Source organism: Pinus tabuliformis, chromosome J, assembly GCF_031772625.1.
Source record: "Pinus tabuliformis cultivar Carrire ecotype Pingquan chromosome J, CPIR1, whole genome shotgun sequence".
NCBI classification, from domain to species: domain Eukaryota; kingdom Viridiplantae; phylum Streptophyta; class Pinopsida; order Pinales; family Pinaceae; genus Pinus; species Pinus tabuliformis.
The window spans coordinates 12020017-12164195 of record NC_142295.1 but is presented as its reverse complement, the minus strand read 5'-3'; positions in this window follow the sequence as shown (position 1 = coordinate 12164195).

Here is a 144179-nt window from a genome sequence, read left to right as displayed (position 1 = left end):
CCTGTGTGGGCAATTGGTGCTTCACAATTGCCTCTATGGTTTCATCTGCTTCTGTATACTTAAAGAAATTTGGAGGCACATCAAACAGATGATTGATCTCATTCATAATAAAAAATAGGTTGTCCACCCTATTGTACAAAATTTGCCCTGATGCTGGCCCTGATTCTGCTGAAGTGCTGGGCTATCTTGCAATTTGTCCTGCAGCATGGGCATCAACCCTTTTGATGTAGTTTTCAAGGGTAAGCAGTCTTCCTACACTGCTTAATATACTGGGGAGGCCTCTGTTCTGTAATGCCTAAAATCTGTCCATGAACTTGTTGATTTCGGTCTGCATATCCTGGGTTCTCCTTTCCAGCGTTCCAACCAGGTTTCGTAGTGTCAGGACCCTTTTAACCATTGAGATTGTCTCAGTCCTGTGAGAAATTCCCATGGTGGCCAGTTGAGAGCTTGTCCTGTTATTTAAAATATTGATCATTCTGGTGGCAGCATCAGGCATGTTGCCAAGGCTTGCTCTAGCTCTGTGTATTTCCCTGTTTGCCTTTGCAATGAGTACTGATTGTTCATCCATAGTCTCAATATAATGCCACTGATTGGTGATAGACCGGCCAATATTGCCCCAGAGGACTGCTTTTAGCTCTGCTGTCACCTTTTCTAGTGTGAGCTCCTTCTCAAGCTCAGTTATCCTCTTCTTTAGAGCTTTTATTTCTCGTTCCTTTACAGCTTCACTCTGATTGCTCTTATCATATCTCTCATTTACTTTAGCCAAAGATTCTTTGGCTGAATTGAGCTCCAGCATTTGAGCTTCCAGGACTTGAATTTCATTTCAGAGCTTCTGCATATCCAGACTATGAGTCTGCTCTGTTGTTGATGTAGTTGGTGCTGTAGGCCCTGTCTGCTGAGGAGGAGGGGCAGTTGTTGGAGGAGCTTCCTCAAGATTGATTATTTCAGGAGGAGGCTGGGAGGTTTGACCCTCTTCTCTTTGCTTCAATGCTGTCTGTAGTGCTGCCTTTGCAGCCTCTGATTCTCCTAGTTTGTCTTGAGTCCGGATCAGCTCCTTGTACAGAGATATCATTAGATCTGTGGCATCTTTTTCAAGTCTTTGTTGGGCAACATCATCTGTCTGAGGGTGGATTGTGGCTGGGAGTTTGATTTTCCTCCTTAAGGCCGCCATGTCTGCATCCCTCAACTTCAATATTTCTTGGATACCCTTAACATCCTTGGGATCATGTCCCATCTCTATAATTATATCTTCCAAGGACCTGATTCTGTTGTCCTTAGCTTGTGATGATGCTCTCTCCAATTCCAGCTGAGAGGCTGTATTATCAAGGCTGCTTTTTAGTTTGTAATTTTCCAATGTTTCATCTGCCAAGGAGGCATACACCATCTCACCAGTCTGTTTGTGCAGTTCGATTTTGTCCATTGGGTGTATGTCTTTGGCCAGGACCTCCATGTTGGTCCTGAGGTAATCTGAGGCAGATTGGGGATGCAGAGCTGTGGGCATAAAGTGACTCATGATCATTTTGCCTTCACTTACATCGAAGGCAGACATGAGTCTTTGCTGATTGGTGGGAGCCAAGTTTAGCAGATGATTGTACAGCTGTATTTTGATAGGATCACTCCTCCTTTTGATGTCTATAAATTGTTGTTTGATGCTTACTTGTCCTTCTTTTTGCTGGCTGGAGGAGCTGACCTCTCCTCCTATAGCTCTGTCCTGTTCCTGCTGGAAGGAACTGGCTGAAACTTCTTTGCTGGGTGGGCCCATGCCCAATGCTTGCCTTATTGCTATGTCATCCTCAGAAGAGTCATTCAACCTCTGCCTTTTCTCTCCCTGGTTTATAGGTGATGTCAGGGGAGTTTCTCTATCCCTTTTCCTAAAAACAAATGTATCCTCCTTTTGAGGAGTTTGGAGGACCGAGGCATCAAAGGTAGTCTCTGGCCTAGGAGGCACTATATTTTGAGCCTGTTGCTCAGTGGAGCTTGGAGTATCAACTACTCTTTCTTGCTGCAGGGGCTGCTGTCTGTCATGTTGCTCTCCTTCTTGCCGCTGCCCTTCTCCCTGCTGCTCCATCTCTTCTTGTTGCTGCAGCAATGTTTCCACTTGCTCTTCTGTCAAAAGAGGTGGCTGTTCCACCTGCTTTTCTTTGCCTTTGCTGGCTGTCTCTGCAGTATTCCCGGCAGCTTGCTGATGTGTTGTTGATGGTGAAGTAGCTGCTCCAAGTTGTTTTTTGTATGAGAGGGGAACCTGTCCACAAGTTTCTAAGTCAGCTTCCTTTTGAATATTTCTAGCCTCTCTCTCTAGCAGCTCTTCATTAGTAATTTCCTCTTCTAGGGTACCTTCTTCCCAGCTTAATGCATTGGCATGCTGCTCAATCTCAGGCTGCCTTACGTGTGAATAGCTGCCCAATTTGTATTTTATCCTCTTGAGGGAGACAAAGTGATTGGGGTCATAGGGTATCCATTCAAAGCTAGTTTGCAGTCTGAGGGCCTCTAGGATACTGTTTGCCTCTTTCCACCCCTCCTCTTTTCTGTTGTATAGGAAAGGGCCCAGCTGGCTCCTTACCTTTAACTGTGACTTCTTATTCTTGCTTTGAAAGTGGAGGTAGTCGGCATTCCCAAACTGCCTGAAATATTTTAAGGCAAAAAGCCTCATGGGGACATACCTTGGCAACCTAAAAGGTTTCAACTCACAGCCATATATTCTGATGACTGTGTGGTTTTGGTAGAGGTACCAATTACCAATGTTGTAGGTTTTGTTCAGGTGGAGAATTCTCCTCATGTCATCAGTTAGCCTTGGAGGAGGAACACCATGCAATACTGTCATGGCTGGATGAATGAATAAGTCAATGAACTCCGAGTATGTGTAAGGTGATATAGAGGCACAATGAAAGACAGAGGTCCAAAACACAACTGACCTTGGATTTCCCTGGGCATTGACTTGTTTCAAGGGAATAGAGAAGTTGGCTGGCTGATAAAACAAGAATAGGTGGTATATGTATGAGGTATACCTGAACAGTCTTTCCCTCTTCAAATTCATAAACTGGTCATGGATCTTATCTGCAATGTATGTAGCATAATCATAATGTACAGCTGGGGGCTTACCAGGAGAGAATAGAGACAGCATTGCCATTATGATTTCATCCACATCCTCTAGTCCCTTGAACCCTAGGACGTAGCTGATCAAATCCACTAACATCCTGCCCAATTCATTCAAGTACTGATATCCAATAGGAGGAGTTCTGATGGCTTCAGAGCCTGGTTTTACAAACAGCTGGTTGATTTTGATGAGTTGGTCATTTGACAACTTGCTCCCCTTCTTTATCAAGTTCTGCATGTGGAGGGGGGTCAATAGCTTTGCAGTATGGAAGTGCAGCATCTCATTTATACTCTCTGGGGTGGTATGGAACAGGACTGAGCCTGTAGGGCTGATGATAGCTCTTTCGCTTGGGTCATAGCACTCCTGGCATCTGTAGACCAACTCTGGCATAGGATTTACCTGGGGGAGGTTGTAGATGGGCAAGTTTGAGTCCCAAATCCCCAAGATGTCTGCTCCACTAAGGTGTTGGGCTTTCAACTCATTCAGCATCTGAATATTATATTTGGAGCCCAATGGAAACCAGTCTATCATTTGATAATCCATATCTCCCAGGGCTTTCCATTCTAATTCCTGGTGAGGGGCATTGAGAGGCTTGATGTTTAGAGCAATGGGGGTGTCCATGGTCTTCTTTAAGCTTGTAAACTGTAAGTGAACTGCTTGAAGGGAGCAGCACAGCACAGAAGTGATTTTTATAATGACAGTTTGAGTTTCAGGTACCAAAGGGAGAATTGATGCAACAGCAATTGAAATACTGTTTAAATTAGGAATAGGACTACTGTCTGGTCTCACTTTGTCTTCCTTAGCAGGTGAATTCAGTGTAAATGAGTCTTTCGCGAATGCGCGAACAGAATACTGCTTATTTGTGACAATGCGGGCAAACAAGGCTCAGCTGGTGTTTTGGAATTCACAATTGTAAATGGGGTGTTTGCAGAGGGAAATTGCTGGTGAAATTGTGAGTTTCGTCGTTCCTTAAGCCCTCTGAGTAATTTTATAGACAACTTCAGGCGTACGGAGGATAGAAGATGAAAAATACCTGGTAAACAGCGAGCAGAGGTCGCGTATGCGTGCAGGATTGGTACTCTGGAGGTCTCCTTGGTCGATTTAGCAGGTTGGCGGAGTTAAGAACGTAAAAACAGCATGCAAAGGAAACAGTAGCAAAATGAGCGAAAAGTACAAAAAATTGCGTTTTTTGGCTAAATATGGACTTTTTGCAATTTGGCGCTTTTTTGTGATGACGTCAGCATGACGTCATTGGTGGGGTCAAGGTCGGATGACGTCAGCTGACGTCATCGGGTGACGTGGCGAGATGCTGTTGGTCCATGGGGGATGGTGCGGTGGCAGCCACGTCGGCGGAGGGGCGGACAAAGGACTGATGCGATGGCAGGGTGGAGGTGACGTGGGCATGACGTGGGATAGTAACTTGGCGGTTAGGGCCGTAGCGGTTACGGTTAAGGATAACCGCCACGGTTTCTCGGGGCGGTTAGGGTACGGCCCCGCAATTGTCAGAGTTTGCTCCGAGAGCCCTCAATGGGCGACGCGTGGCCGCGCCCTGACGTGACGCAACGTCATGTTCTCGGGCGCTAAACGTCCGCCGCGGGGGCTGCTCCGATATTGATACGGACCATCGGATCTCTTGGATCTGATCCGACGGTGGACGGGGTAATGATGTGTTCGGGGGATATGCATACGGGCGGAAACCTTCGGATATGGGTTTTTTATAAGGTTTTCAATGTATTTTAACAAATCAAAATTGCGCGCTGATACTTTGGATAAATGCCAAAGGTGGGTTTTTGGACTTTGATAATTTGCAAAGGGGTTTATGGGTAAAGGGGATTTATAAAGGTTTTCAATGCGCAACAATGCAGGCCCGATACTTTGGATAAGAACAAAGTGGGTATTTAGGGGTTATCTTTGCAAATGAAGGGGTATAGGTAAAACAAGGTTAGTTATGAGGCTTCTTTTGGCAGATGAAGCTTTCCAAGGGGCTAAATGACTTCAGAAGAAGGGAGGGGTTTAGGGTTAGGTTCATCGAAGTGGCCAGATGCCATTTGATCCCTGACACAGAACTTATTGGCTATAATACCAAGGGGAGGGATATTTATACAAAATTTGGGGTTTATACACCATGGTGTTAGATACTAGTAGGGGAAAAGGTACTGTAGGGGATTTACATAGTAGTTTTAGAGTTAATATGGATGACGGGGTAAATGGAGGGGAAACCACTTAGCTTATTTGAAGCTTACTTAGTTTAGAGAGTAGATCAAAATGAAAAGATTTTTAGACAAGAAATGTGGCTTTTGAATGAACAAGAACCGCCATGAAACCATGATCTTCTTCCATGAATCTCAGCTGATGAGGGGATGTTAGTAATGAACTAGAAGGGGGAAGGAGGGAGGTTAGTCATGCTCCTTGCTGTAACTTGATGGAGGTGAACACCTTGTCAATTAATTGACTTTACTCTGGTAAACACAGTTAACATATGTGCAATGGTAAAGATAACCTTTCTGCAACCCCAACTACTTACCCAGCTACTTACCTAGCATTTTTTATTTCTCCTTGGAGGGTGCACTTGGACTTGCAAACCCTTACTTGCCTTTTTCTTTTCTTTGGCTTTTTCTTTGTCTTTTCTATCTACTTCTACCCTTATCTCTTCCAAGGTCCCAGATTAAGCTGTTGGGAGCCTTTTCTTCTCTACCTGAACTACTTGCCTGCCAAGATTGAACAGTTTGGACAGACTCCTTTCTCTATTCTACAACTGCAAATTTAAACCATGGAATGATCCAGATTAGACTTTTGGACCATCCATCAAAACTTTGAGTCCATACCAAGCTATAAGCACAGATCAGAATTTCTAGGAAATATGTGATCTTTGAATCATCAAAGAAGAGCATATTTGGACCTTCCATAGCCAATCATGAAATATGAAACCTATTGGTATAGGTAGCTAACAGGTTATACTGCTTATGTACTTCAAAGATGGCAGAATCATAACCTTGTTTATAATCAAATGACTCTCCAGATTGGATTTGCAATTGCTGTAGCATATGCAATTCCTGATCATCTTGGGTTAGAAAAACAACACCTTCATCATCTAATCCCATCAGGTTAATCTATGTGTCTTGCTCTGGGTCTTCAGGATGGGATGTTTCTGCATAATTTTCTTGGAAAGGAGGTCTAATATTCTGATCAGGTCCATTTTTTCTAGTATTTTGGTTTTGGTTTTTCCTAAAGTTCGGGTTTCTAACTGGAGGTGCCTGTTGATTATCCCACTGGGGTTTCCTCTCTATATTCTCTATTCTATCCATTAACTTTTCCATGCCTTTTTCTAAGCTATCTATTTTAATGTCAAAGGGGGAAGGCTCATCTTTAGTTGATCCTCTTCTTTCATTCTTAACTCTAGCTCTTTTATCTAATAAATTAGCCTCTACACTTACTACTACACTTTGCATATCTTCTAGGGTTTGGGGGTTTCTTTCCTTGAGTTGGAATGCCATGTCTATTTTAAAACCATTAGGGAACTTTATTAATGCTAAGTCAGGTGGGGGTCTAAGATTTATTGGAATTGCATTGTATATATTGTTAAATATGGTGCAGTAATCTTGAACAGTTTCATTGGGTCCTCTCCTAATATTTTCATATTCAGAAAGGATCTGTAGAGGATTCTTTTTCTTTTCCCATATATTCAAAAATTGATGTTGAAATACTTCTAAAATATCAATACTATTATTAGGCAGTGATCTAAACCATTTTCTAACATCACTAGCTAAAGTCTGAGCGAATAATCTCATTTGGACATCCACAATATCAATTTCATGAAGTTCAAAGTAGTCTGTCATTTTATTAACATGGTGTTGTGCAGTGTAGTGTCCTATGCCATCAAATTGGATGATTTTACTCTGGTAGCCTGCTGGCATGGCACCAAGTGGAGTATGTAAGGCAAGGGGAGCATATCTATTTGTCATGGCTATAAGTTGGGATGGGCTAAAATGTGGGGTTGAGGCACTGGAGGGTGATGCAGTAGTGGAGGATGAGTTAGGATCAGCAGGTGGTACTTGGGATATGATAGGTTGGTAAGGGAGTGAGGGTATGAATGAAGGTGAGGAATGGGCTTCAGATGTTGAAGAGAATGATGGTGAACTGGGAGTAGTGGAAAATTGTTTAGAAAGCTCAGGGATCTTGGTAGTATTAAGGGATGATTGTGGTGAATTTAGAAGGTACTCATCAATTGATTTGTTCGCTTTTTGGACTTCAAGGTCTACAATAAACTCTGGATCTATGACAATGTCACAAATTTCACTTTCAGAATTTGATCTAAATAATGACAAATCAAATTGCTCATCAAAGGGAAGATCTTCTAAAAACAACCATTCATCAGGGCATGAATTAGCTTTAACTAAGGGTGTGTGACTGGCCAAACTTTTTTATGATTTGGATTTTCTGGAAATCAGGGTGGGATTATCAAATACTAGGGGAGGGTTTGGATCTGGGTTAGCCCTAGTATAATGAGTTTTCCTCAAAGCCAGAATTTCAGTTTTTTTTTTAAATTGTTTTCTTTTCGTGAGACATAACTTCTAATAAAATACTTTAGGAGGCTCTAAATACAGAATTAAAAATTTCTTAAAGATTTATTAGGACCGAGGGTTCTCCCTAGTGGAGTTGCCACTATGTTATCACTTAGAATTTTCCTTAAAAGTTATCAGAAGAAGGAAGAAACTGAGGTAACCACAAACCAATCTTTTAAGTATAGGCTCTAGCCAACCTATGACTCAGAGAGGGCTTTCTCTATATAATTTAGCTTTGTTTCTTAATGGATTTTAGGCTAGTTCTTAGTGTTCCTTGGGGTTTTGGTTTTGATTTGAAGGTTGGGTGGTGGAATTATTAGATCAGATGGATAGAGCTAGGTCTTCAAGCCATTGGGCTATGGAGTCAACAAATGGATAGCAGGACTGGACCAATTCATTAAAGGGAATGTTCACAGGGCAGGCTAGTAGAGCAAAATGCAAATCTTTAGGCCTAATGGGTGAAGTAATTCTAACCAGGGTGAAAGGGCACTTAAGAATCCTTAGACCAGGATCAGAATGAAGAACAGAGGATAATCATGAACAAAGGGCAATTAATAATCCTTTTTTATAGATCACAAGAAGTCACCTAAACTAAGGAGCAATCAAGAATTCCTTAACTTAGATTTGTGAAGAAAACATATAATAATGCATAACAGTCAAGACAGAGTGCATTTAAGCAATTTCTAAAATATCATTCCATGTTATAACATTTAGATTTTAGAGATACATAAAAGATTATGGAAAAAGCTTGAAGAAAAACAACATTGAACATGAGAGAATACTTATTTGTATTTCGCTTTACACAAGAATCCTGTAAAATATCTTATCTTTATTCCTTGATCCAGCAAGCCAATCTAGTCATTGATACAATATAATTTCTAATTTGAGAGAAAAATTCTATAGAAATGTTTTGGAATCCACCCCTACATACTTCGAATTGTGAAGTATTTATACAAAAACGTATTACAAAATATCTCAAAACAACTTGAGATTTATTTTAGGAAATGCAAATATCTTCTTGCAAGAAGATAGAGACAACTAATGAATTGTTTCTTGTTGTCCCTTTAATAATGGTTGTGCTAACCTTTATGGTTGAGGTGTAGCCCTTTATGATAGCTTACAGTTGTGGAGTTTCATGCTGGAATCTTCTTTGCTTTCATCTTTCAACTGATACTCTTTAAACCTGATACCCTTTGACCCTGTTGTGCTGTTTCTTCCTGTTTCACCCTGCTACCTTCATTTTTACTGCGCAGTAACTTTCAACTGTTTATTTTGTTGGCATTATGATATAGGTATGACACAGGTGTTGTCCTTGATGGCAACTCACTCAGATGACAGATCTCAATTCAGGCTCACAGAATGGAGAAAGAAAGGAATACGCAGGTTAACTATATACCAAGTCGCGTATATACGTAGGTTCACTATATACCAAGTCGTGTATACACGCAGGTTCACTATATACCAAGTCGCGTATATACACAGGTTCACTATATACCAAGTCATGTATACATGCAAGTTCACTATATATAAAGGCGTGTATAATGTACACATGCACTTTCATAGAAGGAAAGTCGTTTTGGTCCGTGGTATTTGGACCATGGTATTTTGGTATTGGTCCATGGTATTTGGTTCGAGGTATTGACCCCAGGTATTGGGTCCAAGGTATTGGTCCTACGTGGTTTTGGACCATGGTATTGAGAGAGGCCTAAACCTATATAAGGAGAAGAAGATCATTAGGCCAAAGTGCAAGTGTGCAAGGATTGAATATCTAATGAAGTGTGAGATCTAGTATGCTGGTTATGGGTTTGTGATGCTTTGCTTGATCTGAACCAAGGATGCACCTATGCGGTTGATGATGGATGATGGATCGGGATCATAAGGCTTGGAATGTATTATCATTATGTGGTTTTATCATGGATAGACTAGATCTGAATTATTGACGCATGTTTTATTGTATAAATGTTATGATCTGGGTATGATTGATGTCTGGAATAGCTGCAAAGTTATGAATAAATATTTGTAGATCTGTACACAGGTTCGCTTTGGTAAAAGCATGTATACACACTAGTTCGGCTCATCTGAGTAGCGTATACAGTATGAAGTATGATATTTGAAGTTGTAGTTGGGTTTGGTTGTTGTTGCAGAGTTCAATGTTATGCTCTGTGTTCTGGTGACTGTGTTTTGATGACAGGGTTTCAGTGATTCAATATTGGGTGATTTATAGATTGATGATGCAGGTGTAGTTGATGGTTGTATTATCTTTGTGCTTCAATGTTGTTTATGGGTCCAGTATGAAAATTGGATGAAACGTGGCCTTTAGATTATGGTGTTGTGCTTCAAGAGTATCCAGTCTGAAAATTTATGAAACATGGTCCCTGAAGGAAGAAAGAAGGTCGTAGCCTTTTATAGGTTGGCAACTACATACTAGTAAACATATCGGCCAGTACAAGAGCCAGGGGGTTGGAGCTCCCTTCTAGTAGTAGCTGGAAAACGAGTGAAGGTTGGAGCCTTCAATAGGTCGGCGCCTACGCACTAGTAAACGGATTGGCTAGTACAAGAGCTAGGGGGTTGTAGCTCCCTTCCAGTAGTAGCTGGAGAATGAGATAAATTTGTAGCCTTCTACAGGTGGGTGCTTACATACTGGTATGAGTCTGCACTAGTACAAGATTGTAAACAGTTTTTTCTTATCTTAAAGAAAACAACAGCAGGTGGTTTATGTCCCGCATTGGGTTTCCACCTTATATCATGGTGTTCATGTGTGTTTCTTATGTGTGATGATCTGTTCTGTTTTACTGCACCTGTTTACTATTTATATGGTTAATGAATTTCTGATGCACTAATTAAAGATCAACATATAATGGATTAACTGAATCATAAGTTTACTGAATATATGCAAGTTGCATTAAACACAGTTGCCTGTACACGCGGGTTCCCTTAACTGAAGTAGCGTATATGAATGATCCAGGTGGATGTTGGTGGCCACCCACTTATCCCATTTGGACCCCCACAACTGTCTTTTTCAGTTTTTTTGGTTTCCTAAATTGTAGCACAGTTTACTATTTTTAGCAGTTTTTCGGGTCCTAAACTTCCAGAGCCGTTTTGAGGTCCTAAACGACATTTCTTTTTGGGAAATCTGGGGGAAACATCGATCCATGGACCAATGTTTCCCTTCCCAAAGTGGTAGTTCTCAGATAGATCTTTCTAACGAGCTATTGTACGCATCAAACGGAGATTGTATGCCAAAGTTATTACCCTGGGAAATTGATGTACCAATTTACCCAAACGGGGCCCATAGTTTGGCGTTTCATCTTCTAGGGTTAGGTTTTGGGATGTGAAGGGTTTTCCATTGTTTCTCAACAATAAATAGGCCTTCGAGCCTCATTGTAAGACAGTTCAGAGGCATGTAGCCACCACATCTCTTCTCAGAGATAAGCTACCATTGCCCTAGCTGGTTTATTTACATTACTGTTTGTAAGCATATTTCTGTATTTTACATTAATGAAATGAAGTATTATTTCCGCTGCATATCTGTTTTTATGGTTATCTCTATAATTTTTTGCATTCCTGTTTAAATCCGGATTAGTGGTATCAAAGTGGTCTGCTTTTTTCTTTGTTTTTCTTTGCATGTCCCCAACGAGGTAGGGATATAAGGAGTTAGGGCTTGAACTGGTCGAACCTTTGCAAGACCAGCCTCACAAATCCCGACGGCCTCCCATGGCGGATGAGAAGAAAGACGGGGGGGTAGGAGATCCTATCAAAATCTTGCTCGAAGAAGCCCTCGAGCGATAAAGGAATGTGATGATGGACAATTTTGCGCAGATCCTTCAGCGGCTACCCAAAGGTGACACATCGGCTTCCAACAGTTACTCTGGAAACGCCACACCTTTTAAGGTATAAGTTAATTTTGAAATCCCCATATTCGAGGGTCAAATAGATCTAGATCCCGTAGATAAATGGTTAAATCTACTAGAAGGATATTTTGCTGTTCATGAATTTTTGAGTCAGGAAAATATTGTTTTCGCTCTTCTCAAAGCATCCCCCCACATTAAGGACTGGTGGGAAACCTACTGCGAGCAAAAGAATGAAAGTACAGGCTCACTATTTTCAGTCGCACCCACTTGGGATTCATTCCGGGATGCTGTCAAGGAGAAGTATTACCCTGTCAAAAGCTATGAGGACAAATACATAAAATGGACCACACTGCGGCAAGGACGAGACCAAGATGTGCCGGAGTTCACAAACATTTTTCATACCCTTCGCACACAGTTGGGTATCAAAGATTATAATTTGCATCTAGTACTCAAATACCGCAGCTGCCTACACAGATACATCCAAGAAGAGATGGAGTTCCTGAACATCTCCTCGCTCGGCACTGCGTACCGATACGCTGTCAAAATCAAGCAAAAGTTCAAACAGAAGAAGCGAGACTTTGGATCTGCAAATCCGAAGCCCAAAGGACAAAGCCAAGGCGGGATGACCCAATAAAACCCATTGAAGCCGCAAGGAAAGAACAACACCACGAAGCCAAAGAAGGACACGGGAAAGTGGTGTGAGTTCCACAAGAGTCCCACTCATAACACAAGTGAGTGTTGGACCAAGCAGTTGCTAATGGCTGAGTTGAAGGCTTCCGAATCAGATGCATGTTCTGACCCTGAGCCAGAACCCGATAAGGGGAATGGCAAAGGGAAGAAGATCATTGATGCGGATCCCAGCGCCACTATTGCCACCGCCATGATCCAAAGAAATGAGCCCGAAGATCCAGAGGAGGGGGAACGTCTTTTCCACTCACAGATGTGGGTGAAGGGTTCGCTGCTGCAATTCATTGTCAACAGTGGCAACCAAAATAACCTCATTTTAGTAGAGGTCATGAAGCGGTTGGGCCTACCAACTACACCACACCCACTGTCGTACAATATCGGGTGGCTTCATGAAGGACGAGATCTTAAAGTTTGCCAGCAGTGAAGCCTTCCCTACAGCATCAAGCCCTTCATAGACGAGGTATTTCGTGATGTTACACCTCTGGATGTTTGTGATGTACTATTAGGCCAGCCATACTTGTGGAGGTGACATGCTGTGTATGAGTCAAGGCCTTGTGCTGTCATTATTTCTTTGGATAATTCATTATACAGGATACCGGAGGTAGCCCCACCTACTGCCACTTCTTTGATCACTACCAAGAAAGGCAACAAGCTCATCTCCCAGACTAGGAAATTCATTTTCTATCTGGTTCGCTCCCAAAGTAAGGGGAAGATCATTGCCACATCCATGACCCCCGCAAAGGGTTCCTCCACGCAGCAGCAACAGCAAAGGGATACGGTCATGACAGAACACAGGAACAACTTCTCCTCACCCACAAGGGTACCACACAAGTTTCAGGTGGGCGACAAAGTTTGGTTACATCTGCAGAGAGAACGCCTTACCAGAACCCATCAGAAACTCATACCACTCCGACATGGTCCTTACACTAGTACCAAGGCTACGGGCAACAATGCTTTGAAGCACAGCATTCCTCCATTCCTTCACTTGCACCAAGTGTTCAATGTGGACCATCGTCGACCATGCTTCCCACCATTTTTGGGCACATCAAAGATTGCAGAATAGCTCACCAGAGACCCAGTTCAACTGAAGCTTCCTCATCTCAGGGAGGAACTCAACGCAATGGGGAACATTGCTTCCTAAGGGGGGAGGAATGATCCAGGTGGATGTTGGTGGCCACCCACCTATCCCATTTGGACCCCCACAACTGTCTCTTTCAGTTTTTTTAGTTTCCTAAATTGTAGCACAGTTTACTATTTTTAGCAGTTTTTCAGGTCCTGAACTTTCGGAGCCGTTTTGAGGCCCTAAACGATGTTTTTTTGGGAAATCTGGGGGCAACATGGGTCCATGGACCGATGTTTCCCTTCCCAAAGTGGTATTGCTTGGATAGATCTTTCTAACGAGCTATTGTATGCGTCAAACGGAGATCATATGCCAAAGTTACGACCCCAAGAAATTGATGTACCAATTTACCCAAACGGGACCCACAATTTGGCGTTTCATCTTCTAGGGTTAGGTTTCGGGATGTGAAGGGTTTTCCATTGTTTCTCAACAATAAATAGGCCTTTGAGCCTCATTGTAAGACAATTCATAGGCATGTAGCTGCCACATCTCTTCTCCGAGATAAGCTACCATCGCCCTAGCTGGTTTATTTCCATAACTGTTTGTAAGCATATTTCCATATTTTCCATTAATGAAATGAAGTATTATTTCCGCTGCATATCTGTGTTTATGGTTATCTTTTTAATTTTTTGTGTTCCTGTTTAAATTTGGATCAATGAATCTGAGTATGGAAATGAAAAAGTTATTGATTTGCTAATATTGATTCACCCCCCCCCCTCTCAGTATTATTTCCAACATATTTATCATAGTAAATTTGTCATTGTCTCCCACCATTCTGCATCTGGTAATTTCACATTTATCATCCTCCTGTAAATCTCATCAGCTGCGGTATATTTAGCAAAATTTGGCTTGGTGAGGAACAAATTTTTTACCTCATGCTCAAGGAAAAACAAGTTCTCAAATGTATCATATAATACTTTGCCTATGGGCAGGGTTTTAATGGATGAAGAACTGGCTTGTTCCTTAGCCAATTTTCTAAGTCTATCACCACAGTCCAACTGTGTCATGAGCTTGTCATTGATGACCATAGGACTGGCTAGACCTTTCTCCCTCAAAATCTAAAATTTAGCCATGAACCTATCAATGGCTACCTGCATATTGTGGCACTTTTCTTCCAAATTAAGCATAAGGTTCCTTTTGGAAAGGACCTTCCCTATTTCAAAAACTATAGCAGTCCTGTCTTCTATATTTATTGTAGAGCTATAAAAAGGGTCTCTTTCACCTCTAATTACCTCACATTAATATGTCAATCCGGGAGCGTTTGGTTATTTCAAAGAGTGACTCAATCTGAGGCTATTTGTCAGAGTAATGCTAGTAGTACAGCGTTTAACAAAAATACAAGAGTAAACGGATGCTTGTCTATAACTAAGTTACTTCAAATGACTAAATCACACACTCTTAAAGCTAGGCAACTTTATCAGTCAAGGGTTCGACAGCAATAGCCCATCCCTTTGGAAACTGATGGAAAGGAAATTAGAGCATGGACCACAGGTCTGGGAGCGAGGCAGTAAATGCCGAGGCTCACTACAGCCACAGATCGTCTCTCACACCAAAATAACAAATGCGAATAAATGAAACAGTAGGAACAACAAATAAGAAATAGAACAGCAAATCTGGAATGGAACAACAATGCTAAAATGGAACAGCAATTCTGAAATGGAACAACAATCGAATAACTAAACCTCGCGAGCAGTAATCAAGCTTTATCGTATCAACTCAAATGCACTCATTGTGATCAATCTTTCATTCTCCAAGCAAATCAAGCAGCACGCGCTAATGGAACAGCATTAATTACTAATAAGTTATGGAACAGCATTTGGAAATCATACACACACACAACACACTTGAAGAGTAATCTGATTTAGCACCAATCATCATCAACAGGGATAAAACTATGTTTCGAAATGGAACAACATTACACCTTAATCATAAGAACACAACTTTCAGATAAATTCCACAACACGAATATGCAGCATAAGAGCTATGTGACAAAATAGTAACAATGTTCAATTAAGTCTAATAATATTCAATCAACTCTAAAAGGATTAGTGATATAATGCAGAGTCAATACAACAGTTATTGTCTGTAAAAAACCTTAATGAATGAATCTTAACAGAGCATATGATGTAACTTTATAAAGCATATCAGATTACCAACTAATGACGGTAAGCAAACCACGCAGAAATCAAATCGTAGTGATACAGAAGCAAGTGTCCTCTGGGGCCGGGCCCTTAACCTCAAGGGTACACCGCTTTAGGTTAATCTAGACGCAGAGATAAGATAATCACCAAGTTTATATTAATGCATCAAAACAGAAAGTACAATGAGCCAAGTTCAACGAGACTCGATGATCAAAGTTCAATCTTTAACAGAAAGTTACATAAAAGCATAATCCCCCAAAGCTAACAGTGTCGTCCCTTTATATAAGGGTGACGACGGAGATGTCTAAGCAATAAGATAAATAAAGCAGCGATCCCTCAGGATCAAAGATCCTGAGGGATTCGCCAAACTGTTAATCCTTAATCACTTCTTTTCTCCTCCGCCGAGCTGGTGCCTTCTCCTCCTTTTCCGGACCGGTTTGCTTCAACCTACTTAGCCTCGTTTGCACTCGGTCCTTCGTCAAAGGGACATCAGTTACCCTGTTCTTGTCTTTTTCTTTGGGTAGCTCCTCGTTTTTACCTCTTCCTGCACAGGAAAATGACAACTATCAGCGGTTAAGTCTTGCATACTAATTCCACATGTTTTGTTATAATTCTTTATTGTTTTCCACGTTCATGATGTAAAAAGATTCACAAGTCCTACTGAAAAGACATTGAAATGATCATCAAAAACATACCTTTTTAGTACTCCACACACCCCTTGCTTACCCTGTTTCATGCCCTCATGAAAACGTTGTAGTTGACATGCAAAGCAGTGAGAGAATAGGCTGGAGAAGGAATCTCATGCGGAGGCCTACAGCCATGGTGAGTGACTAGGTAGTCAAAGAACTGGCCTGTTTGACCCTCAGGCATCTCATATAGGGCTTGATATCCGGGTGCAGGGTGCCAGATAATTGGACTGCGGAATCTATATCCTAACCAGGATGGCCCTGCCCTCAAAATGATTTCGCCATAGAGGTTCAAACGGTTGGCAACTAATTGAAAATTCTCATACTTAAATGGCTCCCTGAGCTGGATGTTTGGATTAGAGATTCGGTACCGAAATTTGGCTGCATCAATGGCGAGGTCTTTGATAGAAAGAAAATATTCTAAACTTTGTCGAATGAGTGCCTTGTGCATGGGTCCTAACGTTTCGATGACACCCGGAGTTCTCATGAGGTTTCTATGTGCTTTCCATAACCGTACTGGGTCCCTAAGCTCAGCCCTTACCCACAAGTCTAAGCCATTTTCCTGCCTCTGGAAAGTGTTATAGGCTTTGAGCCATTTAATCTGATTAACCCCGAACGAGATAAATGCTTGCAATTAGATGTCTCCAACAAAAGGGCCAAGGTTCAGTTCAGTCTCCTAGTCTAGCACGAGGTTATGCAGATAAAATTCACATAGAAACCTCTGGACCTTCACCCCATAATGTTTACAATAGTCTATAAAGTCATGGACAGTGTTAATTTGTATCGGGGCACCTGCTTTAACAGCTTTTAGTTTTAATTGTAAGTACCGTTCCAATAAAAACAGAGCATAGTTTTTGGCAGGGGCCCTACATGCTAAAACGTCATTGTTTAAAGAACACAAGGTATCCATCTGCTTGATAACAGTATCTAGCCTATGAATTACCTTTGCAACTTTCTCTTGTTCCTTTCGCCACCCTTCAAAGGCCTGGCTTTCGGATTGGTTGACGTTCCTTAGTTGTTGTTGTAGTTCTTCATACTTCTCGCGAGGGACCGTCTGCTCTCTAAGCCTTTCTGCTTCTTGCTGAGCCTGTTCCAATCCCTTGCGCAAGGTCACTGTCTTTGGATCTCTTTTCCATGCAGTAGTGGAGGCCAGGAGTTTTACCTGAACTTTCTTATTGCGTTGTTTCGAGTTCAGAACCCTTATCACCCCCAAGGGTGGTGCCTCCGTCTAAATTTTCTTGTTGTCCATTTCTTTTTTAGCACGAATGTCAGCTTGTTGCTTTTCCTTTTCAAATGGAACAACAGTCTATTCCTCAGCATTATTTGGAACAACAGCTGGATCTTCAGCATCATTTGGAACAGCAGCTGGATCTTCTGCAGGGTTTTGAACAGCAGGGCGATTTGTGGTCCTCCACCTTTTTATCTTGCGGATTTTTACTACAGTGGTCATCTTTTTCTTCCCTGCGGTCTTCCTTACTCTCTACCTCGCTTTCAGGATCCTGATCTGCTGGTGGAGCTGGGCTATTATGACCAATAATCTCCGCTGTTCCTTTCGTAATTCCCTAATTTCCAGTGTTTTATTAGAAGGAACAGCAGGCTTTCTGGTGCGTTTTGGGCCGTGACTAGTCCCTGGATCTTTCTCCTGGAGTGCTTCTTCACTGTTTTGTGCTGGCTATTCTAGGGTAGGAACCCTAACTGGTTCCGTGACTTCTTTTTCTATCCCTACTTCCTCCAGAATTTCCTCTGGTGCCTTGGGAACAAATTGTTCCCGGTCAGTGTCTCCTATCTCCTCTTCATCATGAACAAGCATATTTCCTTCTTCTGCATGTGGTTTTTCAGATGCATCTTCTTCCTGGGGTGTGCCGTGGAGGTATGATGGAGTGGAAGGTTGGCCATACTCACCCATATTGGCCAAGATTGCGGCCAATTCATCTTCTCCCACTGGGTCCCGTGGTGGGCTACCTACTTGCTGTCCCATTTCCTCCTCCTGCTTGGATTGTCTAGTTTCTCCCACGAAATGCTCAGCTTCTGTTTCCGAATGCTCAGCTGCTTCCTCATTTTCCTCTTCAGATTGCTCGGCTTCCTCGGCCTCTCATTTCTTTTCTCCTTCAGCTTGTTCTTCTTCTACTTCTAGCCGTGAGGATTTCTCGTCCTCAATTACCACTGGCTGGCTGGTGCTTTCCTGGAGCTTTTCCAGCCTTCCTCTTATCCGGGCTAACCGGACTGATTTTCTGCATTTCTCTGGCTGTTCCAGTGTATCAGTGTCATGCTTACGCTTTGCTGATTCCTGGCGTGTTTCTGGTCGTTCAGATGTGCTCGCAACATGTTTTTGTTTTACTAATTCTCTGCGTTTTTCCAGACGTTCTGGTGTGCTTGTAGTATGTTTACGTTTTGGGGATGGTGTTGTCGCCCTCCCTTCAATTATTGCAATTAGCTCTTCCCAGCTGCTTTGTTGCTGGGTGAGGCTATGACTAACTATTAATCGAATTAATCCATGGTGGCTGACAACTGACTCTACATGCTGTGCCTTTTTTAGGCTTCGTGCAACGTCATGAAGTAATGAATTCAAAAGTGCAGGCAGATTTACAGAGCATTTCTGCTTTAGAACAACTAAGAGTTTAAGATGTCGTGGTCTTACCACGTCTTTCCTCCCCTCGCAGGTGATGTAGCTTTGCACTGTTCTTGCTAATTCTACCCAGGGTTCTCCTAGCGTTGCTGGCAGGACTCCCTTCCCCTTAATCGTCAAGCTCTGGCCTTCGTCCTGGAAAATTTCCATGATCTTCTGTAATCTTTCCTTCTTTAGTGTCCATACAGGTCCGGTGGCTGGTAGTCCTGAGACTTCTGTGATTATATCGTCAGTGACCGCTATCCGCTTCCCCCTTACTGTGGAGTGGTCCTCCTACAGGTTCTGCAGAAATTCCATCGCCACTGTTTCATTAGACTCCTGCAGGCGACTAAGATAAGTCAGCAATCCTGCTCTTTCCAGGATATCTCGGGCAGCAGCGGAGACTGTCAACTCCTGAGGTTCGCTTTGAATTTCCCTGCCTCCCATGGTTTCACTGTGGATTCTCAATGGAACAACAACTGCTTGTGCTGTTTGAAACACAGAGGGAGTAATAATCGCAAGATTTTGAAAAAAACACAGAGTATGCAACAGAAATGGCTTATGAACAACAACTTGTGTAGAAAATAGAAATATCATGCCGTTAAGCCGTGCCATTCCCTAGTACACTATCTTTCCCGAATAGTGAGCTGACACATAACCCGGGGAATAATGAGGTTAACCTCCCCCCCCACAATGCGATAGGCTATCCCAGCCGTCAAAGAAAGGAGTAGCACCCGATCTGCAACCAAGTCATAAAGGAACAGCGTATGAAAATATGCCATGTTTAGAAAAACAACAAATTACCGAAATCGAGGCATGAAGTTGGATCGCGTATTACGTAAGAGGCTGTTGTGATATGATGCGAGGCCGGGGGATAGGACGTCTGTCGTACTTGCCAAATCTCAAGTGGTCATTGTCACCTCCTTTGCCATGATTGGTGGTAATAAATGTTCATGCGATATATAAGTCGGGAAATAATGTATGATTAGTGCCTAGGATATAAGAAACAAAAGAGTATTAGTATCCTACCTATTGGTGTAATCAATGTGACTTCAATACCATTAACAGTGCTCTGCTGCCGACAGGTGTCCATAACCTTGGCAGAGTTGTTTATTTCACCCCTGGAACCATGATCCTTTATGTGCATATTAAGGAATGTAATGTCAAAGTGTAGGCCATTATGCTGGCGTGGTAACCAGTTAGCCATAATGCCATTCACGAGGAGGGAGCGAAGAGTGGGCAGGCCGGCTCGTGATGAGACCTCCTGTTCCAAGGTTTGTTTATTTGATATACCTTTTGGACCATATCCCTGGTGTGGTGGCCATAGTGGGAATGCCACTTCACTTCCATCCTCATGATCATGGTAGGCTGGCTCTTGATGAGACCCCCTATCCTGCATTTGACAACTTATAATTCATTTTTTTACTTTCTTTTTTCATAAAGCACTTTTCCTTATTTATACACAAAGGGTGGTTCAACACTCCTTAAGAGTAGGAATGGTGGAAGAAGTCTTATCATCTCAATAGGAAGATATAAACCCTTTTCTCTTATTCCTAAACAAAAATCAAAGAGGATTAAAAAGAATGGCATGATAAAGATAACCAATCAGGGAAAAGTTAGTAAGACAATGACAACAAAAGATAAGTATGTCCTTCCTTCTGTCCTCTTACCAATACAGAGCCTTATAAAGATAGGGATTTATAATTTCCTGATTTCAGTATGTTGTGATTTTGTATTCATTGCATAAGTGCATAGCTGTCTCTAAAAGACTTTGAAAGAACAGGAGCAAGTAGCATCCTCAATTTAGATCAGCAAAAGGGATAAGTTGTTTCACAAGGAGAGAAAAAGTATGCTAGAAGTGTTCCTTTTGGAGAGAGGAACAACAGAGGAGCATAGGTCTCAAAAGTGCAAATGCCGTTCCTTTTGAAAAAGGAACAGCAAAAATCAAAATTTTGTTCCTTTTAGAAAAGGAACAGCAAAACAAGCAAATGTCGTTCCTTTGAAAAAGGAACAGCAAAAATCAAGAGTGTTGTTCCTTTTGGAAAGGAACAGTAAGAAAATCAAGAGTGTTGTTCCTTTTGAAAAGGAATAGCAGAAAAATCAAGAGTGCTGTTCCTTTTGAAAAGGAACAGCAGAAAAATCAAAAGTGTTGTTCCTTTTGAAAAGGAACAGCAGAAAAATCAAAAGTGCTGTTCCTTTTGAAAAGGAACAGCAGAAAAATCGAGAATGTTGTTCCTTTTGAAAAGGAACAGCAGAAAAATCGAAAATGTTGTTCCTTTTGAAAAGGAACAGCAGAAAAATCGAGAATGTTGTTCCTTTTGAAAAGGAACAGCAGAAAAATCGAAAAATCAAGAATGTTGTTCCTTTTGAAAAGGAACAACAGAAACACGCAAATGCCATTCGTTTCAGGAACGGCAAAAATCGAAATCTTTGAGCAAAAAAATGACAAGAACACGTTTAATTCAAGCATATGTACAAAAACGACTTGAAGAAAAGAAATTATGTACAAATTGTAAAAAGAAATGAATTTCTCAATGAATTACAGGTGAGGAAGACTTCTCTTCCTCTCCTAAAATCTCCATATCAGTGTCTCTGCGTAGTTGTTAGCAGAAGGATTCCCGAGTGAGTGGTTTACAATAGAGACGAACTCGGTGGCCATTCACTTTGAAGGCATATCCAGAACCGTCAATGGTGATTAAAGTGATGGTCTCATTGTCATGTACCTTCTGGATTTCATATGGTCCCAACCAACGAGTCTGGAGTTTCCTAGGGAAGTCCTGAAACCGAGAGTCATATAATAGAGCCCAGTCTCCCTCATGGAAGTCTTTGTTTTTGATGAGCGCGTCATGCCATTTAGCTCACTGTTGTTGAATCAGTGCTGTATTTTGTAGTGCAGAGAGCCTAATTTCATCCAATTCATTGATCTGCTGCAGTCGATTAATATGTGCCTCGATTAGATCTAAGCCAACTTCCTGTGTTGTTCGTAATGTTTGGATTTCAAATTCTATAGGAAAAATGGGTTGTTTTCCAAACACTAATTGATAAGGTGAGTAACCAGTGGTGCTTCTCCAAGTTGTTCTATAGGCCCAAAGTGCTTCAGGTAATCGGGCAGCCCAATCACGCCTATGTGACGCAATGGTTTTCGTTAGGATTGATTCGATTACCTTATTGCTGCTTTCTACTTGTCCATTCGCCTGTGGGTGATATGGAGTAGTGATTTTATGCTGGACATGATAATTATTAAGTGTTGCAGCTAATCTATTGCCAGCAAATTGTGGTCCTCCATCTGTAACTATTTCCCTTGGAAGGCCATAACGTACAAATAGATGGAACAGGAACTGTATGATAGAGTCCTCTGTGGCTCTTGGCAATGCTTCTACTTCAACCCATTTGGTGACATATTCTGTTGCCACCAAGATATGTTTTTTCTAATCTGATGAGGGGTTGATGGGTCCAACGAAATCAAGAGCCCATCGCTCAAATGGTTCGATGACTAACTGTGGTTTTAGAGGCATCTCGTCAGCTTGACCAGGACGTCCTGCTCGCTGGCAGCTGTCACAGGCTTGGACAAATTTCTTTGCATCTCTGAAAATCGTGGGCCAATAATATCCTGTCTGTAATACTTTGTGTCCAGTTCTACGCTTAGCGAAGTGTCCCCCACATGGTTCGTCATGACAGGCTTTTAGGATGTCAAAGATTTCATCTTCTTGAACACATCTCCTGATATGCATGTCTGCCCCTGTATAAAACAAATAGCCCCCAATCCAGGAGAATCGAGTACTCTTCTGAAGAATCTGTTTTCGTTCATTAGGGGTTAAGTGTTTTGGTAGTTTACCTATTGCAAGGTAATTGGCAACATCAGCATACCAGGGTGTTCGAACGGCAACAGCAAACAGATGTTCGTCTGGAAATCGATCTTCAACTGCTGCTACATCAATTGACTTTGGCATTCTTGAGAGAAAATCGGCTACATGATTCTCTTTGTTGGGCCGATCCTTGATTGTGATATCGAATTCCTGCAATAAGATCAACCATCTAGTTATTCTGGCATTTGTGACAGGCTTATTTGCTAAATATTTTATGGCGGAATGATCCGTATACAAGATAACAGGATAGCCTGTAATATAATGTCTAAACTTATTGATGGCATGTATTACAGATAGGAATTCGTTTTTAGTAACAGTGTAATTTAATTCAGCAGGGGATAAATTTTTGCTGATGTAATAGATAGCGTATGGTTTTTTATCCTCTTCCTGCCCAAGGACTGCGCCAATGGCTATATCTGAGGCATCAAATGATATTTGAAATGGCAAATTCCAGTTTGGTCCTCGAAGGACTGGGGCTGTAGATACGAGCTTCTTTAAATCCTTGAAAGCATGTTCACATTTTTCTGTCCAAAGAAAATCAACGTTACCAGTTAGTGCATATAAAGGTGCAGCAATGTGTGAATAATGTTCTATAAATCGTCTATAATAACCAGAAAATCCAAGAAAGTTGCGCACCTCTATTTGAGTAGTAGGAGTGGGAATAAGCAAAAGTATTTGGATTTTGGCCCGGTCTACCTGAATGTCGGCTGCTAAAACATAGTGTCCTAGAATAAGTCCTTCAGTCACCATCATGTAACATTTTTCGTGGCTTAAGCAAAGCCTGGTAGCTATGCAGCGTTGTAGGACTTTTTCTAGGGTATTTAGTGCTGGATCAAAATCATCTCCATATGGTGTAAAGTCATCCATATATACTTCAAGTCCATCATTTATTAAATTTGCAAAAATGATAAGGATAGCCCTTTGGAATGTGGCAGGAGCATTACATAGGCCAAAAGGTAGAACTCGGTAGGCAAACGTTCCCCAAGGACAAGTAAAAGTAGTTTTGTCCTGGTCTTGAGGGGCAATCTGAATCTGATTGTATCCACTGAAGCCATCCAGGAAAGAAAAGAATTTCTTTCCTGCCAAAGTATCTAGCACTTGGTCTATGAATGGGAGAGGAAAGTGGTCTTTTTGTGTTGCTTTATTGAATTCCCTGTAATCCACAAAAATTCTCCATTTCCCATTCTTTTTTGGTACCACCACCAGCGGAGAGACCCATTTACTGTCAGAAATAGGATAAATAAAATTGACATCTAAAAGTTTCTGCAGTTCAGCTTTTACCACATCCTTTAGATGAGGATTGAGTCTTCTTTGCAGTTGACGGACATGTCTAGCATCTTTTTCTATATAAATGTGGTGTGTACACAATTGTGGATCGATTCCTTTCATATCAGGGTAATCCCATGCAAATGCTTCTTGATATTTTCTTAACAGATGGATGAGCTTCGTTTCTTGTTCAGGTGTGAGGTTGGAATTGATATTTAAAGTTTTTCCTGGTTCAATTTCCACAATTTTACTATTTGCGACAGAAGTAACATGTATTGTTTGATCATGTGTGTCTTTCAGAGGATCTTCTTCTAATTCTTTATCAAATGCTGCTTCTATCATGTGACATTGTGTGCAGGATCCGGATTCAGTTTGACTAATGAAGTTGTTAATGGCATCATCTTTTGTTTGATCTTTAAAATCAAGTGCCTCTTGTATAGTCAATGGAGATCTAATGTTATCAGTAAGGTATGATACAGGATACTTGTTAGTTTTAATTATTGTGACACTTGGCTGCACTGGAGGGTATAGAACTAAATTCTTGATATCAGGTCCTTTGGTTATGGTCATATTTCCTTGCCGGCAACCAATGTAAGCATCGGCAGTGGCAAGCCAAGGTCTACCTAGGATTAACGGGTGTCCATCAAGTCGGGTTTTTGGATTAATTATCAGGAAATCGGTTGGATATTCCCAGGAATCTACAGAGACCATGACATCATGTAGAGTACCTTCTGGTCTAACCACAGATCGGTCAGCCAATTCTAACAAAGTAGAGGTGGGTTCTACAGATGTAATGCTGAGCTTTTGACAGGTAGTGGTTGTTAAAATATTGATTGCAGCTCCTAGATCAACTAAGGCATTAGATAGGGTCTGACCATAAATTTGAACAGTTACAATTGGATTTCCTGGGTCTTCATATTTAATGGGTGTTTCTTTCCCGGATAATAAATCAGATAAAGTACCGACTACTTGGACTCTTGGATTAGTTGTTATATTCCTCCTTGGTTTCTTTATGCACAATTCTTTGATAGTTTTTGCGTATATAGGAATGTCTTGAATGGCTTGGAGGAATGGGATTTTTATGTACAAGTTTTGTAATTCTCCCAGAATGTCAAAGTCAGGATACTGTAAAGGTCGAGGTATGACTAATCGTTCTGGAAACGGAGGAGAGGATGTGGTTGCTTGATTATGAGTCTATTGCTTATTTATATCCTCTTGTTGCAATTGATGTTCTCTTGATAACTGATCTTCAATATGAACTGTTTTATCTCCCTCAGTTTCAATGATACGTCCAGATCGTAATTGAAGATCATTACACTCCCGCAGGTCGGGTCCTATTTCTGGCGATTCTAGGATTTGAAGATATTGGACCAGTCTGTTATTTGGATTGGGGTTGGGTTGGGCTGGGAGTTGCGGTCTCAGATTAGACTGGGGATTTTGTTGTAAAGTTGGCAGAGTAGGTTGAGGGAGCGGAATAGTTCCTACTGGCTGTTGCATTGGACTTTGCCAGTTTGTCTGCCAGGGTGAACTTTGAGAAGTAGGGGGAGTCCATTGTGGAGGATATGGGCTATTTTGCCAATATGGTGGAGTGTAAGGGAAATTCGGCCAACCAAATTGACTTGCCTGATTCAGCCACGGGTTTGAAGAAGGAAATGACAGTGATGACCAATTTGAAAATGGGGGTTGGGACTGACTTTGCCACATATTATATTGTTGAGCATTATATTGTGGAGGCTGAAAAGAAGAGGTTGGGTCTGGGAACATACCAGATTGTCTCGGCTGCCACTGGCGGTGCTGGTTGATCAAGTACACCAATTCTGGTTCTTCCTCTGCTTCCTTATATACTGCTTTTAATCCAGGAAGTGAGGGGCAGCTTTCCGTAAGATGATCTTTTGTACAGATGGCACATGTTTGGACTGTATCCAATGGACACTCCTTGTGACTATGCTTTTTCCTACATCGGGGGCAGAAGATTGCCAAATTCTGTTCTGCCTCCATCTGCTTCTGTTTGGCCTGAATAATATCAAGTTGTGTAGTTAGTGTCCCTAGAATATCGGTTTTAAAATTTTCTAATAAATTTCCAATCTCCACACGTGTTACTCCTTCTGTTGATATTTTGTTGTCTCTTGCAAACTGATCATATTCTGCCGGTTTTACTCTTGTACTGCCTCTCGAACTCCTGATACATAAATCAATAATGTCAGCAAAATTCTCTTGATAAATATCCCCTTTTCACATGATGTTTAATGTTTCAATCCATTGTTCCTTCATGCCCCTTATCAATGCAGTTTTTAACACATTATCAGGTAAAGGTAGTGATGCATCAGGAGATCTTTGTAAGTTGTACTAAAAACGTTCCACATATTCTTCTAATGTTTCGTTCGGTTTGGCTGTCATTTGGAATATTTCGTCTTTCAATTCTCTAGACCTACAATAATCTTGATATTTTTTTAAGAAGGATTCTTTCATTTGATCCCAATTGTTGATGACCCCACCACCTAGTCCCATAAACCATCTTAAAGTAGCCCCCTTTAATGTGGAGGGGAATAATTTCAATTTCTGGGGATTGGTGGTGTAATCATATCCCCTGCACAACACATCGAATTCGAATAAAAATGCATCCAGATCTTCTGATGTGAGACCGTGAAATGTAGGGATATGTTGAAGAGGGATAGCTTTCATGGGTGCATTTGCTGCAGAATCCACTATAGGATATTGTAATGTAGAGGTTTGAGTATTTGGCTAGTTTTGAGCCATAGGATCGAATATATGCCAATAACCTTCTGGGATATCTAGGAGGGTATTCCTAGGTTGAGAGGGAACGATTTTAGCAGGGATAGTTTTAATGGCACTTCCTTTATCTGGGATAAGGGGAATACCTGATGTCTGAGGAGATTGGACTCCTTCAACGATGATTTTCGCAGCACTCCCCTTATCTGGGCTGTTTAATGGCTGATCTGTTCCAATGGGAGATTTTGGTTCCTCGGTTTCCCCTGTTTCTCCTTCTCCTTCACAAAAGTTGCTGAAATTCCCTTCCTGCAATAGTTCTGGAGTAGAATTTTCAATTTCTTGAAAGTCCTGCTCTTCAGTTTGACTATGCACCTCAGCAAAGGCTACAGATGGTGATCCTGTGGCCTGAAGGGAACTAGTAGGTTGTTTAGAAATGATTTTCCTAAGGCCTACTGATGGCTGAGATTCTGTTTTCTTATAGATTTCATCTATGAAGGTTGTTCGGCCAAGGGTCACCAGCCCCTTAGCTTTTTTGGGTTTGGATGGAAGCTTAATATTCTTTTCTGGTTTTTCTGCTTAGTCATGCACTCAAATGAACTACTAAATTCTATTCAAACAAAGCAACAACAAATCTATTAGGAAAGCGGACAGTGGAGCAGGGCTTTTACATGCTCCGCACGCAGGTTCTTACCTTCCGTTTTTAAGATCCAACTCTTCCCTAGCAGGTTCGTACACTACTCTGAAAAAGACAAATGGCTACACTCTTTCCCCGGCAACGGTGCCAAAATGTAGAGCTATAAAAAGGGTCTCTTTCACCTCTAATTACCTCACATTAATATGTCAATCCGGGAGCGTTTGGTTATTTCAAAGAGTGACTCAATCTGAGGCTATTTGTCAGAGTAATGCTAGTAGTACAGCATTTAACAAAAATACAAGAGTAAATGAATGCTTGTCTATAACTAAGTTACTTCAAATGACTAAATCACACACTCTGAAAGCTAGGCAACTTTATCAGTCAAGGGTTCGACAAAAATAGCCCATCGCTTTGGAAACTGATGGAAAGGAAATTAGAGCATGGACCACAGGTCTGGGAGCAAGCCAGTAAATGCCGAGGCTCACTACAGCCACAAATCGTCTCTCACACCAAAATAACAAATGCGAATAAATGAAACAACAGGAACAACAAATAAGAAATAGAACAACAAATCTGGAATGGAACAACAATGCTAAAATGGAACAACAATTCTGAAATGGAACAACAATCGAATAACTAAACCTCGCGAGCAGTAATCAAGCTTTATCGTATCAACTCAAATGCACTCATTGTGATCAATCTTTCATTCTCCAAGCAAATCAAGCAGCACGCGCTAATGGAACAACATTAATTACTAATAAGTTATGGAACAACATTTGGAAATCATACACACACACAACACACTTGAAGAGTAATCTGATTTAGCACCAATCATCGTCAACAGGGATAAAACTATGTTTCGAAATGGAACAACATTACACCTTAATCATAAGAACACAACTTTCAGATAAATTCCACAACACGAATATGCAGCATAAGAGCTTTGTGACAAAATAGTAACAATGTTCAATTAAGTCTAATAATATTCAATCAACTCTGAAAGGATTAGTGATATAATGCAGAGTCAATACAACACTTATTGTCTATAAAAAACCTTAATGAACGAATCTTAACAGAGCATATGATGTAACTTATAAAGCATATCAGATTACCAACTAATGACGGTAAGCAAACCACGCAGAAATCAAATCGTAGTGATACAGAAGCAAGTGTCCTCCAGGGCCGGGCCCTTAGCCTCAAGGGTACACCGCTTTAGGTTAATCCAGATGCAGAGATAAGATAATCACCAAGTTTATATTAATGCATCAAAACAGAAAGTACAATGAGCCAAGTTCAACGAGACTCGATGATCAAAGTTCAATCTTTAACAAAAAGTTACATAAAAGCATAATCCCCCAAAGCTAACAGTGCCATCCCTTTATATAAGGGTGACGGTGGAGATCTCTAAGCAATAAGATAAATAAAGCAACGATCCCTCAGGATCAAAGATCCTGAGGGATTCGACAAACTGTTAGTCCTTAATCACTTCTTTTCTCCTACGTCGAGCTGGTGCCTTCTCCTCCTTTTCCGGACCGGTTTGCTTCAACCTGCTTAGCCTCGTTTGCACTCAGTCCTTCGTCAAAGGGACATCAGTTACCCTGTTCTTGTCTTTTTCTTTGGAACAACAGCTCCTCGTTTTTACCCCTTCTTGCACAGGAAAATGACAACTATCAGCGGTTAAGACTTGCATACTAATTCCACATGTTTTGTTATAATTCTTTATTGTTTTCCACGTTCATGATGTAAAAGATTCACAAGTCCTACTGAAAAGACATTGAAATGATCATCAAAAACATACCTTTTTAGTACTCCACATTTATCTCCTGGAGCTCATATTTATTCTTGTTGTTGAGGAAGTGGATGAGTCTATTTACATTCTTTGGCTTATTTCCCAACTCCTCCTTTACTTTCTGGATAGCTTCAGTAGCTACCTTTACTAGCTCTGCTTGCTAAAAAATAACTTGGATTGATGGCCAAATATCATTGACAAAGTCAATGATATTGGCCCATAGAATTTCCTTGGTTTGTCCAAGTGGCTTTTCCAGTGCTAAATCCTTCTCTAGGATTTTGACTCTTTCACCCATTCTCTGTGCCTTTTGTGTTTCTTCTTTTTGCTTGAGTTGGGCTAGTTTGCAATCAGTTTCCAACTTTTCCACCTTTTCACTTTTTCTTCTCTGTAGCCTGGATGGTCATTTCTTCCATGGATTTCACAAGTTTTGCTACTTTCTCTCCTGATGTACCTGTTGCTGCTGTAGATTTCACTGTTACTGGAAATGTTGTTGCAGGTGGAGTTGTGGGTGCCCATGATGTTGCCGGTGTAGAAGGAAATGTTGTGGATACCGTGGGGATGACATTTCTGGAAGTTGTGGCCAAGTCACTTTGATTCGATTGAATTAAAGTTTCAAACTCCTTCTCTGTCTCCTTCAGTTGATCATTCAGCTTCAGGACCAAGTCCATGAGCTCTTCATGTCCTTGCTGGGCTTCTAGGACCTCTAATGTTTGTGGATGATGCAGTTGGGGTATCTTTAGTTGCTTCTTGAGTGTAGCAATATCATCATTTTTCTTCTTAATTAGCTGCTATGTGGCTTTTATATCCTTGGGATCATGTCCCAATTCAATTACTAAGTCCTCTAAGGACTTGATTCTTGTGTCCTTGGCCTATGAGGAGGCCTTCTCCAACTGGAATTGTGCAGATATGTTGTTTAAGGAATTCTGTAGTTGGTGGGCAGCTATGGCCTTTCCTATCAATGTGGAGTATATCATCTCCCCTGCTTGTTTTTGTAGCTCAATCTGGTCTATGGGATGGATATCCCTTGCTAGCACTTCAAAATATACTTTCTTGAAATCCGAGATTTTTTTTGGCTGTTGAGTTGTAGGCTTGATAAAAGTCATCTGCATTTTCCCCTTTTTGATATCAAAGGCTGACATTAGCCTAGTTTTATTAGTAGGGGTCATCTTCAGGTACTAGGCATAAGTTTGGACTTTAAGCTTCTCATTCCTTGCTTTTATTTCCGTGTACTTTCCTTGATGTCTAGGTCTTTGTCAGTAGGAATTCTGAAGGAAGATACTTCAAGACTGAGTTTCCTTTCCAACAACTGAGTTTTTGATGTGGAGGGTGTGCCTTCCGATGGGGTGATGGGCCTGCTCCTATTTCCTTCTGTACTAGTGACTTGTACTGTCTGCTATGTGTTCTCCTGTTTAGATATAGGATTCACTCTCTGTCTTTTGGCTTGGCTTATTTCTGCATAAGCTTGTGAAGTTGCTCTTGCTGATGTGGTGGCCTCCTCCCTACTTCTTTTTAGGTTCTTCTCCTAATTTAGAGGAGTCTGCACAACTGAGGGGGTACTCATGGTTGTCTCTAGTCTGCTTGACTGCTCTGGCATGTCTAACTGTTTTGGCCTGTCTGACTGCTCTGGCCTACTTGATTGTTCTAGCACCTGCAGGAAAGAACACTCATCAAGTTGTTTTTCCAGATTGATTAGAGCATTCTCTATGTCTATTCTGGTGTTGTCTTGATCAACTAGGGTTCCTTCCACCCATTCTGATTGGTTGGCATAGGCTTCAATCTCAGGTATGGGATGGTGAATAAAAGGTCCTAGCTTGACCTTTTTCCTCTTCTTGGTGATGAATTCCAAAGGGTCATATCTCCAAACAAAACTTCTTTGGAATTTCATGCTCTGCAATATCAAATCTGCTTCACAGCCTGCCTCCCTAGAGTTGCATATGAAGGGGCCTAGTTGGTCTTTTATTTTGAAGTTGGCCTTCTTCTTGGCATTTACAAAGTTTATCTCATCTGCATTGATAATTTGCCTGTAGTATTCTAATGCAAACAACCTCATTGGGAGGTATTTTGGTAGTTTGTATGGTGCCAACATGCAACCATAAATTCTGATTTCGGTGTGGTTTTGGTATAAATACCAATCACCCACTTTGGTCTGTTTTGACAGTTGAAGGACTCCCTTTATTTCTGGACTGATTGTTATAGGAGGGTTTCTAATCAACATTGTCATAATTAGATGTACAAATAAGTCAATGAAGTCTGAATAAGAGTATGGAGACTGATACTCATGGATTAATGGGGTCCAAGAAATCATTGACCTGGGTTGACCCTTGGTGTCCAGTTTTTGGAGGGTGAATGGGAATTTCTCTGATTGATAATATAAGAACATATGGTATAAATTTGAGGAGTATTTGAAGACACTTTCATTCCCCATTCTTGTGAACTGTTCATGCATCCTGTCAGCTATGAATGTGACAAAGTCATAAATGGTTGCAGGAGGTTGTCCTGGGGTATAGATGGACATGAAAGCCAGGATAATTTCATCAATATACTCACTTGTGGAGTAACCCAAAACACAAGATATCATGGCTATAATATTTCGGCCCCAAGGGGAAGATATATTTGCTACATATGGATGGGGTTCTTTAGGGATGTGTTTCTCTTCTCTGATGAAGGTTTGGAGCAATTGGGCCAATTTTGGAGAGTTGAGTTTGGGATATAAGTCCAATAGATCTCTAATTGAGAGGGGAGTTAGGTTTGGCCCTAGTTGGAGCTGCAACATTTCATTTATAGACTCAGCATTGATGGTGAAAAGGACCTTCTGGTCATGATACATGATGGTTCTATGACTTGGGACATAACAAGCATAGCACATATGCACAATTTCAGGAAAAATGTGGACTTGGGGGAATTGGTACTTGGGCAAATTTGACTCCCAAAGGCCAATTTCATTAACCTGGTTTAGGAACTTGTCCCTACTTTGGCAATGTATTTTGAGCAGGAGCTTTATGACAGTGGTATCTTTTATTTGGAAATCTTTATCATTTAGGGGAAGGTGGTCCAGGTCTAAATGGGGTGTAGAGATGGGTCTCACATCCATAGCAATTGGGATAGCCATACTCAATTCTTGTGGATTTGAGTATGGGGAGTAATTTCAAGCTTTTTAGGGCAACAGTATTGTTTGGTCAATTTAGTGTCCTAAATTTCTCTACATAAATTATCAATCCACGTATCATAAAATGATGAAGTGTAGTGTACTGTTTGTGCTAGCTAACCCTTCTTACTTCGTTGTTTTTATGTTTTATGTTGTTTTGGGAGGTTTTTGGTCTTTTAATTCCTAATGATTTACAATGTAAATTATCAAAACTAAATCTAACTTTCATAAAGATTGCTCAAAATCTAAAAATGAAAATAGAGCTAAGAAAGAAATGAAAACAGAGCTAAGAAAGATATGGAAACAAAGCTAAGAAAGAAATGAAAATAGAGTTTCTATTCCTATTTTACCATTATTTCCAAATCATGAATTAAAACTGAAAGTGAAATTTGCAATTGATGTCTAACTAATTACAGAAATAAAACTAAATGAAATACTTGATTACTCTACCTCTCAATTTTGGGAGAAAGTCTCCTTGTGATGACATTTAAGTAATTATGTACTTCATTAATCTAAGAGAAAGCAAATACAAAGATACAGAAATAACTCATTGCATAGATGAAATGTTCAACCACTTAGTTAAGGATGAATTATCAACTTGAAGGGTTTTCCATAAACATTCATTAACACCATGAGTCAGTAAACTAAAAATGAAATGGCAAAGATATTAAATGACACTGATTAGATTAATTGAGAATTTAAACTAGCAAAACAGTGAATGAAGTAAACCATCCAACAATGTATCCTTATCATTCTTCAATCCTACTCTCATCCTAAAATAAGGTTAGTTTTTAATTGAAGAAACAAGATTACACCATTGAGTTCTATCTTCCAAACTACTGATAAAAACTAAAAAGAAATCAAGCTAATGGAAACTACTATAAATTATAAACACTGTTAATAAGAAAATGATAGAAATTGCATTATAAACACTGTTAGTAAGAAAATGATTATAAACATTGTTTTAGAAAGAAAATGATGAATTTATAGTTAACAAGATGAAGAAAAATAAAATGAAATGAAACCTTCTTCAGTGCAGGGGCCCTCTACAACTAATTAGGCTACTCTTGCTCAATCAACTCCAAGAAAACGCCTTTAGATGTTCATAAAAACATGCGGCCTTCTCATATTAAAACAGGGACACAAAATGCCCAAAAATTACAGAGTCTAAAACTTTGATTTCACAATAAAACTATTACTATTACTATTATTATCTTCTTCGATCCTTTACACAGGTATTTATAGGAAAAATCATATAACTGTTTGTGGAGAAAAACATGCTGCAGCCAAACACGTAGAAGACAGATATGCGGAATTTCTTCCTCGGCTGTTGGAGAAATAAATCCAAGACATGATGGTTGTTGGATTCATTTATATAGGTGGCTATTGGAGTCTATAGGTACAGGTAGTTTCTCCGGATAACGCTTCCCATTATTGTGAAACACATTAATTAACCACGAAACAAAGTCTTGTTACCTTCGGTCTCCTTGTGTTTGACTTATCCATTGATCGTAGTCTTATGCCATCTTCTTTGTTGACCTAGGCTGAATGAATAGGACAGGGTCCATGTCATGATGATTTCAAAGCTGCCCATGTGGCTAGTTTCTCCTTTTGACACCTAGAACCTATTAGAGCATGAAGGTAGCTATGGAACAACTGATTAGCTGCAAAATAGGCTGCGTTCCGTAGCTAATATACAAAAATTTATTCAAACAGCAAAACATAAAAAGCATAACATGTAAATCACTAAATGTCCTCCTCAAGATAGTATATACTGGTTATTGGTGATGAGAATGCATATTTCTTATGGAAAAACAAAGAAAAGGAATGAAAAGAGTTGCTAGGGAAAGAGTAATTTTGAGGCTCAACAGGTATTCTGCAAGGAGTAGGCTTGAGATCTTGAGAATTTTTAATTAATTTTTAACTTAACTAAAAACACTCAGCAACTGGTTACTTTGAAATTGACAGGGTATTTGGTGAATTCTAGTTTAAATACCTGGAACTGGGGTGAATTGGCTCTGAGCAGGGTGGCTGGCGACTGTAAGTGGTCGAAGGGGTTTTGTATAGGCTGCAAGGCCGACTAGGTTGTCTGCAGCGTCTTTGGAGTGAAATTGTACATGGGTTGACAACTTCGACGTTTGCAGGTGTCGTGCATGCATACAGAGGCTTGCAAATGAAAATTCAGTGAAAAAAAACAATTTTGGGGCTTTTGGCTTTTATACGCAAAAAGTTATTTTTTGGCAAGTACGGGGTGAATAATGGTTAATTTGTCGCATAGCGGGAGGGCGGTAAGCGGTTCATTTTGCACTGCTTCTAGGTGCTCGGTGGTATTTGGGAGGGACCACCTGATTCCACTCATCAAATGACATGTAGCATTGGGGGCCAGGGGGAAAACCACTTTATCGGGTGGGTAAAGGATGGACGTTGGGTTGGCCCGATATGGATGAGGGTAGTCGGATGAGGAGGGGGATGATTGTATGGTGATCAGGTGGAGAAGCTGCATGAAGGCTAGTGGGGGCCCGGCGGGCACTTAATTATGGCGGTAACAGGGTTTAATAATGGCTTAAAGTGAGATTAGGCTATCGAGGTAATTAACGGAGGATTAAAGGGGGATTTATTAACTTGATCGCAGATCGACCAGTTAAAGGTTTTGGTCGGGTTTTAGGTGAAAAATATAGTTTATAATTAAACTAGGGTGTAGGGTTAATTTATACATAAGAGTTAAATAAATACGGGAAATTGGGTTTTTATCAGGATTTAATATAATAAAGTTAGTAATTAATATGAAAGATTGGTGGAAAAGGAAAAACACTAAGCAAAATGCTTTTTTGTGAATTACATGTTTTTTACATATTTACATTAATACTTAGCATGAAGCATTTTTGTGGGTTTTTAGTATGAAAAGTGTTTTATATGGGGGAAAATTGCTTTTCCTAGGCAAAAAGTGTTTTAACCTTAGGAAAAGGAGCATTATTAGGAAAATGAATGAACTGAAGGGGTGATGAACTTTTATTAGGGGAATCTAGTACTTGATATCTATAAGTCATTGAGCCGAGGGTCTGGTCCCTCCAAAAGTCAGAGAAATGCTCTGAGCCTCTTTGACTTAAAGGTTTTAAGTACTTTGAACTTTATTATGGGAAATTAGTTAAGTAAAGAGGTGAAATGAATGAGGGAAGTTAATTAATTGACTTTGAAATCCATTTGCATGCTTGATTGTCCATTCATATTTGGAACATATGATGAAAGATGATAAATATGTTTTTTGTCTAATCAATCATCATACTTCTACAACCTTTCTTCTACTTACCCATCTACTTATGCTACCATTTTTCTTCGCTTTATTAGGGTGCATTTAAGCTAGTAAACCTTTAACAATATTTTCTTTTCTTTACATAGGAAACTATCTAAATCAAACCTTATATCATCCAAGGGCTCAGATTAAATAGTTGAGCTCCTTTTATTTACTCTACCTATCTAATTATCTGCCAAGATTACATTGTTTGGTCAGATTTTATTCTCTATCTATAAACATAAAATTGAAAACATGAAATAGCCAAGTTTAAACATTTTGACTATCATGGATTGTGGCAAGGATTACAAGCTGCACACAATCATTTATTATGCATAAAATTAAATAGGAGTGGCATTTTGACTTTCTCACTTTCATGGTCTTTTTGTTTTCTTGGGGTTCATATTTTTCATCTTTTTTGACCTTTTTTATTCTTTTTGTCCTTTGATTATTCTTTTAGGACATACCCTCTTTACATTTTTTTAATTTTTTGAATATGGAAAACATTTGCACAAAGCAAAGGTATGTACAATATTACAAGGTTTAATCTCAATCAATCAAAGTTATGATTCCTATTGGTATAGGAACCTAACAGTAAGGACATCGACGACCAATATTATGTTGTCTTGGAACTACCTTTACCAGAATGTTTCTCTTTGACAAGCTTAGACTAATCAAAATTTATTTTTATCTATGAAATGGGTGGTGTCACCTTACCTTCCAACAATGGAAATGAGGCTGTGAATGAAATTTCAAAGATTTTTTTTTAGGTTTTCTAACAAGGACAAATCCACTGTCTATTATTTTATATTCCTAGAGTTGCCTAATTGCCAGGAATAATTCATCTCAGCTCTATTCAATGATTTCCTTTTTGGCAGAAGGCTCACCCCTAAAGACACAGATCCCCTTTTCAAAAGGAAAACATTGATTCCAAGTTGGGTTCCTCATAAACTAAAGGGCCTCTTAAAATAAAATTTTCTTACCATCTTAGTGCTTTTACCAATTATCCTAAGCTCAACCCCATGTATGATATGTGATGAAATAGAGTTCTATGTGAATTTTCTTGGGAGAAGAAGAATGATTGTATTGGAACCACATCTTTGCTTACAACTGATAAAGAATGATAAATACTAAGTAGATAAGTGAAGGTACTCTTAATTTCCTTAAAGATACTTCTATGTCATGTGAGCTAACTAGTTACAAGTCTAAGTAATTTGTTTATTGTAAATCACATGGACTACGAGATAAACAGAACAAATGCACAATTGCAAGTATGATACACAATAGATCTAATTCGCATTAGTCACATAGGAGAGGGATAAGCTACATAGATGATAGGAGTAAAAGGGAAAACTATATTTAGAAACAACTGATTATGTATTGGTTGATTGACCAAGCCAGTTGAGTAGCTATTACTGTTGGCATTATGATACAGGTGTTGTCCTTGATGGCAACTTAGTCAGATGAAATCTCATAGTGCAACAGATCAAAGAATTACATATCAGACTACAAAGAATGAAGAAAGAGAGGTATACGTAGGTTCACCTTGTCCAAGTTGCGTATACACGCAGGTTTACTGAACAAAAGGAGTGTATACGTACACACGCACTTTCACAGAAGGAAAAGCGCGTATATCTTGGAAAAACAAAGTTTTTGGTCCAAGGTATTTCTTGGTCCAAGGTATTTGACCCAAGGTAATTGGTCTGAGGTATTTGGTCCAAGGTATTGGTCCTAAGTAGTTTTGGTCCATGGTATTGAGAAAGGCCTAAAACTATATAAGGAGGAGAAGATCATTAGGCCAAGGGTGCAAGTACTTTGAATATCTTATGAGGTGTTGGATCATATATGTAGGTTAATGAGCTTTTGATGGTTTGCTTGATCTGATCTAAGGAGGCACCTATATGGTTGATGAAGGTTGATGGACTGGGATCATAAAGGCTTAAAAGTATTCTCATTATGTGGTTTGATCTTGAACAGTCTAGATCTGAATACTGACGCATGTTTTATTCTGTAAATGTGATGATCTGGGTATGACTAAAGTCTAGAATAGTTGTGATGTTTTTAAGTTAGCATTTATAGATCTGTACGCAGGTTTGCTTTAGTAAAAGAGCATATGCACACTAGTTCAACATATCAAAGTAGTGTATACATCATAAATTGGAATTTGTAGATCTGTACGTTGGTTCCCTTCGGTAAAAGTGTGTATACACGTTGGTTCAACGCATGGAAGTAGTGTATACCTTATGAAGCATGATGTTTAAAGTTTCAATAGTCTCTGTTTGTTGTTACAGAGTTCTAGGTTCTATTCTGATGACCGTATTCTGGTAAAAGTGTTTTGAATGAACAGATTGATTGATTGTGATTTGCTTCAGTGATGTTGGGTTGTCAGTGATTGATTGATTCGGTTATGGTTGATTCAGAAAGTGATGATTGAGTTTCAGTGATTGGTTGATGCAGATGTATTTGATGGTTGTATTGCAGTTATGATTTTCTGATTTTCAATGTTGTTGATGGGTCTAGTATGAAAATTGGATGAAAAGAGGTCTTCATGTGTATTGTTGTGTACTAGCAGCATCTAGTCTGAAAATTTATGAAACGTGATTCCTGGAGTAAGAAAGAAGGTTATAGCCTTTTGTAGGTTAGCGCCTACATACTAGTAAACATATTGGCTAGTACAAGAGCTAGGGGGTTGTAGCTCCCTTCCAGTAGTAGCTGGAGAATGAGAGAAGGTTGTAGCCTTCTGCAGGTGGGTGCCTACGTACTAGTATGAGTATGCACCAGTACAAGATTCTAAAAAAAAAATTATTATTATTAAAAGAAGACAGAGACGACAGCAGCAAGTGGTTTTTACCCACATTAGGTTTCCACTTTATATCTTGGTGTTCATGTGTGTTTCTTATGTGTGATGATTTATTCTGCTTTTATTGCATTGTCTAATAAATCTATGATATACTAGTTAAAGCTCAATACATGATAAATTTTCTAAACCAAAAGTTCTCTGCATATACATTGGTTGCCTTAAGTACTGCCATGTGTACATGCTAGTTCACTTAGCTGAAGTAGCGTATATAAATCTGTTTGGGAAATAAAATTATAGATCTGATAATACTGATTCACCCCCCTCTCAGTATTATTTCCAACAATTACCTAACAAAATGATTATTTAATTAAAACATTTCTTATCTGTTAGTACTTATTTGGATCACCTTTCAACAAGGAGGGATCAATGATCCTCATCTAATTCTACAGATGGAAGAACTATACTGATGTTTTCTTGTTAGTTGGATGATGTAGGAGCATAAGCATGCATGAATATTTCTAGTTATAATTTGAAAATTGTTTCTCAAATGCAGGCAATTTCAAGGTTTATTTTATTAGATTGATGTACATTCTTAAATAATATCCAGCTTGAATTAGAAGTGACCAAATATTGAGAAGCCATAATTCCGAACCACGAAAGCTATATTGAAGCTCATCCTAAATTTTTAGCATGGATTATTCAAGATTATGTCGGAATGAGTATATTGCAAGTCATATACGATGCTTCTTTACAATTGTAAAAACAATCCCAAATAAGGTTACAAAATGAAAATGGCCTTATTATACATTCAAAGAGAAACCGTTTTACAGCTCTTTCCAAAGTCTACCATTTATAGTTCTTGAGAATGTCTGGAATTACAATTTGGTAGAGCAACTTCTCAAAATTTGATCAAGCTGCAGCCATACCGATAATGGCAGAGATGGAAAATTTGAATAATTTTCTCTGAATACAAGTTATATCTTCTTGCAATGATTGAATTCTCCTTCTAAGATGTTGGAAGCAATTTTTATGTTCCTTGTTTCATGCCAAACGTGCAGTATGTTCCTATAAATATTCTTTGTTGTTCATGTCCACCAATCTGCGAATCAAACAACAAGTGATGTGTCAACTCAGAAACAAATACTCCAAGATACAAATACTGAATATTTTGGTGTTCAGTCTTTCACAATAGGCAATTGGTAAACCTATTATCATAATATGATCTCTACTAAAATACCAGCCTAGATCCATCTTAACTCTAGAGTTTTCAGGGCTCTAATGATATTGAGTTTAGTATGAATCGTTGTGGGAATTCATAAAAAAATGGATCTTAATCACTGTGTTGAGGTTCTTGTAGCTTTTCTAAAGGATTGGGTTTGGTAATGGTTGATATGAGCTTGCGCAAGATGGAACAAGATTGAATATTTGCGCTAGAATGAGCCTGACTGTTATTTGTTTTTCTATAAATGTGAAGGTTCTTATAGCTTTTCCTAGCCATAAGAGTATGAGATTTTGTGTAAATGATTATGAGAATTCATTATATTTAAGATGTATCAAATATTTGAAGATTTGCATTTGATTATGAAGCAGTTTCTGATCAAGTCCTAAATCAATTGAGTTTTATGTGGTTATGTGCTATATTGAGGAATATCTATATTGATCCAAACATGGGGTTTAATGCATTGGTAGACCATGTTGACAGGCTCCCAAATTCACTTTTGTTGCTTATATTCAACAAATTTGGTGATATTAAGACCTTGGGATGATGTTGTGTAGTTTCAAAGAGGTTCTCTAGTATAGTCCCCCAAGTGTAGACTGTGGTAGTTAAGGTGGACTATGTTATATCCAGTGAAGAAACCAACCTTAAAAACAATGGTAAAAACAGGGGGATATGGAGCTATTTGATGAAAATTATGGTGGGTAATAGGTAGCATTGTTAGGCCATGGCAGACATTGCAACATGTTTTGGGCCCAAAGAAATCCATTGTTGCAGAGGTTTCCCATCATTCTCCTGGTGAGGTTTTAAAGAATTTCAAGGAAGTGTAGAATCTAAGGATTGAATTTCCTGGTGGGGAACTCGGAATTGATTAATCAACACACCCTTTGATCTTTCAAAACTTTCACCAAAAATGGGAAGACTCTTGATGTCCTACTATGATCTTGGCTCAAGGAGTAGACTCCCCTTATCCGTGAGTCTCGACTCTTGCTAAATCATAAGATTTGGTATATCTGGCTGTCATGCGGAAAGAGTCAATTTTGCGGACAAAACCGACCTCCCTAGAAACTAAGGCTTTTCTAGTGACAAACAAAACAATCAAGCACTATCTTTCCCTAAATATGCATTTAAAATAAAAGCAACCAGGTGTTTAAGGCTTACCTTTAGTCCAACGTTGTTTGTAGCGGCCAAGCCTCTTCAATCCAGATGAGCTCCTCTCCTTGAAGCCTGCATACACAAACAAGCAAACGATTACATAGCACCTGAATAACTCATATAATAAAACATATTCATCATAAAGACCAAGGAGTTTATGAAACAAATTATATATAACAACTTGTTGAGAAAAATGAACTTAATTGTATTAATTGGAAACAAAAGAAACCTTACAACCAATGCCTTGGTGTTGTACAGGTCCCTCCCAGGGTCCAGCAAGAGTTCTCCTCTACTTTGATCAGCTCACCCACTTCCAAATGAAACTAAGAAAGGAATGTGATCTCTCCTCTCAAGCTCTATAAGGGAGTCCTAATTTCAGCAACATCTACCCTTAGGAATGTTCAGATTTCAACCTCCCTTGCCTCTGGCCCAATGCCTGTATTTATAATGCTTTGGAGGAAGTTAAACAGGTCCACCATCAATGGGATAAGCCCCTCTTTCAAAGGGATAGCTCCCCTCTTCATGGGATAAGTTCCTCTTTCATTGGGATGCATGAACCATCTGGAGGCGCTCAATCCACATCAAACCATCTTCTAGAATGCTCTAGAATCGACCGCAAGTAAGTTTTTTGAAGTAAAACTTGCGCCTTTTGACTTTTACAGGGGTACGCACCCACCTCTTTACAGACAGAGCGTACAAGTACGCATGTATTATGTACTTGAGGTGCGTGCATGCAGGTAAGAGTAAGAGAAAGTGTGGAACCTAAGTTATATTGATTTTTTAAAGGCTTTCTCTCTTTTTTGGAGTTTGACATGAGGAGCAGAGGTATAAGACTTGCCAAGGAGGACAGTATGGTTATTGATGGAGCCATACTGACTGCAAATAATCATGGTGACAAATTTTAGTGTAACACTGGCTTCTAGGTTGCTGGAAATACTCTATGTGTTATAGTGGTAGCCATGAGGGTTGATCCGAGGTCTCCCTTAGATTAGTCTAAACAGTTACTGATTTACCATGTGTTAAAAAAAAAGAAATGGGAAGATAATTCACTATTGTCAATTGAATTTCTCTTTTTTTATGCTTTTCATTATGGAAGAGAAATTGGAATGTACACCCTTCTAAATAAAATTAAGACCTGTCCTTCAAATTTGATCACTGCTTGGGAGAAGAAACCCTTGCATGCAAATCAGTTTTGCTTAGTCCCGGAGGGAACCGGTCAACTCAACTGCACATGCAAGAGGCTACTCAACTGTTGGGAGAAAATGTGCATTGCTCAAAGCGAGCTAGGTTGGCTGGTCAGAATATTTGCGCAATTTCTAGGCAGAGCAGCTGACTTTTGCCCAGATTTGCACAAATTAATGGCTGAGAATCCCAGCTTAGAAGGATTGCGCAATTTTCTAGGTGAAGCTTTCTCAACAGAATTGCACAATTTTGGGGCCTAGTAGGCTGTCAGTCAGGATTGCGTAATTTCTAGAGGGAAGGTTGGTTACCCTCCAGATTTGCACAAATTCTTGAAGGAGTTGTTCATCCTACTGCTTGACCAAATCCAGATGAACAACCTGTGAGGGGAATGCATCAAGGTTTGATCAACAGGCTATCTTTCTGCAAGAAAATCACTAGAGCTTGCATACTTGATGCATCAAGACATGATGTTGTAAAAGTTTGGTAGGGAGGCTCCAAAACGAAACTAAGGAAAAAATTTGGAGGGTGGTTGTAGCCGCTACGATACTAGGAGGTACATTTTGTGTTTTGGTTAAAATCGAGTCGGGTTTTTCTCCACCCCATTGTTCTTCACATACTAGATGAAGTCATATTCTTATGGGTACCTTCTCACTATACAACATTAAATCTACCTAATTGTGTGCCTTTCATTTCAAGTCACTCACCTATTTATCTCGTCTCCTATGCTAGTATGGCCATGGGCCAAAGATTGTCTGGTCGTCGTTGTGGTGCAGCCAACTCTTCTTCCTCTCATTGGAAATACATATTTGGTTGGGAGTCAGTGGTGAACAACTTTCACTCAATTCCTGTTGAAGTAAGGAATGATATTCACTGTCTCGAAGTGAAGGAGTTTGGCGATTGTTTATATTTTTATGATTCTGAGATAGGAAGTAACAACCTTAGGTGGGTTTTGGATTCGGGGAAATTCCAGAAGTGCAGGATTCACTTTCTCTAGTCCATCTCTCTGCATAAAAAATTAGATACTTTTATCCATATGGTCATTCATGACAAGCAATTAGACAACTATAAGCTATTTGTAGGACAAGAGGAGCTCAAGAGAATTATACATGACATTTGTTACAATTTGGATGACATATTGGTCAGACTAACGAGGGTTGACAGGTTTGTGTTTTACGATTCCAAGTCAAAATTTTATAGGTAGCAAGAAGCTCCAACTGTTATCAATGATCCTATTCATAACTCTCATATGACAAACTCCTCTCCCCTCTCTCCATTTGTCATTTCTGATTGATGGTTTTGGTCACCACCAACACTTATTTCAATCGTTGCATTACTATTTGTTTTTTTCTTGTCGTCACAGTGGATTCTCAGCATAGCACTATGGTGCTTCCTTCATTTTTCATTCGTAGATTCTAGATGCAGTTTGGAACAACACCTCCTGACTCAATTTGTTTTTTGGTCTTATGGATTTATGTCCATGGCATTCACCTTGGTGGCATACCACTAGTAGGATTTTTCTTAATGTTTTCTACTTATCTATGTTTTTTCCTAAATTATGTAAACTCTCAAGGTACCATTGCACAAATATAGTTTGTATGTAAGTGTAGCTTTGTCTCATGCATGGTTAAGATATTTTGTTCCTAGATCTCAATAGTAGTTATGGAGTCTATTTCTTTTGGAAATTTTGCTCAGCTATCAACGTAACAACTTTTAGAATTAATGCAGAAAACCTTTGACAAAGCTTACAAAAACAAACATTATATATATATATCTATATATATATATATATATATATATATATATATATATATATATATATATATATATATATATATATATAGTTATGTGTGTATGTATGTATGGGTAAAAGTATTGATTGTTTCTTTGTTTCTTTTATCTAGTTGGTGCTTTTGTTACAATATATACTTATTGTGTATGTATTTTATTAGTCCCCATCTCTTTGGGGCTGTAGGGACTATAGTAATCATTTTTCAAAGCATACTAGTTTGAAAAGGAAACCAATGAAACCCTTTTTATTTTTAACCAAAGTTTCTTTTTTTTTTATAAACGAAATCATTTTTCCTTTTAACCAATCAACAAATTCATCTTCTTATCTTGCCTCACACTGAGGCAAAAGTTAGGATAAGTATAAGTTTTGAAGAAAATTTGAAACTGAATGGTAGTTTCATTCAGTTAAGATGAATTAAGCTTTGGATTAGGATTAATCTAAAACAAAAAATGTTATTTCCTTCTGTGTAAAAACCTTTGGGTTACAAAATACTTTTGGTTTATAATGTGTGAGGCTATTCCATGTAATCTGGTATCTCATTGTGGTGGCATGTTATCCATTTTCCATGGCTCTCATTTCTACTATTAGAATTCCACCTATGCTACTAATTCAACTCTATCTTTGTTGGGCATAGCTTGGAATAGGTTAGGAAGGTTGGGCCTCAGGACTTTACTAGGACCAGTGATAGCAAGGACTAGAAAACTTGTCTGTTGAGAACAAATCTAGATAAGGTAGGAAGGTTGGGTGTTGGGACCTTACGTGCTTTCATAAGAAGCAATAAAAACAAGGACCATTTCTTAGAAGAAAAAAAGAGATTGGAGTAGTAATTGAAAGGACCGCTACTCATAAGAACATCATAGATTGGAATCAGGGAATTTAGTGTAGTGATTTTAGTTTGTCATTAAAAAATGGAGGAAAATAAAGGTAAAAAGTATGATTAAAATTAAAAAAAAAACAAAAGGTAAAGTATACCAACCATTTTAGAAAAGCTTGTTTCATTCACCTTTTTCGACGATGCTACTCCTAACTATCAAAAACCAGTGGTGAGGATGAATCGAATTTAGAGACTTTTTTCAACATTGCATCATGTTATCCAAGCAAGAAAGCAACATAAACCAGTTGATTTAATTCCCCCATTCAGAATTCCTTTATTATTACAAGAATGTAAGGCTGGAACCAAAACTTGAAGTTGAAACCAACATTGTTTGTTCTCAATTCATCATTCCTTTATTGAGTTCAATTTTATTCTTAAAAAATAAGCCTTCATATTTTTTATTTTGTGTGAAGAAAGGGATGCATGAATTCATTGTTGATGTCGTTAGGAGCTTCACCTTGATGTTTGCTAAAAAAAAACCATAAAAACCATGAAAATGGTTGAAAGATAGAAAAGAAATAATTTGCCACCTATGCATGAACTTATCAAGATATTGATCTTAAGATCTTGTGAACTTGTGAATTTTCCTACAAAAAATCACCTGCATAGTGTGAATTTTCAAAGCTTAACAAAATTAGGGCTTAACGTGAAATTGTAAAGTTCCACTAAACCTATCAAAACAAACTGTTGGAAATTATTGTGCATTTGAGAATACACTCTCTGATATTAGTTGGAAATTGTTAATGTTTTTCCAAATGCTTTTGATACAAGCCCTATCTAAATCCTCTTAGGCCTCAACTTCTAAATTCAAGGAGAATTCAAAAACCATGCAATCTATATGTTGTCTAAGGAGCTAGGGTTTGCTTCTTGAGCTTGGAGTGTTATAGTTAGGGCTTTTTGATCTCGAGAAGTTGAGGGAACATGCAGAGGAGGAGGTAATTAGATAGTTTTCTTCTGAGCTAGAGCCTATTACAACCTATCAGGTTTCAAAATTGGATATTTTGTTACTTGTAAGGGAAGAAAACTAAAATTGATATCCTCTTAGTTATAGTTTCCTATAAATTATAAAGGAAAATAACTTATCGAGTGGCAAGCAAGTATGCTTCTGGCTAAAGCCTGTAGTTGGAAGAATGTTTTGGAGGGGAAATCATAAATGCAATACATAGAATGGATAAAAGTATGGCGAAAACATGCCTCAACATGAAAAGACCAGAATTAGAGCTAAAAGCATAAACCTAGTATAGAGAAAAAAAAATTATGTTGAAAGCATGCCAAAAGGCTTGTACTAGAGAGCTAAAAACATAGACCCGAAACAAAAAATATAGCTAAAGGCTTGTATTGAAGTTAAAACCATAAATCCAACACATAGAATTGTAGAGAAATCATAGTAACTATACCACAAAGTCATCCAGGAAAGCCAATAGGAAGTGTTGGAAAGGAACCAAGGAAGACTAGCATCTTTGGCAACATATGCCATCCATTTTAGAGACTCTTGACTTATCAGAGGCATTCTCTTATCTCTCTTTTACTTCTTGGCATCGATATTTCTCGCTTTATTCTATTCTAAATATCCTTATTTTTAACCCATGTACAATCTGGTTAGCTTCTTGAATTTATTTTTAACATTTGCTTGTCGCTTATGCGAAACAAGCTGGATGCTTGTCAATGTTGCCTTTGGGAACCGAGACGGATGTTGGATGTTTTTCAATGTTTCTTGTGATAATTGAGCATCATATTCCATTGTAATATCTTCTGTTCTTCTATGTTTTCATAAATTTCTATTATTATATGTTTTCATACTAACAAAGCTCCAATAAGTGTTTCTTCCTCGCTTCAGATTCAATCCTCTTTCTACCACCATGAACTAACTATTTATAATTTTGGAAACAATCTAAAATTCCAAAATATGCTTATCTTATTTTGGAGTGGCCTATGAGAATAGAAAATATGAGAAACATGCTCTAAAGAATTTGTTGCGGGCGAGATGAGTATGGATGACTTGTAAGTTGTGGGTCTCCTGGAGACCTCCTCCTCGAACTATCCAAATTATTATGTAAGAGAACATATAATTCATGAAAATGGTTCATCATATTTTACAAACATGCTTGAGCCTCAATGAAATTTTTAATGGCAATGAGTTAATTGTAACCACAATTTGTATTGCTAGTGGAATTTAGACCTTAACAATACAACTAATATTTGATTCAAGAATTTGCATTCATATTTCATTAGTGGGAACTTACCGCTTCACAAATTCTCTTATTGTAAGATGTATGCATCCTCAATAATAGTGATTAAGCACATACCCAAAGAAGAAAAGTATCTTTTAGTTCAAAATAATGTATAGAAGTGTCATATAAAGGTTATGAGTTGAAGTTATCAAATAGTTAAATCCTACAATTTTGTTGAAGTTCCTTTATTTGCCATTATTGACCACTAGGAAGATAGTTTTGATGTGTGAATGTAGTGTGAAAATTACCCTCCTAAAGCACTTGAAAACCTTTCAGTTGACCATGACACCTTATTCGAAATGTTGATCCATTTGTGAAGTCAAAATATGGATAATTATATCAATAAAATATTTTTGTAAGAATGGTAAGTGTTACAGATCTATTTGGGCATCACTCCCTCACAATCAAAGCAGTACAAATAGGGCTCATCAAACCCTAATTTAGTTTCTACATGCCCTAGACATGCCACTTCATTGAGTTCTTTCATCCATAAAAGTTTCCTAGTTTGAAACCCTACTGAAATGCCTCCTTGGGACACCAACGTAACCTTGGTCAGGGGCAACTTCTCTGAATAGTAGGTAGGCCCATTCAGACTTGTGGTGCATAACACTTAGTCCCACTTAAGCCTGCGCTGGGCGAGGATGAGCGAAATTGGCATAGGATTCTGGGAATATTCCTTGATTCTAGAGCATTCTAGAAGGAACTCAGCTCCTATCCTATCAAGATGAGCTCGACTTAAGATAGCCTTGGATCATCTAATCCTCTATCCTCTCATCCCTTTTAACATGGAAACTAATCATCCAATTATGGAAAACTATTCAATACCCTATTTATGACAAAACCACTTGCATTTCCCTATAAATTGATCACTCATGATAGTGATCAAAGGAAGGGAGCTTGGATATTATCGAGAAATATTATTGGTTTAAAGACTTGAAATCATTGTCAAGTAATGTTATGCTACTAGATTGATGTTGCTATTGGTGTGATGAGGGTTTGGACTAATTTGGATGAGTGACATGAGACCGAACCACATTGGGTGTAACTTCTCCTTCTACCAATCAATAAAGTTGTTTGTTCCTTTTCCAATACTTTTGTCTACCTCTATGATGAATGTATGTTCGAATGTTGTCGATTCCATTTGTTTACAATAAATAGATCATATGATTTGATTATTTTCGTCTTTTATTTATGTTGGCAAGTACCAAATGAGTGAATTTAGTTTGAGTGGGAGTGACGGGAGCAACTCAAAGGAGATCAAAGGAAGCAAAGGATCACAAGTAGGTTCCTTTATATTATTTGTTTATTGTAGGAAAAGGTTAAACATCTTTACTTTAGTTGTTCTAAGTGTAACTACCCACTTAGGGAAGATATACTTATCCGTAGGTATAAATTCCATATAATAGTAAGAAACATTAAGTTTCAATTTGAGGAGATATGTATTTATGTGTAGAAAAAATTGACATAGCTTTTGATTGTTGGTTATGGGGATTTCTCAATTAACCAATAAGTAGTTTTAGTTAACTAAAACTTATTGATTAATCAGTGAATTAGTTATTACCAAACATTAATTATTTTTTTTATGAAATTTTGTTTGTTAAGGTGGTCTAATATGATGATTTTCTAAGTGAATTTTGATCTTTTAATCTTATAATTACTTTCTAATGATTTCTTAATCAAGTTATTTATATCACATATACCATTAAGGAATTTTACATAGGAAATATCAAAAATAATGCAATAATGAAAATATGATCATAAAGAGACAACCAAGCACAAATAGGCCAAATTTTACCCTAAGAAAAACCCAACAATCTTTTCTCAGGAGAAACCATTTAATTCAACAAAAGTACATCCCACTGTGGCAATCTTGGATGCACCCTTTACTAGTGCTACTTCCTATACACTTAAGCATATCTTTTGTCTATCATGTTCTTCTAATAGAAGGCATACTTCTCTCGAAGACTTCCCATCTCTGAGCATCGATTCTTGACAATCGAAATCCCATGACATCCACTTGGACATTTGGTCCTTCCACAAAATCTAAATCAGAACCTCTTAACTTCTTTAGATTGGTCACCATGGGAGTTTCCATGGACTTGCAATCCATCATCCCAAATATTTGAAGGATCTCAATAGTATCTTCCCTTGACCAATGAATTAATGCATAAAACCTATATCCTTCATCTCAAACTCATAGGTCATCTCCCTTTAACATTAAAGTAGGGCTTGAATGCTCCCTCTATCATGGAAAAAAAAAATCCTAACACTGCTACTCCCTCTGACATGTGAGTCCTTCTACTCCCATGAGAAACAAGCCATATAATAACCATATATACCAAAATTCATCAAATTTCCATCAATCCAAGAATACCAAGTCGAGGTGCCTTCATTAGTCCATAGAAATCCTTCTTTAGTCTACCAACATGAGATTCCCTCTCATGTACCTCAACACCCTGAGGTAGCTCTATGAACACTTATTCTTCCTCAATTACTCCATTAAGTAAAGTGGTCTCCACATCCATGATGCAATTTCCAACCCATAATATAAGAAATATAAATAATAATTTTGATGGAAGCGTACTTGGTGATAAGAGAAAATGTCACTTCATAGTCATATCCCTTTTTCTAGGAGAACCTTCTTGCGAAAAATCTCGCTTTGTACTTTTAGATGATGCCATATATTATATACTTGATCTTGTATATCCACTTAGAAGTCACCACTAGTTTTCCTTTAGGTCTTGGCATAATTTTCCTTCATCATGGCATCCTTTAAACTTGTTGGATTTCTTGCTCCCTTTGAACTAGGAGCTGTTTTGGTCATCTGACATGGTCTTATATGATAGCACGATTTCTCTCTCTTGAACACAAATCACTTTAGTTGTGTTTATTCTCGATCCCAAGAGAATCCCCTTGTCACGAACTGTGCTTAGTTCTTCCTAATGCTTCCATCTATTGCTAGAGCCTTGGTAGCCTTCATGGTGTCCCTGAAAACCTCATTAGGAGGCCATGGAAGAAATGATTATAACCAAGTAAAATATGTAAATACAATATATTGACCAAATATAAAGTAATAATTAATGAATAAAGATATGAAGTACTTATCTTTTGATCTAAAGATTGCAGGGAATTTGTCAAATCCCTCTTGATCCTTTCCTTTTTTCAGAAATCATTGCAATCCATCTGTGACCTCATCAAGCTAGAAGTGTGCATCCTTGTCCTCATCATTAGTTGCTAATGCATGTAGCTTTCCTTTTCCTTCCTTGCATGAGCTAGGGTTTCTTCATTCAGTGAATTCATTGATTTTCAAAATTCTAGACCTAGCTCTAGGGTTTTATCCACAAACCCTGGGGCTATCAAAAAATCATATGCTTTAAGTCTTTTCTGGGGTTTACAAACCCTAAGAATTTCAAATTTCATTAACACCATTTGCAAGTCCAAAAACCTTATGAATTATCCCATGAATCTCATCACTAGAATTTATTGCTTTATAGGTGAAGAAACCTTTCTCCTTAGCTCCCACTAGCTCTGGAGTAACTTCCTCAAAAACTTCAAATCATTAACCACTAAGAAATATGAATACATTGTGGATATAAGTCTTAACAGCACAGACCATCCTTCTTCCCAATTTCTCACACATGGAATTCTTCTTTGCTATCAAAATCAATCAATAAATTGTTTGTCTTCCTTATCCCAACTCTACCAACCTTCCAAGTCTAGGTATTGGTAAGATTTTCTTAACTTTAGTTCAGTCCTACACTCCACAAATACAACCTTAGAAATCACCTTACAACAAAACAACTTCCTCAAATGTTCTTTAAATCTAACCTAAACTAATGTCCCAGTTCCCCCAATATAGATTTGTCTTCAAGGACATGGATACAATAAAACCCTTTCTAAAACAAGAGTCTTTAGGGTCCTTAACCAACTCATATTATTTAATGAACTTCAAAACTGTCAAAATCTTGCGTTAGGCACTTAAAATTTACTATGGTTTCAACACCATTATTTCTAAAACTTCAAACAAAAAAATCATCTCGTATCACTTTCAAATTTCAATCATGGATTTTCTAAGTTTGAAACAAATGTGTGAGCCTTTGCTTTAGTTGTATAAGAAACCTCATATGAAAAACTGAAATTTGTGTTGTCAAAATCTTTGAAAATGTCTTCACTAGCATCCTGAGGTGCTTCAAACTTATGTTCCCTAGGGTCTAAGGCCATTCAACTTCTTCTAGGTCTATGGATCTCATCACAACTCTCTATCCACAACAAAAACATAACTCGACCCTTATTGAATACGATATAAATACTTCGAAGGCAAAGATATATACTTGAAAACCTCTCCTTCTTGGCTTAGTTTATTAGATTTCTATGGCTAGGGTATTTACTTTTCCACAATCCAAACCTAGTTCTCCTTCTAAGGCATTCGTACCTTTTCTCCTATCTTAGGGCTACTCTTTAACAAATTGGCTTCTTCAAGTCTCATTAATGGTTACTAGGCTCTGATAACATGTTGATTTTATAAGATAACTATGATATTCTAATATGATAATTACTTTCTAATTATTTCCTGATTAAGTTTCTTATATCAGATATATCATTAAGAAATTATATATATCTATATACATACATACATATATATATATATATATATATATAGATATATATATCTATATAATCTTAACATCAATGTAATAATGATATTAGGATCATAAAGAGACAACTAAGAACAAAAAGGCACGAAGTTTTACCCTAAGAAAACCCTAACAAGCGAGAAACCCAATAATCTTTTCTTAGGATAAATTATTAAATTTTTCAAAAGTACAACCTAATTTTTCCTATTCAAACTTGGTCAAGTTTACCACACAATCTACATAGGTCAAACCTAGTCAAACAAAGAGAAATTTGGCCTTCTACTTCAACTAGCCAACTCTGGTCAAACATGCCAAAATGTGGCCTGCTGTAACTACCTTAGGAATTCAGTCAACTGTCATCAAACTAATCATAAACATGCCTAGAAAATATTGGTCAAACAGTCAATTGTTGCAACCACACATGTGGGGCAAAACGTTGGTTAACATTGGTCAAATATTAGACAAATTTGTCTGCCACAAAAAAATCATCTTCCATAGGAAATTTAGTCTCTTCCTCAATACTCTTCGCACATGTGAGATAGATAAAAGGTTTGACGTGAGTTAGTGATTAAATGAGGAGGTCTAATGCCCTTTTCTAGTGAATTAGGGTGCCCCAAATGGTGTGTCCTTATGCTAGGTTGACCTGACTTTTAGAGGCAATTTGAATTTCAAAAATTCAAATTTAAATTTCCTTTTAACTTCCTTTCAGGGCCAACTTGAGTAGTTGGGAATACCGACCACAACTACCCAAAAATCAACACAATACCTATTCATATAAATCTATGTAAAGATGAATATTGGAGTAGAATTTGAAAATTTTTAAGTAGTTGAAGGCTTATAATTACCTCTATTAATGCATTGTCATAGCTTTCTGTATTCCACTTGTTCTTGGTAAAGCTAACATTCAAACATGGTGTAAATAGGATTAAAGAATTGTTAAAATTTAGCAAAGCATTATCCCCAACTTCATCAATTCATATCAATGTATGACTCTAATATAAATTTGGGTGCTACTATTAAGAGAAGTATAAATGCATTGTTTTTTTAGTAGGTTCAGTTGGTGAGACATGTCCGAGGGGATTGAACTCCCGATCATGTAGATACAAAACGGCTTGCCAATATGATTTTTTCCAATTGTGCTCCCACCCTCGGATGAAGTATAAATGCATTGTTGTAAACATTTGCGAGAACCTTTTAAGTGGGTTGAGAAGGGTCATGTGAATCCCTCCTCATGGTAAATAAAACTCCACCTAACAAATCAAGAAGTTGTTGGAGATGCTCAACCTCCACCATTACTTTATATGTCTAAACCATGATCTACAAAGACAATCTCATATATGTTTAAGGATTGTTGTACCAAGAGAATTTTGTAATACAATTGTTGAAATTAAAAGTACATCACTAAACTTCTTCTAAATAAAAAAATAGACTTTCTAGTAATACTCGTTAAGGTATACTAAGCTCAATGGCTCAAGGCATGTGATTTCCTACTAAGGAAACATTCTAAGACTCATTAGATGTAGGTATATAATGTTGAAACGTCTTCTAAATAAAAAAAAAATATAGACTTTCTAGTACTCATTAAGGTATACTAAGCTCAATGGCTCAAGGCATGTGGTTTCCTACTAAGGCAACATTCTAAGACTCATTAGATGTAGGTATATAATGTTGACATATAGATTCAAATTGGTCCCATACAAAGTTGGCTACAAGACATGATTGTAAAATAAGTCATGTGAGTATTTGCTTACCCATGCTGCAAATAATGTAGTTTTTCACACCCAACTAAAGAAAACTAGTTTGAACTCATTGTCCCATATATAAACATTAGGGGGAAAGAGATTTCTTGGGTTCTAACTTTAATTTCCAAATGTTAATGAAATTAACTTAAATAGCCATGTATGATGTTTTGAGATCAAATGCCATGGATTTTTGAGTGATCCTTCTAAAGGCTATCCATACACCATGTAAAACAAAAATAATTCCAACTTTTACATGAGAAGAGATGATGAGAAGAGTTTAAGGACAAAACCCCTTTCCAAAATCACTTTCTAAGTGGAAGGTGTTCTTTGATTCAAAACCAAAGGAAAAAAAATATGTCTTGTTTCCAATGAAAACTTGAATACCCTTTTTGCACAAAGAACTTGGGCTTGTAGTTGGGTCTTGATAATACTCTACCTTCTAAACTCCCTAATTATATAACATATCTACCAGTTAATTTTCTGAAAACCCTTGCTTTTATTATAATTTTTCCCATAGAAAATCTCTCATGGCATTATCAAACCTTGTGTGTATTTCTTAGAGGGAACCCAATAAGAGGAGTAGTATAAATGTGGCATGACCAACACCTTTACACATATTTGAAACTTGCTAACAAATGTTAGACGTCTTACTCTCTCTCTCTCTCTCTATATATATATATATATCTATCTATCTATATATATATATATATATATATATATATATATATATATATATATATATATATATATATATATAATTATAATTATAATTATAATATTCAACCATATTTCCATATATCTTTTGGCAAAGCTTGAACGGAAAAAGGTACACCTAGGAATTTGAAAATGTGGTTAGGATGGATCCAAGTCTAATTTCACGAGGCCAACTAGTGGACTTTTTGGCTTTATCAGTAGCACCATGTTTTGGCCCACTGGATTTTGGATCTTGACATAGCAGAAAAAATGTATAGGCATTTCATGGTATTGACCTAGGATGTATAATCTTTTCGGATGTTCTAAAATGAGTCATTAATGAAGGGGCATCAACTAAATGATTTTCTTCATGATCAAGATGAGGAGTACCTTGAGCCAACCTTTCATCAACTTTGGCACATAATAAATGCAACATGGCTTCAACATCTAACACATTCAAGGATGGTGTTATGGGGAAACCTTGCCTTATTGATTTAATTGACCCAACTTCATCAAATTCATTGTTGTTAATGGAAAGGAAAACTAAGGCAACTATAAAAAGTGTTTATACTATCAATATGTGTGAGACGAAAGCCTAGAGATTTCAGTATTTCTCAAGTAAAGGGCCACTCCACTTGATCATACACTTCCTCTAAGTCAATTTGATCAATAAGGCATTGGTGTTAGTAGAGAAAGCCCATTCATTGCCTTCCCAAAGTGCAATAACATTTTCTAAAATGTACCGCCCACAAATACACCCAACTAGTTTTGGGTGAATGATTTTAAGCAAAACATGCTAAGTGTACACAATGAGAACCTTAGTCAAATTTTGTAGAAAGTATTAGTTAAAGCTATGGGCCAATGACGTGTGATTAATTATGGATATTTTTTGTTTGGTATGAACTTAATTGTGACCTAGTTGATTCTTTCTCTAAAGGATTTATACATGATATCTTCTTGGTGAAATTGTAGAATGTTTGTCTTGATGAACTTTGTCATGAATGTAACTAAAAGTATAACCCATGAAGTCTAGGAACCTTATTAGTGGTTATCTCATGAAGAGTTGTTGAGAGTTCATTATAGGAAAGGCCTTCCTTATAGGCTAGCCTCAGTTCAATTGTCAACACAACATCCAAAAACATTTGAACGGTATCACACAATCCCTTAATAAGCCCTTGAATTGGGAATGTCATCTAGACATGCTTAATAAATTCCTTCTCAATGATTACTTGACTTGTGACTTGAGCCGTGAAATTTTGAAAGCTGGAAAAATTCTTTTTGGCCTCTTTATGGCCCGATGCTTTGAAAAATGCCTTGGTGGTCTTATCTATAATTTTTATCTTGTTACATATGGGTTATATTATTTTATCGATCAGGCCCACAAGCGATTTTTAGTATGCATTAGGTATAGCAAGTCGGGGGAGGGGGTGAAGCCTCTGATTTGTTTTTGGTTGTTTTTAGTACACATTTTTCAATTTTTTAATAATTTTGTGGTGCATGGTAGTTTAGACCATGATTTTGTAATTTTCATTAAGGAACTATGGTTGTATTATAATCTAGGGTTAATGTATTGGGGGGTTTATGGATGCCAGGAGATATACGTTATTTTATTGTAACATTGTAAAGATATAATATACTAAAAAGTATTTTTGGATTTCTTGGTTTTTTGGATTTTAGGCATAAAATCTCCATGTCAAATGTGTGTGTGTGTGCTATTGAATCTTTTCTATTTTTTATTAAGAATATATTTGCAATAATTAAATTTACAAGGGTAAAACCAACATATAAAATTTAACCTCCCTCTTAGTTGAGTTACTTTGGCTTGACGTACATCATCCGGTTGGAATAGATAGTGCAACTTCGTCGCATGGGTTTGTTTATCCTCATCATATGGGTTCCATTGAAAGTCTTGTATGTTTTTCTCAAGTTTATCACAAACTACTTTATTGTGCCCATGTTGAATTTTCCCAAATTGCTTACCACAATCATGACATAGAAATGATACAAATATGGAAATGGCATCTTCTAACCAAACTATACATCTATCGGCCCATTAAGGTTCTCGGAATAGGTCCCAAATAGTTCATATGCAAGGCAAGTGGTTTGGGCTTTGAAGGTGAGGAATTTTCATGATATTTTTGGTTTGAAGCATATGTGTTTTCTTAGCTCCCCAAGATATTGAAAAATAGATTGGTTAGTGGTAAAAAAGAGTACTTGTGCCAACTATATGCACCTATTGACCTCCATTAAAGTAAAATTAGAAGTAATTCTACTTTGGAAACAAGGCTTTTATTCTAATATATTCATTCTAGCCTTTCCTTGGAGTTAATGCAAGTAAACTACAACTAGGTAGAGACTTAGAAACAATTCAAGTTAGGACCATACCCTAAACGAAAACTGGGATTATTTTTCCTCATAATGAAAAATGCACAAAAAACCTACTCTCCATTTCTTGCTTGAGCATTCCATCATATTAATGTCTCCACGTACCAACTATAAAACCATATCACTCATTATCTATAAAATGCAAAAAAAAATCTCATTCCCCTCCATCATATAAAGTATAGACATTAACTAGGCTTAAGAGCACCTATTTATATTTAATGAAATCTATATTAACCTTTATATCAAATTTAACCTTCATTTAATAACATAATTAATAAGTTAAAAGGAGATCAATATAATAGTACCACTTTTCTTATAATGATTATATAACACAAATTTAACATTCATCTAAATTCATAAGTAAAATTGTAATCTTCAAAAATCCCAATGTAAATTTTGATAAATGACCACTATTCATTAATGTATATAACCATGGTTAACATCAACTACATAACACACTAATGTAGGGATTACAAAATACTTTTCTTGTTCCAATAACATCTATGGATGGTTGGTTTAAGGAACTCTTATTTTCCTATACATTATTGGAGAATCCATTCATTTCTTGCATCGTTGTTTAAACATCAAAAATGGATCACTACCACGTGTGGTCCCATAAGTTACACACAAGCTCCATTTGAATTGCAGTGACACTAATTCCAATCAATGAATGCAATGCATTTACTTAGGGAAATTGCATGGATTTTGTTTGTGAAAGGGACTTGAACACATGATCGTTGGTTTTATCGACCACGTGGGAGGGTGGGGGATGTAATCCAATGGGGGGAGTATAAGTGGGTTGCATGAATTTTGGGTGAGAGTATGAAATGTCATGCTCGAGAATTTCTCTCACTTCATCCATCAAACTTATGAACACTTATGGTAAGTACCATCTACCAATAGATTGACTTAGATTAAACTTGGATTACAAGAAATCATGATTTTAGTGGTGTTTCTTTTGATGCCCCATAGCAATTTATGTTTGCACTAATTAGATATATATGTTCTCATTTGAAATCATTGGGTGTATGCTTACACTCATTAATTATATTTTGTTGTTGGTAGTATCATCATGATAACCATTAGGTCAAACAAAAGATTGTGTTGTTGTTAATGGGTACATTTGTCAATGGCATTAGTCCCATGTGTCAGAAGTGACATAACTTAATTATTGGTGTTCATTTGTTTAGTTAGTGAAATGTGTGAAAACATTAAAGTTGATTTGTTTGCCATCATTGGTAATTGGGAAAATTAATGTAATGTTTGAAAAGCATACTTATAATTAATGTAAAGTGTGAAAACTAGCCTTATAGAACACCTTGAAATCCTTTTTAGGCGAAACTTCATATTAAAATATTACGAAGACTTCGGTTGGAAGTATGTGTAAGGATTATAGATAAAATATTATTCTTACATCAAGCCCTCAATACGAGGGAATTTGTATAGGTCTTTGACATTACCTTTGATTTTTTAGTGTTGATTATAATGTTGGATATAGATTAAATTAAGTTTAGTAAATTAGTTTTGCTTATATATAATAAATAATTGAATTTTTTTTATTAATTTTTTTTAATTTCATATTATTTTAATATAAAATTATATATATATATATCTATATATATTATATTATATTTTATTTTATTGAATTGATCGATCTATTTACTTACTGTGGTTGGTTAATTAGTTATATGCAATCAACGAAAATTTATAATATACGAAAATTTATAATATATTATCATAATTATATGAATTATTAGAATTAAATTTCTCTATCAATAACTATTTTATTGATTTACTATTTATTTATTTATATTTAATAAATATAATATTAAAATATATATATATATATATAATATTTTATTTTATTTTATTGATCTATTTACTTAGTGTGGTTGGTTAATTAGTTATATGCAATCAACGAAAATTTATAGTATATTATCATTATTATATGAATTATTAGAATTAAATTTCTCTATCAATAACTATTTTATTGATTTACTATTTGTTTATTTATATTTAATAGATACAATATTTATTTATTTACATATATTTAATAGCTATAAATGTAGTTAGTGAATCAATCATCTAACTACATTTAAATGGAATAAAATATACTTACAATTTATTATTGTTTTATTATCAGTTATAATAATGATTAGAATTAAAAATTCATTTTGATAACTTGGAATGTTAATTATCAATCATTTATAAATAGAGATAAATATGTTAATTAGTTATTCAATTCTATTCCAATAAAATGGAAGAAAAATATTATTAAATTATTTTTAATGATAAAAATTATTATTTGTTTGTTTTTATTTTTAAATTTTAAAAATAGATATATAAAATTATTAATAAAATGTAAAGATAAAAGCAGAGAAAAATGTTTTGAGGGAGGTAGGGTTTCTGGATCTATTAGAGATTCAAAGGAGGAGAGCAACAAAGGTTTAGATTGTTTCAAGAAAATGAAAAAAAATATGGCTTATCACTTAGGAAGAAGAACTTGATGTATCCAAGTATGTGCTAATGAAAGGAAGATTTCAATGCATCAAAAATGGATATATGGTGTGATTTTGCTAAAAGTGCGAGCTCTTTTTTCGGTAATTGTTGAAAATATGGCAACAACCACTAAAATGGTTCCTTTATTAGGGGAATCTTAGGGCAATATCATATATAGAAAGGTTAAAAACTCCCCTCTGAATCATGGATTTCTCTCATTTTATTTTGAGACGTGGAGGACAAGGTTGTGATTATGAAAGGAGTTATTCGGTCTTGGAGAAATGCTAATTTATTCCTCTTCCCCTAGGTCAAACATTTTGATTTCTTTCATATGCACTGAAATTAATAGTTGGTATGGGTGCATGTAGTTGAGTTATTGTAATTTCTTAGTTTTGACACTTCTAATGCCTTGAACCTAATAATGTACATGTTTTAAAGGATGTAAATTCCTCTATAAATTCTTAGTGCATAGCTTAATGCCAATGCCTAAGTCATAAATGTCTAGACACATGTTTTCAATAATTATATTTTCAAACTTTAAAGTTAATGGTCCAAGGCAAGTTAACTAAGAATGAGCACTTAAATGGGTAATGATACCATGAAAGGGGAAAGGCAAGGGAGTCCAAGGAAATGTTTATATGCAAATATAACTTTTCCTTTTGCCCTATCCACCTTGTCATTACATTAATATTCACTCTTTTATAATGTCGATATTGAACATTAATAATACCATGAAAGGGGAAAGGTAAGGGAGTCCACAGAAACACTTATATGCAAATATACATTTGGCTTTTTCTTCCTATCCACCTTGTCATTACAATAATATTCACTCTTTTTTAATGTTGATATTGAACCTGGCCTATAGATTAATTTGAGATAAGAGATGAGGTTGTAACCATATTCTAGATCTAGGCAACCACCTCCTATATAATAACAATTTGTTCCCCCTACATTTTGAAATCTAAGATTATTTCGATAGGATTCTTCTTACATCCTTCACTGATGCAAAAGGAGGAAAATTCAAATGGGGAGGAGAGAGTTGTTCCTAAAGAGTTATAAAGGAGAGAAAACAGTTTTAGATTGGAAAAGACGACAACCATACTATAGGATTGAATATATTTTTAAATAAATTCATTAGAGCTTGCTGAAGAGGAAATAATAATCAATTGAAAAGGTGAAGAAAGTAATGATGGGAAATATTAGAAACTAAGTAGAGTAGAGAGACACCATTATAATATTGAATAAAGTTGATCATAAAAATGCCCAAGGACCAAGAGAAAATTAGTTGTGGTTTTATTTCAAATAGCTAACAAATTGCACTTTCTATGCACACAATGAAGAGGGTTGGAGGGAAGAATATTAAGGGATTTTAAAGAAGAGAAGAAAGCATCCCCATGATGTGTGGGGTGGGTATTATGAGATCCAAATGATGGTATGCTTAAAGAAATTAGTAGTGGGTTGCTTAATTGGCTTTATATTTATCTATATGATAGGAAGAATGACCTAAGAGTTTGAAATTTCTCATATTTGTCTTAGTGGCATCATAGCCTAGCTAGGGGTGGCATCCATAAAGGATTTCCTATAGTTGGGTGGAAATTAACTCAATTTGAATTAGTTTCTTGGTATCTTGTTTTGTTTTGGAAATGATAAGTGCCTCTTCATTGTTATGGGAATTTCTTGTTATTTTAGGATAGAAGTGTTAAGTGCATGTTATATTTTTTGCATGATTATCCCCATGTACCCTAAAAATGTGTGATGCTTAGAGAGGGTGGTAGAAACCCTTGTTCAAGGGGGTTTCAGGGGAGAAAAATATCCCCTTCATGGGGGTACGGGGGAAGCGCCTTCAATTTTTTTTATTTTTTATTTTTTGGGGGCTATTTTTTGGGTTTGTTTTTGGCACACAAATTTTGTGAAACGTGGTTTTGTGGTGCATGGTGGTTTTTCCCATGGTTTTGTAGTTTTGTTTAAGGAAATGCAATTTTATTCTAATATAGGGTAAATGGATTGATGATTCATGGATTTTTCAGGATATATATTGTGTTGTAATATTGTATAGAAGAATATATATTAAAAAAAAAAACTTGTTGATTTTCCATATTTTTTGGTTTCCTTGATAAAATATTTGTGTTAATGTGTGTGTGTTTTCCATTGCATATTTTCTATTTTAGTTAAGAATATGTATCTAGCAAGCAATTGTATAGGGTTAAAAACTACATTTGGTATTAGGGAATTTTTGGCTTCAAGGGATGCCTTTATGGCTAAGGGGTTTGGCTTGGGATTGTGGCAAATCCTATTACATTCGGAGATATACGAAAATTCATTTTGTGGTGAAAGTAAATGGTGAAAAGTTTAAATATAGAGAATGAGAAATTTAATAGGTAGAGCCTTGAGCTGTGGAAGCTAAAAATGTAGTATTTTTTTGTGGACATAGATCAATGGATCATTGTGAATCTCGATATTGCATGCTAAAAAGGATTTCAACGGAAGATTGGACCAACTTGGATCGAAATGAAAAGTGCACAATACGATTATGTCCCTTAGACTCAATATTCCTAAATGTTTCAGGGGAAGCTAGAACAAAAGGTTTGTGGCACAATTTAGGGGATTTTTATCAGTCTAAGTACATAGTGAATAAATTGTTCCTGTATAAAACATCTAAACACCTTCACTATTGTGGTAATTTAATTATGATCTATTGATATTAAGATTTTATATGGAGATAAGTGCATCAATTTTTTATTTTCTCTACTAGATTCATGTGATAGTCTGGTTGTTTCCATAGGTAGTAACAAAACTGCTTCAAAGTTCGATGAAATAGTCCTAGTTATCAATGGAGAGGAGATGGAAAAACATGGAAAGCCAAAACGAATATGCCATTTTTGTAAGAGGACACTCACAAATAGAAATAAAAATAAGTCATCTAGTGGGAGATCTAAATCTAGAGGAAAATATAAATCTCTAGGAAAGTTCATAAAAGTATGTCGGAGATGTGGAAAAGAAGGGAATTATAAGAAAGATTGCAAATCCAAAATTGCTAAGAGAGCGAAGGGATATAAACATGATCCTTATATAGAGGAAAGCACCTTCTTAGATGAAGGAGGGGATGTGTACTTAGCTTATTCAAGTACAAATGTAGATGATGAGGCATGGTTGGTTGACTTTGGTGCATGCTTTCATATGACTCCTCATAGGGAGTGGTTTTACATGTATGAAATATTCGATGATGGTGATCTTTTCCTAAGAGATGACTAATAGAAAAAATTATAGGATGAGGAAAATTCAAGTTGATGCTCATGGGCAGAAGGATTAAACACTCCCTGGTGGTCTGCATATCTTAAGATTAGCTAGAAATTGGTTTTTTGTATGCAAGATGAGCAATGCAGTTGCAAAAAAAGTGTTTGAAAAGGATACTTGGAAGATGGTTCAAGAAGAAATGGTATTGTTGAGGGGAGTTGAGATTAGAACTCTATAAAATTTGTTGGGAAGAAATATTGGTAATGAGTGCATAGTTTTGTTGTTCCGAAGAGTGGAGCAGAAGAAGGAAACACTCCTACAATTTCTGGATAAAAGACTATGTTGTGGCATCAAGCACTGGGACATATCGAAGAGAAGGGACTTTAAGTACTACACAGTAATGGTATGGTGGAGTGCATGTCTAATTTCTCTCTGGATTTTTATTTCCGTGTACATCTTTTATTGGGAATTAAACTTAGGTAAGATTATTTTTTGGTAATTTAATTGGTGTTAAATTACTTACATGAATTATCAAACAGGGATAGTAATCTCATGAAATGTATGTGCATTGTTTTTGCTAGGAGTCCTTATTACTTAAAACAATTCCTAAGTTAATTTGAGATATCGAAATGCACATGTTTCTCTACGGCTATGTAAGCAAATAAATCACTCATAAAAATGAGTTTGATTCTATTTTTCTTGCTTAAAAGAAAAATCACACTCTTCTTGAAACGAACAACACACTTACTCAAACTAAAACCAAACACACACTTTTCTTTTAAATAAAATTACACTTGCTTTAAATCAAAATCACACTTGCTTGAAATGAAACCTTAACGCTATAAATGAATATACTCTTGACAAAAAGAAGGATTATCTTTGCAAATTAAAATCCTATCTATATAACTGCAATGTAAAGCTATGCTACTGATCCATGTAAACTTATGATCTATCCATGTGCACAAGAGATCTCACTTCACTCAACAATAAAATGATTAAATAAATCTAACGTAAAACAACCTTAAACTTATATTAAAAAAAAAAAAAAAACTAACAAAATCCTACAGAAAACACAGAACAAGATACTAAATTGCAATTAAAAGGAAACCTTACTATCTCCAGGGGGACCTCCTACGAGAACCAGGTATCAATATGATTCCTACGAAAGATGATTAACCACGCATTGGAATCACACAACATAGAAATAAGAACGAAACAAAGTTTATGTAAAACAAATTGTTTATTACATAAAATTCTAAGTCCGTGTTTGCTATGCCGAGAGACATATTTATAAAAATCCTACGCATTAAATGTTTCAAAGTATTACACCTTATGCTGATTGACACCAGCTAAAATTAACACTAAGAGATAATATAATGTTATTTCCTCATGATTTGAAATCAGCGAAGCAAATCATGAGGTTGAATATTTGCATTCACTAATTCCTTGCTCACTTGATTTGCCTTCCTCGGTGGTTGACTTTCACTTTAACCAAGCTGCCATGGTGCTTTCCAAGTTATCGATCCAGGTTATGAAGGTAGGAAAAAATCGTTCTACCAACTAATTTTCACTTGCCGATATGCCTTGTTCTTCGGCTAAAGGTTCGAAACCCATCAAACCTTGGACTTAGCTGCAAAATAATACATCAACTGCAGAATCATTATAATTCAATAGTTGAGGTAAATATTGAGTTAAATAATAAAGAAAAATGATATTTATGAAATAGAATATGATTATTTACCTGTTAAAATTTGTAAATTGATACCCAAATTAGAGTTATGAAGTTCAAAATAGGGAGAATGGAGTATAAGAATATTGTCAAAAAGTGGCAATTTTGGGGTTCAACATTCCCCCACATGGAAGGCATTGCATGTCCTCATGCAAAATTTCAAAATTTGTAATTCGTTTCTGTCACTAAGATTCTTCAGTTACCTAAGAAAGAACATCCAAGTTATTCCTTCTTTCTTTCTAAATGTTGACTGCCATCCTTGGTTTCTTCATCAAAATTATGTGTTGCATGCTCATAATCTTCCTTTTAAGAAATTTGTTTTTAGTTATTAATTTCTTAGTTTTCTTATACCAGAAACCAAGATGTAGTAGGATGTTGTCATTTTGAGTTCTCTGGATTTTATTTTGTTCCTTTATTGTTTCATTCTCCTGCTTCAAATGTCTATTTAATATTTCCAATTCATAAATTTCTTGCTTGAGGGTGTCTTCAACTTGGAGTTCTCCTGAAATATTAGAATGAATTCCTTCATTTTCTTCTTGTTTTGAGGATGATGCAACAACTTTACCTATAGCTCTTCTTTCCAAAGACTCTATATAATCATAAATTTCTTGCTAGACTGGATCGATCTCTGGAGTTCTTCTAGCTAGACTTGAGATTGGTGATGGAATTCTTAGTGATCGAGATCTTGGTTCCTCTTCTTCTAAATCGATAAATCTTGGAGATTGTTGAGACTGTTCATGCACTGTTTTGTTGAGCCTTGCACTTCTTCTTATAATTGATGGTGTTTTTTTAGTAGTTTGGGGACGCTTTTTAACTTCTTATTGCTATGTTTCTTCTTTGGATGAACTTTCCCTTTTATTGCTGGATACCTTTCTTCTAACATTATTTTGTTTAAGAGTTTATAACACATTTATAAGAGGGCTTTCATCATCAGAGTATTTCTCTTACTGTGTTTCTTGTGTAGGTGAGTTTTCTTTAGGTTTGAGAACAATTTTCTTCTACTCTTCCTACTCTTATCGATATGCTCTTATTTTTCTGCTTCCTTAAAATGATTTCTAATTAAGAAATCTTCCCAATTATCTCCTATGTTTCTCATATGGGCCTCAATCAGGATTTTCACTAGGCCATGATGGTATAGGGAATTATCTATAGATTGTATCTTCCTTTGAATATTACCATCCATATTTCTTAAGCTACGAAGTAGGAAATATGGTAGGTTAATTTCATTCCTGTCAAGAAAATTCATCATTAAGTGTGCATGATAAAATAACATGTTACCGAATCTTTCTTCACAAGTTATAAACTTTTGAATGATCAATAAAAAATTCCTCCACTTATTCTTCAAATTTTTAACTAGTATTCCCATTTTAAACACAAAAGTATCCATACCTGGATTCTTGAGGAAAATCTTTCATTCTTTCTCTTCAATTTTTATGTTCTTGAACTAGCTCTCTCTGATTCTTGGTAATCTGATAGCTTCTGCTATGAAAGATTGTCAAAACTAGATTTACATCCCCAATTTTGCTTCAATGCCATCGTATGCCCTAGCAAAAGAATTTGTCACCTCTTTCTCGTGCCCATCGAATTTCTCCACAAATTCTAGCCACCGTGCTTGCTGCAACAATTGTTTGACCTGTGGGTATCCTTCAAGAAACTTAACCCCATTCGGCTTTGATCTTACAATGACCCCCATGTTAGAGAAGCTTATCCCATAATTTCTCTTTCAACAAGGTTAAGGAGTGGAAGGAATTCGAGTATGGACTGAAACAAGGTTTAAATGAGGGCAGTCTCACAATTGAACAAGGCTGAGTGAAATGGTAAATGGAAGTATTGCGCATGAAGTGGAATGATGAATGGAGATGAGAGGGCAAATTTCAAATTATATTAGGGTTCATGACTGACTTGGTTGACAAGACATAGATATTTCCGTTAAAAGTAAAGTCGTGTGAGAGTAATAAGGGTAATCATTATCTTGTATGGAAGTACAACTATTACTCATTATTTATTTCATAACTCAAATGTTTTTCCTTTATTATATAACTTAATATTTACATACCTTAGATCCCTTGTCTTACTGATTTTGATTTGAATTTTGTAGGCTGTCAGGTTGCTTCAACTACAATCTTGATTGGATTTTCTTCTGCCATGATCTTCATTTTCCGTGGTCACAATCTGTCAAGTCACGTACATAATTCTATTAGAGTTGCAGGTTGTTGACAATTCCGTAGCTGCTTTGTTTTTGAAAAGAGAAAAGAGGGTTAAAAAGAAAATGAGACTAGAATAAGGAAACAAAAATCTAATATGCCAAGAAATCTTGGTTTCAACCTATATTTTCTGTATAAACATGCCAATAATGTTGGTTTTCATGTTTATACAATTATTATAATTATTATTATTTTTGTTCAATTTTTTTTTAATATTTTTTATTTTGAAAAGGAAAGTAGAAGGCTAAGTTGGAGAGGAAGAAGAATCTTCCTTGACCAACTTCCAATCAATATTACCTTGCAGAGTTCTTATGAATTCTTACCTTGTTATTGGTTTATGATATATTCGTAATATATGACCATTTACAACGAAGGTTACTTTTTCTTCATCAATGGTTATGATTCTGGTTGCTCCATTATCAAATACAGTTTCATTCTCATAAGGACCAAGCCAATGAGTTTGAAATTTTCCTTGAAAATCTCTAAATTTTGAATGAAAAAGCAATGCCCAATCACCAGGATGAAATTTTGTTTCTTTGATAAACTTATCTTGCCACCTGGATCTTTGTTTTTGGACTATATTAGTTCTATGAATAACATCCTGGCGTATCTCATCAAGTTCATTCAATTGCTCCACTCTTTGTCTTTGGGCTTCTGATAGATCAAGACCCAATTTGTTTGTTGTTTTAAATGTCTTTATCTGGAACTCAATAGGAAATAGGACTTGCTTTCCATAAACAAGTTCATAAGGAGCGTGTCTTGTTGTATTTCTCCATGTGCTACGGTATGCTCATAAATCTTCTGGAAGCTTTTCTTCCCAATCCCTTCTATGCAGATGCACAGTCTTGGTAATAATTGCTTCAATTACTTTACTGGCATTTTCAACTTGTCCATTGGCTTGTGGATGATATGGAGTTTACTTCCTATGTTTGATTTTGTACTCCTCCATTATCTTTTGTACCAACTTGGATGTAAATTGAGTGCCTTGATCTATCACAATTTCCATTGGGACAACAAAATGAGTGAAAGTATCCTAAAAAGAAATGAAACTACAACATTTTCAGTAGAAAGGAAGTGCTCTAGCTTCTACCCATTTTGTGAAATAATCTGTACAAATAAGAATCTAACTTTTTTTTCTTGACGGTGATTGATTGGACCAATAAAATCCAAAGACCATTTCTCAAAAGGTTTAATAAGTACCTGAGATTGTAGAGGAATTTCATCCGAAGGAACATGTTTCCTCAATCTTTGACAACTGTCACACCTCTTAACATATTCCTTGGCATCCTTAAAAAGAGAAGGACAATAATATCCTAAGAGAAGGACATTATAAGTAGTTCTTTTATTAGCGAAGTGTCCTCCACATGGTTCATCATGATGAGCCTTTCATATCTTTGGTACTTCATCCTCTCTAACACATATTCAAATGATTAAGTGAGGTCCTGTCTTGTACAATTCTTCATTTATCCATGAATAAGATGCACTAGTTTAAATAACCTTCCTTTTCTCTCAAGGAGACAAGTATGATGATAACTTCCATGTAGCCAAATAATTAGCAATATCTACAAACCAAAGAGATTTAATAGATACTACAAAAAGATACTCATTATGAAAATTATCTTCTACAGGAAAATCATTATTATCATTTTGGATTCTAGATAGAAAATCAACAACTATGTTTTGTTTTCCAGGTCTATCCAAAATAGTTATATTGAATTCTTTTAATAACAATATCCATCTTGTAATTCTTCCATTAGAAATCAATTTATTCATTAAATATCTAATTTCATAATGACTTGTGCGAATGAAGGTTTCATAACCATTGATATAATGTCTGAATTTATTGATGGCATGCACAACAACTAAAAACTCCTTTTTTGTTACAATATAATTCAACTCTGCAGGGGTCATATTTTTTCTTGTGTAGTAAAGAAATAAGGATTTAAACCTTTTTGTCTTAATAAAAATCCTAAAGTTGTATCTGAGGCATCAGTGGAAATGTGAAAAGGTAGTTTCCAATTTGGTTCTCTTAAAATGGGTTCTTCAGAAATCTTTTCTTTCAATGTTTCAAAAGATTTTTGGTAGTTATAATTCCAGATGAATTCACAATCTTTTGTAAGAAATTTGAAAAGTGGAGAGGCAATCTTTGTAATTTTTTCTATAAATATTCTATAATATCCAGTAAAACCAAGAAAACTTATAACATCCCTTTGACATGTAGGAAGCGATAATCTAGAAATGACTTCTACCTTAGATGCATGCACTTTAATTCCATCTCCTAAAATATGGTGGCCTAGAACAATTCCCTCAGTAAATATCATAAAACATTTCTCATGGCTTAAAGAGAGATTTGTTTCTTTACACCTAATGAGATTTTTTTCCAAATTTTTAAGAGCTTCTTCAAAATAATTTCCATAGATAGTAAAATCATCCATGTAAACTTCCACACAATCATGAATTAGATTAGAGAAAATACCTAGAACTTCCCTTTGGAATGTTGCAGGTGCATTACATAACCCAAAAGGAAGTACTCGATATGCATAGGTTCCCCATGGACACGTAAAGGTTGTTTTATCTTGGTCTTTTGTAGCTACTTAGATTTGGTTATATCCACTGAAACCATCCAAGAATGAAAAGTACTTTTTCCCTGCTAATGTTACAAGAACTTGATCTATAAAAGGAAGTGGAAAATGATCTTTTAAAGTAGCTTCATTCAATTCCCTATAATCGATACATACTCTCCATTTTCCATTCTTTTTCAGAACAATTACCAAGGGTGAAACCCAATGGTTGTCTAATAATGGATAAAATAAATTCACATTTAACATTTTTTGTAATTTCTCTTCAGGGAAAATTTTAAGAACCCCCCCTAAATTTATAAATATAACAAATGGGCGAATCTCCATGGTATATAGGAAAAATAGAAGGCGATTTTATCAATAATATATTATGTATATATAATTTTTTGGCGAATCTCTCACCAGGCATGGCGAATATTTTACTCAATTATAAAATCTTGTAAGATCTTGGCGAGTCTTTCACTAAATAATAAAACTTTGTAAAGTCCTAGTGAATCTTAGCATAGGCTACATGCTGGTTTAATTCCCCTATTTAAATAGGCTACATTCCAGGTGAATACCATGGGTCAATACCATGTGCCATTTTGGTGAATACCATGGGTCAATACCATGTGCCATTTTTATTTTTATTCATTGTAATATTAGGGTTAATAATGGTTTTTTGCATGGTATTAATAACAATCTAGTCCATGGTATTTGTCCCATAGTATTTTGGCCATAGTTTCACCTAAATATAACCCATTTTTTGAGTGTTCGTAAATATAAGGTGACTTATGGAGTAAATATAAAAAAATGTTTTATTTGTTTACCATACCTCTCGTTTATTTATATTTTTATTAATTTACCATACCTCTTTTACAAATATGGTATTTGGCCCATAGGATTCACTTAAATAAAACCTCTTTCTTGAGCCTTCATAAATAGAACGAGGGTTATGGACTAAATATAAAAAGAGGTTTTATTTATTTACGATACGTCTAGTTTATTTTTATTTTTATTTATTTACCATACCTTTTGAGTAAGTATAAAAAACGTTTTATTTATTTACCATACCTCCACTTTACTTATATTTTTATTTGTTTACACCCTTACATGTATATAAGGTGACTTATGGAGTAAATATAAAAAATGTTTTATTTATTTACCATACCTCTCATTTATTTATATTTTTATTAATTTACCATACCTCTTTTATAAATATGGTATTTGGCCCATAGGATTCACTTAAATAAAACCTATTCTTGAAAATGGGCGAATGGAAGGTTGTAAGTCCTAATTTCGAGGGCTAAATTTACCTTTTTTACCCTCTCCCTTAAAATAAGGTGGGCTATTTGAGGTGATTTGTAAAAATGTACTATGATACAAAATATTCGCCCACTAAAAATTTAAAACCCCTTAATTTCGCCAAAGGGCGAACATTCGCCCCTAAAATTATCCTTGTTTCTCTTTAACTATTTCTTAGATTTGGATTCATTATCCTCTGATTGTTAGATTAGTCTAGAATTTTCTTCAATATAGATATGATGCATACAAGTGTTAGGATCAATTCCTTTCATATCAGTGTATTCCCGTGCATAAGCAGAGGAATGTTATTGCAACATATTTATTAATTCTTTCTTTTGAGATTCTTCAAGATTATTATTAATATTCAAAGTTTTCCCTGGAAAAAATTCTATTAAAGAATTTCCAAACTTATCCATAGAATGTAAATCAATCTAACGATAGATATTCAATATTACATTGTTCTTGAAAACTATGATTTTTTTCACAATATGAGGAAGATTCATTATTTTCCATTAAATTCAAAATTTGATCTTCTTCATCTATTTGTGAAGTGGAAAAAATTGGTCGTATATCAAAGTTTTCATTATCATCTTCTATCCATGCTTCACTTTCTACTTCTATCATTGTTTTTGCAAGAGGATATAATGTGAATTTCTTTGTCAAACTTCCATTAGAGATAAACATATCACCAGATCTACAACTTATAAAAGCATCAACTATAGCTAACCATGGTCTTCCTAGAATCAATGGGTGTCCTCCTAGATTATTCTTGGGTGTTAAGATCATAAAGTCAACAGGATATTCCCAATAATCTAAGGATACAAATACATATTCTAACACACCATTAGGTTTGATAACATATCTATTTGCTAATTGCAATAATGTAGGTGTATATTGAAGACTAGGAAGTTTCAATTGATTCATATTTTGTTTACTCATGATGTTTATAGCTACTCCTAAATCAATCAACGTGTTTGGAATCTCAACACCATTGATGTATGTTTTCATAATGGGACTTCCTCGATCTAGATATTTTTGAATTGTTTTCTTTCCCATCATGATATCTACAATTTTTCCAACTAACTAGATTCTTTTAACTTCTTTCCTTTTTCTTCCTAGTTTTTAATACTTAACTCCCTAATTGTCTTTGCAAATATTGGTATTTCTTTGATATATTGTAACAAAGGACTTTTTATACAAACATGCTTCAATTCATTGATCATATCTTAATTAGGCAACACAATCTATTTTTCTACCCCTTTGTCGATTTTCAATCTTTTAGGAAAAGGAGGAATTTCCATAGAGACTGAAGTGCATTCTATAATGGGAGTTGAGTTTATTGGAATATCATCAGAATGTACAGGGGTGGTTTATTTTTGAGAATTTTCCTCTTGATGAGAAGATGTCTCTTTCTTATAGAGGCATCTTTTTTAGATTCCTGGATAACAACAGATGGTGACTTCTTTTCAAATACTCTACGAGATCTAAGTTGGACATTGTTTAGATCTAATGGAGTTATCATGTCAGTTTAGAAATTATGTCCTTCCATGTTGTAAACAACTTGTGGATTTTTATTATTTGGATTTGGAAGTGGCTGAGAAGGCAGTTGATTTGGCTTTTTTGGAAATGGCAATGAAAGTTGTGGGTTTGGATTTTGTGGTTGAGAGGGTTGAACAGGCTGAGGAAAATATTGTGGTGGAAAAACAGGGTAAGGTTGTTGAAATTGAGGATATTGAGGGTACTTTCCATAAGTATTTTTCCATCCTTGTGCCCAAGGTTGAGGCCAAGGTTTCCAAGGCATGGGTGCAGTCCAATTACTTTGTGATGGTTGTGCATATGTTTGAGTGTTGAAACCTTAGGTCATATTCAATTGTGGATTTTGCCATGGTCTCTTGGCAATAAAACAAAGAGGTTCTACTTGATTTTTCATTACTTCCTCTTGATAGACAACTTTAAGACTCGGTATTGAAGGACATTCATTTGTATCATGATTTTCTGCACATATAACACAGGTTTCCACACTTTTTAAGTCAAGAGGGAATTCTCTTAAGGCATGCTTCTTTCTACATTTTGGACAAAACATAGATAATGCAAAATTTTCATCTTTTTTCTTGTTTTTTACTTTAAAGGTATATATTTTTTCACTATTGTCCCAGCTACAGATTTATTAATTCTAGACATAACATGATCTCTTTGGATTTCTCCTAATTCTTCCCTTTCCTCTTGAAATATGTATGCATAACTTAAATATCTCCAAATGAAAATTAAGAAATATCTCCTTTACCCATCAAATTGAGAAGATCTATCCAGTCATGTTTGATAGATTTTAGTAAGAGAGCTTTCAAAGTTTCTATTGGCATTATGACACAGATTTGGCACTATGACACAGGTGTTGTCCTTGATGGCAACTCACTCAGATGACAGATCACAGTTCAAACTCACAGAATGAAGAAAGAGAGGTATATGCAGGTTCCCCATTGACCAAGCTACGTGTACACATGGTTTTGCAGACCAAAAGGCGCATATAGTGTACACACGCACTTTCACAGAAGGAAAGGCACGTACATGTTGGAAAACTTAGTTTTGGTCAATGGTATTTGGTCCATGGTATTTTGATCCATGGTATTGGTCCAAGGTATCTTGTCTGAAGTGTTGATCCCAGGTATTTGGTCCAAGGTATTAGTTCGAAGTGGTTTTGGTCCATGGTATTGAGTAAGGCCTAAGACTATAAAAAGAGGAGAAGATCATTAGGCCAAGTCACTCATGAATTGAATATCTGTCGAAGAGCAAGATCTAATATACAGGCTATTGGGTTATGGTGCATAGTTGGATCTAAACCAAGGATGAACCTTAGCGCTTGATGAAGGATAAGATCTAATGATGGGACAAGATCTTAAGGCTTGAAGTGAAGTATATTTATGTGGTTTTGATCATTTATCTGTATAAATGGCACATGTTGTAGTCTGTAAATATGATCATCTAGGTATAACTGAATTCTGAAATTGTTGAAGAGTTTAAATCATCATTTACAGATTGATACACAGGTTCACTTTAGAAAAGGTGCATATACACGCTGGTTCGGCATATCAAAACAGTGTATACATCTTAATTTTGATTTGCAGATCTGTACGCAGGTTCGCCTTGAGAAAAGTGCGTATACACACAGGTTCGACGAAAGGAAGTAGCATATATCTCAAAAATATATTTTAGCTACTTCTATTTGCTGTTGCAGTGTTCTGGGTTTTGGCTTGGGTTCTGGTTACTGTATTCTGGTTACAACATTCTGAAGATTTGTCAAAGTGATTGGTTGATTCAGTTTTGGTTGGTGCAAAAGGAGATTGGTTGATGCAGATGATTGAATGATGCTATTGATGGATCCAGTCTGAAAATTTATGAAACGTGGTCCCTGGAAGAAAAGAGAAGGTTGGAGCCTTCTGTAGGCCGGCACCTACGTACTAGTAAACATTTCAGCTAGTACAAGAGCTAGGGGGTTGTAGCTCCCTTCCAGGAGAAGCTGGAGAATGAGAGAAGGTTGTAGCCTTCTGCAGGTAGAAGCCTACGTACTGGTATAAGACTGCACCAGTACAAAAATTGTAAAAAGAAGTTTCTAATTTAAAAAGAAGATAAAGACGATTGCATCAGTTGGTTTTCACCCACATTGGGTTTCCACCTTATATCTTGTGTTCTTGTGTTTGATTGTCTATTTTGTTTTTACTGCACCTAGTTATTGTTTATATGGTCTTGATGCACTAATTCACGATCAACATATGAAGAATTAACTAAATCTTAAGTCTGGAGGATATATGCTAGTTGCCTTAAACACAGTTGTGTATACACGCAAGTTTCATTAACTGAAGTAGTGTATATGAATCTGATTATGGAAATGAAAAATTGTTGACTTGCTAATACTGATTCACCCCCCCCTCTCAGTATTATTTCCAACAATTGGAATCAAAGCAGGTCCTTCAGAAGAAGCTTGATCACTTGAAGGAAGATCCATCATCATGAGTAACCACGAAAAAGAGGGATCCATCAGACCACCAATCTTTGATGGGAGAAACTTCATTTATTAGAAGGTAAGAACCACAACCTATCTTCAATCTCTTGGAACAAATGTCTGGGAAATTGTGGAAGGAGGATATACATTTCCATCGGCAATTCCTACAGATGCAGCAGGTAAAAAGAAATATGAAACCAATGCCAAGGCTGTCAATACATTATTGGCGAGTCTGTCACATTAGAATTTGTCAAAATTATGAAGCTCAAATCCACCAAAGAAATATGGGACAAGATCGTTCTAAGCTATGAAGGAGACACTTAGGTAAAACATGCAAAACTACAAACTCCCAGAATTCAATATGAAACTCTCAAAATGCACAATGATGAAAGTATAGCTAGTTAATTCTTACGTATAGATGAGATTGTTAATTGCATGAAGAATTTGGGTGAAGAGATAAAAGAAGTCACTTTAGTTGAAAAGGTTTTAAGATCCTTGTCTACTAAGTTTGAATCAAAAGTATCTGCCATAGAAGAAAAGCAGGATCTTCAGACTATTACTATGACACAGTTGCATGAAATCTTAATTGCTTTCGAAATGAGAAAAGGAGGTCCATCAGATATGAGAGAAGCTACATTTAAAGCTTTAGGAAGAGAAGAACTCAATGAATCAGGACATATTTCAGAAGGAGAGGAAGAAGCAAACTTTGTCAAAAACCTTCAACGGGGTTCCGAAAGATTCAGAGGTAAACTACCTTTCAAATGTTTTGCTTGTGGAAGAGTCGGTCATTATGCTGCCAAATGTCCTCATAAAGATAAGCTTGATAAAGGTAAAGAATCAGCAAAATGGAATAGAAAACAAAGTGTAAGTAAGAAAAGCTACTATATGCATGAAGATAGTGATGGTCTATCTAATAGTGATGAAGATGAAAATAGTAATGACTATAGACTTTTGGTGGATTTTGAAGATGATAATTTCTTCGATGCTTTAGATGAAGATGATCTTTATGAAGAAATCTCTAAACTCAAAATTTGTTTAGAATAAAAGAATATGATTATAGATACTTTGACATTCCAACTTGCTGAAAGATAAAAACACAATGAAAAACTGAAATGTGAAATTGTGGGTCTAAGAAAGGATATTGAGAAAAAAAAAGCTCTCAATCTTATATTTGCTAAAGGATCAGAAACATTAAATGAAATTATAAAAGTGCAGTGTTCTCCTCTGATAAAGACAGGTCTTGGATATACTGAAGAAGCATCTCAATCACAGAAGTCGTCAAACCTCCACTGAAAGCTATCTTGATGCAGCAAAGAGTAGTGAATAGTTTGATAGTCGTTAGTAAAGGCATAAAGAAGATCACTAGGTAAATCAGGCTCAATTTAGTTCAAGGACGAACAGAAGCTACAAACCTTAGGTAAATCATACTCAATCTACTTCAAGAATGAATATCAATAGAAACTACAATCACTAGGTCAGTAGATTCGATAATTGTAGGAACTTATTTAATGGCCAATGTTTTTCATGTCATAACTTTGGACACAAAGCTGCTCAATGTGTTGCTTACAAGACCATCATGACTAGAGAAGCACAAAATCAAAGGAATGTGACAGGGATCATGAAACGGACTTATAATAACTTTTCTCTTCTTGAAAATGAAATAGAATGCTCTATCTGCAACAACTTCGGTCATGAAGAATCTGAATGCAGGAGTAAATTTCGGCAAACATCTCAGAAGGAGAAAACTTCATTAAGTCCCAAAATATGGAAAAAGAAAGAGCCGCAACCAGAAAGATGTGGTATAGCCTTGTATGCAAAAGGACAAGAAAATCAGTGGTATATCGACAGTGGATGCTCAAAACACATGATAGGTGACAAAGAAAAACTTTAGTCATATAATGCCTTAGAAAAGGAAAAGAAGGTCTCATTTGGAAATGACACTCCTACTATCATAAAAGGTAAAGGCTCTGTTCTCTTAAAAGAAAAGGTTAAAGCTAGAAATGTTATGTATGTTGATGGTCTAAAGCATAACCTGTTGAGTGTCAGTCAAATGTGTGATCAAGGAAATGAAGTAGTATTTCGATCAAATGGATGTGTTGTTCGTGAGCTTGATACAGGTGAAACTGTGATCAAAGGTATAAGAACTCCAAATAACTTATACATACTCAACGGAGGACAACAATAGTGCTATCTAAGAAAAAATGATGAACACTGGCTATGGCACAGAAGATTGGGGCATCTAAGCTTCTCTCAAATAAGGAAAGCATGCAAATTCCAGGTTGTTCGTGATCTTCCTGATATCAGCATTCCAGAAAATACAATATGCAAATCATGTCAATTTGGTAAGCAAACCAGGTCACATTTCCCTGAAAAGGAAGGATCAGCTAGTAAGCCTCTTGAACTTGTTCATACTGATTTATGTGGTCCATCAAGGAAAAAGTCACCTCGTGGAGAAGAATACTTTATATTGTTCATTGATGATTTTTCCAGAATGTGTTGGATAGGACTTCTAAAGCATAAAGATGAAGCATTTGAAAAATTCAAAGCCTTCAAAGCTTTGGTTGAGAATGAATCAGATTGTAAAATCAAATGCCTCAGATTTGATCGAGGAGGGGAATTTACCTCGGATGAATTCTTTGACTTTTGTGAAGAACATGGAATAAAAAGGGAATTCTCCACTGCAAGGACTCCTCAGCAAAATGGAGTGGTAGAAAGGATGAACAAAATTGTTCAACAAATGGCTCGTGTTATGCTATATGAGTCTAGAACTCTTGCAACCTTCTGGGGTGAAGCTGCATTCACTACAGTCACTATTCTCAACAAAACAAACATTCGGTTAAACAACACTCAAACTCCTCATGAACTTTGGTATGGTAAGAATCCTACTGTAAAATACTTCAAAGTTTTTGGAAGCAAATGTTACATCAAAAGGACTAATGAAAAACTTGGTAAGTTTGAACCTAGAGCAGATGAAGGTATTCTCCTTGGTTACTCTTCCCAAAATAAAGGATATAAATGTTATAATAAAAGACTTGGGAAAATTATTGAAAGTATTGATATTGTGGTTGACGAAACATGCAAAAATCCAAGGCAAATAAAAACCGAAGAGCATGAAGAAGATGAGGATTATCCTTCCACATCAAATCAGAATAATTCTGAAGAAGAAACCAATGAAGCACCATAAGAAGAGATAACGGTAGAAGAAAAGAATCCATCGAGGTATGTTTAGAAAAATCATCCAGAGACTCAAGTTTTCGGATAGAAAGAGGTAGGCGTGCAGACAAGAGAACTATTTCAGAAGCTTCAAGCTATCTAGCATTACTATCCTCCACCAAATCTCAAAATGTAAGTGAAGCATGTAAAGATGAATGTTGGGTCAAAGCCATGAATGACGAACTTGAGAAAATTGGAAAGAATAATAATTGGGAATTAGTTCCTAGACCTCATGATAAGTATATCATAGAAACTACAAAAACAAGCTGAATTAAAATGGAGAAGTTATTAGAAACAATACCATACTTGTTTGTAAAGGATATGCTCAACAAGAAGGTATAGATTTTGAAGAAACTTTTGCACCTATTGCTAGACTTGAAGCTATAAGAATGTTCCTTGCTCTTTCTAGCTTTCAGAAATTCAAAGTATACAGAATGGATGTAAAATCTTCCTTTCTTAATGGAGACTTAGAAGAAGTCTATATTGAGCAACCAGATGGGTTCATTCTTGGAAATGATGCAAAACTTGTATGCAGACTTAGAAAAGCTCTCTATGGTCTAAAACAAGCTCCAAGGGCCTGGTATTATCGACTTGACAAATATCTCCATCAACAAGGTTTTTCAAAAGGGTCAGCTGATAACAATCTATATACAAAGATTGACAATAATAAATTACTAATACTTGTTGTGTATGTTGATGATATCATTTGTGGTAGCAATGAAGAAGCCATGAGTCAAAACTTTGCTTTGGTAATGCAGTAAGAATTTGAAATGTCCCTACTTGGTGAGCTCACATATTTTCTTGGTCTACAAGTTCAACAAAAGAAAGATAGTATTTTTTGTCACAAACTAAGTATCTCAAGTAGATCTTGAAAAAATACGACATGGAAGATTCTAAACTAGTATGTACCCCTATGGTAACAGGATGCAGTCTCAGCTCAAATGATGAATCAGCAATAGTACATCAACCAACCTACAGATCCATGATTGGTAGTCTGCTTTATCTAACAGGTACCTCATGAGACATCATGCATGCAGTGGGAATAGTTGGAAGATTCCAAGCCAATCCAAAGGAACCAAACCTTCAGGAAGTCAAAAGGATTTTCAAATACCTTCAAGTAACATAGAATTTTGGTTTATGGTATCTTAGAGATGCAAATCTTACACTTCATGCATATATAGATGCAAATTTGGTAGGAAGTGTTGTTGACAGAAAAAGCACTAGTGGTGGTGCATTCTATATGGGTTCCATATTAGTGTCTTGGATTAGCAAGAAACAAATTTCAGTTGCATTATCTACAATTGAAGCAGAATATGTGGCTGTTGCATCTTGCTGCACACAACTCCTTTGGATGATGCAAACATTGCAATACATTCAAATCACATGTACTCCACCCATCTCCATTATATGTGATAATACAATTTCAATCAATATTTCAAAGAATCCAGTCATGCATTCCAAGACCAAGCACATACCCATCAAATATCATTTTCTATGTGAACAAGTGCTTGAAAAAAAGGTAAAATTGGAGTATGTTCCCTCCAAAGAACAGGTTGTTGGTATATTCACCAAACCACTACCCAAAGAGAAATTTGAATATCTCAGATACAAGATGGGAGTAGTTGATGCATCATCTTGCTATTGAAACTTATCTATTTTAGAGAAAAGTGGTTATACACGAGTTTCATTAAGTGTATCCGCGCACATACAAAGGTTTCTATGGATACAGTCGCATATATGTTGGTTTGAAGAGAAACAGTGAACTAGACTCAGGATGAAAGGAGTTTGACATGGGTCTAGCAGTGATCATCTGGCACAAGTTTAGGGGGAGCATATACTTCTAATAATGCATTGTTGACAGTATATTAGAAGATCTTGGTATAAATTCACAATTGTTTTTTATTTAGGTCGAACATGTTCAGGGGGAGATCATGGTTGCTGGTCTGGATGGTGATTGACAAATGTTGCTAATGATAACTGATGACTATCATAGTCTTGTTTCAGATATTTGGTCTCTATGTCATTTATATATTTTAATGTCAAGGTCATGAAATGACCTATTTTGTTTCCCCTCTATGAATGGGATGGATGATGTAATGCTCTTGTTTTGACATGTATAAACATTTGGTATATACCCACTTGGTTGGGAGATGGATGTATGTATGAGTCATTGGTGATAGGAAGGTCATTTATGATGTATGTATAGAGTCATTTGCTTCTTTTAGAACATCTTTTTGCAGACCTTTCTTATATTCAAGGGGAGCATGGAGCTCAATCAGCACACTTCAGCATATCAGAGAATTCTGCATGTACTCAAGGGGAGAATAACCCTTTGCCCTTGATGACAAAGGGGGAGAGTGACTTGGGGTTGCCATCAAGTCCAAAGGGGGAGATTGTTGGCATTATGACATAGATTTGGCATTATGACACAGGTGTTGTCCTTGATGGCAACTCACTCAGATGACAGATCACAATTCAGACTCATAGAATGAAGAAAGAGAGGTATATGCAGGTTCCCCATTGACCAAGCCGCGTGTACATGTGGGTTCGTAGACCAAAAGGCGCACATAGCGTACACACGCACTTTCACAGAAGGAAAGGCGCGCACATGTTGGAAAACATAGTTTTGGTCCGTGGTATTTGGTCCATGGTATTTTGATCCATGGTATTGGTTCAAAGTGGTTTTGGTCCATGGTGTTGAGTAAGGTCTGAGATTATAAAAAGAGGAGAAGATCATTAGGCCAAGTCACTCATGAATTGAATATCTAATGAAGAGAAAGATCTAATATATAGGCTATTGGGTTATGGTGTTGTTGTGGCCAGCAACACCCCCCCTTATTCAATTAAGTATCAACCATGATATTGAATGAATGGGGACCCTTAGTTAATTTTTAGGAAAAGCAAGAGTTTCTTTTTGAAGTTACAATCATACGCTTGGAAAAAGCCTCTTAGATATTTTAAGCCTAAGTCTATGATAAAGAGAAAACCTTTAAGGTCGCATTGCAAAAGGATAGGAAACACCTTCATCTGCCTTTTTATGCACACCACCCTCATGTTAATAATGACATCGCATCACAAAATAGTAATGCTCATAAAGAAAAACTTAAAGATTTGCCGATCTGCGATAATGCCGATCGCTAGATCGCATATCGCAGAAATGAGCCAGGCAAGATTTGGTAAACATCAAATTTCTGCGATCTGCGATATTGCGATCGCTGCGATGCCACATCCATGCGATTTGTGATGATGTGATTAGCGATCGCGCGATATGCGAGGTTACGTCAGCAAATCATAAATCACTTCGGTACGAATCCTTCGGGCACGCCATTCAAAGAAAAACCACTTACTATAATCTGACCCGAAATCATGCGTTTTTAATGATAGTAAATGAATTAGTTGTCAGTTATTAAATGGATTAAAGACGCGTGCCTTGGTAGAGATTTGCTTCACGTAAGGTGGCATATTTGATTTATCTGTTGCATTTAAAACTCTCCCATCACCTTTTTGGATCAGTCATTTCCATTTCACTCGTAATCTGCAGGAACAAAGTGCTAAGACGACTCAAACAAAAATGCAAAGAGAAATGGGAAAGAAAAATAAAGCTCAAAGCTCTGAAGCGAGGGAGAAGACCAAGGAGATGGCGCCCCTGTACACAGACACAGCCTGTAACAGAGACGCGGGGATATCAACATGGGAAGGCATGTACAGGCTGCTAGAGGAAGAAAAGCCTAGAATAATGAAGGTGACTGTTGTCGCGGGTGTACCACGCTCTTCTGAGTCGTCCTTGGAGGACCTAGCATGTTCATTCCTTCACAGAATAGCGGCAAGACCCAAAATTCTACCATACACAGATATGATCAAGTGGATACTGGATGATGCAGAATTGAAAAACAGACAATTCAAAGTTCATGGACATGGGCTCGTGGGATCGTTTGCTACGCAAGATTTGAAGCTTATGTATCATCTTCCTGAACAGTAAGCGACATATAATGCACAATTTGTTAAGAAGTTCGCGGCGGAGAATCCAGATCTATCAGACACCACTAAAGAATGGTCTAGAAGAGACGAGCTACTAAAAAAGGATAAAAACGGTATGTACAACACTGGTTCCGTCACCTCTCCATATTGTTTTGCTGTGGCCATGCTCTGTAGGTTATTTGGGATGTTGGATATCAACAAGTTTTCATCCGAATGGCTTCCATTAATTGATGCTGCCACTAACGCCGACATCCTAGATTGGGCCAAAATCCTTTCTGATACTCTATACACGGCTGTTCTCAATTACCAGTCTAAGAGATCCTTGTCTCAAAGGGTCTATCCTCCTTTTTATCTGTCTGCCTATATTATGGATTCTGTTTGTCTTGTATCTTAATTTCCTACTATGGGTTGGAAATGGACTACCCAAGACCCATTGCCCATCCATGTTTATCATAAGGTCTTATGGGATTCCTAGTTTACCCCTCACTTTTACCAGATTTTCCATGGGCTTATTTTGCCCCTATATAGAATGATTTATGATAAGGACCCCCCAAGGTGCTCTTCCGAGGCCCAAATCGACATCATCCCCATCGCGAGATGGTTTGGGGAAGAATGGTTTACTTACATTAGAGTTTTTGGAAGCACTGTACCTCCACATGTCCTACCCCTATATGTCCCTGATAAACTTTTGGCCCGGGAAATCGCTTATCAAACCTGTTCTGAAGGCGGCCTAACCAAAGACCTAAAGGACAAGAAGAAGGCCATATGGCCTCAATTTCCCGTAACTTGTGGGGCCTTCTCTTTGTTCGATGTAGGACACGCTTTTGGCGAAGTGGAGAATGTGACGTGTCTTCAATTATTTAAGTTCCCAGCGAGGCCATTCGACCCAAATGATGTGGCCCAAGAATTCACAACGAACGTCAAGATAAGAGTGTTCTCTGGAAAGAAAGATCCGTTTGATGATCTGTTTCAGAGTAAGAGTTCGCTCAAAGAAATTTTGTGGGAAGCTCAGTCGAGGTTGTCTCCAGATGACCTCCAAAAATTCACGTTATACAGAGAAAGAAGGCTGGCCAGTATTCCACTAGAGAGGCTGCGACTACCTACTAGAGAACCAACTCCAAGCATCAGCCTCAGTGAAAACTCAAACACTTCCAGATCTAAGTCCAATGCCGCACAAGAAGTATCTGAGCATCCTGAAGAGTCTATTCACGACCAAGGAAAAACGAAGAAACAACCAAAGACACAGCTCAGTCAAGTGCAATGTCTCAGCAGCAAGTTATCGCCTCACCACCAAGAGATGTCTCCCCTCCTGTCATCGAAGCACCACTTGTCACGACAGAGCTAGATAAAGTGTGGGAAACCTTCAATGAATTGATCAATCTTGAAGGGAAAGTCCTGAAAACACCTGTGAATAATACACAGGTGGTGCAAGAAGTCGTTTCGACCATAGTCAGTAGTGCCACAGAAGCTGAACACCTTCCTATCGCTTCAACCTCAGAACTTCTACTTAACGTAGAAGAAATTCCCCCACTAGATGTATTCTATACTCCCCAACACAAAGCAGTTGTAAGGAGATAGAGAAAGAAAAGAAAGCTTGAGAATACACTGTCTCAAGATGCTGAACATTTGGACGTCTTATGGAAAGACCCCAATAATAATCCGACTGAAAATATTACGAAGCTGTCTCAGATTGCAGGAGCATATGCTTCTGCAACTATTGATAAGGCCTCTGAAGTTCAGCAACTATTAAAGGAACAAGAAAATCATATACAACTGCTACAACAACAGTTGCAACAAGCCAACGCGAACACTGAAGCTTCCAGACAGCTTGAAAAGCTACAGGAAGACTTTCAACAGATGCGGATAGGCTATCAAAGGAGTCTCGAAGAAAAAGAAAAACAATTACAGACTTTGCAAGAAACGCATAAAGATGAGCCTAAGCTGGCAAAGTTTATTTCAGAATCTATCAGCTTGAACGAGCAACTACTGCAGCAACAGGAAGAGTTGGGACGTAAAATATCACAGTGGAGTCACTATTGTGTGCTGAGCGACAAAATCACCAGTCAAGTGGTGGACTTGCGGAGTGACTATGATCAGAATGACAAGAGGGTGACAGAATATTTGACTTGGCAAGATGATGAGGAAGGGAAAAGAGCAGGTGCACCCAGGATTAATGAAAATCATAAAGAGTTGCTCTTTAATAAATGGGACGATCAAATCAGGCAGGCGGAGCAAGCAATAGAGACAGCAGCGACACAGGCAAGCATTCTTATCGACTGTGTAAACGAAAATTTACACAGGGAAAATTTAATTACAGAGACCACCCCGGGGTACCTACCAAACAAGTTGCAATTGGAAACAGAATGGAGGCAGAAAGCACAGGCAAAAGGGAAGGCAATCCAAGCATTGGTCAAGCTGAATTGGGAATGTTACTGGACGTATTTGGTTAAACCGCACATCCAATGGATGACGGTGAAATGCATTACAAACGCAGCCGAGAAGTTAGCGCCAGCTCTCGTAGATGCCGTTTTCGCAGCCCAGCTCAGCGCAGAAATCAGTCAGCCGACTCTTCTCAAGCCTATGTTGGACACTTGCAACTTTAAAGACCAAGCTCATAAGTGATTTCATTTAGAATGTTGTTTTTTCTCTTTTAACTAGATTAGAAAAAGGATGGTCATTTGAAAACCGTATCCTAAAATTTTGTAATGATACTATTATTAGAATTAGGAAGTATTATTTTAACCCTTCTCATTGCATTGGAGAAGGGTCCAGAAATTTGTCAAAAACTTGTCCTCGGAACATGCACTTCTGCACCCTCAGAGGAGGTTTTGATGAATGGAAGGATCGAGATTTATTTATGTTTGCATTTTAATGTCTGCTACTGATGTTGCACTTCTGTACTCTTAGTAGGCGTTAGAAGTAAGTAGAGATAAATCATTATTGCTTGAGGTTTGTGAGTGAAAATCAGTCATAAATGGTACTTTTATCTCTTGACGAATTTCTGCTTATATTCTTAGAGTGATATGCAGTTTTAGTTGTTTATATGTTGATGTATGAATGTCTGGGTTACCATTTGGCACTTCTGTACGGTGGAATCATTTGTTTGTGCTTGACATATGAATAACTTATTATGCGATATGTTGTTCACAACTGTTTTGCCTAACTTTTTATGCAGAATGGTTCATCTTAATTGGTTTATATTCTTATGATAGCTGAATGATCTTTATTACCAGTTATTGTTCGAAATCTTTTTAGATCGCATAATAGAAGAGATATATCCCGGGTTAGCGTAGATTAGATGTGTTGTTTTCATTAGATTACAATAGCATAGAGTCAGTTTACAAGTTAGATTTAAGTTAGCTCTAAAATACTTCTAGAATCAGCATAATCAAACTCTACACACACACATACCCCCCTTGTATTGGGAAACTGGTCCCATTATCCCCAGTCGGACCCGCTATACCAAACGGACAAGGAGCCGCCAACCAGGTTCCGGACCGGGTGGGTATCCCCCTTGTTGTTGACCCGATTTCTGGGCCCTCAACATATTTGGCGCTAGAAGGAGGGCCTGAACATAGTGTCTGTTGGAATGTTTTCCAAATTATAAAGCTTGAAACAGGATGGCTGCTCATAGAATTCCTATTTGGAGTTGCATCCATGTTCCTACCTCTTCCAACACTCCACCAGATGTGGTAAGGCTCTTGTCTCAGGTAAAATTCAATGGTAAGAATAATTCTTCTGCGTTTAATCATGCCCTTCAGTTCATTCAAAAAGTTTCAAGTTCTGATATTCAAAGAATTGATGAAGGCGTTTTGTGCAAAATTTTTACTCTTACATTCACAACAGAAGCTAGAAAATGGTGCAGAACCCTCCCAGTTGCATCAATCCATAGCTGGGACCAATTCGTCAAGACTTTCATTTTGGAATTTGATTGTTATGACTACGACCAGGTATATGATGAAATTGACTATCTACGGAAGCAAGATGAACCAGTAAGGGATTTTAATATGCGATTTCATCTTAAATGCCTAAAGTATGATCTTGAGAGTGAGCTCATGGATGAAGAATCTTTAGATTATGATGAGTATTCCCTACCTCCTATGTTTGATCAAGCAGAAATTAGTTCAACCTTTGTTTCATTTTCTTCTAATATGAATGAGCATTTCAAGTCAAATACACAAATCATCCGTAATGAAGAAAATCTGCAAAGCCTAGGAGTCATGCATGCTCTAATGCCAGAGAACAAAAATGAAAATACTGAAAGAGAAACTACCTTGGAACCAGAAGATGACTCTGACACAAAGTCAGACAATATCATTACGAATCAACAAATGCAGATGCCAAGGTTAGAACAACGAACTGTTTCTCTTTCAAAAAGTATCAGTGCACAAAGGTATGATCTAAAGCCTGATGTTTATGATGGATCTGATGAACAAAGTTTTTTTTATGATGTTTTCAAATGCATTATTCCAGATTCACATTTTTCTCTTTATCCCGATGTTTTTAGTGATGACAATTTTTCCCCTCTCAACATTAAAGATATCTCAAAGAACACAGAGGGTTATTCAAACGACTCATCATTAGGTCTTCAAGATAAAGAGATAACTTTAGCACATCCTTTGATTAATGTCAAACAAGAGCTGCTTGACCTCCCTTATCTGAAAATATATAATGAAAAAGAGGAACCTCGGGAAATCTGTAGAGTCTTTCGTGATAGTTACTTTGACAACGATGATGTTGTTGAGTTATCCCAAGTAACTCAACTAGGTTCAGATAATGAGAAACAACTTAAATCAGAAATCATATCAAACGATCCTCATTTCAAAGTAAAAAATCATTTAAATGATTTTACTATCCAAGACAATACCCCGATCTATGATTCATATCATGAGGAAAACTCCACTCCTGTTCGCAATCATAACTTATTTCCTGATTCACAAGACCTGGCCAGTTCTTGTGAGGAGAAAGATGTTACAAGTAAATCCCAGTTGTGCTGTAACACTATTTGTACAAATAATCATTCATTTCTTTATCACTTGAACTCATTTTGTACAAAATCGGATTTCTTTTTAAATTTTCAAACTTTTGATAGATTATGTTTTAGCAATTTATATATGAGAACTTTCATTTCAAACGAAATTGCTAAAAACCCAGCGTTAACAAACAACAGGTTACAAGCCATTGAAACTAAAAAATCATTTTCACAATCTGACTTGTTATCCTTCCTATTGCGAGATCATCAATTCATAACAGAAATTCATCCTAATTTTTATGATCCAATAGGTATCCAGTTGGAAAAAAGTTCTCATGAGAAAGGAAAATCAGACAGAATTCCAATTGAGGTTGTATGTTCTTATTCCATAGCCAATATTTATGATCCAAGGAAAGTTTGGTTCTTTACACTGATGTTTGGAAGTTTCATACGGCTAGGAATAAAAATGAATAGATGGTTCCATTGGAAATATCATTTCACATAGTTGATTTTCTGTATATAGTTAGAATAGGAGTAGGAGCAATTTAGCTAGGTTATTAGGTTTACTTTTAATAATTGATAGGCAAAGTTATTCTGTACATAACCCTAGGGAATGTTTGCCTCTCATTGCGTGAAATATTTTTCTCCATAATAATGTTTGCTTTGGTTAACGGCATTTGGCATTTACTAAAGACACCTTTTCTCTGTTAAAGATTTTTGAAACTTCTGCTTCTATGAACAGCAACTCTTTTAGGAATTTGATCTTTATTATCAATAGAACTTTAACCCAGATATGATGATAGTTTCAACTGCAAAAAATTTAAAGAAAGTTATCTCAGTGAAGAATTTGTTTTAGGTCAGCACAATGAAAGGTATCAATATTAAAATAAAGATTCTCTGTAGAAACAGCCATTACCAAAACAGCCCTATCATTGTCGTCCAGAACTTTCTTAAGGAAAGAAAATTTGACTTCCTCCCTGCTAAAGGAAAACACAACATTCAGAGGAATAATCCAAAAAGACACTATATCTCAAAGAATAAGAGGTCCCATCGCGAGCCGGCTTATCATGATCACAGATATTATAACTTGCTGACTTTGCCAAAACTGTCTACCAAAACAGGGCAATGACTCAAGATTGTTGCAATCAAAAGACAAGGGATCTCATCACGAGCCAGCTTGTTCAGCAAAAGTGTAAATCAAGTGAATGGCTGTGTCATAATTTGGCCACTAAACCAAGACATTGTTCTTTAGAGAATAAAAAAGGAAAAAGTGTCAAAAAGGGATTTTCTCTGAAAAAGTTGTAAATAACCTTAAGCAGGATAAAGGATCATTGCTGGGTAATAAGTAACCCTGTCGAGGCTATGGATGCCTGCTAGCAGTAGAGGCTCTACCTGCGACAAATGAGCATATTTAAAAAGAGCTGATACATAGGGAAGACTTTATTTTATGTTTTACAAGACCAAGTAATGACTGATTTAAATGCAAAGACAAGCTGAAGACGCAAGTAATTGAAATAGAAAGAGGTTGAAACGAAACATCATTGACAGTTTAAAGTATCATTTGCTTTATCTTTTTATAATAAAGTTCAAGTTTTTCTTTAAGAAATTTTTTTCAGGAGTTTGAAAGCGTCAATATAAAAGCAGAGATAACTGGTTCTCCCAAGTGAATCGCCAAATGTTATGGCCAGCAACACCCCCCCTTATTCAATTAAGCATCAACCATGATACTAAATGAATGGGGACCCTTAGTTAATTTTTAGGAAAAGCAAGAGTTTCTTTTTGAAGTTACAATCATACGCTTGGAAAAAGCCTCTTAGATATTTTAAGCCTAAGTCTATGATAAAGAGAAAACCTTTAAGGTCACATTGCAAAAGGATAGGAAACACCTTCATCTCCCTTTTTATGCACACCACGCTCGTGTTAATAATGACATCGCATCGCAAAATAGTAATGCTCATAAAGAAAAACTTAAAGATTCGCCGATCTGCGATAACACCGATCGCTAGATCGCATATCGCAGAAATGAGCCAGGCAAGATTTGGTGAACATCAAATTTCTGCGATCTGTGATATTGCGATCGCTGCGATGCCACATCCATGCGATTAGCGATGATGCGATTAGCGATCGCGCGACATGCGAGGTTACGTCAACAAATCATAAATCACTTCGGTACGAATCCTTCGGGTGCGCCATTCAAAGAAAAACCACTTACTATAATCTGACCCGAAATCATGCGTTTTTAATGATAGTAAATGAATTAGTTGTCAGTTATTAAATGGATTAAAGACGCATGCCTTGGTAGAGATTTGTTTCACGTAAGGTGGCATATTTGATTTATCTGTTGCATTTAAAACTCTCCCATCACCTTTCTGGATCAGTCATTTCCATTTCACTCCTAATCTGCAGGAACAAAGTGCTAAGACGACTCAGACAAAAACGCAAAGAGAAATGGGAAAGAAAAATAAAGCTCAAAGCTCCGAAGCGAGGGAGAAGACCAAGGAGATGGCGCCCCTGTACACAGACACAACCTGTAACAGAGACGCGGGGATATCAACATGGGAAGGCATGTACAGGCTGCTAGAGGAAGAAAAGCCTAGAATAATGAAGGTGACTGCTGTCGCGGGTGCACCACACTCTTTTAAGGCGTCCTTGGAGGACCTAGCATGTTCATTCCTTCACAGAATAGCGGCAAGACCCAAAATTCTACCATACACAGATATGATCAAGTGGATACTGGATGATGCAGAATTGAAAAACAGACAATTCAAAGTTCATGGACATGGGCTCGTGGGATCGTTTGCTGCGCAAGATTTGAAGCTTATGTATCATCTTCCTGAATCGCAAGCGACCTATAATGCACAATTTGTTAAGAAGTTCGCGGTGGAGAATCCAGATCTATCAGACACCACTAAAGAATGGTCTAGAAGAGACAAACCGCTAAAAAAGGATAAAAACGGTATGTACAGCACTGGTTCCCTCACCTCTCCATATTGTTTTGCTGCGGCCATGCTCTGTAGGTTATTTGGGATGCCGGATATCAACAAGTTTTCATCTGAATGGCTGCCATTAATTGATGCTGCCACTAACGCCGACATCCTAGATTGGGCCAAAATCCTTTCTGATACTCTATACACGGTTGTTCTCAATTACCGGTCTAAGAGATCCTTGTCTCAAAGGGTCTATCCTCCTTTTTATCTGTCTGCCTATATTATGGATTCTGTTTGTCTTGTATCTGAATTTCCTACTATGGGTTGGAAATGGACTACCCAAGACCCATTCCCCATCCATGTTAATCATAAGGTCTTATGGGATTCCCAGTTTACCCCTCACTTTTACCAGATTTTCCATGGGCTTATTTTGCCCCTATATAGAATGATTTATGATAAGGACCCCCCAAGGTGCTCTCCCGAGGCCCAAATCGACATCATCCCCATCGCGAGATGGTTTGGGGAAGAATGGTTTACTTACATTAGAGTTTTTGGAAGCACTGTACCTCCACATGTCCTACCCCTATATGTCCCTGATAAACTTTTGGCCCGGGAAATCGCTTATCAAACCTGTTCTGAAGGCGGCCTAACCAAAGTCCTAAAGGACAAGAAGAAGGCCATATGGCCTCAATTTCCCGTAACTTGTGGGGCCTTCTCTTTGTTCTATGTAGGACACGCTTTTGGCGAAGTGGAGAATGTGACGTGTCTTCAATTATTTAAGTTCCCAGCGAGGCCATTCGACCCAAATGATGTGGCCCAAGAATTCACAACGAACGTCAAGATAAGAGTGTTCTCTGGAAAGAAAGATCCGTTTGATGATCTATTTCAGAGTAAGAGTTCGCTCAAAGAAATTTTGCGGGAAGCTCAGTCGAGGTTGTCTCCAGATGACCTCCAAAAATTCACGTTATACAGAGAAAGAAGGCTGGCCAGTATTCCACTAGAGAGGCTGTGACTACCTACTAGAGAACGAACTCCAAGCATCAACCTCAGTGAAAACTCCAGCACTTCTAGATCTAAGTCCAACGCCGCACAAGAAGTATCTGAGCATCCTGAAGAGTCTGTTCACGACCAAGGAAAAAACGAAGAAACAACCAAAGACACAGCTCAGTCAAGTGCAATGTCTCAACAGCAAGTTATCGCCTCACCACCAAGAGATGTCCCCCCTCCTGTCATCGAAGCACCACTTGTCACGACAGAGCTAGATAAAGAGTGGGAAACCTTCAATGAATTGATCAATCTTGAAGGGCAAGTCCCGAAAACACCTGTGAATAATACACAGGTGGTGCAAGAAGTCGTTTCGACCATAGTCAGTAGTGCCACAGAAGCTGAACACCTTCCTATCGCTCCAACCTCAAAACTTCTACTTAACGTAGAAGAAATTCCCCCATTGGATGTATTCTATAGTCCCCAACACAAAGCGGTTGTAAGGAGACAGAGAAAGAAAAGAAAGCTTGAGAATACACTGTCTCAAGATTCTGAACATTTGGACGTCTTATGGAAAGACCCCAATAATAATCCGACTGAAAATCTTACGAAGCTGTCTCAGATTGCAGGAGCATATGCTTCTGCAACTATTGATAAGGCCTCTGAAGTTCAGCAACTATTAAAGGAACAAGAAAATCATATACAACTGCTACAACAACAGTTGCAACAAGCCAACGCGAACACTGAAGCTTCCAGACAGCTTGAAAAGCTACAGGAAGACTTTCAACAAATGCGGATAGGCTATCAAAGGAGTCTCGAAGAAAAAGAAAAACAATTGCAGACTTTGCAAGAAACGCATAAAGATGAGCCTAAGCTGGCAGAGTTTATTTCAGAATCTATCGGCTTGAACGAGCAACTACTGCAGCAACAGGAAGAGTTGGGACGTAAAATATCATAGTGGAGTCACTATTGTGCGTTGAGCGACAAAATCACCAGTCAAGTGGTGGACTTGTGGAGTGACTATGATCAGAACGACAAGAGGGTGACAGAATATTTGACTTGGCAAGATGATGAGGAAGGGAAAAGAGCAGGTGCGCCCAGGATTAATGAAAATCATAAAGAGTTTCTCTTTAATAAATGGGAAAATCAAATCAGGCGGGTGGAGAAAGCAGCAGAGACAGCAGCGACACAGGCAAGCATTCTTATCGACTGTGTAAACGAAAATTTAAATAGGGCAAATTTAATTACAGAGACCACCTCGTGGTACCTACCAAACAAGTTGCAACTGGAAACATAATGGAGGCAGAAAGCACAGGCAAAAGGGAAGGCAATCCAAGCATTGGTCAGGCTGAATTGGGAATGTTACTGGACGTATTTGGTTAAACCGCACAGCCAATGGATGACGGTGAAATGCATTACAAACGCAGCCGAGAAGTTAGCGCCAGCTCTCGTAGATGCCGTTTTCGCAGCCCAGCTCAGCGCAGAAATCAGTCAGCCGACTCTTCTCAAGCCTATGCTGGACACTTGCAACTTTAAAGACCAAGCTCATAAGTGATTTCATTTAGAATGTTGTTTTTTCTCTTTTAACTAGATTAGAAAAAGGACGGTCATTTGAAAACCGTATCCTAAAATTTTGTAATGATACTATTATTAGAATTAGGAAGTAGTATTTTAACCCTTCTCATTGCATTGGAGAAGGGTCCAGAAATTTGTCAAAAACTTGTCCTCGAAACATGCACTTCTGCACCCTCAGAGGAGGTTTTGATGAATGGAAGGATCGAGATTTATTTATGTTTGCATTTTAATGTCTGCTACTGATGTTGCACTTCTGTACTCTTAGTAGGTGTTAGAAGTAAGTAGAGATAAATCATTATTGCTTGAGGTTTGTGAGTGAAAATCAGTCATAAATGGTACTTTTATCTCTTGACGAATTTCTGCTTATATTCTTAGAGTGATATGTAGTTTTAGTTGTTTATATGTTGATGTATGAATGTCTGGGTTACCATTTGGCACTTCTGTACGGTGGAATCATTTGTTTGTGCTTGACATATGAATAACTTATTATGCGATATGTTGTTCACAACTGTTTTGCCTAACTTTTTATGCAGAATGGTTCATCTTAATTGGTTTATATTCTTATGATAGTTGAATGATCTTTATTACCAGTTATTGTTCGAAATATTTTTAGATCGCATAATAGAAGAGATATATCCCAGGTTAGCGTAGATTAGATGTGTTATTTTCATTAGATTACAATAGCATAGAGTCAGTTTACAAGTTAGATTTAATTTAGCTCTAAAATACTTCTAGAATCAGCATAATCAAACTCTACACACACACATACCCCCTTTGTATTGGTAAACTGGTCCCATTATCCCCAGTCGGACCTGCTATACCAAACAGACAAGGAGCCGCCAACCAGGTTCCGGACTGGGTGGGTATCCCCCTTGTTGTTGACCCAATTTTCGGGCCCTCAATAGGTGCATAGCTGGATTTGAACCAAGGATGAACCTTAGCGCTTAATGAAGGATAAGATCTAATGATGGGTCAAGGTCTTAAGGCTTGAAGTGAACCATCTTTATGTGGTTTTGATCATTTATCTGTACAACTGGCGCATGTTGTAGTCTGTAAATATGATGATCTGGGTATAACTGAAGTCTGAAATTGTTGTAGAGTTTAAATCATCATTTACAGATTTGTACGCAAGTTCACTTTAGAAAAGGTGCGTATACACACTGGTTCAGCATATCAAAATAGAGTATACATCTTAATTTTTGATTTGCGGATCTGTACGTAGGTTCGTCTTGAGAAAAGTACGTATACACATAGGTTCGACAAAAGGAAGTAGTGTATATCTCACAAAATATATTTTAGCTACTTCTATTTGCTATTGCAGTGTTCTGGGTTCTGGTTACTGTATTTTGGTTATTGTATTCTGGTTACAGCATTCTGAAGATTTGTCAAAGTGATTGGTTGATTTAGTTTTGGTTGATGCAGATGATTGAATGATGCTATTGATGGATCCAGTCTGAAAATTTATGAAACGTGGTCCCTAGAATAACAGAGAAGGTTGGAGCCTTTTGTAGGCCGGCACCTACGTACTAGTAAACATTTCAGCTCGTATAAGAGCTAGGGGGTTGTAGATCCCTTCCAGGAGATGCTGGAGAACGAGAGAAGGTTGTAGCCTTCTCTAGGTAGAAGCCTACATAATGGTATAAGACTACACCAGTACAAAAATTTTAAAAAGAATTTTCTAATTTAAAAAGAAGATAGAGATGATTGCAGCAAGTGGTTTTCACCCACATTGGGTTTCCACCTAATATCTTGTGTTCTTGTGTGTGATTTTTTGTTCTATTTTTACTACACCTAGTTACTATTTATATGGTCTTGATGCACTGATTAAAGATTAACATATGAAGAATTAACTGAATCTTAACTCTGCAGGATATACACTAGTTGCCTTAAACACAGTTGCGTATACACACAAGTTTCATTAACTAAAGTAGCGTATATGAATCTGATTATGGAAATGAAAAATTGTTGACTTGCTAATACTGATTCACCCCCCCCTCTCAGTATTATTTCCAACAGTTTCTTCATCTAGATTATGAATTTTAGCCCTTTTTACGTTATAAGCAAATCTTTCAACGAAATCTTCAAGATTTTCATCTTCTTTTTGCATGATTTTAAATACTTCATCTTTACGATTATGAGGCATACAATAGTACTTGTAGTTTTCTAATAATGGAGTTTTCATTTCTTACCATGTTCTTATAGAATGTACTCCTAATCCCATAAACCATTTTAAGGTTGCATCCTTAAGAGTGGCTGGAAACAATTTCAACTTTTGAGTATCAAGCAAGTAGTCATAAGATCTACACAAAACTTCAAACTCAAAGATAAATGTTTCAAGATCCTCATTTCTTAATCCACAAAAATTAGGAAGGATGGAGGGTGAGATATTTTTCGTTGTGGCTATGGTATTTTCATCAAGGATGGGAAATCCAAAAGGTTTTGGACCTCCTCTACCACCTCCTCTTCCTCTTCTTCCACCTATTCCACCTCCTTTATTTCCTCCTCTTCCACCTCCAATCCTAGGTTGTTCAACATTCACATTATGTACTTCTCCTTCCCATTCTTCTTCCATTGTAGATTCTTCAAAACCAATGTAAGGTTCCAAAATTGGATTTTCTAGTTCCTCCTTTAGCTCCTTTGGTTATTCTATAAATGGAATGTTAAAATAAGTTTCCTCATCTTCCTCTTCCATAAGGATTTTTAGTTCTTGTTCTAGAAGTTGTTCTCCAATTGAAGATAGAAAAATTACTCCTTTAGTTGGGGATGTAGTATCTTCTTCTTCTATTACAACTTCAGTTGAAGAATTTGGTGAATCTCTAGGTTGGATTTTAGATCTAAGTACCTCAGGAATTCTATGTCTACCTGCAATTGATGGAATATGAGGTTGGGTGGATGGTGTGGCACTATGAGGTCATGGTGGGGTGAGTGGTGATGTTGGAATTGAACTCCTACCTCTACTCACAAACCTTTCTCAAGAATATCTTTCCCTATGCATATCATTTTTTTATTTTTTTATTTTTAATGAAAAGAAAAAGAAGAAGACTCCTATATACACTTCCCTGACAACGATGCCAAAATTTTTGGTAATTTAATTGGTGTTAAATTACTTACATGAATTATCAACCAGGGATAGTAAAGTGATGAAATGTATGTTCACTTTTTGTGCTACAATTCCTTATTACTTAAAACAATTCCTAAGTTATTTTGATATATCAAAATGCACATGTTTCTCTACAACTATGTAAGTAAATAAATCACTCATAAAAATGAAATTGATTCTATTGCTCTTGCTTAAAAGAAAAATCACACTCTTCTTGAAATGAACAACACACTTACTTCACACTTACTCAAAGTAAAATCAAACACACACTTTGCTTTTAAATAAAATCACACCTGCTTTAAATCAAAATCACACTTGCTTGAGATGAAACCTTAACACTATAAATGAATCTACTCTTGACAAAAAGAAGGATTATATTTGCAAATTAAAATCCTATATATATAACTACAATGTAAAGTTATGCTACTGATGTTGGCATTATGATACAAGTGTTGTCCTTGATGGCAACTCACTCACAGGTCAGTTTAGTTTTGATAAAAGGCAACTCATAATATAACATGTATATTCAGAGGTAACACGACAGTGGTACATAAGAACAGGAAGATGGAACTAAGGTCTACTAATCAGAATAAAGAAGTTGAAGGAAAAGGTTGAAGTAAAGTAGTTTAAGAAGTATACGTAGGTCCACTTAGTAAAAATGATGTATACACGCTGGTACACAGAACAAAAAGAGCTTATATGTATACACGCACTCTCACACGAAGAAAAACGCGTACAGGTTGGAAAAATCAAGGTATTGGACCAAGGTATTTGGTCCGAGGTATTTTGGTCCAAGGTATTTGGTCCAAGTGGTTTTAGTCTGCGGTATTGAGAAAGCCCTAAAACTATATAAGGAGGAGAAGATCATAAGGCCAACGTGTGCAAGTAAATGGGTTTCTAAGGAATACTTCGATCTAAAGTATATTTTACGTTGCAGGGGCTATGTTTGTGATTTAATCCAAAATACTTTGTGCACCTTGAATTCAATGTTGGATTAGGATCATGAGACCTAAAATGAATTATCATTGAATGATCTGATATTGGTTATGCTAGATCTGATTATGTACACCTATGTTATTCTTTAAATGTCATGATTTGGGTTTGTCTGAAGTTTGTTATGAGTTAATATTGCAGATCTATTGATCCGAGTGGATGTTGGTGGCCACCCACCTATCCCACTTGGACACCCACAATTGTCTCTTACAGCATTTTAGTTTCCTTAATTTTAGCACAATTTACTATTTTTAGCAGTTCTTCGGTTCCTAAACTTCTGGAGACGTTTTGAGGCCCTAAACGATGTTTTTTGGGATGTTAAGGGTCTTCCATTGTTTCTCAACAATAAATAAGCCTTCAAGCCTCATTGTAACACAATTCAAAGGCATGTAGTTGCCACATCTCTTCTCAGAGATAAGCTACCATCGCCCTAGTTGGTTTATTTCTATCTGTATTTGTAAGCATATTTCAGTATTTTACATTAATGAAATGAAGTATTATTTCCACTGCATCTATGTGTTTATGGTTATCTCTATAATTTTTTGTGTCCCTGTTTAAATCCAGATCAGTGGTATCAAAGCGGTCTGCTTTTTCTCTGTTTATCCTTGCATGTCCCCAATGAGGTCGGGATATAAGGAGTTAGGGCTTGAATTGGTCGAACCTTTGCAAGACCAGCCTTGCAAATCCTAACGGCCTCCCATGGCAGATGAAAAGAAAGATGAGGGGGCAGGAGATCCTATCAAAATCCTGCTCGAAGAAGCCCTCAATCGACAAAGGAACGCGATGATGGACAACTTTGCCCAGATCCTCCAGTGGCTACCCAGAGGCGATGCATCGACTTCCAACAGCTACTCTGGAAATGCCACACCCTTTAAGGTACAAGTTAATTTTGAAATCTTCATATTTGAGGGTCAGATAGACGTAGATGCCATAGATAAATGGTTAAATCTACTATATGGGTATTTTTCTGTTCATGAATTTCTGAGTTGGGAAAAGATTATTTTTGCTCTTCTCAAAGCAGCCCCCCATGTCAAGGACTGGTGGGAAACCTACTGTGAGCAGAAGAATGAAAGTACAGGCTCACTATTTTCAGCCACACCCACTTGGGATTCATTCCGGGATGCCGTCAAGGAGCAATACTACCCTATCAAAAGCTATGAGGACAAATACATCAAATGAACCACACTGTGGCAGGGAAGGGACCAAGATGTGCCGAAGTTCACAAACATTTTTCATACCCTTCGCACACAGTTGGGTATCAACGTCTCTGAACTGCATTTGGTACTCAAATACCATGGCTGCCTACACCAATACATCCAGGAAGAGATGGAGTTCCTGAACATCTCCTCGCTCAGCACAGCGTACCGATACGCTGTCAAAATCAAGAAAAAGTTCAAAAAGAAGAAGCGAGACTTCGGATCTGCAAATCTGAAGACCAAAGGATAAATCCAAGGCGGGGTGAGCCAAGACAACCCATCGAAGACACAAGAAAAGAACAACACCACGAAGTCGAAGAAAGACACAGGACAATGGTGTGATTTCCACAAGAGTCCCACTCACAACACAAGTGAGTGTCGGACCAAGAAGTCGCTGGTGGCAGAGTTGAAGGCTTCAGAATTAGATGCATGTTCTGACCCTAAGTCAAAACCCGACAAGGGGAATGGCAAAGGGAAGCAGATCATTGATGCAGAGCCCAATGCCATTGTTGCCATTGTAAAGATCCAAAAGAATGAGCTTGAAGACCCAGAGGAGGGGGAGCATCTTTTCCACTCACAGATGTGGGTGAAGGGTTCGCCGTTGCAATTCATTGTTGATAGTGGCAGCCAAAAGAACCTCATTTCAGCAGAGGTCGTGAAGTGGTTTGGCCTACCGACTACAACACAACTATAGCGATACAGTATCGAGTGGCTTTATGAAGGACGAGATCTCAAGGTTTTCCAGCAGTGTCGCCTTCCCTATAGCATCAAGCCCTTCACAGATGAGGTATTGTGTGATGTTACACCTCTAGATGTTTGTGATGTATTATTAGGCCAACCATACTTGTGGAGATGACATGCTGTGTATGAGTCAAGGCCTCGCAGTGTTATTATTTCTTTGGGTGATTCATTATACAGGATATCAGAGGTAGCCCCAGCTACCGCCACCTCTTTGATCATTGCCAAGAAACGCAGCAAGCTCATATCATAGACTAGGAAATTTATTTTCTGTCTGGTTCGCTCCCAAAGTAAGGGGAATATTGTTGCTACATCCATGACCACCGCGAAGGGTTCCTCCACACAGCAGCAACAACAAAGGGATATGGTCATGACAGAACATAGGAACAACTTCTCCTCACCCATAGGGGTACCACACAAGCTTCAGGTGGGCAACAAAGTCTGGTTTCATCTACAGAAAGAATGCCTTACAAGAGCCCATCAGAAGCTCCGATCACACCGACATGGTCCTTACAGCATTACCAAGGCTATGGGAAACAATGCTTTAGAGAACAACATTCCTCCATTCCTTCGCTTGCACCAAGTGTTCAATGTGGACCGTCGTCGACCATGCTTCCCCACCATTAGTGGACACATTAGAGATTGCAGAACAGCTCACCAGAAACCCAGCTCAACAGAGGCTTCCTCATCTCAAGGAGGAACTCAATGTAATGGGGACCATTGCTTCCTAAGGGGGGAGGAATGATCCAAGTAGATGTTGGTGGCCACCCACCTATCCCACTTGGACCCCCACAATTGTCTCTTTCAACTTTTCAGTTTCCTTAATTGTAGCACAGTTTACTATTTTTAGCATTTTTTCGGGTCCTGAACTTCCGGAGTCGTTTTGAGGCCCTAAATGACGTTTTTTGGGAAATCTAGGAGCAAAAAGGGTCCATGGACTAATGTTTATCTTCCCAAAGTTGTAGTTCTCGGATAGATCTTTCTAACGAGCTATTTTACGTGTCAAATGGAGATCGTATGCCAAAGTTACGACCTCGGGAAATTGATGTACCAATTTACCCAAACGGGGCCCACAATTTGGCGTTTCATCTTCTAGGGTTATGTTTTGGGATGTTAAGGGTTTTCCATTGTTTCTCAACAATAAATAGGCCTTTGAGCGTCATTTTAACACAGTTCAAAGGCATGTAGCCGCCACATCTCTTCTTAGAGATAAGCTACCATCTCCCTAGCTGGTTTATTTCTATTTTTGTTTGTAAGTATATTTTAGTCTTTTACATTAATGAAATGAAGTATTATTTCTGCTGCATCTATGTGTTTATGGTTATATCTGTAATTTGTTGCATTCCTGTTTAAATCCAGATCATCTGTACACTGGTTCATCTCGATAAAAGTGTGTGTACACTCAGGTTCTACTCTTCAAAGTAGCGTATACAAAAGAAAAGCCTTTTTCTTGAGATCTAACTGATCTACTTGATTAGTTCTGTTGTTTTACTGTTATCCGTCAATGAAGTCTTCTTAGATCTAAATGTAAATCTGAATGCATAAGGAGGTTTGTATCTAATTGATTGATTGTATAAGTGAGAAGAGTGATCTTTGTTGCTGCTTGTGTAAAGCTCTGTAAGTTGACAGTATATGTTCAGTATATTGTTGGTGGGTACATACTTGATTCAGAAGTTTTATGTTTCAGTAGTTTTGAAGGTATACGCAGGTTTGATTACAGGAAGTAGTTTACACATTCTGATGCATGATTTTTGAGATTACAGCTGGTTCTGAATGATGATGTAGGTTTCCAGGTTCAGCATAGTGTTTTGGTGATAGTGATCTGATTTTTCAGATTAACTAAATGATGGTTGATGCAGATTAAGTTTCAAAATCTGATATGGGTCCAATATGAAAATTTGATGAAATGAGGCCTTCATGTGTATTGTTGTGTACCAAGAGCATCCAGTCTGAAAATTTATGAAACGTGGTCCCTGGAGGAAGAGAGAAGGTTGTAGCTTTCTGTAGGTCGGTTTCTACGTACTAGTAATCACATTGGCTAGTACAAGAGCTAAGGGGTTGTAGCTCCCTTCCAGTAGAAGCTGGAAAATGAGAGAAGGTTGTAGCCTTCTGCAGGTGGGTGTCTATGTACTGGTATGAGTCTTCACTAGTACAATATTGTAAAAAAAAATTCTTATTATTAAAATAAGACAGAGATGACAGCAGCAGGGGGTTTTCACCCACATTGGGTTTCCACCTTAAATCTTGGTGTTCATGTGTGTTGCTTATGTGTGATGGTTTATTATGTTTTTATTTCTCTGTTTAATAAGTTACTGATGCATTGATTAAATATAAACACATGATAAATTGTCTAAATCACAAGTTTTCTGGGTGTACGCTAGTTTATCTAATCATAGTTGCATGTACATGCTAGTTCACTTCACAGAAGCAATGCATATAAATTTGTTTGAGAAAATAAAAATTATTGATTAGATAATATTGATTCACCCCCCTCTCAGTATTATTTCCAACAATTGGTATCAGAGTAGGTCCTTCTGAAGAAGCTTGATCGCTTGAAGGAAGATCTTTCAAGATGAATAATCACGAAGGCATGGGATCCATCAGACCACCAATCTTCAATGGGAGCAACCTAGTATATTGGAAAATAAGAATCGAATCCTATCTACAATCGCTTGGAGTAGATGTTTGGGAAATTGTAGAAGGAGGATATCAATTTCCAACAGCAATTCCTACATACTCTGCAGGTAAGAAGTTATATGAAACCAATGCCAAAGCTGTCAATACATTATTGGGAAGCCTATCAGAATAAGAATTTGTCAAAGTCATGCAGCTCAAGGCAACCAAATAAATATGGTACAAAATCATTCAAAGATACGAAGGAGACTCTCAAGTAAAACGTGTTCAGCTTCAAACTCTTAGAATTCAATATGAAACTCTTAAGATGCATAGTGATGAGAGTGTTGCTAGTTACTTCTTACGTATAGATGAGATTGTTAATTGTATGAAGAATCTGGGTGAAGAGATAAAGGAAGTTACATTAGTGGAGAAAATTTTGAGATCTTTGTCTTCTAAATTTGAGTCAAAAGTGTCTGCCATAGAAGAAAAATAGGATCTTCAAACTATTACAGTGACTCAACTCCATGGAATCCTAACTACCTTTGAAATGAGAAAAGGAGGCCCATAATATGTGAGAGAAGCCTCTTTTAAAGCATCAACAAGGGGAAAAGAAAAGGAGGAGCACAATGAATCAAGGAACATTTTAGAAGAAGAGGATGAGGTAAACTTTGTAAAGAAGCTTCAATGGGGTTCCAGAAGATTCAGAGGTAAGCTACCTTTCAAATGCTTTGTTTGTGGTAGAGTCGGCCACTATGCTGCCAAATGTACTCATAAAGATAAATATGAAAAGGGAAAGGAATATGCTAAAGGAAATAGAAAACATGTTGTGAATAAAAGGAGTTACTATACACATGAAGATAGTGATGGTTTATCTAATAGTGGTGAAGATGAATCTGAACAAGATTATAGACTACTCATGGCCTATGGCAATGATGATTTTTTGGATGCATTAAAGAGGAAGATTTTCTTGAAGAAATCACTAAACTCAAAAATTGTTTAGAAGAAAAGAATATGATCATAGATACTTTGACACACCAACTTGCTGAAAGAGAAAAACACAATGAAAACCTAGAATGTGAAATTGTGGGTCTAAGAAAAGATCTTGAGAAAACAAAATCTCTTAATATTAGATTTGCTAAAGGATCAAAAACTTTAAATGAAATCATCAAAGTTCTACGTTATCCTCTAATAAAGACAGGTCTTGGATATACTAAAGAATCATATCAATCACAAAACCTATCAACCTCCACTAGAAGCTATCTTGATGCAACAAAGACCAGTGAACAGTATGTCAATTGTCAGCAAAGGCCTAAAATTACTCATCAGGTAAATCATACTCAATTTAATCCAAGGATGAATATCGGTAGAAGCCGCAACCAACAGGTAAAAAATGACAAAAGATTCTATGATCGCAGAAACTTCTTTAATGGGCAATGTTTTTCATGTCATAACTTTGGGCACAAGGCTTCTCAACGTGTTGCTTACAAAACCATCATGACTAGAGAAGCACGAAATCAAAGGGATGGAATAGGAATCAAGAAAAGTTCCTATAATAACTTTTCTCCTCTTGAAAATGAAATAGAATGCTCAATTTGTAACAACTTTGGTCATGAAGAATCTAAATGCAGGAGCAATTTTTCGCCAACACTTCAAAACGAGAAAACACCATTGAATCCCAAGATATGGAGAAGGAAGGAATCTCAATTAGAAAGTTGTGGTATAGCTTTGTATGCATAAGGACAAGAAAATAAGTTGTACATCGACAATGGATGCTCCAAACACATGACAGGTGATAAAGAGAAACTTCATTCATATAATTCTTTAGAAAAGGAAAAGAATGTCTCATTTGGAAATGACACTCCAGCTGTCATTAAAGGTAAAGGTTTTGTTTTCTTGAAAAAAAAGGTTAACGCTGGAAATGTCATGTATGTAGATGGTTTAAAGCACAACCTGTTGCATGTTAGTCAAATGTGCGATCAAGAAAATGAAGTGGTGTTTCGATCAAATGGATGTGTTATTCGTGAGCTTGATATAGGAAAAACCATGATAAAAGGTACAAGAACTCCAAAAAACTTATACATACTCAAAGGAGGACAACAACAATGCTATTTGAGCAAAACAAATGAAAACTAGTTGTGGCATAGAATATTGGGACATATAAGATTTTCTCAAATAAGAAAAGCATGTAGGCTCAATGCAGTTCGTGATCTTCCAGATATCAGTATCCAAGAAAATACCATATGCAATCCATGTCAAATTGGTAAGAAAACCATATTTCACTTCATTGAAAAGGAAGGGTTAACAAGTAAGCCTCTTGAACTTATCCATACTGATTTATGTGGACCAATAAGGAAAAAGTCACCTTGTGGAGAAGAATACTTTATTTTATTTATTGATGATTTTTCCAAGATGTGTTGGATATGTCTACTAAAGCATAAAGATGAAGCATTTGAAAATTTTAAAGCCTTCAAAGCTTTAGTTGAAAATGAATTAGATCGAAAAATCAAATGTCTGAGATCTGATCGAGGGGGAGAATTCATTTCAGAGGAATTATTTGACTTTTGTGAACAACATGGAATAATAAGGCAATTCTCCATTGTAAGAAATCCTCAACAAAATGGTGTGGTGGAAAGGATGAACATAACAGTTCAACAAATGGCTCGAGCTATACTAGATGAATCTGGAACTCCTGCAACCTTCTGGGGTGAAGCTGCATTTGCTGCCGTAACTATTCTCAACAAAGCAAATGTTCGGGAACTCCATATGAATTTTGGTATGGTAAGCCTCCTACTGTAAAACACTTTGCAGTTTTTGGAAGAAAATGTTTTATCAAAAGGACTAATGAAAAACTTGGTAAGTTCGAACCCAGAGCAGACGAAGGAATTCTTCTTGGTTATTCATCCAGAAGTAAAGGGTACAAATTCTATAATAAAATACTTTGGAAAATTGTTGAAAGCATTGATGTTGTATTGATGAAGCATGCAGAAATCCGGAAAAAATGAAATCAACAGAGGAATATGATAGTGAAGAAGTTGGGGAATGTTTTCCCACATCAAATCAAAATGATATAGAAGAAGAAACCAATGAAGCACCAAAAGAAGATACAACAGACAGGGAAAATACTCCATCCATGTATGTTCAGAAGAATTTTCTAGAATCTTAAATTCTAGGAGAAAATGGGGCTAGTGTATAGACAAGAAGAACTCTTACAGGGACCTCAAGCTATCTAACATTACTATCCTCCACTGAACCTCAGAATATAAATGAACCCTGCAAAGATGAATGTTGGGTCAAGTCCATGGATGAAGAACTTGACCAAATTGAAAAGAATGAGACTTGGGAATTAGTTCCTAGACCTCATGATAAAAATATTATAAGAACAAAATGGATATTTAAGAACAAGCTGAATGAAAATGGAGAAGTTATTAGAAATAAGGCTAGACTTGTTTGTAAAGGGTATGCTTAACAAGAAGGTATAGATTTTGAAGAAACTTTTGCACCTGTTGCCAGATTTGAAGCCATAAGGATGTTTCTTTCTCTTTCTAGTTTTTGAAAATTCAAAGTATCTCAAACAGATGTAAAATTAGCCTTCCTTTATGAAGATTTAGAAGAACAAGTCTATATTGAACATCCATAAGGATTCATTCTTGGAAATGATGCAAAACTTGTATGCAAGCTCAAAAAGGCTCTCTATGGTCTGAAATAGGCTCCAAGGGCTTGGTATTACTGCCTTGACAAATATCTACAACAAAAAGGGTTCAGAAAAGGTTCTGCAGATAGAAATATATACACTAAGATTGAAAATGATAAACTGCTAATTATTGTTGTTTATGTTGATGATATCATCTTTGGTAGCAATGAAGAATCCATGAGTCAGAATTTTGCTTCAATGATCCAACAAGAATTTGAAATGTCCTTGCTTGGTGAACTCACCTAGTTTCTTGGTCTGCAAGTTCAGAAAACAGAATATGGTATTTTTCTTTCGCAAACCAAACATCTCAAGTAGATATTGAAGAAGTATGGAATGGAAGATTCTAAACGAGTATGTACTCCAATGGTAACAAGATGTAGTCTCAGTTCTAACGATTGTTAACGGGAAAAGTGTCTACTCAGAACGCCCCTATCCCACTAAGGTGTGACAGTACCTTAGAAACAAACAAGGAAAACTACTTTCGTATTCTCCTTTATGAACTATAAACGAAGAGGAATAGAATGAACCAACCTGTGTCTTGCGCTAGTCCTTTGATCCAATCTCTCTCCTCTTTGGCAGCTTCCAGATACCTGCTCTCTTACTTTCCTAGCTTCACCAAGTTCCTGCAAGATCACAGAAGAGGAAAACTACACAAAGACATGGATTTACATTCATAAATAGCTTAGGATCAGATTTAAGCTAAACATGCAAATATAACAAAACATCATTGGTACACAAGCATGTAGGAGAAACTCAAATAGTTTTATTGATATAACAAGAAGGTCCAGGAGGAGTTACAACCAATGATTCCTGATCCAGCATCAACCCCCCAGCAAAGGAATCCCCTCTTCACCTCCAACAAAGAATAAATCACCCAATACACTGATCTCTATCTCAAAACCAATAGCAATTCTCTGCAATGTACAAAATTCCAGCCTCTGGATCTCTGGGATGAGGGATCCATATATAGATGTATGCAAAGAGGATGAGTCAGCTTATGATTTGACTAGTGGCTTCTCTCTATCAGTTCTTGCTTCCACTTGGAGACTGAGAGCCTCTTACTCATCCTTGGTCGAACTCAGTGAGGCAAGTGTCATTGGGGAATATTCTGGAAGCTTCCATTGTCTGTCCACCTCGCGGAATGACACTGCCATTTGTCATTTCCCGCTCAGCGCACCCTGGTAGTGCATTTAGGTGCGTTGCAACGCACCTAGCTAGTGTACTGGGGTGCTATGCAACGCAGCTAGCTAGTGGAGTAGCTGAAATGATCCTGATTTGACTGATTCTGAGAGGTTTCTGGTGGAGAACTTCTGGGAGAAGCTGTAATTGGTTGACCTTGTTCCTCTAGGGGTAGGAACAACACTTTTAGGGACTTAGGATCCCTTGGTTTATGGACATTTCATGCTTGGAGCTGTAAGGCACAAAAATGTCTATAACAGTTGCCCCCTAAAGTATGAGGCCGTTTATCGGGTGAAATGCTTTATTAGGAGGATCCAAAGTTCTTTCAATGCTGGGAGGAGACCTGTAATAAGATACAATACAATACATTATCTCCATACTGTTTTCATGATCTAGCTGAGGCGGGCATTCCCATGCTCAGCTTTATAAATTCATTTTTATGTACACAGGATAGACAATCGTCTGATGGTAGACTGATGATAAGTCATCATCCTTCTGGTAGGATGATTATCTGTGCTGCAATGTTGTACATGTCAATGTTTTTATTTTTCCTGAATATATATCGCAGCCCGGATGGATGAAACTAGATCTGGGGTCTTCAATCTCATCTGATCTTCACTCGAAGTACAAGTCGATCCATGTGAGAAATGTTTTGAAGTCGAACATGGAAAGACATCGCTTGATTACCAGTCGATGATGTAAATTGTTAACAAGCGTGAGAGGAATCACCGATAATGATGATGACCCTCAAGGTACTGCAGTACAATTCACGTGGTTTGAATGAAGGACTTGGCGTTGAACACCACGCAAAATATTTTGGTCGAAGGTCATTGATGTATACCTGTCACCGGAAGTGAGAAACTTGCCATTGAGGCATGCAAGCTTCAAAGTACTGAATGGGGTGTTCCTAGATCAACTTCTTGGATAATGAGCTGATGTTGACAAGAAGCGATCCGTCAAAGGAGGGCCTTGATGAATCCCACATCAATGACACGGAACGAAGCAAATGATTTTGATGGAGGTGAAAACGATTTGATGACATATGGTTCAGGATGGCGGTCATGAAAGGATGAAGTATAATGTATGGTAGTGGATGGGACACGGATGACTTCTCTGGATGACTTCTCTTGAACATGTTGGCGACACTTATGTGATGGATTGGTAGCATTTACCCCAAATGTGGATGGTATGGCGTGACCATGGCAATGTGACCGGTGAATGAAACAACCCAACCCGACTTAGGCACGGAGTGGAAGTGTCATGTTCAAGAGCGACTTGCTACCAATAAAGATTCTTTGAGTTTCTTCCCAATTTTTCCCCAGTCATTGCTGACGAGTACCTCTTTATTTTTGTCAAGCTTGAGGAGGATAACATATGCTTGTTCTATAATTTTCCCTTCGAGCAAACCCATCGCTATGTTTTAACGAGCCTAGCGATAGTGAAACTCGTTCTCGTCTAAAGACAAGTTTGTCGCTATTAATCTTTTTAACGAGTTTAACGACAAAGATAACTCGGTCCTTTTCATTTTTAGAGAGTCTGAAAAGGTACGTAAAGGTAACTCCAAAATTCCTTTTTCGTCATCAAATCCCTTAAGTCCGAAAAAGTATAAAACAATACAGAAGGGATGAATTTTCGATAGTTTTAACGAGCTGAACAAAACAAGCGCTCGATCTTTTTGTGCAATAATCCCTCAGGTCCAAAAAGATTAAAATCTAGAGGAGGGATAGCACTTCCGGTCGCTTTAACGAGATGGAAGGCCAAAACTCGGCAATCTTTTCATATTTTACGAGTCAGTTGAAAAGAGCTTAAAGAAGACTCGTCTTTTGAGGAACGAGTGATAAAATGGGTAGCAGCTGATTCCAGGTAAGGTTTGGAATTTTCCAATCACGGCAGTGTCACAAGGATGGCTAGTGAAATCACTCTTCGCAGCTGTTCCTCAAAATGGGTAAACAATCAAATGGAGGTGAATGATCGGCCAATGGAAAAGTGGATGTGACGGTGCAAACACGACCAAGGATTTAATGGCTGAAATGCTTCATTCACGGTGGTTATTTACCGGGGAATAGTTCATTTTTTAATGAGATTAAACATGGGTGGAAACACTTGCTCATGTCTTATGTTTATTTTTTAACGAGCTTGAACTATGCGCTAAAACTGCTCGATTAATCCAGTCATATGATAAGAATGTCTCATATAAAATGGCAACTTTTAGATTTTTGCCCCACATCCTTTCTATATGCAAGTTAGGTGACGACTAATCCTATGAGTTTAAAGGGTTAGAGGTCCTAAAAATTTAAAAAATAAATAGTCGCCCCTCGCTTGCACTCCAAAAGGTTTGCATGCCCCCAGGTATAAAGTATGGTTTCAAGGTTACCCCTTCTTCAGTCCAATAAAACATTTGTTTTACCGGGAGAGGCCTACCTCTTACAGGTTACCCAAAGATTTCTCGATTCGGGGTGCAAACAAAACACTTCTTTGGCGATGTCTACCGAGATAAACAAAGGCGGGTGACTCTGTTCTGTCAACTCACATAACTTTGACAAGAGAATCTTGTTCTAGAATAACCCCTCTTCCAATCACGGACGGGGTACAGACTAGTCATATTCTCCCGCGGAAATCTACCCTATACCTGAAGTTTTCCTACCGAAGCAGACCAGGATGCATGCCCCCTGGGTTTCAGTCATATCCCTCCGAATTACTCGCGCTCATCGGGAGGACGGACTGGAGATTGAGACATTTCTTGCGTGAATAGACCATTTAGGGATGGTATATGACTATTTGCTATGCGCGATCCGGGAAATGAAAGCTGGTCCACGAGCTTGACCACTCTTCCTTCGTGCGGAAAACACATTACTCTAAAGAGTGAGGAGACGATGGCTCCCATGCAATAAATATAGTCTCGTCCAAGGAGTAGGTTATAATCCAAGGGTCCTTGAACTACCATTACGTTCATTTGAACTGTCTTCCCTCTCAATGTTATGGGCACATTGGGAAGGATCCCTAAAGGTCGACTGGTTCCTTTATCAAAGCCTGTCAGATTTCTCATCTCAGGCAACAGCGATGGCGAACCAAGCGCTTTCCAAGCAATAGAGGAAAGGATACTCACAGAAGCCCCCTCATCTATGATGGTACCAGCCATGACCATTCTATATATTTGAACGATAATTCGGAATGGTATGCTTGCTGGTAAGCGGGGTCTGCCTAGTTGATTCCAATCGAAGGAGACAACTAGGTTGCTTGGAGGTGGGACCGAGTAGACGACCGGGTATGGATCTGACGAACTTCCCTCCTGTGGTAAGGGAATGGGTAGATTGCCCCCATGTTCGTCGGAGTCTGTGTTGATGAAGATAATTTGGATGGTGTCATCCTTGTTCTCTTCAGTGATTGTATCATCCGAAGATAAAACCTCTGAAGGCAAGACCAGGTCAACTGCCGCCTTGACCTTTTGACTTTCGTCTGGTATGGATTCAGATGGTTCATCTTCGATGATAGGCGCTTCAGCCGACCACTTGAGCGGGCCGGTTGGATTCTAAACTAGCGACGGACTCGGCAAGAGTTTTTTATATCCAGGAGGAAGTCGTAACGGTGAAATCGGACGATCATCCAAAACTATTTTCGCTTCGTCTAAGAAGGGACAATGGTGGATGGCATGATTTCCTTCGCACAGTTTACAGGGAAATCTAGCTTTCCCTTTTTTTCCTGGGGCTTCAGTTTCGCTAGTTGACGGTGTGCTTTCAACGTGATCATCAGAGGTTGATGACACCGGATTGTGAAAACGAGGAGACCAGTCCCTTAGTATCCGAGGGATGCAAGGACAATCTCTGTGAAAGTGGTCTCCTTTGCAAATGACACATGGCGATTTAGGCCTGGTTGGTGCAGTGTGTGGATTTTCATTAGACGACACTCGTTTTCCCCCATTCACCTTTGGCTCCTTCTTCTTCTTCTCTTTCTTCTTCTTCTCCTTCTTCTCCTTAGGAACTTGACTTTTGGCTTTGCCAGCCCCATCAAGTGAAGAGGAAGGAGGAGAGGAAGAATTAGAGGAAGTAGACAGTTGGTGGGAAACTCTGGACTCGTCTAATTGCTGATTCGATTGTTTAGGAATAGTGGTGTTCTGAACGACATTGGTTGAGAAGAGCCAGACTAGCAAGCCAATTGTCAGTCCTGGAAGCGACAATGTGGCCATATGGGGTGCACCAACATCTCCCCAAGAGGAGAAGGGACTAGGATTTCCACCAAGGGGAATTCCTTGGTTGGTAGACTCCATTTTCTCAACCTATGATCAACGTAGGAAAAGGGTATGAATATTCCGTTTAAAATAAATTTTAAGACGCTTTGACAAAACTTGTTTTTTCAGTTTTAAAGAGTCGATAAAAAACAAAAGATGACTCTAGTCTCCTTCGATTTTTAATGAGCCTGAAGTGACAAGTGCTCAGATGGACCTTTTCCGTTAAGGAGTATGAAAAGGAACGAAAGGGACTGCTCTGGAGATCTAGGTAGAGGGAGTACCAAACCAATCGCAAAACTACAGAATACTTTTTACGGTACGGCAGTCAATCTTCCCGAATGCTGTGTTCGGCGCATTGCGATCAGTAGGGCGGCCGACACGGCTTCCTATGGATAAAAGGTTTTAAGCCTATAGGGGTCTCCCAATATATACTCGACGGTACGTGGGAGCACAAGTCCGTACTGGCACTTATCGTCTCAAAGTGGAGGAATCACCCTACCATCAGTGAGGACAACAGTTACCAGGCTTTACGACGCCAGAATACGTCTCTAGCCTAGACCTCTAAATGTTGTGCATTAAGTTCCAAAACGTTGTTAGATTCATTCAGTTTATTTTAAGTTCATCTTTCTTAGAAGTTTTCCTTTTGGGATCACCACGAGATGTAGATGTAATTCCTAAAATGCAATCTAAAGATGATAAGCAAGCTTTTATCTCTTTTCAGTAATGAAAATCCTAGCTACAAGGGGAAAAGAAAGACACAATCTTTTCTCAAAGAGCAAAGACCACACTGTAAATGCACTTTTCCTAAATCAAGCCAAACAGGCTATCAATATGCAAATGCACATATGCATGTATTTGTTTTCACTTTCTTAATATTGATGCCTAAAAAGAAAGTTGATGTACAAATCTGAATTTGCTTTCAAGCGACAAACACAAACAAGCTTCTTTTTTAAATCAAAAGGTAGAGAAGATTACGACATTTTATGATTTTGAAATAAACACTCGTTTCGACACTAGAAAGTGACAAATTCAAAGCAAAGGTAAAAGTAAAAGCATAATCGACTGTCAACAGCAAATAAACTTTCTCCTAAGATCAAAATCGACACTTGCGACAGATCTAAATCCAAGGACGACAATATGAATATTCTACTCTTTCAATGGAAAACTGTAAATGATGTAACAAACACAAAGAACATCTACAGTCTTTTTGTACAAAGGAGGCAGAATTAAGGCAAAGAAAAGGGATTTTTAAACATACACACACTGATCACAGGCTGCAAAAATCAGAGACAAAACTGAAAAAATGAAGCAAAGAACCTCAGCTGCACAGGGCTAGGCTGATCAGCGCACCTGTTACACAGAGAAACTGGATTGCAACGCAGGTAGCCCTCTCGGGAACTGCGTTGAAATGCAGAATCTCTTCACAGAGCCTGCGCTGGGGCAGAAACGAGACTTCTATCTGGGTTCTGGGTCACGGTTTGCAGTTTAATCTATGGATTTTGGCCGAGTAAAAGCAATCAGTAATGCACAATCAGAGGGTGTATTTAAAGGAGGTCTAAGAGCTATCACAAAGGCTAATCAGATCATTCGTGAATCAGCTGTTCAGATCATAAACAAATCCAGTGAATCGATTGAAGTAGCAGGTGTCTACTTCGCATTTGATGATGGCAAATGCAGTTCGATTGCTACTTCTGTGTTTATGAAACAAACAACAAGAGAAACATAAACAAACTAACTAGACACGATCCCCAGTATGGTCGCCATTTTATTAACGGGAAAAGTGTCTACTTAGAATGCCCCTATCCCACTAAGGTGTGACAGTACCTTAGAAACAAACAAGGAAAACTACTTTCGTATTCTCCTTTATGAACTATAAACGAAGAGGAATAGAATGAACCAACCTGTGTCTTGCGCTAGTCCTTTGATCCAATCTCTCTCCTCTTTGGCAACTTCCAGATACCTGCTCTCTTACTTGCCCAGCTTCACCAAGTTCCTGCAAGATCACAGAAGAGGGAAACTACACAAAGACATGGATTTAAACTCATAAATAGCTTAGGATCAGATTTAAGTTAAACATGCAAATATAACAAAACATCATTGGTACACAAGCATGTAGGAGAAACTCAAATAGTTTTATTGATATAACAAGAAGGTCCAGGAGGAGTTACAACCGATGATTCCTGATCCAGCATCAACCCCCCAGCAAAGGAATCCCCTCTTCACCTCCAACAAAGCATAAATCACCCAATACACTGATCTCTATCTCAAAACCAACAACAATTCTCTGCAATGTACAAAATTCCAGCCTCTGGATCTCTGGGATGAGGGATCCATATATAGATGTATGCAAAGAGGATGAGTCAGCTTATGATTTGACTAGTGGCTTCTCTCTGTCAGTTCTTGCTTCCACTTGGAGACTGAGAGCCTCTTACTCATCCTTGGTCAAACTCAGTGAGGCAAGTGTCATTGGGGAAGATTCTGGAAGCTTCCATTGTCTGTCCACCTCGCGGAATGACACTGCCATTTGTCATTTCCCGCTCAGCGCACCCTGGTAGTGCATTTAGGTGCATTGCAACGCACCTAGCTAGTGTACTGGGGTGCTACGCAACGCAGCTAGCTAGTGGAGCAGCTGAAATGATCCTGATTTGACTGATTCTGAGCAGTTTCTGGTGGAGAACTTCTGGGAGAAGCTGTAATTGGTTGACCTTGTTCCTCTAGGGGTAGGAACAACACTTTTAGGGACTTAGGATCCCTTGGTTTATGGACATTTCATGCTTGGAGCTGTAAGGCACAAAAATGTCTATAACAACGATGAATCACCAGCAGTAAACCAACCAAATTACAAATCTATGATTGGAAGTTTTCTTTATCTAACAGGTACCAGACCTGATGTCATGCATGTCAGTGCCTAAATCTACCTCAGTTTGAGAAAGGTAGGATCTAGGGCCAACATCAAACCACGTTTACCTAGTAGCTAGCCCTACCATGTCGGGCGAGTGCTCTCTCTGGGTCAATCTCAACAAAATATGATCAATAAGGGATTGAGATGACTAATATGCTAAATAATTTTAGGCTAGGTATGTGTGTAAAGAGTTTGATTGAATAAAATGATGTTTTTGCTGGCTCAAGTGGAAAGGCAGATCTTGGGTGCAGGAAATGAGGGTCAGTCTTGCAGAGATCTCAATGGGGCAAGGTAGGAAACTGATTTTGGCACTTCAAATCGAATGAGATGGAGGGATTAGATAGGTGATGGGTTGAAGAGGGCAAGAGGAGCCATGGATCCTCTCCAAACAACTGAAAACATCAAGAAACTAAAGCAAACCTCAAGTAGATCACTACAATTTCAATGGATTCTACTTTCACTCTTGTTTGATTTAGTTAGGAAGAAACAAGATAGATAATGTCATACATAACACATAAGTAAGTTCAAAATTACAAAGAAAATCACTGTACCAAAATAAATTCCACAGGGATCCCAAAGAGTGTTGCAAACCCTGGTCTTAATTCCTTAGCCAAGATGCTGATATGAGTGTACAATGAAGCTCCTTTCTTTCTCAAGATTCCAACCATGCTAATGACTGAAAAACCACATAATATAGACAAATCATAGCTCATATTAGCCTCTAGGGGTCGAGCTCACTACTTTAGGAGCTGATCCAACTAATTCTAAACTCAGAACTAGAAATTAGGCAATGGAACAGTATGCCTCTAGAAACAAGGAAACTGATTCATTCAGTTTCAAACAACTTTTTACTAGATGAATCTACCTCCATAAGTGAAAATTTGACATATTTACATCATGATCCATGCATGTACACTAAATTACATCACAAATTTGACATTAAGAAGGTGAAAAAGTCAAACTGGCAAAAGCTAGGCGAAAAACAGAGCATTCCTGGTCAAACTGGGCCAAATTTCCTCTATGCGCCACATAAAATTCTCTATGCATAGTGCCTGTTTGGAGCCACTTTTTAAGGCCTTCCTGGTGTCCAAATTTACTCCAAGTGTGCTTGTTGGAAATTTCTACCTGTATACTTTCCAACCCAAGTGGAATTTTTCAATTTGGCCTCCATTTTCCCCTTCAAAATTCAGTTCTCCCAACACTACTTCCTGTGTGTCAAAACAGGGGCAGTGAGGTCATTTTTTGAGTGTTTTTGACCTTTTTTAGGGCTCAAAACCTGTCCAAATTTCTTGGCCATTGGTAGGAAAGAATATTTTTTCATGCCAAATCCAAAAATGCTGATTTTTTGTCATTTGGAGGCTCCTATCAAAAGCGAGCGCCAGGTGGCGCGGCACATAGAGCAGAAATTCCTGTTTTTTGAGCAAAAAATTCCAAAAATGCAAAAAGTGCCCCAAATTTTTTGGAATTTGGGTTGAGTCTTCTCCATCAAGTGTTGTGTTGGGCCAAGGAAGCCTCAACCAAGATCTGAAGTCTATCATGCTCCTTTTGCCTCCTTGATGCCCTCTTCAATTTTGCCTTCAAGCTCCTGATTCTAGCTTGGCACACCATATTCCTTGACAAATAATGATATGCCATGTTTCTCAACATATTCTTCTCATTGATGGATTTTTCTAACCTCCTCTCCAAGTGGATATTGGCTCTTTCAAGCCATGACTCCCGATCGGCATTGACCTCTTGCTCAAGTGAAGTGAGCTCCACCCTCCTCCTTTGGGCAGCTTGGCGATTCTCCCGAATGTTTTGCAACTCCATAATCGCTTGCTGATATTCAAGCTACTTATTTCTTTGCTCCAGGTACTTTATTGTCCATTTAGCCCTCTCCAAGTTGAGGGACAAGGCATTGATGTCCGCCTGCTGCTCTTGAATGACTTCTTTGAGATTTGTGCTTTGCGGGCCCACATCAGTATCATCACCCTCAATGAGAATGAAATCAGTCTCCCGCTCACCTGATGGTCCTTCATCCTGTAATGGCCTCTTGCCTTTGTCCTAAACCTATTGTGTTGATGACAGAAGTGAGACCCCTTCCACCCCGGGTGGAGATAATACTCGCTTTGTTGCTGCGAACAACTGTTTAGTGCCCTTCTAATAAGTGATAAACACCAACATACTAGCAGTCTGTGTCTCATGACACTCGTGCTGATATGAAGGTTCACCTGTCTCATGCAACACCTTGGGAGGTCCCTGAGGAGCTGTGAAAATCTCACGAGAAATGAAGTCCTCCTAAGTGATGCCCTGCAAACCGAGCTGATGAATGACCACAATTTTAATAAGAGAAAAATGGTAAATACTATTGAACTGTTGCTGAGGAGTCTTGTATTGCACTAGGGTGGTAATTTTCTCAATATTTCGGCACATGAAGTAAGGGAGGTTCATCATCCTCACCCTGGTAAAATGCATCAACAACCTGATATGATAGGCATATAAACGCGAAAACCGACCCTCACAGCTGAAATACTTCATTATCAGTTTCATTAAAGGAGCATATGAATCTTTGAGGTACCGAAAAGGAAACACTCTGCTGAGTTGTCTTAAATAATCGGGTTTGATGTATGGTTCATAATGTTGGCTGTCAATTTGCTACCTCTTGTTCCATTGCTCTCCAATGTTAGGAATATTGGTTGCTAGTGAAATAGATTCTGGTGTTAAAGTGAATGTGACACCAACTAGAGTGGCTTAACCATCATGTAAATGAAGCACAAACAAACGGGCCAACTCATGATGAAACTGGATTCTAGCAACCATCTCACAAAATTCATAGCAGGACTGGTGTTGGAAACAAGTGATGGCGAGAGGGTAGGCCTGTAATTCAGCAAGAGTGGTAGGTTCTTCTCGAATGTGTTTTCCACCTCTATGAGGCCTCCTGGGTGCATGTACCTCTGTGGGAGAGTGATTGTGTCTCTCTTCTTCATGATCATATGACGGATCAAATTCCATCTCTGCTAGCAAGTGAGTTTTCTTGATGAAAAATAGGAAAATTATACCACCAAGGGAAAAGTGATATGAGGGACTATAGGGGGGGGGGGAATGAGGGATTTTAGGACTGTTAGGATAGGGTTTATTTAGGGAAACAGGGGATTAGGGAGTGATATGGGAGTTTTAGGGATAACAACTAGGGTTTGGGAATTTGTATTTTAGGAATTGGGAAATGGGAATTGGGATAGGGATAGATGATTTTTAGGAATATGGGAGTTTAGGGAATGGGAGGAATAAGGTGAGAAAATGAGTGAAGGAGTGAAAGGGTGAGGAAATGGAAAAATGAACTTGGCAGCAAAATAACCACAACAAACCCTAGGCAACAATTTCTTGTGAAATGGCAAAAGGGTAGGGTTTGATTTTCCTATTAAACAACCACCATAAATTGAATGGAAAACTCCTTTACTAACAGTGATGTGAGCTTAACTTACTTGCACAGTGGAAGTGTTGAGCATTTTGGGTGATTTGATGAAGTTTTGGAGCAAAACGGGCTTGGCAGCTCGATGCGCTATGCCTCAAACCCAATGCGCCATGGCTAATGAGTGCGTCATGCCAAAACAATTTTACACTGGAAATCACGGCCCTATGCACCGCGCCTGCTGTGTACACCACGCCACTTGTCCAGTGCGCCGTGCCTCTGAATTCGGGCAATTTCTTCCCAATTTCTCTTGTTTGCTCACAAACATGGCTTTTCTTTGCTCAAACTTTGTCTTTTGAATGCAAACGAGCTTTTGAATTGAAAATATAATTTATATACAAGGAGCTTTAAATATTTGATTCATACAAACCCACTTTTACAAAGTTTGGAATATGACCTTAGTTTTTAACTCTGTTTTTGAGATTTTTCTCTTCATTTGAGCTTGTGATGAACTGAATGACTTGTGGTTTGTTTTGCAGGGGATTGGAGCTACTGAGGCTAGGGAAAGTGACCAGGGTTGCCATTAAACTGTTTTACATATGAAGGAAATGAAATTACATGAATTTGTACAATAAAAGCTAAAATACTCTGTTTTTCCTCAAAACAGAGTTTTGAGGAAAAATACATCTCTGAGCACTTGATTATGAAATTTATTGATACTGGAACCTCCTCATGTGCCTACTGGCTGTTATTGGACATTTTGAAACCCTTTTTGATGAAACCCTAATGAAACCCTAGACCTAATGACAATGAAACCTTAGAAGAATGACTCTTGAAATTTTAAAGACAAAACGGTGACTGTATATGATTTTGATGAATAAACATGAGCCAGCAGGTATAGGACATGAGGGAAACTGTAGGAGAAACCACTACCATCAGATGATCCATGTTTCCTAATGGAATGCAGCTGACTGGGCGGGACACCTTATATGCGATGCAAGAAGAGGATTTGATCTCTGACAGAGGGATGAAGATACCGACACTAACAATGCATGCAGGAGGAATTGTTGGAAGGTTCCAAGCAAATCCAAAGGAATCACATCTCCAGGAAGTTAAAATAATCTTCAAATATCTTCAAGGATCTTAGGACTTTGGACTATGGTATCCTAAAGATACAAACCTTACTCTTCATGCATAAACAGAGGCAGATTGGGCAGGAAATGTTAATGATCGAAAGAGCAATAGTGGTGGTGCATTCTAGATGGGTTCTCGGTTAGTGTAATGGCTTAGCAAGAAACAAATTTCGATTGCCTTATCTACAGTTGAAGCAGAATATGTGGCTGCTACATCTTGCTGCACACAACTACTTTGGATGATGAAAAAATTGAAAGACATTCAGATCACATGCACTCCACCCATCTCCATTCTATGTGGTAATACAAGTGCCATCAGTATTTCAAAAAATCATGTCATGCACTCCAAGACCAAGCACATACCCATGAAGTACCATTTTCTATGAGAAAAAATGCTTGAACAAAAGGTTAAATTGGAGTATGTTCTCTCTAAAGAAAAGGTTGTTGATATATTCACTAAACTGCTTCGTAGAGAAACATTTGAATATCTCAGACATAAGCTGGGAGTAGTTACTACATCTTCCTTCCGTTAAATCCAGTTTTTCAAAAGACAATTATTATATGCGGGTTTCATGAATTATAGTCGCGTATACAAGTGGGTTTCTGTGGATGAAGGAGCGTATATTTTTTTCTGAAAAAAAAACATAGTGGGTAGCACAAGTTCACGGGGAGCATTCGCCTTCACACACATTCTGCATTGTTGGCATTATGGTTGTTGATTTCAGCTATGGTTTCATATATTTATATCATTTGGTGCATAAGTCATGTAAATATCTAGGGGCTGACATGATTTATTTTGTCATATGATGTAATTTGTTTCCCCACTATGCCTGGGATGGATGATGTAATATTTGTTGTATTTTAGTCATGTATAAACAATTGATATATCCCCACTTGGTTGGGTGAATGAGTAAAATGTGGTGTATCCCCACTTGGTTGGGTGATTGATGTATTTATGAGTCTTTGGTCATAAGGAGATCATACTCACATAGTTGAGTTATAGGGTCATGTTATTCTTTTAAATCATATCTCTATAGACTCGGCATATACTCAAGGGGAGTTGGACAACATTATACATATCAAAGGAAGAGAGTAGCTTGGTCCGCCCTTTTTCCCTTGATGTCAAAGGGGGAGAGAGTTTTGGTGTTTCATGGTATCTCTAACAGTTTCTATAACTTGCAATAATCAACACCATCATGGTTGCCATCAAGTCCAAAGGGGGAGATTGTTGGAATTATGATACAAGTGTTGTCCTTGATGGAAAATCACTCATATGTCAATTTAGTTTTGATAAAAGGCAACTCACAGTATAAATGGTATATTAAGAGGTAACAGGGCATTGGTACAAAAGAATAGGAAGATGGAACTAAGGTCTACTAATCAGATAAAGAAGTTGAAGGAAAAGGTTGAAGTAAAGTAGTTTAAGAAGTATAGGTAGGCCCACTTAGTAAAAATGGCATATACATGCTGGTACACAGAACAAAAAGAGCATATACATATACATGCACTCTCACAAGAAGAAAAACGCGTACAGGTTGGAAAATCAAGGTATTGGTCCAAGGTATTTGGTTCAAGGTATTTGGTCTGAGGTATTTTAGTCCAAGGTATTGATCTAAGGTATTTGGTCCAAAGTATTGGTCCTAAGTGGTTTTGGTCCGAGGTATTGAGAAAGGCCTAAAACTATATAAGGAGGAGAAGATCATAAGGCCAATGTGTGCAAGTAAATGGGTTTCTATGGAATACTTCGATCTAAAGTACATTTTATGTTGCAGGGGCTATGCTTTTGATTTAATCCGAAATACTTTGTGCACCTTGAATTCAATGTTGGATCAGGATAATGAGACCTGAAGTGACTTATCATTGAATGATCTGATATTGGTTGCGCTAGATCTGATTATGTACACTTGTGTTATTCTTTAAATGTCATGATCTAGGTTTGTCTGAAGTCCGGAATCGCAGCAAAGTTATGAGTTAATATTTGCAGATTTGTATGCTAGTTCATCTCGATAAAAGCATGTGTACACACAAGTTCCATTCTTCAAAGTAGCATATACAAAAGAAAAGCCTTTTTCTTCAAATCTAATTGATCTATCTGATCATTTTTGTTGTTTTACTGTTGTCTGTCAATGAAGTCTTCTGAGATCTGAACGTAAATCTGAATGCATAAGGAGGTTGGTATCTAATTGATTGATTGTATAAGTGAGAAGAGTGATCTCTGTTGCTACCTGTGTAAAGCTCTGTAATTTGATAGTAGATGTTCAATATATTGCGGGGGGGGTACTAACTTGATTTAGAAGTTTTATGTTTTAGTAGTTTTGAAGGTATACGTAGGTTTGATTACAGGAAGTAGCGTATACATTCTGATGTATGATTTTTGAGATTACAGTTGATTCTGAATGATGATGCAGGTTTCTAGGTTCAGCATAGTGTTCTGGTGACAGTGATCTAATTGTTCAGATTAACTGAATGTTGGTTGATGCAAATTAAGTTTCAAAGTCTGATGGGTCCAGTATGAAAATTTGATGAAATGAGGCATTCATGTGTATTGTTGTGTACCAAGAGCATCCAGTCTAAAAATTTATGAAACATGGTCCTTGGAGGAAGAGAGAAGGTTGTAGCCTTCTGTAGGCTGGTGCCTACGTACTAGTAATCACATTGGCTAGTACAAGAGCTAGGGGGTTGCAGATCCCTTCCAGTAGAAGTTAGAAAATGAGAGAAGGTTGTATCCTTCTGCAAGTGGGTGCCTGCATACTGGTATGAGTATGCACTAGTACAAGATTGTAAACATATTTTCTTATTATTAAAAGAAGACAGAGATGACAACAACAAGTGGTTTTCACCCACATTGGGTTTCCACCTTAAATCTTGGTGTTCATGTGTGTTGCTTATGTGTGATGGTTTATTCTATTTTTACTGTTCTATTTAATAAGTTACTGATACACTAGTTAAAGATCAACACATGATAAATTGTCTAAATCACAAGTTTTCCCAATGTACACTGGTTTCTCTAATCATAGTTGCGTGTACACACTAGTTGACTTCATAGAAGTAGTGTATATAAATCTGTTTGAGAAAATAAAAATTATTGATCAAATAATACTGATTCACCCCCCCCCCCCCTAGTATTATTTCTAACAAATGATCCATGTAAATGTATGATCTTTCCATGTGCACAAGAGATCTCGCTTCACTCAAAAATAAAATGATTAAATAAACCTACTGCAAAACAATCTTAAACTTACAAAAAAATAAATGAATTTAAACTAACAAAATCCTATAGAAAACACAAAATGAAATATTAAATTGCAATTAAAAGGAAACCTTACTATCTCGAGGGGGGCCTCCTACGAGAAACATGTATCAATATGATGCCTTCACAAGATGATTAACCACACATTGGAATCACACAACAGAGAAATAAGAACAAAACAGAGTTTATATAAAATAGAGTGTTTATAACATAAAATTCCAAGTCTGTGTCTCCTATGCCTAGAGACATATTTATAAAACTCCTACGCATTAAATGTTTCAGAGTATTACACCTTATGCTAATCAACACTAGCTAAAACTAACATTAACAGATAAAATAACGTCATTTCCTCATGATTTTCTACCAGCAAATCAAATCATGAGGCTGAATATTTGCATTCACTAATTCCTCGCTCACTTGATTCACCTTCCTCGGTGGTTGAATTTTTCTTTGACCAAGCTACCGTGGTGTTTTCCTTATTGATCCAGGTTATGAAGGTAGGAAAAAATTGTTGTACCAGCTAATTTCCACCTGCCCATATGCCCTGTTCTTCGGCTGAAGCTTCGCAACCCATCAAACCTTGGAGTTAGCTGCAGAATCATACATCAGTTGCAAAATCATTGTAATTCAGTAGCTCAAGTAAATATTGAGTTAAATAATAAATAATAAATGATATTTATGAAATAGAAGATGATTATGTACCTGATATGCCATAAACCTTGTAAACTGATACCCAAATTAGAGTTATGAAGGTCAAAAAGGGGAGAATGGGGTATAAGAAGGTTGTCAAAAAGAGGAAATTTTGGGGTTCAACATTCCCCCACATGGAAGACATTGCATTTCCTCATGAAAAATTTCAAAATTTGTGATTATTTTCTGTCAGTGAGTTTCTTCAGATACCTGAGCAAGAACATCCAAGTTAGTCCTTCTTTCTTTCTAAATGGTGACTATCATCCTCGATTTCTTCATCAAAATTCTATGTTGCAGACTCATAATATTCCTCTTAAGAAATTTTTTTTTAGCTGTCAATTTCTTATTTTCTTATACAATAAACCAAGATGTAGGGAACATTTTAAGGATGGAAGTTTATCTTAAAGTTTAGAAACCTTGGCGAATCTTACTAGTCCCTAACATGCAAACTATAAAATGTTTAGCAATATGTTTGTAAAAATATTCATATTTATAATTATTTTATATAGTCTCTATAAAAATTTGGCATTTTTTAAGGTAAAATAATTTTATGATATAAAATTTGGGTGAATCATTTTTAAGAAAAATGGAAATTGGTGAATCTTTTTTTTGGAAAAACATATAAAATTAACCCACCTACGAATATTAGCCCCTAAAATTTTCCCTACCAAGATGTAGTAGGATGTTGTCATTTTGAGTTCTCTGGATTTCATTTTGTGCCTTTATTGTTTCATTCTCCTTCTTCAAATGTGTATTTAAGATTTCCAATTCATAAATTTCTTGCTTGAGGGTGTCTTCAAATTGGATTTCTCCTAAAATATTAGAATGAATTCCTTCATTTTATTCTTGGTTTGGGGATGATGCAACAACTTTACCTATAGCTCTTCTTTCCAAAGACTCTATATAATCATAAATTTCCTGCTGGACAGGATCAATCTCTACAATTCTTCTCGCTGGATTGGAGATTGGTGATGGAATTCTTAGCGATGGAACTCTCGGTTCATCTTCTTCTAAATCAATAAATCCTGGAGATTTTTGAGACTAATCATGCATTGTTTTGTTGAACCTTGCACTTTTTATTATAATTGATGGTGTTTTTTCAATAGTTTGGGGACACTTTTGAACTTCTTCTTGCTCTGTTTCTTCTTTTGATGAACTTTCCCTTTTATTGTTGGTTACCTTTCTCCTAACATTCTTTTGTTTAACAGTTTCTAACATATTTATAAGATGGGTTTCATCATCAGAGTACTGCTCTTGTTGTGTTTCTTGTGCAAGTGAGTTTTCTTTAGTGTTTGAGAACAATTTTCTTCTACTCTTCCTGGTCTTATTGATAGGCTCTTCTTTTTCTGCTTCCTTAAAATGATTTCTAATTAAGAAATCTTCCCAATTATCTCCTATGTTTCTCAAATGGGCCTCAATCAGGATTTTCACTAGGTCGTGATGGTATAGGGCATTCTCTATAGATTGTATCTTCCTTTGAATATTACCAACAACCTTTCTTAAGCTACGAAGTAGGAAATATGGTAGGTTAATTTCATTCATGTCAAAAGAATTCATCATTAATCATGCATGATAAAAGAACATGTTACCAAATCTTCCTTCATAAGTTATAAACTTTTGAATGATCAATAGAAAATTCCTCCACTTATTCTTCAAAGTTGTGACTGGTATTCCCTTTTTAAACACAAAAGTATCCATACCTAGATTCTTGAGAAAAAAAATTCATTCTTTCTCTTCAATTTTTCTGTTCTTGAACCAACTCTCTCTGATTCTTGGTAATCCGATTGCTTATACTATTAAAGACTCTGTCAAAACCAACTTCACATCCCCAATTTTTGCTTCAATGACATCATATTCCCTAGCAAAAGATTTTGTCTCCTCTTTCTCATGCCCATCGAATTTCTCCACAAATTCTAGCCACCATGTCTATTGCAACAATTGTCTGACCTGTGGGTATCCTTCAAGAAACTTAACCCCATTCGGCTTTGATCTTACAGTGACCCCCATGTTAGATAATCTTAACCCAATAATTTCTCTTTCGACATGGTTAAGGAGTGGAAGGAATTCGAGTATGGAGGGAAAGAGAGTTTAGGTGAGGGTAGTATCGGCAACGAAATAGGGCTGAGTGAAATGGTAAATGGAAGTATTGCACATGAATTGGAATGATGAATGGAGAGGAGAGGGCGAATTTCAAATTATGTCAAATTTCATGGCCAACTTGGTTGACAAGACATAGATATTTCTGTTAAAACTAAAGTCATGTGAGAGTATAAGAATAATCATTATTCAGTATGGCAGTACAACGGTTACTCATCATTTATTTCATAACTCAAATGTTTTACCTTTAATATATAACTTAATATTTACATACCTTAGATCCTTTTTCTTAATAATTTTGATTTTTCTTTTGTAGGTTGTCAGGTTTCTTCACCTACAATATTCATTGAATTTGCTTCTATGATTATCTTCATTTTCCCTAGAAGTAATTTGTCAAGTTAGTTGCAGAATTCTATTAGAGCTACAGTTTGTTGAAAATTTCATAGCTACTTTATTTTTCAATAGATAAAAGAGGGTTAAAAATAAAATGGGACTAGAATAGGGAAAATAATGTCTAAGCTGCCAAGAACTCTTGGTTTTCAGCCTGGATTTTCTTTATAAACATGCCAACAATGTTGGTTTTCATGTTTATACAATTATTATTATTATTATTCATTTTTTTAATATATTTTATTTTTTATTTTGAAAAATAAAGTAGAAGGCTAAGTTGGAGAGGAAGAAGAATCTTCCTTTACCAACTTCAAATCAAGATTATCTTGCAGATTTCTCATGAATTCTTCCCTTGTTAATGGTTTATGATATATTCGTAATCTATGACCATTTACAAGGAAGGTTACTTTTTCTTCATCAATGGTTTTGATTTTGACCGCTCCATTATCAAAGATAGTTTCAATCTCATAAGGACCAAGCCAATGAATTTGAAATTTTCCTTGAAAATATTTAAATTTTGAATCAAAAAGCAATGGCGAATCACTTTGCTGAAATTTACTTTCTTTGATAAAATTATCTTTCCACTTGAATCTTTGTTGTTGCACTATTTTGGTTCTATGAATATCATCCCGTCGTATCCCATCAAGTTCATTCAGTTGCTCCATTCTTTGTCTTTGGACTTTTGATAGATCAAGACCCAATTTGGTTGTTGTTTTAAAAGTTTTTATTTGGAACTCAATAGGAAACAAGACTTGCTTTACATAAACGAGTTCATAAGGAGTGTGTCCAGTTGTATTTTTCCATGTGGTATGGTATGCCCATAAAGCTTCTGGAATCTTTTCTTCCCAATCCCTTCTATGCAGATGCATAGTCTTGGCAAGAATTACTTCAACTACTTTATTGGTAGATTCAACTTGTCCATTGGATTGTGGATGCTATGGAGTTGAGGTTGTTGACTGAAGCAATCTACAACTTTAATTATGTTGCCCTTCTTGTACTTAATATTCAAATGGAACTGTTGCAGATATGTGTACCATTTCTAATGGCGATCATTCTGTAACTTTCCTTGTGTCTATATGAATTGTATGGGTAAGTGGTCTATGTGGATGACCGTTTCCTTCCCCAGAATGTAATTCTTCCATTGTCAGTAGGTCTAGATAATTGAATACCTTGCTTTGGCATATATGCGATACTTTCATCCTGTGTCTGAAAGTGTTTCACTATGATATGCCACCAGATGTCCATGCTAAGTAAGAACTACACCAATAGCATAGTCAGAGGCATCTATCTCAATCTCAAATGGTTGTTGCAGGTTTAGTAATATGAGCATTGGTGCAAAGCAGAGGAGATGCTTCAACTCTGTAAATGCCTTATTTTGGGATTCAAACCAAAAGAACTTTTCTTTCGCTCCACCCTTGGTGACTTAACTCAAAGGCCAAGTGATATGATAGAAACCCAACATGAACATGCGGTAGAAATTGGAAAGAGTGAGAAAGTTACGGAGTTTTGTTAGAATGGTCAGGGTTGGCCAATCTTGAATAACTTGTATCTTGGCTAGGTCCACATGCACACCTCGTTCATTAATTATGTACCCTAGATATTGAACCTGGGTCATACCAAAAGTGCATTTCTCAAAATTGGCACACAATTTGGGTTGACGCAGGGTCTAGAGGACTTGTCGAATATGGCGAAGGTTCTCTTCCAAACTCTGGCTGAGGATCAGGATGTCATCAAAATACACTGCCATGAATGATTTGGTGAATGTCTGCAAGATGTCATCCATCATCCTCATGAAGGTTTCAAGCACATCCGTCAACCTGAAAGGCATGACCAACCATTTGAAAAGGCCCTCCTTATCTTTGAAGGTAGTCTTCAATACATCAAAGGGTTTGATTGGTACCTGGTGATAACCAAACTTCAAGTAAATCTTTTTGAAATATTTTCCCCCCTTGAGGTTGTCTAGAAGGTCATGAATCTATGGGATTGGATACCTAATCTAGGCAATGATCTTTTTCAATGCCCAATAGTTAATACAAAGTCTGGAGGTCCCATCCTTCTTCTGTACCAACATGATCAAACTACCACAAGGTGATGAACTTGGATTGATGTGCCCTTTTTTCATCAGTTCCTAAATCTACCTCTTGATTTCATCATTATCCAGAATAAAGCATCGATAGATCATTCCATTAGGGAGCATTGCATCTGGGATTGGATCAATTGAGTGCTTAACCTGACAATGTAAGGGTACCCTTGTGGTTGAGGCAAAGATGTCCCTGTACTCCTCCATGACCTTGCCCATCTGATGTTGTTGTGCGGAGGAGCCCTTTCTGTAGGTCATGGATGTGGCCACAATATTATTCTTGCCTTGAGTGAAAATCACAAGGAAGATAAATTTCTCGGTCTGGAAAATGATCTTACTGTATTGCTTCACAGAGATCAAAGATATGGTGGTAGGCAGTGTTACCTTTGGTATCCTGTATAACTTATTTCCAAAAGTAATAATAACAATGTGAGGCTCAGAATCATACAGAACATGACACTTCCAAAGATATGTTTGGCCTAATAATACATCACAAATTTCAAGGGGAGAAACATCACATAGTACCTCATCTATGAAGGGCTTGATGTTGTAGGGAAGGCGACACTGTTGGTTGATGTAGAGGTATCGACCTCGCTGAAGACACCTGATAGTGTATGACTACAAGTGTGGTCTGGTCGGTAGGCCCAACTGCTTCATGACCTCTACTAAAATGAATTTCTTTTGGCTTCTGTCATTGACAATGAACTACATAAGAGAATCCTTCACCCACATCTATGAGTGGAAGAGCCGCTCCCCCTCCTCTGGATCTTCGAGCTCCTGGATCTTTGTGGTGGAAATGGTGGAACTAGACTTTGCATCAATAATATTCTTCCTTTTGTTATTCCCCTTATCAGGTTTTGACACAAAGTCATAACATGCATCTGATTTGGAAGCCTTCATCTCAGCCGCCAGTGACTGCTTGGCTTGAAACTCAATTGTGTTATGAGTGGGACTCTTATTTAACTCACACCATTTTCCTATGTCCTTCTTTCTATTTGTGGTGTTCTTCGTTTCTTGCGGCTTTAGTGGGTTATCCTGGGTCACCCTACATTGGCTCTGTCCTTTGTTATGTGGTTTGGGAGTGCCTTTCCATTGATTCAGATTTGTATATCCAAAGTCTCGCTTCTTCTATTTAAATTTCTACTTGATCTTGATAGTGTATTGATAGGAAACACCAAGAGAGGAGATGCCCAAGAACTCCATCTCATCCTAGATGTACTTGTGTAGATAATTGTAGTACTTGAGTACCAAATGTCACTCAGAATCCTTGATACCCAACTTCGTGCAAAGGGTATGGAATTTTTTTGTGAACTTCAATAGATCTTGGTCCCTTCCTTGCCACAACGTGCTCCACTTTATGTATTTACCTTGATATCTCCTGGCAGGGTAATATAATTCCTTGATGGAATATCTGAAGCAATTTCAAGTGGGCGCGCCTGAAAATAGTGAGGGTTCCCTCTCGTCCTTATGTTCACAGTAGGTTTCCCACCAGTGCTTAACATGGGGGGTAACTTTGAGGAGTGAAAAAGTAATATTTTATCGATTGGAAAAGTCATGAACCGAAAAATATCCTTCCAATAGATTTAACCACCTATCTAAGACATTTTCATTTATCTGGCCTTCAAATATGTGAATGTCAAATTTGACTTGTACCTTAAAGGGAGTGGTGCCTCTAGAGTGGCTGTTGGTTGAAGATGTGTCACTTGTGGGTAGTCACCGAATGATTTGGGAACAATTTTCCATGATCGCATTCCTTTGTCACTTGAGGGCTTCTTTGAGCAATATTTTGAGTGTTGGCATTATGATGCATGTGTTGTATTTGATGACAACCCACTTACAGCAGAACAACTCACTTGTATATGGTAGCTAGATGTATCTATGTATCTAGATGAATCTACAGGAGAGATATCAGATGTGAAAAAATGCATGATAGTTGTGTTTACAAATATGACAAAATGCTGGGCAGTTCAAAGGAATCAGTAGAGAAGGAAAATCACATTATAACTGGTCTATTCAGAGGGAACAAAGTAATGATACAAAAGAATAGGATGAAGGAACAAAGGACTACAAATTAGAATCAAGAAGTTGAATAAAAAGGAAATTTTCAAGTATGTTAAGTTGTATACGCGGGTTCACTGTAGAAAAATAGTGTATACATGCGGATTAATAGAACAAAAGGAGCATATACATATACACACACTTTCATAGGAGGAAAGGTGTGTACATGTTGGAAAACCAAGGTTTTGGTCCGAGGTATTTAGTCCAAGGTATTTTGGTCCAAGGTATTGATCCAAGGTATTTGGTCCGAGGTATTGACCCTAGGTATTTGGTCCAAGGTATTGGTCCTAAGTGGTTTTGGTCCAAGGTATTGACAAAGGCTTAAAACTATATAAGGAGGAGAAGATCATTAGGCCAAAGTTTTCAAGTATTGAATATCTTCTGAAGTGTTAGATCATATATATAGGTTATGAGCTTCTAATGCTTTGCTTGATCTGATCTAAGGATGCACCTATGTGGTTGATAATGGTTGATGGATTGGGATCATAAAGCCTTAAATGTATTATCATTATGTGATTTGATCATGGACAATCTAGATTTGAATACTGACACATTTTATATTCTGTAGTTGATATGATCTAGATATGACTGAAGTCTGGAATGTCTAAGTTAGTATTTGCATATATGTATGTTGTTTCATTTTGGTAAAAGCGCGTATACACGCTGGTTCGACACATCAAAGTAGTGTATACCTTATGAACTATGATGTTTGAAGTTACAACTAGTTCTAGTTGTTGATGCAGAGTTTTGGGTTTTGCTTTATGTTCCGGTGACTGCATTCCGGTGACAGTGTTCTGAATGTTCAGATTGATTGATTATGATTCGCTTCAGTGATGATGGATGAGATCTAATGATGGATCAGGATCATAATGACTTATCATTATGTGATATGATGGGCTAGATCTGATTGCTAACACATGTTTTATCCTTTATATGTGATGATCTGGGTATGTCTGAAGTCGGAAAGTGCAGTGATGTTATAAGTAAGTATTTATAGATCTATATGCTAGTTCGCTTTGCTGAAGTTGTGTATACACGCTGGTTCGGCTCTTCCAAGTTGTGTATAAACTCTGATGCATGGTATTGAGGTTACAACTAGTTCTAAATGATGATGCAATGTTCTGGCTTTAGATCTATGTACTGGTTATAGTGATCTATCTGTTCCAGTTGATTTGTTGAAGTTGATTAAGTATGAATGAATGGTTGATTCAATTGTGTTATAGGTTCAGAGGTTGTCAGTGATTGATTGAGTTTGGTTGATCCAGAGAGTGATGATTGAGTTTTAGTGATTGGTTGATGCAGATGTAGTTGATGATTGTATTACAATGGTGATTAATTCTAAGCTTCAATGTTGTTGATGGGTCTAGTATGAAAATTGGATGAAACAAGGCATTCATGTGTATTGTTGTGTACCAGGAGCATCCAGTCTGAAAATTTATGAAATGTGGTCCTTGGAGGAATAAAGAAGGTTGTATCCATTTGTAGGCCGACGCCTACGTACTAGTAAACATATCAGCTAGTACAAGAGCTAGGGGGTTGTAGCTCCCTTCCAGTAGAAGTTGGAGAATGAGAGAAGGTTGAAACCTTCTGTAGGTAGAAGCCTGGGTACTAGTATGAGTCTACACCCATACAAGATTATAAATAGATTTTCTTATTATTAAATAAGATAGAGATGACAACAGCAGGTGGTTTTCACCCACATTGGATTTCCACCTTAAATATTGGTGTTCATGTGTGTTTCTTATGTGTGATGGTTCATTCTGTTGTTAACTGCACATGGTTAGTGTTTAATGTTTAATAAAGTACTGATGCACAGATTAAAGATCAACATATGATGAATTAATTGAATGATAAGTTCACTAGATATACGTTGGTTGCCTTGATAATAGTTGCATGCAAAAGTGAGTTCCCTTCATTGAAGTAACGTATATAAATTTGATTATGGAAATGAAAAAGTTGTTGATCTGTAAATACTGATTCACCCCCCCTCTCAGTATTATTTCCAACAATTGGTATTGGAGCAGGTCCTTTGGCAGAAGCTTGATTGCTTGAAGGAGATCCGTAGAAACAATGGGAAAGAAGAAAGCACCTCAAAAGAAGAAGGCATCTCAAAGGAACTGTGACAGTGGGAGAGACGATTGGGGATTATGTGGAAGAAACTCTTCAGATTCAGAATCACCACAGAATGAATATGAACAATCAAAAGAACTATTAGGTATGGATTTGTTATCCTCTGGTGATACATTTCTTTGTTCATTTGAAGATGATGAAAGTGATAGCGAAACAACTAAATTTGCTCTTATGGGAGAAAGAGAAAGATATCAAATAGAGGCAGAATTTAAAAAGATCATAGACAAAATTAGAGATCAACAAGATCTATTGGACAAAAGGGAGTGTGCCTTCAAAGAAGAAGCTACCAGACTAAAATCTCAACTGGAGGAAGGAAAGAAAGTAAGGAAGCAGTACAAGGAAAAGGAAGATCAATGTCAAAAGCTGCAGGATGAAGTGACATCATTAAGAAATGAAGTAAATAAAAGGAGCACATCAATCAAGAAACTTAAATATAGATCCAATTACTATGAAAGCCTTGAAGCTAAGATCCTCTCTCTAAAAAAATATCTTGAAAAATCAAATAAGCAGAATGAAGAACTACTCCAAGCTCTTGAAGAACAAGAAAACGAAATTCTCGAATTAATGCAACAAGTGGAAGAAGGAAGAAAAGCTAAAGAAATCATGAAGGAGAAGTATCTTGAAAAGGAAGAGCAATATCAGGTTGAGGTAAATATCCTAAAAGGTAAATTAGAAGAAAAGGATAAGATTTTACGATTTCAAGATAGTACTAAGATTTTGGATGATATTCTTAGTAGTCAAAGGTCTCCTACCATCAAAACTAGTCTTGGTTTTCATGAATCTATTGAAAGTGAATCTAGCTCACAAGGTGAGGCAAGGAACTCTAATGCAAAATCTGAAATTCTCAACAAGGAGATGAGAGGTCAACCCCATCAACAACCAAGGAAAGAAATTATTCAAAGAAATACTTTTTACTCCTAACTATGGAAGTAATAATCAGTTATTTCCTCAAATGAATAATGTTGAATGTTTTATATGTCATAATTTTGGACATGTTGCAGCAATATGCAGAAGTAGAATGGTTCAAGAACGTTACACAGAAAGATCATTAGCTTCCAAGTACTTTAAGGGATATTGTTTTTCTTGCAATATGTTTGGTCACAAAGCCATTGACTGCTATAGAAGGAATATGAAACATGTAAGATGTTATGCATGTGAAAAGTTAGGACATATAGCAAAAGAATGCAGGAGAAAATTTTGGGCACCATACCAAAAGGAGAAAACATCATCACACTCAAAGATATGGAAGAAAAGGAAGCACAGTTAGAAAAATGTGGCATGGCATGGCACAGTGTGAAACTTCAATGTTCTAAATCACATACGCAAGTTTCATGGAGACAAGTTGCATATATACGCAAGTTAGAAGCTTCACAGTCATGTATATGTGGTTTGAGGAAAAATGCAGTGGGACAAACTCAGAAAAACTGATTTGATATGATTCAGACAATTATTAGTTATCTTTTATGTCATGACAATAGATGCCTACATTATGTGGATGTTATTTAGAAGTTCTTTTGATCCTCACAAGTTGTTGATAACTTGATGTATATCTTATTGATGATGATGCCTTGATACTTCTTACTGATATATCCAGTGATCAGATTTGACAGTGAACAGATGGAACAGGTTCAGGGGGAGAACATGCTATGCTTCTAATAAAGCATTTTTGGCATTATGTTTAGAAGTCTTTGGTACCTAATCAATGATGATGATGCTTATGTGGCTAAAGTGTTTAAATGATACATCTTGCTATGTGATGGTTATGAGTTTCCCATGATGAAATCTCAGATGATACTTGTATTGCTTGGGGTTACATAGTTGTTATTTAGATCAGATTTATGGATGATTGTGGATGAATTTTTGATGATGTATATAGTACATATATGTTGCTTACATGGTGATCTTCATAAGGACAAGGAGAAGTACAAATCTTGAGTACACAACTTCATTATTTGATGATAAGCCACTCATTTCTTTTATGTTGGTGTCATCATGCCTTCAAAGATGCATATGGTGTAGTTATGATTCAGGATTCCTATAGTTCTTGGCTCTCACATCATTGAGGATTGTTGTTGTTGATGGTATCAAGAAAGCTGGACAAATGACCATGCACTCATGGTTTGCTAGATACATAATTGATGGATACACATTATGTTGGATACATGGATGATTACTTAAGTTGCATATTGATAAATATTGTTGGTTGGCCAAGAGAATGGTGTTATTGCAGGTCACATGAAGACATAGCTATTTGAAGACATGGATATTTGAAGACATGGCTTACTTAGTCACATAATGATGATGAGTTCTTACCTTATGATGATAGGTTGATACTCACATATGTTGATTATCATGGTTGATGCTTATCAGATGTGGGATGTTCCCTAGTGATGATACATGGTTGATATATTGAAGGTTCTTGTGGAAAGATAATGCAGTTCTTGATGATGATATTATGATCATAGATGACAACTATGGTGTTTTCACATACATATGATATGATGTGAATGATTTTGTGCTATTGCTTGGAGATATGACATATGCTTAGTTGATTCATGGAAGGTTATGATAAGGCTCCTTTTACTAAGGAAACGAAGCAAGTTGATCTTGATGAGATCAAGAGGATGAGTTGATATCTATATGCAACATACTTTGTCACAGGTTGATGATATTTACACTGTCATATCTTGGGAACTAATGATGAACATATACAGGTTGCTAGTCTGGATGTTGTTGACAGATGCTTATGGTGCAGATCATACATGGTGTATGATAGTTGTTGATGACTATCATGGTCTTGTTTAGATATTTGGTCCCTGTTATAAATGTCATGTATATCATTCGATGTAAAGGTCATATAAAGACCCATGATGTAATAATTTGTCTCTATCTGTCATAGTCTTTTGATGAGTCCTTTTTGGTCATATGATGTAATTTGTACCCCCACTATGCATGGGAAGGATGATGTAATAATTGCTATATTTCAGTCATGTATAAATTGGTATATCCCCACTTGGTTGGGAGGATGAGTCAAATTCGGTATATCCCCACTTGGTTGGGAGATTGATGTATGTATGAGTCATTAGTGATAGGAAGGCCAAACTCACTTAGTTGAGTTATAGAGTCATGTTATTATTTTGGAAAATATTTGCAGACTCTGCATTTTCTCGGGGGGAGCATGGATGATATAGTTCATCTCAGCATAAACAAAGGGTGAGCTCAATCATAGAATTCAGCATGTGCATAAGGGGAGCATGATCAATGCTTATATTCAGCTATTCAGATATGAAAGTCTTCATTTTGGTCAGCCCTTTGCCCTTGATATCAAAGGGGGAGGATATCTTGTTCCACCCTTTACCCTTGATGTCAAAGGGGGAGAGTATTTTGGTGTTGCTTGTTATCTCTAACAATTTCGATAGCTTGCAGTGTTGGGCATGGGATTCCCCGCAGCAGGTTTTGGGGCTCAAGGCCCAAATTTTGGTCAAAGATGGTGTAGAACTCCATGAAGTACGGGCGCGGAGCACGAATTGTATAATCAAGTCATAGGGTTGTCCACCCTAATAATTGTAATTTAATGTAAAGATGCGTCGGCCTACCCATGGTCCGCGGACCATGGCATTGTATAAATAGAATGAGGCTCTAAGTGTAAAGATAGCTTAGAAGAGCATAGATAGAGTTATAGAGATGTGAAGGCATGGTTAGAGCATAGAGTGAAAGTTGAAGTGTATTGGGTCGTAGTAGTAGGAAGAGGCTCTACAGATGAGTGCGTAGAGGCCTAGTAGAGTCTGTGGATGAGTGCTTGGACCCCAGCAGCTGAGTGCGCAGGGCAGAGTTGGGTTTGTACTTGGAATTGATAGTTAATAAAGAGAAGTTTACTTTGTGCATTTGTTTTTGAATCTGTAGTTTGATGTTATGGATTACTTTTATTTAGTTTATTTACTGCATGTACTTGATGAGTACTAGTATAAATTATTCTATGTGAATTTAATCTAAGTAATAAGCTAACGAAGACTAATTAAGGAAGACTTGGGTAAATAACATGGGTCGCACTGCAGTTAGAACTGTGTGAAGAAAGTATCACAGGGTGCGGGGTGCCCGTAGGTGCGTGTAGCACAGTAAGTGAGAAGGTTGGACCACGTACCAATCACCACATGTCAAACATCCCCAGGGTGCGAAAACTTGGTTCTAGCACCCTCCCATACTACTTCGGGTGAGATTTCAGTCCGTGCTCCGCAGACTGTTGCCAAAAGGGCCAGTAGTTCCGAGATTTCCTTGGCTAAATCACTTCCAAACTTGGGTCAGGCCCCACTAAGCCTACAAATGGTTCCGTTGCTGAGACCGAGATTTGCATAAGGGATGTCTGATGTCGTGCCATTGGAACCCAACAAAGAAGGAAATTGAAGAGTGGTTGGATAAGAAGATTCACGAGTTTGCGACACAGGAAAACAAAAATCCGTGAGTATCTAAGGAACAGTGGTTACATTTCTACTTGCACACTGAAATCCATGAGATTTTCTTTGCATCCTTTCCGTCTGAGCTGTAAGAGTGGATCGCGAGGTTAGCCAATAGCTAGGGAAGGTGTAGGCTCAACCAATCGATAGTGTGGACTCTGGAGCTAGTACATAGACTAGAAGCCTCAGAGGATAAGATAGCGCGAGTTGTGGACCACTGGCTTCACCAAATAATAGGAGGATTTATTACTGAGTTCACGGTGGACACGACCATTAGTTACAGTGAGGCAGAGCGACATTTTCTCAAGGGATTGCGAGGTAAGTATATTAAATCTTTGAACACCTGGATTAAGATGTTGTTATGTGAAATGCGGGTTATGAAGATAAATTAATGTTTGGGACTACATGGAGCGAAAAGATCTACAGAAGCAGAAGTAGCGAAGAATTAGAAAACAGTTCCTTAATTTCACCCTTGCGGGAGAGTGAGGATGAGCTCATGAAGGTTTCCCCGAGAAGCGCGGTTAGTTTGATAAGGCAGCAGATTTCATGGTTACCACCTCCACCCACACCGCCACCCACTTCACCTCCCCCACCTCCATCTCCACCCACTCCACCTCCACCACCTCCACAGTTCAGTATGGCGAGCGCGACCAAACTAGAAATGTTCAAAGGAGTAGGGAATGAGGATCCAAACCAATTCTGGTTCGTGGTAAGAGCAGTATGGGAAGCACAAGTCATCACAGATGAAAATATTAAGAAGGCTACATTGGTGAGCATGCTACAGGATCGCACATTGACATGGCATATCAAACACTCTAACGACCACCCAAACACAGGGATAGCAAAGATCCAGAAGGTGCTGAAAAGGGAATTTAGCTGGCCAAATTCAAAAACACAATCAATCATCGGGTTTAAAGAGATCGCTATGCTCTTGGGCAGGACTCCCTGGGATCTGGATCAATGGCTGAAGAGTACGATCCGCGAAGCCAATATGACGTTGACAGATGGAAAACATCGCACATAGTTTGTAGTATCTCTGGCACTGCACTTGAGGATGGTGTTGTCACAATAGAAACTTTCCACTAAGGCCAAAGTGTTGGAAATGGCAATGAGATTACATGAGACCCTGATACAAGACCTTGGGTTGGGAGTTCAACAAATCCACGTGCAGGTACAGAATCTGTGTTTGGAAATGCAAAGTTTGAAGCAGGATAGGGCACCATGGCCAGAGGCGTGCAAGGAAGTATGGTGCATAAAATGAAAAGGCCAGGGACATGACAAGGATCATTGTCCAGTGTTTGCGAACTACTTGGCAGGAGGAGGGCCAATGCCACTGAGATCAGAGGTGCAAGAAGGTCCGAGTGTGGCACTCACTTTATGGTGTGTGATTTGTTAGATAGGAGGGAAACACACGACAGACAATTGTCATTTTCTGAAGAAATATACATAGACACCCTAGCAATTGTTTTGTAATTTTTGCAGGTCGGTAGGCTACGATGAGCGCACTTGCCATACTTATGAGCTAATGATGGATCGAACCCCAGCTTATAGGATGCAAACTGAAACGCAAGCCCTCGACCTAGATGTAGGGATGACGTGCGCTCGATTTTAGGGGCGAGGTTGAGGACAAGGTGGAATGGGACGAGGAAGGGGCCATGGACAATTAATTTGTTACAATTGTGAAGGACCAGGGAACTATGCCCGTGATTGTACCAACCTGATGAGGATATCCTGTACGTATTGTGCTCAGTTTGATCATGAAATAATAGACTGTCCAACATTGATCACAAAGATGCACGAAAAAAGGGGTATTCCAGCCTCCCCTGACTCAGAATATACAAATAATGAGGTATGAGTAATCCTAGATCTAGATTCAGACGTGAATGTATTATTGAAGCAAACATGGGAACGCATGGGAAGGCCCACGTTACAATGGTCCCCTATTCAATTATGAATGGCAAACCAACAGAAGATTTTTCCCATGGGGAGGTTGCAAGGGGTAACAGTTGATACTGAAGGCACGAGCGCGCAGGTGGATTTTGAAGTGATAGAGATTGTCGATGATAGCAATCCCTATCTCACGTTGTTAGGAATAGATTGGGCCACTGATATGAATGGAGTTATCAACCTTAAAAAGCACAAAATTATCTTTGAGAAAAAGTTGCTATGCGTAGTAGTCCCACTGGACCCAGCTGAAGGACCGCGCTACACTGAACCAGTGCAAGACGATGATCTTGATTGTATTTACAAGATAACTACGTGAGACCAGGATTAGGTGAATCCGACTATAGATGGGAGGATCTCATGGGAGCGCAAAAGCTCCTACACTTCGGATTCAGATGAGGACATAGAGTGATGGAAGAATCAATTGCACGAAGTGACAATTCTGAATTGCAACATGATGGTTAGATCACTGTATTGCGTGATAACATAGGCAAGAGAGCTGCCAACATATGATGGATTGATTGTGGTGGATGAATTCCTGAGCAAATTTGAAAGCACAGTACTAGAACAGCAGCGGTTCGATGCGTTGAAATAGGCACTGCGCACAACACTCGCACGATGGTGGGATACACATCAAGGAAATTTTGAGGACTAGCGCGGATGTAGAAGGATGATGCACCTATGATTTGGAAGCCCATAGCTTCAAATAAAAGTCAGTCAGTAAGGACTGAACAACTTGCGTGCCCACCTATCTTGATGGGTATAGACATGTGTTGTGTAGTCCACAAAAGCATACCCCAAATTCAAGATCAGAAATCGGAACAGGACACAGCAGCAGGAGAGGCGACGTGCACCACAAACGTTCCATGTAGAAGCATTCAAGCAGGTATGTGGAATCCTGAACAGAGCTAACTAGGCGAGACGAACTGATTGGGACCTGCACATACCAATGGTTCAATGGGCCTATAGGGCCATGTGCAAAAACCTGAGTGCGGAGATGATTTCGAAGCTTAGGAGCAAGTTCGAGACCATAGTTTTGGAGAAAAGGAATCCTTACGCAATAGCTCCCACAGTTGGGATAATACACGAGGACTAGAATGAAGGAGTTATGCAGCTACACGAGGGTGAACATATGCGGATTCAGGAAGCCATTCGGTGAGGGAACCTTAAACTTCGTGAACTCAAAGAAGATTGGGTACAACTATGGAAGAAAAGCATGGTAAGGGATGCAGAGATCAAAAAACTGGAAAACGAAATCACGCAAGCATGTCGTGTCGATAACCTAGAATAACAGGACAAGATATGGGCAACCATACTACTGCATTAGAAGATTGTCACTAAGCATTTGTGACTCTGCTACCATGGCTGCAACTGCACCTTACCAAACAAAGTAACGAGGGGAGTACACCACATAAGGAAGAACGCCCGGTGTTGATTGTTGTGATCGTAATTGAGGAGTGCCCGCAGACTAGGCTGGAAGGTGAGTTGAACCCTTGCATAGGTGGTGCGACCAACTGACTATTCATAGGGAGCAGAGTCTCAGTGCTCCAAGTAGTTGAAAGAGATCACAGTAATCTAAGAGAGTTTGTGAGGGATCTGTGCGATAAGGAGGTTGCGTGCAGGATCAACATGTCACAAGGGTCACACCAGCACAAAGGGGGCTATGCTGCCACGCGGGTAGGCTAGGAAGTGACTGTTGGTTTCACTGCTCATGACAAGATGTCCAATTTAAGACAAATAGGAGTGGGCAGCGAGCAATTAAGACATGAAGTCAGAACTAGATTTGGGATGATTTGCTGCCAATCTAGCATTAATGGGCCGAATGTGGGGGGAATGGTCGAATTTGAATTCAAAAAGGCCTATAAATCACAGGTGGCTATCCAACAAACAAACCTTTCCATTTTGAGAATTCAGTTGTTGCGCTATCAAGTGGTTATGGACCTTACAAATTTGGAAGCTTTGAAAGCAAGTTCAGTGTTTGAGACATTACTGAAGGAGACATAGGACCTCTTGAATAGAATGATGTCAACAACTGAGGAAGCCACGCAGAGCCCTACACTGTAGGTGGGGGATGCACCAAAAATTCCGAAATCACCCCGAACACCGAGGCCCAAAATGGATCCATAGGCACCAGGACTAGTCCACAGGTCTTTGCAAAATCCACGGTTTGGTAAACTTTGTATGGAAGACAAGGGCAAGAATGTTAATCTTGAGACAGATGATGAGGAGGAGGACGTCCAGGATTTCATAGAAGAGATCAAGGCAGATGAAGAAATGGAGGAAGACATTCAGCCGGTGGACGCTGCAGCAAAAATTCCCAAGTATGCCCCTCCGTGGAAAGGGAAAGCAGAAGTACCCAAGGATTTGGATTTCGTTAAGAGCTAAATTCAAGCCCCGCTCCTCCCAGACGGAATTATGTTTGAAGGTTTAGTTCTGGGTCGTGTGCCCATGATGAAATTTGAAGATTGGGACCTCGCGGACAACTAAACGTTCCCACATTTGGAGACTAGAAAACTCATGAAACAGAGCAAGGATGGGCCTGTTACAATGCAAGAACCACAGAAATGGCTGCACAGTGTGTAGAAGGCCGGGTTACTCCACCTACTATGGATTCCAAATTTTCAACGCGCATTGATTACAATATTTGTCATTAGGCAGCTACTCTGCCTGGTACACGATGGGTACCTATGGTTAGAGCAGCCCATTCCCATCATGGCGGAGCTTATTCATAGGATCTCTTGGCTTCCCTGTGAGGGAAGGGACCCTGTGGAAATAGCTGGCAAAAGTGGAGATTTGGTGTTCACAGAGGCCATGAATAAGAAATACAAGTTGGAAAAGAAGCAGAGAGGCTATGTAATTAGTAGCATTCCAGATAAAGGGGTACACGTAGCCACCTGGCTACTGGGCAGTAACGAGGTACCGATGATGGTCATTGTGCTAGATGAACAATGTGTGGAGGGATTCCAATTCAATTGTGCCGCCTTCCTCTGTGAAGAATTGCTCACTAACTGCAAGGAAGTCTAGGAGTAGGGCAATACCTTCCACTACGCATGGTTGCTCTTGTCCATCTTATTAGTGATCGAGGAACTACCTGAGGATAGTCAGTTCCCTCCTCTTGAATAGGACCTGTCAGAGGCAGCAAAGTACGTTTCACTCTGGGCTATGAAGGATGTTGTGAGGATCCACGAGACTAAGATCTTCTAGGTGGTCATGGAGGCGAGCATCTGAATGTGGATCAACAAAAAGCTATGCCTGTCCCCTACAATGTAGGACAATCTACGGAGCTTTGTAGACTTCAACGCAGATATGCACAATGTGTATATTAAGGCACACAAAGATCCGGTGCAAAACTGGACCAAACTGTTATTCATCACGATTGATGATGCCGTTTTCGTTGTGCTCAACTCATGGCCACCTGAGTGGTGCACCCCTGATCTGGCGGTATGTGATAAGACAACAGTACAAAAATAAAAGGAGGCCACCAAGTTGCTAGCTCAGTAGAAGAGCAACGAGTAGTTGATTGAGGAGGTAAGGGCTTTCTGTGAGGTAGCAAAGGCCGCCATAGCGAAAAACAAGGGTGCCGAACAAGTAGCAACAACACAGGAAATAGGGGCCACCACGACGCGGGAAGAAGGAGGCCTGGACTTGACCATTGAATAGGAAACAAAGGACACAATAGAAGGCACAGACCCAAGCACGACGTCTACACAACTGAAACGACTGCCCGGTATGGAACGAGCAGGCCCACGGAAGAAGACCAAGGCTTGCAAACTGGATAGTGAACCTATTACATTGACAGAGGGTGACCTCTATGACATCAGTGACACAATTCATGAGGTCACTAGGGAAGCACTCCAAGAAATGATGACGGAGAAACAAAATGTGTTGGGGGCCCTCAGGGTGCAATTGTAGCAACTTCAGGTGTGGCCCCCATAGGAGGGAACAATAGCCACCTACAATTCCACAAGTACATCAACAACAAAGCAGTTGTTGTGGGCCAAGATGGCTAGCACCGTCACACTACCAGAAGGAGCACTGATAGTGGACAGCATGGAGGACAGAGCCGCAGTGGGTCGGATCAAGGAATTTGGCCTAAACTTGGCTGCCCTTCCGCGAGATATATTATACCAACTATAGGATGGAGCGACAGTAGCACTCCACGCTAGGGAAGGATGCACAGTACAAATGCTTAGCAAACAATGAATCAACATTGAGCAGCTTAGTCTACAATGCGATGAAGCGCTAGTGTAGAATCAACAGCTGGAGCAGATAGTAGAGGAAGCATGTCACCGCACTCCAGAGTTAGAAATTGTGATAGACCTACCAATTGGAGTGTGAATTCACAGATTGGCTAGTGGATTCCGTGAGGCAAAGGAGGAAGCAACGAGGATACAGCTAGACCTCAACCTTCAGATTGCCAAACTGTGATTAAAGGTACAGTCATCCATGCCCTTGGAATTTAGGGAACAGCATGTTAGCGCTATCCAAAAGGGGCTGGAAGAAATAGGATAGGTAGTGCAGGATTGCAATATGATGTTGGAAGAATCCCTCGCGGTCCTCACTTCCTTACAGGAGGACCCCACCATATAGTGCCTGAAAAAAAAAGCACGGAAGCACCAAATGCAGTATGATAGTGTGCGCGGAATGGTGTAGATATTTGTCCTGACCTAGTGGTTGGTGAAGCTACAACAAGTGAAGGTGTTGAAGGAACAGGTGGATGTTGCGTGATAAAAAGAGGCAGTACTTAAAGCATGCATCCAACCTTGGATTGATGAGGCCTTCCACATCACTACCAATATCAAAGGAAAGCTCGCACAAATGAAGGTGATGCATGCCTTAAGACAGGGATCTGCCCCTGACAGTAAGCATTCGGTAGAAAAAGTAGAGTAGATCCAGTAGACGCTAGAACAGTGTGCTGCAGACCTTCACCCACCATAGGCACAGTTGGAGGGCTCCATGCCAATATTTTCGCACCAGCAGAGTGACTCGAGACGAGTCACGATGATTGTGTTGGGGGCCTGTTGGGCATGGGATCTCTCGCAGTAGGTTTTGGGGCTCAAAGCCTAAGTTTTGGTCAAATATGGTGTAGAACTTCGTGAAGTATGGGCGAGGAGTGCGAATTGTATAATCGAGTCATAGGGTTGTCCACCCTAAGAATTGTTGTTTAATGTAAAGATGTGTCAGCCTACCCATGGTCCGCGGACCATGGGATTGTATAAATAGAGTGAGGCTCTAAGTGTAAAGATAGCTTACGAGAGCATAGATAGAGTTATAGAGATGCAAAGGCATGGTTAGGGCATAGAGTGAAAGTTGAAGTGTATTGGGTCATAGTAGTAGGAAGAGGCTTTGTAGCTGAGTGTGTAGAGACTTAATAGAGTCCGCAGCTGAGTATGCAGACCCTTGCAAGTGACTGCACAGGGCGGAGTCGGGTCTGTACTTGGAATTGACAGTTAATAAAAATAAGTTTACTTTGTGCATTTGTTCTTGAATCTGTATTTTGATGTTATGCATTACTTTTATTCGGTTTATTTACTGCGCACACTTGATGAGTACTCATATAAATGCTTCTATCTAAATTTAATCTAAGTAATCAGTTAATGAAGACTAATTAAGGAAGACTTGGGTAAATAACACGGGTCATGCTATGGTTAGAACTGTGCGAAAATAGTGTCATAAGGCACGAGGTGCCTGCAAGTGCACGTAGCGCAGTAAGTGTGAAGGTTGGACCGCGTACCAATCACCACATATCAGACATCTCCAGGGTGCAAAAACCTAGTTCGAGCACCCTCCCATACTACTTCGGGTGAGACCTCAGTTCGCGCTCTGTGGACTATTATCGAAAGGGCCAGTAGTACTTGGATTTTCTTGGCTAAATCACTTCGGAACCTGGGTCAGGACACACTAAGCCAACATGCAGTAATCAACACCAACATGGTTGCCATCATGTCTAAAGGGGGAGATTGTTGGCATTATGATGCATGTGTTGTACTTGATGGCAACCCACTTATAGCAGAACAACTCACTTGTATATGGTAACTAGATGAATCTATGTATCTAGATGAATCTACAGAAGAGATATTAAATGTGACAGAATGCATGATAGTTGTATTTACAGATATGACAAATGCAGGGCAATTCAAAGGAATCAGTTTAGAAGGAAAATCACATTATAACAGGTCTATTCAGAGGGAACAAAGTAATGATACAAAAGAATAGGATGAAGGAACAAAGGACTACAGATCAGAATCAAGAAGTTGAATAAAAAGGACATTTTCAAGTATGTTAAGTTGTATACGTGGGTTCACTAGAAAAAGAGCGTATACACGTGGATTAATAGAACAAAAGGAGCGTATATGTATACACGCACTTTCACAGGAGGAAAGGCGCATACATGTTGGAAAACCAAGGTTTTGGTCCGAGGTATTTAGTCCAAGGTTTTGATCCAAGGTATTTGGTCTAAGGTATTGACCCTAGGTATTTGGTCCAAGGTATTGGTCCTAAGTGGTTTTGGTCCAAGGTATTGAGAAAGGCCTGCAACTATATAAGGAAGAGAAGATCATTAGGCTACAGTGTGCAAGTATTGAATATCTTCTGAAGTGTTAGATCATATATACAGGTTATGAGCTTCTGATGCTTTGCTTGATCTGATCTAAGGATGCACCTATGTGGTTGATAATGGTTGATGGATCGGGATCATAAAGCCTTAAATGTATTATCATTATGTGGTTTGATCATGGACAGTCTAGATTTGAATACTGACACATGTTTTATTCTGTAAATGATATGATCTGGGTATGACTGAAGTCTGGAATGTCTAAGTTAGTATTTGCAGATATGTACATTGTTTCGCTTTGGTAAAAGCGCGTATACATGCTGGTTCGACACATTGAAGTAGTGTATACCTTATGAACTATGATGTTTGAAGTTACAATTGGTTCTGGTTGTTGATGAAAAGTTCTGAGTTTTGCTTTATGTTCTGGTGAATGCATTTTGGTGATAGTGTTTTGAATGTTCAGATTGATTAATTGTGATTTGCTTCAGTGATGATGGATGAGATATAATGATGGATCAGGATCATAATGACTTATCATTATGTGATCTGATGGGCTAGATCTGATTGCTAACACATGTTTTATCCTTTATATGTGATGATCTGGGTATGTCTGAAGTTGGGAAGTGCAGCGAAGTTATAAGTAAGTATTTGTAGATCTATATGTTGGTTCGCTTTGGTGAAGTTGTGTATACACGCTGGTTCAGCTCTTCCAAGTTGCGTATACACTCTAATGCATGGTTTTGAGGTTACAACTGGTTCTGAATGATGATGCAGTGTTTTGGGTTCAGATTTGTGTACTGGTTACAGTGATCTATCTGTTCCAGTTGATTTGTTGAAGTTGATTAAGTATGAACGAATGGTTGATTTAGTTGTGTTAGAGGTTCATAGATTGTTAGTGATTGATTGATTTTGGTTGATTTAGACAGTGATGATTTAGTTTTAGTGATTAGTTGATGCAGATGTAGTTGATGGTTGTATTGCAGTGGTGATTAATTCTAAGCTTCAATGTTGTTGATGGGTCCAGTATGAAAATTGGATGAAATGAGGCCTTCATGTGTATTGTTGTGTACCAGGAGCATCCAGTCTAAAATTTTATGAAATGTGGTCCCTGGAGGAAGAAAGAAGGTCGCAGCCTTCTGTAGGCTAGTGCCTACGTACTAGTAAACATATCGGCTAGTACAAGAGCTAGGGACTTGTAGCTCCCTTCCAATAGAAGCTAGACAACGAGAGAAGGTTGAAACCTTCTACAAGTCGAATCCTGCATACTGGTATAAGTCTGCACCAGTACAAGATTGTAAATAGATTTTATTATTATTAAAAGAATAAAGAGATGAAAGTAGCAGGTGGTTTTCACCAACATTGGGTTTCCACCTTAAATCTTGGTGTTCAAGTGTGTTGCTTATGTGTGATGGTTCATTCTGTTATTAACTACACATGGTTACTATTTAATGTTTAATAAAGTACTGATGTACATATTAAAGATCAACATATGATGAATTAACTGAGTCATAAGTTCACGAGATATTTGTTGGTTACCTTAATAATAGTTGCGTGCACATGCGAGTTCCCTTCACTGATGTAGCGTATATAAATTTGATTATGGAAATGAAAAAGTTATTGATCTACAAATACTAATTCGCCCCCCTCTCAGTATTATTTCCAGCATTGAGAGGATCACCCCCTCCCTTTTCTTTCTTTTCTTCCATCATGGGAGGCCATCAGGGTTTGTGATGTTGGTCTTACAAAGGCTCAACTAGTTCGAGCCCTAACTCATAGCCTGACCTCATTGGGGACATGAAATGAAAAAGAAAGAAAGAGAAGACCACTCCAATACCGTTGATACAAACTTATGAAGGAAGACAACATAACAAATATATAAACATACACATAGAGATGCAACAAAAATAAAACTTCATTTCATGAACATCAAAGAATTGAAATATGCTTACATACATAATGGAAATAAACTAGCTCGACTAATGGTAGGTTATCTATGACAAGAGATGTGGCCACTGAATGCCTCTAAAATGTATT